We start from the raw sequence: 127818 nt of genomic DNA on the forward strand, positions 1-127818 counted from the left end.
GTGACAAAACTGCAAGGATTTTTCGCTAGGCGAAAAATCATGTGATAGCACTGTCAGCAGTGTTCTTTCCGGGAGTGGACGACTGGGAAGCAGACTTCCTCAGCAGGCATGACCTCCACCCGGGAGAGTGGAAACTTCATAGGGAAGTTTTTCAGCATGATTGTGGACCGTTGGCAAAGACCAAAGGTGGACATGATAGCGTCCCGCCCGAAAAACGGGACAGGTATTCCGCCAGGTCATGAGACCTTCAGGCGATAGCTGTGGATGTTCTGGTAACACCGTGGGTGTACCAGTCAGTGTATGGGTTCCCTCCTCTGTTTCTCATAACCAAGGTATTGAGAATTATAAGACATAGAGGAGTATGAACTATACTAGTGGCTCCGGATGGGCCAAGAGGGACTTGGTACCCGGAGCTTCAAGAGATGCTCACAGAGGACTAAGGGCCTGGGGAGCTAAGAAGGGACTTGCTTCAGCAAGTACCATGTCTTTTCCAAGAATTACCGCGGCTGCGTTTGACGACATGGCGGTTGAATACCGGATTCTGAAGGGAAAAAGGCATTCCATAAGAGGTCATACCTACCTTGGTCAAAGCCAGGAAGGAGGTGACCGCACAACGTCATCACCACATGTGGTGAAAATATGTTGTGTGGGTAAGGCCAGGAAGGCTCCACGAAGGAAATTCAACTAGGTCGATTCTGCACTTCCTGAAAACAGGAGTGTTTTGAGCCTCAAATTGGGGTTCATTAAGATTTAAATTTCGGCCCTGTAGATTTTCTTCCAGAAAAAATTGACTTCAGTTCCTGAAGTCCAGATTGTAAAGGGTGTATTCCATATACAGTTCTTTTGTGCCTCTAGGGGCACCGTGAGATCTCAACATAGTGTTGGGATTCCTTAAAATCATATTGGTTTGAACCGCTCAAATCTGTGGATTTGAAATATCTCACATGGAAAGTGACCATGCTGTTGACCAATATCTCACATGGAAAGTGACCATGTTGTTAGTCCTGGCCTCGGCCAGGCGATTGTCAAAAAGAATGGGCGGTTTTGTTTTACAAAAGCCCATATTAGAATTTTCCATTTGAACAGGGCAGAACTGGGACTCGTCTCCAGTTTCTTCCTAAAGGGGTGTCAGCGTTGTCACCTGAAACAACCTATTGTGGTGCCTGCGGCTACTGGGGACTTGGAGGACTCCAAGTTACTAGACGTTGTCAGGGCCCTAAAAATATATATATATATATATATATATATAGTTAGGACGGCTGGAGTCAGAAAGTCTGACTTGCTGTTTATATTGTATGCACCCAACAAGCTGGGTGCTCCTGCTTCTAAGCAGTCTATTGCACGCTAGATTTGTAGTACAATTCAGCTTGCACATTCTGTGGCAGGCCTGCCACAGCCGAAATATGTAGATGCCCATTCCACAAGGAAGGTGGCCTCATCCTGGGCGGCTGCCCGAGGAGTCTCGGCATTATAACTTTGCCGAGCAGCTACGTGGTCAGGGGAGAACACGTTTGTAAAATTTTACAAATTTGATACTCTGGCTAAAGAGGACCTGGAGTTCTCTCATTCGGTGCTGCAGAGTCATCCGCACTCTCCCGCCCGTTTGGGAGCTTTGGTATAATCCCCATGGTCCTGACGGAGTCCCCAGCATCCACTAGGACGTTAGAGAAAATAAGAATTTACTTACCGATAATTCTATTTCTCGTAGTCCGTAGTGGATGCTGGGCGCCCATCCCAAGTGCGGATTGTCTGCAATGCTTGTACATAGTTATTGTTACAAAAATCGGGTTATTACTATTGTTGTGAGCCATTTTTTCAGAGGCTACTTCGTTTTGTTATCATACTGTTAACTGGGTTCAGATCACAAGTTGTACGGTGTGATTGGTGTGGCTGGTATGAGTCTTACCCGGGATTCAAGATCCTTCCTTATTGTGTACGCTCGTCCGGGCACAGTACCTAACTGAGGCTTGGAGGAGGGTCATAGGGGGAGGAGCCAGTACACACCATGTGACCTAAAAAGCTTTTTAGATGTGCCCTGTCTCCTGCGGAGCCCGCTATCCCCATGGTCCTGACGGAGTCCCCAGCATCCACTACGGACTACGAGAAATAGAATTATCGGTAAGTAAATTCTTATTTTATAGCTTTTTGTTAAGGCGGGACGCCATCATGTCCACCTGTGGCCTTTCCCAATGGTGTACAATCCTATTGGAAGACTTCTGGAGGAAGTCCCCATTCTCCCGGGTGGAGGTCGTGTCTGTTGAGAAGATCTGCTTCCCAGTTGTCCACTCCGGGAATGAACACTGCTGACAGTGCTAACACATGATTTTCCGCCTATCGGAGAATCCTTGTGGCTTCTGCCATCGCCATCCTGCTTTTTGTGCCGCCCTGTTGATTACATGGGCGACTGCCGTGATGTTGTCTGATTGGATCAGTACCGGCTGGTTTTGAAGCAGAGGCCTTGCTGGCCTCAGGGCATTGTAAATGGCCCTCAGATCCAGAATATTTATGTGTAGGGAAATAACCTGACTTGACCAAAGTCCCTGGAAGTTTCTTCCTTATGTGACTGCCCCCCAGCCTCAAAGGCTGGAATCCATGGTCACTAGGACCTAGTCCTGTATGCCGAACCTGCGGCCCTCTTGAAGATGGGCACTCTGCAGCCACCACAGTAGAGATACCCTGGTCCTTGGAGACAGGGTTATCAGCCTATGCATCGGAAGATGCGATCCGGACTACTTGTCCAACAGGTCCCTCTGAAAAGTTCTTGTATGGAACCTGCCTAATGGGATTGCTTCGTAAGAAGCTACCATTTTTCCCAGGACTCGCGTGCAATGATGCACCGTTACCTATTTTGGTTTCAGGAGGTCTCTGACTAGAGATGACAACTCCTTGGCTTTCTCCTCCGGGAGAAACACTATTTCTGGTTTATGTCCAGAACCATCCCCAGGAACAGTAGACGTGTCATAGGAACCAGCTGTGACTTTGGACTGTTTAGAATCCACCTATGCTGTTGTAGCACTTTCCAAAATAGTGCTACCCCGACTACCAACTGCTCCTTGGACCTCGCCCTTATAACGAGATTGTCCAATTACGGGATAATTACAACTCCCTTTTTTTTGAAGGAGTATCATCATTTCGGCCATTACCTTGATAAAACACCCTCGGTGCCATGTACAGTCCAAACGGCAGTGTCTGGACTTGGTAATGGTAATCCTGTACCACAAATCTGAGGTACTCCTGGCGAGGATGGTAAATGGGGACATGCAGGTAAGCATCCTTGATGTCCCGGGATACCATGTAATCCCCCTCGTCCAGGCTTGCAATAACCGCCCTGAGCGATTCCATCTTGAACTTGAATTTTTTTATGTTCAAGGATTTTAAATATAAAATGGGTCACACCGAACCATGCGGTTTCGGTACCCCAACCCGTGTGGAATAGTAACCCCGTCCTTGTTGAAGTAGGGGCACCTTGAGTATTACCTGCTGGGAATACCGCTTATTAATTGCCTCTAGCACAGCCTCCCTGCTTGAGGGAGTTGTCAGCAAGGCATATTTTAGGAAACGGCTGGGGGGAGACATCTCTAATTCCAGCTTGTACCCCTGAAATACTACTTGGAAGAAACAGGGATCCACCTGTGAGCGAGCCCACTAATTGCTGAAATTTTTGAGGCGGCCCCCCCACCGTACCTGGCTACACCTGTGGAGCACCCGCGTCATGGTGTGTACTCACAGGAGGCGGGGGAAGAATCTTGATTCTGGGAACAGGCTGACTGGTGCAGCTTTTTCCCTTTACCCTTATCTCTGTACAGAAAGGAAGCGCCATTTGACCCGCTTGCTTTTCTGAAGCCGAAAGGACTGTACCTTTTTCTGTGAGGAAACCTGAGGTAAAATTATTTCTTCCCAGCAGTTGCTGTGGATACGAGGTCCCAGAGACCATCCCCAAATAATTCCTCACTCTTATAAGGCTCTCTATGCGCTTTTTAAGTCAGCATCACCTGTCCAGTGACAGGTCTCTAATACCCTCCTGACAGAATGGACATTACATTTATTTTGGATGCCAGCCGGCAAAATATCCCTCTGTGCATCCCCCATATATAAGACAACGTCTTTAATATGTTTTTATGTTTGCCAACTATTATCCCTGTTTGACAGGGTCACCAACCACGCTGCAGCAGCACTATCTGCAGGTCTCAGTCTAGTACCTGAGTGTGTAAATACAGACTTCAGGATAGCCTCCTGTTTTTTTTATCAACAGGTACCTATTAAAGTGGCCGTATCCTAAGACGGCAGTGCCACCTTTTTTGACAAACGTGTGAGCGCCTTATCCACCCTAGGGGATATCTCCCAGCGTAACTTATCCTCCTGGCGGGAAAGGGTACGCCATCAGTAACTTTTTATAAATTACCAGTTTCTTAACGGGGGAACCCACGCTTTTCACACACTTCATTTATTCATCTGATGGGGGAACAAAACACTGCCTGTTTTTTCTCCCCAAACCTAAAACCCATTTATAGAGGTTAAAGTCAGAAATGTATAACACATTTTTTATTGCCGGGATCAAGTCACGGATTGGATTGTGTATATGTCTCCACCTTGTCGACACTGGAGTCAGACTCCGTGTCGACATCTGTGTCTGCCATCTGAGAGAGCGGGCGTTTTTGAGCCCCTGATGGCCTTTGAGACGCCTGGGCAGGCGCGGGCTGCGAAGCCGGCTGTCCCACAGCTGTTACGTCATCCACCCTTTTATGTAAGGAGTTGACACTGTCGGTTAATACCTTTTACCTCTCTATCCACTCTGGTGTCGGCCCCACAGGGGGCGACATCACATATATCGGCCTCTGTTCCGTCACCATATAAGCCTCCTCATTCAACATGTCGACACAGCCGTACCGACACACCGCAGACACACAGGGAATGCTCTAAACGAGGACAGGACCCACAAAAGCCCTTTGGGGGGACAGAGTGAGAGTATGCCAGCACACACCAGAGCGCTATATACTGCAGGGACTAACTGAGTTATGTCCCCTATAGCTTTATATCTATATATATATAATGTATACTGCGCCTAAATTTAGTGCCCCCTCTCTCTTTTTTTAACCCTTGTAGACTGCAGGGGAGAGCCAGGGAGCTTCCCTCCAACGGAGCTGTGAGGGAAAATGGCGCCAGTGTGCTGAGGAGATAGGCTCCGCCCCTTTTTCGCGGCCTATTCTCCCGTTTTTTTATGGACTTCTGGCAGGGGTATTTACCTCATATATAGCCCCTGGGGCTATATATTGAGGTATTTTTGCCAGCCAAGGTGTTTTTATTGCTGCCTCAGGGCGCCCCCCCCCAGCGCCCTGCACCCTCAGTGACCGGAGTATGAAGTGTGTGAGAGGAGCAATGGCGCACAGCTGCAGTGCTGTGCGCTACCTTGGTGAAGACTGAGTCTTCATGCCGCCGATTTTCCGGACCATCTTCTTGCTTCTGGCTCTGTAAGGGGGACGGCGGCGCGGCTCCGGGACCGAACATCAAGGCTGGGCCTGCGGTCGATCCCTCTGGAGCTAATGGTGTCCAGTAGCCTAAGAAGCCCAATCCGGCTGCAAGCAGGCGAGTTCGCTTCTTCTCCCCTTAGTCCCTCGCTGCAGTGAGCCTGTTGCCAGCAGGTCTCACTGAAAAGAACAAATTCTAAGACTATAACTTTCTAAGAGCTCAGGAGAGCCCCTAGTGTGCATCCAACCTCGGCCGGGCACGAAATCTAACTTAGGCTTGGAGGAGGGTCATAGTGGGAGGAGCCAGTGCACACCAGGTAGTCTAAGATCTTTCTAGAGTGCCCAGCCTCCTTCGGAGCCCGCTATCCCCATGGTCCTTACGGAGTTCCCAGCATCCACTAGGACGTTAGAGAAATTATGTTTCCAGGACGGCTAGAGTCAGGAAAATTGACTCGCTATTTATCCTGTATGCACCCAACAGGCTGGGTGCTCCTGCTTCTAAGCAGACTATCGCTCGCTGGATCTGTGACACGATTCAGCAGGAGCATTCTGCGGCTGGACTGCCGCATCCTAAATCAGTGAAAGCCCATTCCACAGGGAAGGGGGGCTCATCTTGGGCGGCTGCCCGAGGGGTCTCGGCTTTACAACTTTGCCGAGCTGTTACTTGGTCAGGGGCAAACACGTTTGCAAAATTCTACAAAATTGATACCCTGGCTGAGGAGGACCTTGAGTTCTCTCATTCGGTGCTGCAGAGTCATCCGCACTCTCCCGCCCGTTTGGGAGCTTTGGTATAATCCCCATGGTCCTTACGGAGTTCCCAGCATCCACTAGGACGTCAGAGAAAATAAGATTTTACTCACCGGTAAATCTATTTCTCGTAGTCCGTAGTGGATGCTGGGCGCCCATCCCAAGTGCGGATTGTCTGCAATACTTGTAAATAGTTATTGCTATCTAAAGGGTTATTGTTGAGCCATCTGTTGAGAGGCTCAGTTGTTTTCATACTGTCAAACTGGATATAGTATCACGAGTTGTACGGTGTGATTGGTGTGGCTGGTATGAGTCTTACCCGGGATTCAAAATCCTTCCTTATTATGTCAGCTCGTCCGGGCACAGTGTCCTAACTGAGGCTTGGAGGAGGGTCATAGTGGGAGGAGCCAGTGCACACCAGGTAGTCATAAATCTTTCTAAAGTGCCCAGCCTCCTTCGGAGCCCGCTATTCCCCATGGTCCTTGCGGAGTTCCCAGCATCCACTACAGACTACGAGAAATAGATTTACCGGTGAGTAAAATCTTATTTTCTCATTGAAAGTGTAAAACAGGAGCCCGCAACCCCCGTTTACCACGTTGCAAGTCTTGGTTCCCAGTGAGCACTGGGGCCCGTAGCCGAGTGGAGGGGCATAGAGGGGAGGAGCCAGCACACACTATTCATTTCTTAAAGTGCCAGGCTCCAGTGGACCCGATCTATACCCCATGCTAATCTACTATTCCCCAGTATCCACTAAGACTCCACTAGTATCCACTAGAGAAAGTGGACAAACTGTCCATAGCAACCAACCAGCTGCTAGCTATCATTACAGTCTGTACTGCAGTGTACGTAATAAGTGCTAGTTGCAAGTTGAATGGTTGCTACGGGCAACGCCTCTCCGGGAGGCCCCCCTATCTCCATAGCACATGACCAGCGGTGGGTGGGGGCGGTGCTTAACGGTATCACCACAACACAATAAGCATGCGCCAGCAAGTCAGTCACACGCCCCGCCCCGAGGAGACGCGCTGACGTCAGCACGCCCGGGCAACAGCAGCAGCAGCCGCGGGCACCGGGAGCAGCAGCGGGAGGATCCGGGTCACTCGCAGACCGACGCGGCGGCTGCAGCTCGGGACATGGGGCTGTCGGGGAACGATGACGTCACCGTCCCGGAGGATGATGTCACCTCTGCAGCCAAATCCAAGGTGCGACCCGCGTGTGGTCATGTGCCGGCTAGGAGGGGACTTCCGGTGCCGGTGGTGACGTCGCCCAGCGCGCCGGAAGTAGCCTTTGCCGCTGTCTGTATAATAACTGTATCACCCCTAATCATTTTTCCCACATAAATACAGCTGGGAGATCAGACATGTGTAACCCCCAGCCTCTGCGTACTGTCGACGTGCGCAGGGAGAGGGGGTACTGTCGACGTGCGCAGGGAGAGGGTACTGTCGACGTGCGCAGGGAGAGGGGGTACTATCGACGTGCGCAGGGAGAGGGGTACTGTCGGCGCGAGCAGGGAGAGGGGGTACTGTCGGCGTGTGCAGAGGGAGAGGGGGTACTGTCTGTGTGAGCTGGGAGAGAGGGGGTACTGTCTGTGTGAGCAGGGAGAGAGGGGGTACTGTCGGTGCGAGCAGGAAGAGGGGGTACTGTCGGTGTGAGCAGGGAGAGAGAGGGCACTGTCGGCGCGAGCAGGGAGAGGGTACTGTCGACGTGAGCAGAAAGAGAGGGGGTACTGTCGGCGTGTGGAGAGGGGGTACTGTCAACGTGTGCAGAGGGAGAGGGGGGATACTGTCGACGCGCGCAGGGAGAGGGGGTACTGTCGACGCGCGCAGGGAGAGGGTACTGTCGGCGCGAGCAGGCAGAGAGGGGGTACTGTCGGCGCGAGCAGGAAGAGGGTGTACGGTCGACGTGCGCAGGGAGAGAGGGAACTGTCTGCGCAAGCAGGAAGAGGGGGTACTGTCGACGTGTGCAGAGAGGGGGTACTGTCGACGTGTGCAGGGAGAGAGGGTACTGTCGACGTGTGCAGGGAGAGAGGGCACTGTCGGCGCGAGCAGGAAGAGAGGGGGTAGTGTCGGCGTGAGCAGGAAGGGGGGATACTGTTGACGTGTGCAGGGAGAAAGGGGGTACTGCTGACGTGCGCAGGGAGAGGGGGTACTGTCAGCACGAGCAGGGAGAGGGTACTGTCGACGTGCGCAGGGAGAGAGGGGGTACTGTCGGCGCGAGCAGGGAGAGAGGGGGAGGGGTACTGTCGGTGTGAGCAGGTGGGGGGGTAACTGACAGTGGGTGCAGTGAGGGGGCTACTCAGTATCATCTGGGAGAGAGGGTGCTCTCTGAGCAAGGAAGGGGGTACTCACAGCGTGAGTTGGGGATTTATGTCGGTGGGTACTCGGTGTGAATGGGTGGAGGCATTACTCTCAGTGACTAGAGGGGGTTACACTCGGTGAGTACTCTCAGTGACTGGAGGGGGTTACACTCGGTGAGCAGTGAGTACTCTCAGTGACTAGAGGGGGTTACACTCGGTGAGTACTCTCAGTGACTAGAGGGGGTTAAACTCGGTGAGCAGTGAGTAATCTCAGTGACTGGAGGGGGTTACACTCGGTGAGCAGTGAGTACTCTCAGTGATTAGAAGGGGTTAAACTCGGTGAGCAGTGAGTATTCTCAGTGACTGGAGGGGGTTACACTCGGTGCGCAGTGAGTACTCTCAGTGACTAGAGGGGGTTACACTCGGTGAGTACTCTCAGTGACTGGAGGGGGTTACACTCTGTGAGCAGTGAGTACTCTCAGTGACTGGAGGGGGTTACACTCGGTGAGCAGTGAGTACTCTCAGTGATTAGAGGGGGTTACACTCGGTGAGCAGTGAGTACTCTCAGTGACTAGAGGGGGTTACACTCGGTGAGCAGTGAGTACTCTCAGTGACTAGAGGGGGTTACACTCGGTGAGCAGTGAGTACTCTCAGTGACTAGAAGGGGTTACACTCGGTGCGCAGTGAGTACTCTCAGTGACTAGAGGGGGTTAAACTCGGTGAGCAGTGAGTATTCTCAGTGACTGGAGGGGGTTACACTCGGTGCGCAGTGAGTACTCTCAGTGACTAGAGGGGGTTACACTCGGTGAGCAGTGAGTACTCTCAGTGATTAGAGGGGGTTACACTCGGTGAGCAGTGAGTACTTTCAGTGACTGGAGGGGGTTACACTCGGTGCGCAGTGAGTACTCTCAGTGATTAGAGGGGGTTACACTCGGTGAGCAGTGAGTACTCTCAGTGACTGGAGGGGGTTACACTCGGTGCGCAGTGAGTACTCTCAGTGACTAGAGGGGGTTACACTCGGTGAGCAGTGAGTACTCTCAGTGACTGGAGGGGGTTACACTCGGTGAGCAGTGAGTACTCTCAGTGACTAGAAGGGGTTACACTCGGTGAGCAGTGAGTACTCTCAGTGACTGGAGGGGGTTACACTCTGTGAGCAGTGAGTACTCTCAGTGACTAGAGGGGGTTACACTCGGTGAGTACTCTCAGTGACTAGAGGGGGTTACACTCGGTGAGCAGTGAGTACTCTCAGTGACTGGAGGGGGTTACACTCGGTGCGCAGTGAGTACTCTCAGTGATTAGAGGGGGTTACACTTGGTGCGCAGTGAGTACTCTCAGTGACTGGAGGGGGTTACACTCGGTGAGCAGTGAGTACTCTCAGTGACTGGAGGGGGTTACACTCGGTGCGCAGTGAGTACTCTCAGTGACTGGAGGGGGTTACACTCGGTGCGCAGTGAGTACTCTCAGTGACTAGAGGGGGTTACACTCGGTGAGCAGTGAGTACTCTCAGTGACTAGAGGGGGTTACACTCGGTGAGTACTCTCAGTGACTGGAGGGGGTTACACTCTGTGAGCAGTGAGTACTCTCAGTGACTGGGGCGGGTTACACTAGGTGCGCAGTGAGTACTCTCAGTGACTAGAGGGGGTTAAACTCGGTGAGCAGTGAGTACTCTCAGTGACTAGAGGGGGTTACACTCGGTGCGCAGTGAGTACTCTCAGTGACTAGAGGGGGTTACACTCGGTGAGCAGTGAGTACTCTCAGTGATTAGAGGGGGTTACACTCGGTGCGCAGTGAGTACTCTCAGTGACTGGAGGGGGTTACACTCGGTGAGCAGTGAGTACTCTCAGTGACTGGAGGGGGTTACACTCGGTGAGCAGTGAGTACTCTCAGTGACTAGAGGGGGTTACACTCGGTGAGCAGTGAGTACTCTCAGTGACTAGAAGGGGTTACACTAGGTGCGCAGTGAGTACTCTCAGTGACTAGAGGGGGTTACACTCGGTGAGCAGTGAGTACTCTCAGTGACTAGAGGGGGTTACACTCGGTGAGCAGTGAGTAATCTCAGTGACTAGAGGGGGTTACACTCGGTGAGCAGTGAGTACTCTCAGTGACTAGAGGGGGTTACACTCGGTGAGCAGTGAGTACTCTCAGTGACTGGAGGGGGTTACACTCGGTGAGCAGTGAGTACTCTCAGTGACTAGAAGGGGTTACACTCGGTGCGCAGTGAGTACTCTCAGTGACTAGAAGGGGTTACACTCGGTGCGCAGTGAGTACTCTCAGTGACTGGAGGGGGTTACACTCGGTGAGCAGTGAGTACTCTCAGTGACTGGAGGGGGTTACACTCGGTGAGCAGTGAGTACTCTCAGTGACTAGAAGGGGTTACACTCGGTGAGCAGTGAGTACTCTCAGTGACTAGAGGGGGTTACACTCGGTGCGCAGTGAGTACTCTCAGTGACTAGAGGAGGTTACACTCGGTGAGTACTCTCAGTGACTGGAGGGGGTTACACTCTGTGAGCAGTGAGTACTCTCAGTGACTAGAGGGGGTTACACTAGGTGCGCAGTGAGTACTCTCAGTGACTAGAGGGGGTTACACTCGGTGAGTACTCTCAGTGACTAGAGGGGGTTACACTCGGTGAGCAGTGAGTACTCTCAGTGATTAGAGGGGGTTACACTCGGTGAGTACTCTCAGTGACTAGAGGGGGTTACACTCGGTGAGCAGTGAGTACTCTCAGTGACTAGAGGGGGTTACACTCGGTGAGTACTCTCAGTGACTAGAGGGGGTTACACTCGGTGAGTACTCTCAGTGACTAGAGGGGGTTACACTCGGTGAGTACTCTCAGTGACTGGAGGGGGTTACACTCGGTGAGCAGTGAGTACTCTCAGTGACTAGAGGGGGTTACACTCGGTGAGCAGTGAGTACTCTCAGTGACTGGAGGGGGTTACACTCGGTGCGCAGTGAGTACTCTCAGTGACTAGAGGGGGTTACACTCGGTGAGTACTCTCAGTGACTAGAGGGGGTTACACTCGGTGAGCAGTGAGTACTCTCAGTGATTAGAGGGGGTTACACTTGGTGCGCAGTGAGTACTCTCAGTGACTGGAGGGGGTTACACTCGGTGAGCAGTGAGTACTCTCCGTGACTAGAAGGGGTTACACTCGGTGAGCAGTGAGTACTCTCAGTGACTAGAGGGGGTTACACTCGGTGAGCAGTGAGTACTCTCAGTGACTAGAGGGGGTTACACTCGGTGAGCAGTGAGTACTCTCAGTGACTAGAGGGGGTTACACTCGGTGAGCAGTGAGTACTCTCAGTGACTGGAGGGGGTTACACTCGGTGAGCAGTGAGTACTCTCAGTGACTAGAGGGGGTTACACTCGGTGAGCAGTGAGTACTCTCAGTGACTAGAGGGGGTTACACTCGGTGAGCAGTGAGTACTCTCAGTGACTAGAGGGGGTTACACTCGGTGAGCAGTGAGTACTCTCAGTGACTAGAGGGGGTTACACTCGGTGAGCAGTGAGTACTCTCAGTGACTAGAGGGGGTTACACTCGGTGAGCAGTGAGTATTCTCAGTGACTGGGGCGGGTTACACTCGGTGAGCAGTGAGTACTCTCAGTGACTAGAGGGGGTTACACTCGGTGAGCAGTGAGTACTCTCAGTGACTAGAAGGGGTTACACTTGGTGAGCAGTGAGTACTCTCAGTGACTAGAGGGGGTTACACTCGGTGAGCAGTGAGTACTCTCAGTGACTAGAGGGGGTTACACTCGGTGAGCAGTGAGTACTCTCAGTGACTAGAAGGGGTTACACTCGATGCGCAGTGAGTACTCTCAGTGACTGGAGGGGGTTACACTCGATGCGCAGTGAGTACTCTCAGTGACTGGAGGGGGTTACACTCGGTGAGCAGTGAGTACTCTCAGTGATTAGAGGGGGTTACACTCGGTGAGCAGTGAGTACTCTCAGTGGCTAGAGGGGGTTACACTCGGTGAGCAGTGAGTACTCTCAGTGGCTAGAGGGGGTTACACTCGGTGAGCAGTGAGTACTCTCAGTGACTAGAAGGGGTTACACTTGGTGAGCAGACGGTACTCTCAGTGACTAGAGGGGGTTACACTCGGTGAGCAGTGAGTACTCTCAGTGGCTAGAGGGGGTTACACTCGGTGAGCAGTGAGTACTCTCAGTGACTAGAAGGGGTTACACTTGGTGAGCAGACGGTACTCTCAGTGGCTAGAGGGGGTTACACTCGGTGAGCAGTGAGTAACTCTCATACGCTGGTGGACACTTATTGGCAATTACTTATACGGCACCAGCGTTTCCCGTTGTGCTTTACAATTAGAAATGTAATATGTAAAGATTACACATAATGTCATCAGCGTCACACAGCAACGGTAATAACGCCAGACCCTCATGATGTCTCCCCAAGTGACACACAGCATTGTAAATGTTCATTATATTGCCCCAATCTGTTAAATGCAAGATATGGAGACACTTTACCGAGTGATGATGAAGCCTTAACCCTTCTATATGTATATCATAATAAGGGACATATGCTTATTGCCGGAGTTTGGGGTCTTTGTACCCTGATCCCCGGAGATTAGAGGCTGGTCACAGGGGGCAGTGAGAACGGAGCATTACTGCTGTAGGGAGCTGGGTGAGTGATGGTGCCTGTGGAACGTTTGCGCTGTTCCGCGTACTGTCCCACGCTATGTAATCCATACTGTCCCTCACACACATCGCTCGCAGCAGAATAATTGTACAGCATTACTTCTGGAGAGGTGATCTGCTAGTCGCCGCCACTGCTCTCCGGTTATATCTACTTCTTGGTATTTTTAAGAACTTGGAGGAACAAAAAATATTTCCATAGTGTTGGGGGGAAAAGAATAATAATTTGGGTAATAAATGAAATATATACAGTATTGGTTTTCTTTGCACCCTTTCCAGATCTAGATCGTATGACTATTGTAAGGCCATTAAATATGTTCTTTAACTGGGTTTGCTCGTAAGATTGTCCGTGTGGATAAACACGCAGTCCATGATGGAAATATTCTCATTTGTGGATAATGAGCTATTGGATAACACTATTGGCACCTAGGCTATAGAGTTTGGCAGAAGATAACGGGGAGGTAATGTGCGGGATGCTCCCTACAGTATATCACAGAGCTGTATGAGAGAAGATACCGGGGAGGTAATGTACGGGATGATCCTTACAGTATATCACAGAGCTGTATGACAGAAGATAACGGGGAGGTAATGTATGGGATGCTCCCTACAGTATATCACAGAGCTGTATGACAGAAGATAACGGGGAGGTAATGTACGGGATGCTCCCTACAGTATATCACAGAGCTGTATGACAGAAGATAACGGGGTGGTAATGTATGGGATGCTCCCTACAGTATATCACAGAGCTGTATGACAGAAGATAACGGGGAGGTAATGTACAGGATGCTCCCTACAGTATATCACAGAGCTGTATGACAGAAGATAACGGGGAGGTAATGTGCGGGATGCTCCCTACAGTATATCACAGAGCTGTATGACAGAAGATAACGGGGAGGTAATGTACGGGATGCTCCCTACAGTATATCACAGAGCTGTATGACAGAAGATAACGGGGAAGTAATGTACAGGATGCTCCCTACAGTATATCACAGAGCTGTATGACAGAAGATAACGGGAGGTAATGTACGGGATGCTCCCTACAGAATATCACAGAGCTGTATGACAGAAGATTACAGGGAGGTAATGTATAGGATGCTCCCTACAGTATATCACAGAGCTGTATGACAGAAGATAACGGGGAGGTAATGTACGGGATGCTCCCTACAGTATATCACAGAGCTGTATGACAGAAGATAACGGGGAGGTAATGTACGGGATGCTCCCTACAGTATATCACAGAGCTGTATGACAGAAGATAACGGGGAGGTAATGTATGGGATGCTCCCTGCAGTATATCACAGAGCTGTATGAGAGAAGATACCGGAGAGGTAATGTATGGGATGCTCCCTACAGTATATCACAGAGCTGTATGACAGAAGATAACGGGGAGGTAATGTATAGGATGCTCCCTACAGTATATCACAGAGCTGTATGAGAGAAGATACCGGGGAGGTAATGTATGGGATGCTCCCTGCAGTATATCACAGAGCTGTATGAGAGAAGATACCGGGGAGGTAATGTATGGGATGCTCCCTACAGTATATCACAGAGCTGTATGACAGAAGATAACGGGGAGGTAATGTATAGGATGCTCCCTACAGTATATCACAGAGCTGTATGAGAGAAGATACCGGGGAGGTAATGTATGGGATGCTCCCTACAGTATATCACAGAGCTGTATGACAGAAGATAATGGGGAGGTAATGTATGGGATGCTCCCTGCAGTATATCACAGAGCTGTATGAGAGAAGATACCGGGGAGGTAATGTATGGGATGCTCCCTACAGTATATCACAGAGCTGTATGACAGAAGATAACGGGGAGGTAATGTACAGGATACTCCCTACAGTATATCATAGAGCTGTATGACAGAAGATAACTGGGAGGTAATGTACAGGATGCTCGCTACAGTATATCACAGAGCTGTATGACAGAAAATAACAGGGAGGTAATGTACGGGATGCTCCCTACTGTGTGCAGAGCTGTATGACAGAAGATAACGGGGAGGTAATGTATGGGATGCTCCCTACAGTATATCACAGAGCTGTATGACAGAAGATAACGGGGAGGTAATGTGCGGGATGCTCCCTACAGTATATCACAGAGCTGTATGATAAAAGATAACGGGGAGGTAATGTATGGGATGCTCCCTGCAGTATATCACAGAGCTGTTTGACAGAAGATAACGGGGAGGTAATGTGCGGGATGCTCCCTGCAGTATATCACAGAGCTGTATGACAGAAGATAACGGGGAGGTAATGTATGGGATGCTCCCTACAGTATATCACAGAGCTGTATGACAGAAGATAACGGGGAGGTAATGTATGGGATGCTCCCTACAGTATATCACAGAGCTGTATGACAGAAGATAACGGGGAGGTAATGTATGGGATGCTCCCTACAGTATATCACAGAGCTGTATGACAGAAGATAACGGGGAGGTAATGTATGGGATGCTCCCTACAGTATATCACAGAGCTGTATGACAGAAGATAACGGGGAGGTAATGTATGGGATGCTCCCTACAGTATATCACAGAGCTGTATGACAGAAGATAACGGGGAGGTAATGTATGGGATGCTCCCTACAGTAGATCACAGAGCTGTATGACAGAAGATAACGGGGAGGTAATGTATGGGATGCTCCCTACAGTATATCACAGAGCTGTATGACAGAAGATAACGGGGAGGTAATGTACGGGATGCTCCCTACAGTATATCACAGAGTTGTATGACAGAAGATAACGGGGAGGTAATGTGCGGGATGCTCCCTACAGTATATCACAGAGCTGTATGACAGAAGATAACGGGAAGGTAATGTACGGGATGCTCCCTACAGTATATCACAGAGCTGTATGACAGAAGATAACGGGGAGGTAATGTATGGGATGCTCCCTACAGTATATCACAGAGCTGTATGACAGAAGATAACGGGGAGGTAATGTGCGGGATGCTCCCTGCAGTATATCACAGAGCTGTATGACAGAAAATAACGGGGAGGTAATGTACGGGATGCTCCCTACAGTATATCACAGAGCTGTATGACAGAAGATAACGGGGAGGTAATGTATGGGAATCTCCCTACAGTATATCACAGAGCTGTATGACAGAAGATAACGGGGAGGTAATGTACAGGATGCTCCCTACTGTATATCACAGAACTGTATGACAGAAGATAACGGGGAGGTAATGTAAGGGATGCTCCCTACTGTATATCACAGAGCTGTATGACAGAAGATAACGGGGAGATAATGTGCGGGATGCTCCCTACAGTATATCACAGAGCTGTATGACAGAAGATAACGGGGAGGTAATGTACGGGATGCTCCCTACTGTATATCACAGAGCTGTATGACAGAAGATAACGGGGAGGTAATGTACGGGATGCTCCCTGCAGTATATCACAGAGCTGTATGACAGAAGATAACGGGGAGGTAATGTACGGGATGCTCCCTACAGAATATCACAGAGCTGTATGACAGAAAATAACGGGGAGGTAATGCACGGGATGCTCCCTACAGAATATCACAGAGCTGTATGACAGAAGATAACGGGGAGGTAATGTATGGGATGCTCCCTACAGTATATCACAGAGCTGTATGACAGAAGATAACGGGGAGGTAATGTATGGGATGCTCCCTACAGTATATCACAGAGCTGTATGACAGAAGATAACGGGGAGGTAATGTATGGGATGCTCCCTACAGTATATCACAGAGCTGTATGACAGAAGATAACGGGGAGGTAATGTATGGGATGCTCCCTACAGTATATCACAGAGCTGTATGACAGAAGATAACGGGGAGGTAATGTATGGGATGCTCCCTACAGTATATCACAGAGCTGTATGACAGAAGATAACGGGGAGGTAATGTATGGGATGCTCCCTACAGTATATCACAGAGCTGTATGACAGAAGATAACGGGGAGGTAATGTATGGGATGCTCCCTACAGTATATCACAGAGCTGTATGACAGAAGATAACGGGGAGGTAATGTATGGGATGCTCCCTACAGTATATCACAGAGCTGTATGAGAGAAGATAACGGGGAGGTAATGTATGGGATGCTCCCTACAGTATATCACAGAGCTGTATGACAGAAGATAACGGGGAGGTAATGTATGGGATGCTCCCTACAGAATATCACAGAGCTGTATGACAGAAGATAACGGGGAGGTAATGTACGGGATGCTCCCTACTGTATATCACAGAGCTGTATGACAGAAGATAACGGGGAGGTAATGTACGGGATGCTCCCTACAGTATATCACAGAGCTGTATGACAGAAGATAACGGGGAGGTAATGTACGGGATGCTCCCTACAGTATATCACAGAGCTGTATGACAGAAGATAACGGGGAGGTAATGTATGGGATGCTCCCTACAGTATATCACAGAGCTGTATGACAGAAGATAACGGGGAGGTAATGTATGGGATGCTCCCTACAGTATATCACAGAGCTGTATGACAGAAGATAACGGGGAGGTAATGTACGGGATGCTCCCTACAGTATATCACAGAGCTGTATGACAGAAGATAACGGGGAGGTAATGTGCGGGATGCTCCCTACAGTATATCACAGAGCTGTATGACAGAAGATAACGGGGAGGTAATGTATGGGATGCTCCCTGCAGTATATCACAGAGCTGTATGACAGAAGATAACGGGGAGGTAATGTACGGGATGCTCCCTACAGTATATCACAGAGCTGTATGACAGAAGATAACGGGGAGGTAATGTTCGGGATGCTCCCTACTGTATATCACAGAGCTGTATGACAGAAGATAACGGGGAGGTAATGTACGGGATGCTCCCTACAGTATATCACAGAGCTGTATGACAGAAGATAACGGGGAGTTAATGTACGGGATGCTCCCTACAGTATATCACAGAGCTGTATGACAGAAGATAACGGGGAGGTAATGTATGGGATGCTCCCTACAGTATATCACAGAGCTGTATGACAGAAGATAACGGGGAGGTAATGTATGGGATGCTCCCTACAGTATATCACAGAGCTGTATGACAGAAGATAACGGGGAGGTAATGTATGGGATGCTCCCTACAGTATATCACAGAGCTGTATGAGAGAAGATAACGGGGAGGTAATGTATGGGATGCTCCCTGCAGTATATCACAGAGCTGTATGACAGAAGATAACGGGGAGGTAATGTACAGGATGCTCCCTACAGTATATCACAGAGCTGTATGACAGAAGATAACGGGGAGGTAATGTACGGGATGCTCCCTACAGTATATCACAGAGCTGTATGACAGAAGATAACGGGGAGGTAATGTATGGGATGCTCCCTACAGTATATCACAGAGCTGTATGAGAGAAGATAACGGGGAGATAATGTGCGGGATGCTCCCTACAGTATATCACAGAGCTGTATGACAGAAGATAACGGGGAGGTAATGTATGGGATGCTCCCTACAGTATATCACAGAGCTGTATGACAGAAGATAACGGGGAGGTAATGTACAGGATGCTCCCTACAGTATATCACAGAGCTGTATGACAGAAGATAACGGGGAGGTAATGTACGGGATGCTCCCTACAGTATATCACAGAGCTGTATGACAGAAGATAACGGGGAGGTAATGTATGGGATGCTCCCTACAGTATATCACAGAGCTGTATGAGAGAAGATAACGGGGAGGTAATGTGCGGGATGCTCCCTACAGTATATCACAGAGCTGTATGACAGAAGATAACGGGGAGGTAATGTACGGGATGCTCCCTGCAGTATATCACAGAGCTGTATGACAGAAGATAACGGGGAGGTAATGTACGGGATGCTCCCTGCAGTATATCACAGAGCTGTATGACAGAAGATAACGGGGAGGTAATGTACGGGATGCTCCCTAGTAAATCAGTGTGCCGTGGACTAGATACTGTGACTATATGTGTCTGGGCAGCTAAGCTTGTGCCTCAGGGCTGTACACAGCACGCTGCTTGGTACTGACAGCTGGTACTTCTGTGTGCAGGAGATGATCGCTGCCCCCGGTGAGCACCCGCTGCAGTTCCGCTACACCTTCTGGTATTCCCGAAGAACGCCCTCCCGGCCCGCAAGCACCCACAACTATGAGCAGAACATCCGGCAGTTTGGTACAGTGGCCTCTGTAAGTGCCGTTGCTCTGTGTGTCTGCAGTATACAGCAGCGGGGTGTGCCTCCTCCTCACACTCTGTTACATGACATAATGTGTGTATAGAACACACAGCTGGAGTGCCTCCTCACACACTGTTACACTATGTCATGTATGTACAGCACCACCCCGTGGTGCCTCCTCTCACACTGTTACACTGTCATGTATGTACAGCACACCTCAGTACCTCCTCACACACTGTTACACTGTCATGTATGTACAGCACAACCTCAGTGCCTCCTCACACACTGTTACACTGTCATGTATGCACAGCACAACCCCAGAGTGCTTCCTCACGCACTGTTACACTGTCATGTATGTACAGCACACCTCAGTGCCTCCTCACACACTTACACTGTCATGTATGTACAGCACACCTCAGTGCCTCCCCACACACTGTTTCCCTATGTCATGTATGTACAGCACAACCCCACCGTGCCTCCTCACATACTTACACTATGTCATGTATGTACAGCACACCTCAGTGCCTCCTCACACACTGTTACACTATGTCATGTATGTACAGCACAACCCCGTGGTGCCTCCTCTCACACTGTTACACTATCATGTATGTACAGCACACCTCAGTGCCTCCTCACACACTGTTACACTGTCATGTATGTACAGCACAACCTCAATGCCTCCTCACACACTGTTACACTGTCATGTATGTACAGCACACTTCAGTGCCTCCTCACACACTGTTACACTGTCATGTATGTACAGCACACCTCAGTGCCTCCTCACACACTGTTACACATGCAGCGGGGTGTGCCTCCTCCTCACACTCTGTTACATGACCTAATGTGTGTATAGAACACACAGCTGGAGTGCCTCCTCACACACTGTTGCACTATGTCATGTATGTACAGCACCACCCCGTGGTGCCTCCTCTCACACTGTTACACTGTCATGTATGTACAGCTCACCTCAGTACCTCCTCACACACTGTTACACTGTCATGTATGTACAGCACAACCTCAGTGCCTCCTCACACACTGTTACACTGTCATGTATGCACAGCACAACCCCAGAGTGCTTCCTCACGCACTGTTACACTGTCATGTATGTACAGCACACCTCAGTGCCTCCTCACACACTTACACTGTCATGTATGTACAGCACACCTCAGTGCCTCCCCACACACTGTTTCCCTATGTCATGTATGTACAGCACAACCCCACCGTGCCTCCTCACATACTTACACTATGTCATGTATGTACAGCACACCTCAGTGCCTCCTCACACACTGTTACACTATGTCATGTATGTACAGCACAACCCCGTGGTGCCTCCTCTCACACTGTTACACTATCATGTATGTACAGCACACCTCAGTGCCTCCTCACACACTGTTACACTGTCATGTATGTACAGCACAACCTCAATGCCTCCTCACACACTGTTACACTGTCATGTATGTACAGCACACTTCAGTGCCTCCTCACACACTGTTACACTGTCATGTATGTACAGCACACCTCAGTGCCTCCTCACACACTGTTACACTGTCATGTATGCACAGCACAACCCCAGAGTGCTTCCTCACGCACTGTTAAACTGTCATGTATGTACAGCACACCTCCGTGCCTCCTCACACACTGTTACACTATGTCATGTATGTACTGCACACCTCAGTGCCTACCCACACACTGTTACACTGTCATGTATGTACAGCACAACCTCAGTGCCTCCTCACACACTGTTACACTGTCATGTATGTACAGCACACCTCAGTGCCCCCTCACACACTGTTACTGTCATGTATGTACAGCACACCTCAGTGCCTCCTCACACACTGTTACACTGTCATGTATGTACAGCACACCTCAGTGCCTCCTCACACACTGTTACACTGTCATGTATGCACAGCACAACCCCAGAGTGCTTCCTCACGCACTGTTAAACTGTCATGTATGTACTGCACACCTCAGTGCCTACCCACACACTGTTACACTGTCATGTATGTACAGCACAACCTCAGTGCCTCCTCACACACTGTTACACTGTCATGTATGTACAGCACACCTCAGTGCCCCCTCACACACTGTTACTGTCATGTATGTACAGCACACCTCAGTGCCTCCTCACACACTGTTACACTGTCATGTATGCACAGCACAACCCCAGAGTGCTTCCTCACGCACTGTTACACTGTCATGTATGTACAGCACGCCTCAGTGCCTCCTCACACACTGTTACACTATGTCATGTATGTGCAGCACCACCCCATGGTGCCTCCTCTCACACTGTTACACTATGTGATGTATGTACAGCACACCTCAGTGCCTCCTCACACACTTACACTATGTCATGTATGTACTGTACATCTCAGTGCCTCCTCACACACTGTTACCCTATGTCATGTATGTACAGCACACCTCAGTGCCTCCTCACACACTGTTACCCTATGTCATGTATGTACAGCACAACCCCACCGTGCCTCCTCACACACTTACACTGTCATGTATGTACAGCACAACCCCACCGTGCCTCCTCACACACTTACACTATGTCATGTATGTACAGCACAACCCCACCGTGCCTCCTCACACACTTACACTATGTCATGTATGTACAGCACAACCCCGCAGTGCCTCCTCACACACTTACACTATGTCATGTATGTACAGCACAACCCCGCAGTGCCTCCTCACACAGTGTTACACTATGTCATGTATGTACAGCACACCTCAGTGCCTCCTCACACACTGTTTCCCTATGTCATGTATGTACAGCACCCCGCAGTGCCTCCTCACCATGTAATGCTGGTGTGTTTAGGTGGAGCAGTTCTGGAGAGTGTACAGCCATTTGGTGCGCCCAGGAGACCTCACAGGATACAGTGACTTTCATCTCTTCAAAGATGGCATTAAGCCCATGTGGGAGGTGAGTCAAATGTGCCAGGCAGTCACCTGGCGCCCTCTAATGGCCTGACCCTGGTATTAGTCTCCTTCCAGTCCGGCTATCCCTTTAGTGTCATCTGCGTGTTTCTTTCCAACAGGATGAAGCCAATAAGAATGGTGGGAAATGGATTATCCGCTTGCGGAAGGGTCTGGCATCACGATTCTGGGAAAACATTATCCTGGCTATGGTCGGGGAACAGTTCATGGTGGGAGAAGAGATATGTGGGGTGGTCGTTTCCATCCGCTTCCAGGTGGGTTCCCATAAATCAGTCTGTAAATATCTGTACTCTTACATTTATTGCCCAGTGTCTGCGTGTTCCTTCCTCACCCTAATTTCATATGCTTCCTTTCTCCCTTTCCACATATCCACTAGGTCTCCCTGTGTCTTCTGCTCTCCATGTATCTACTAGATCTCCCTGTGTCTCCTGCTCCGTGTATCCACTAGGTCTCCCTGTGTCTCTCCTGCTCCGTGTATCCACTAGGTCTCCCTGTGTCTCCTGCTTTCCATGTAGCCACTAGGTCTCCCTGTGTATTTCCTGCTCTCCGTGTCTCCACTAGGTCTCCCTTTGTGTCTCCAGTAGGTCTCCCTGTGTGTCTCCTGCTCTCCATGTTTCCACTAGGTCTCCCTGTGTCTCTCCTGCTCTCCATGTATCCACTAGGTCTCCCTGTGTCTCTCCTGCTCTCCATGTATCCACTAGGTCTCCCTGTGTATCTCCTGCTCTCCATGTATCCATTAGGTCTCTCTGTGTCTCTCCTGCTCTCCATGTCTCCACTAGGTCTCCCTGTGTGTCTCCTGCTCTCCATGTCTCCACTAGGTCTCCCTGTGTGTCTCCACTAGGTCTCCCTGTGTGTCTCCACTAGGTCTCCCTGTGTGTCTCCACCAGGTCTCCCTGTGTGTCTCTTGCTCTCCATGTCTCCACTAGGTCTCCCTGTGTGTCTCCTGCTCTCCATTTCTCCACTATGTCTCTCTTGCTCTACGTGTATCCACTAGGTCTCCCTGTGTGTCTCCTGCTCTCCATTTCTCCACTATGTCTCTCTTGCTCTACGTGTATCCACTAGGTCTCCCTGTGTCTCCTGCTCTCCCTGTCTCCACTAGGTCTCCCTGTGTGTCTCCTGCTCTCCCTGTCTCCACTAGGTCTCCCTGTGTGTCTCCTGCTCTCCCTGTCTCCACTAGGTCTCCCTGTGTGTCTCCTGCTCTCCCTGTCTCCACTAGGTCTCCCTGTGTGTCTCCTGCTCTCCCTGTCTCCACTAGGTCTCCCTGTGTGTCTCCTGCTCTCCCTGTCTCCACTATGTCTCCCTGTGTGTCTCCTGCTCTCCATGTGTTCACCAGGTCTCCCTGTGTGTCTCCTGCTCTCCATGTCTCCACTAGGTCTCCATGTGTGTCTCCTGCTCTCCATGTCTCCACTAGGTCTCCCTGTGTGTCTCCTGCTCTCCCTGTCTCCACTAGGTCTCCCTGTGTGTCTCCTGCTCTCCCTGTCTCCACTAGGTCTCCCTGTGTGTCTCCTGCTCTCCCTGTCTCCACTAGGTCTCCCTGTGTGTCTCCTGCTCTCCCTGTCTCCACTAGGTCTCCCTGTGTGTCTCCTGCTCTCCCTGTCTCCACTAGGTCTCCCTGTGTGTCTCCTGCTCTCCCTGTCTCCACTAGGTCTCCCTGTGTGTCTCCTGCTCTCCCTGTCTCCACTAGGTCTCCCTGTGTGTCTCCTGCTCTCCCTGTCTCCACTAGGTCTCCCTGTGTGTCTCCTGCTCTCCCTGTCTCCACTAGGTCTCCCTGTGTGTCTCCTGCTCTCCCTGTCTCCCTGTGTGTCTCCTGCTCTTCATGTCTCCACTAGGTCTCCCTGTGTCTCGCCTACTCTCCATGTGTGTCTGCTCTCCTTGTATCCACTGGGTCTGTGTATTACTCACTGACTATTTGGTAGTTTCGCTGTACTTCATTTCACTATTGCCGGTTTATGTTCCCCCTGAAGCCTGGATTCCCTCTTTCCCCCACCCTAAACACTTGCTGTCCTGTCACCTGTCTCCACTGTCCGTGCCGGGTAATACAGTGTTGGGTTGCCCTGAATGCGATCTCTGTTTCTTACCCCACAGGAAGACATCCTTTCCATCTGGAACAAGACCGCAAATGATCAGATCAGTACTATCCGCATTCGGGACACCCTGAGGCGGGTGCTCAATCTCCCTCCAAACACAATCATGGAGTACAAAACGCACAATGACAGTCTAAAGTAAGAACCTTCTCTCTAGTCCTGGTGTAGATGCACAATGCTGTTTGTTGTATCATTCCTGTTGTTTTGTATTTTTAATACTTATTTCTTTGATTACAGAGACAACTCGAGTTTCAGGAACACCAAACTGACCCTCTAGCTCTCCCTTTGTCTTCTCTGTGAACACTTGTATCTGCGGACTCCGGGAAGTCCGGTACTTGCAGCTAGCTCGCCGCTGTAGGGTTAGAGAGAACTTTAAACACGACGTTCCTGTGTTACACTGCAGCTGGGACATACTGGAATCCTCCTTCCAGCTCCTAAACCTCTAAGACTGAACGTTCCTGGTCACTGCAAAGGACTCTGGGAATTCCCGCACAGCAGAGCATAGCTATCAGCCGGGACCTTTGGAAATAGTCACAGAGGCCGAATATGGATAGCATCGTTTCTGGGGGATGTGAAAGAATTATAGCAATAAAATATTTTTGTGCAGTTTTTCTATTTATTAAATCTCACTGCAGGGCGTAAATGTACAATGGTTGTTGCGTAGCACACACATGTTCCAGAGCGGTGTTCTATATTGCATCACTTGGCCAAAAGTATGGACGCCCCTTCTAATCAGTGTTTGGGCGGTTCAACCACTTGCTAGCAGGTGCACACAGCCGCGCAGTCTCCGCGGTCACACAGTAGCAGTAGAATGGGTTGTACGGATGAACGCAGTGATTTTCAATGTGGCGCTGCCATGGGATGCCACCTTTCCAACAAGTCCTATCATGCAGCTTCTGCCCTGGACACTTGCAAGTTCTGTCACTGTGAAGTGGAATTGTCTTGGACCATGGACGTAGTCAGCCCTCAGTTGCAGCATTCACTGCCCTAGCTGCTAATGACCTCTATAAACAACGTCCGAGTAAGAACTGTCCTGCGGGAGCTTCATGACTTGGGTTTCCATGTCCGAGCAGTCTCGCACAAGCCTTGGCGTCACGCCAGCGTCTGCAGGAGCGATGTAAAGCACGCCACCACGGGAAATCCTGGAGCACATATTCCAGGGAGATGAATTAAACAGGAATCTGGGCTTGCCGGACGCTTGGAGAAAACTTCTGCTCGATTGCACGCTGCCGGCGGTGAAATTTTGGTGCAAGAGGAATAATGGGCTGGGACTGTCATAGTTTGGCCCGGGCCACTGAAAGGGAAAACTGAATGCTGCCGCACGCAGTGACATTCTAGATAATCGTGCGCTGCCGCCTTTGTGTTAAAGTTTTGGGGGAAGCCATGTCCTGTTGCAGTATGAACAAAATGAGGTCCAAAAAAAAATAATATTCGGTGTGGAAGAACCTGACTGGCCTCCACGTAGATCCCTGGCTTCAACCTCATTGTACACCTTTGGGATGAATTGGAACGTCAAATAGGAGCCAGAGTTTATGGTCCAACATGTTTTTTTCTTTTATTGAATCAACAATTGGCGTGATTTTTTCAAAAAGTGGAAGTGCCCGTTATCTGCAGCACACAATTTAAACAATATTTTCTATTTTTTTTTTTATAAGTCACTGATTTTCTGCCACACCACACTGTGTACAAATTTGGGCGCCATATTACAAAAAGGATATCCTGGAGCTAGAAAAGGATCAGTGGCGGGTGACCAAACTAATCAAGGGCATGGAGACACTGGAATACGAGGAAAGGCTTGCAAGGCTAGGCATGTTTACATTGGAAAAGAGGAGACTAAGAGGGGGACATGATCAACATCTACAAATATATACACAGAGCTTGGGAGGGACCTGTTTTCTATAAGATCAGCACAGGGGACGCGTGGTCACTCGCTTAGGTTAGAGGAGAGGAGTTTCCGCACATTGAGGTGAAAAGGGTTTTTTTCACAGTAAGGACAATACGTGTTTGGAATTCCCTGCCTGAGAGAGTAGTAACTGCGGACTCAGTCAACACCTTTAAGAATGGGTTAGATAAATTGCTATTGGATAAAGATATTTAGGGTTATGGTGCGTAGGCATGCATTATAGTTAATATAACTAGTCCTATAATAAGACGCATTGGAGACCACAAATAGGTTGAACTTGATGGACAATTGTCTTTTTTCAACCTTAGTTACTATGTTACTCTGAATTTGCATATGATGCCCACAAGGGGGATAAGATAATCAAACGCTCACGCCTACACACTATACAGTAAACCAGGCCGACCACCCGATTAGGGTAAGGCCTTCCCAGAAGAGTGGGGACTGATGTAGCCGCAGAGAGGGAACATCTCCATATTAATGCCTATGGTTTTGGAATTAGATGTTTAACAAGCGTGTGTGTGCGTTTGTGATGTTCGGGTGTCCACGTAAGTTTGGCCATGCAGTGTATACCCCAGAGGTTGCGAAGTCATTACAGTGAAACTGGGAGATAATGATCCGCTTAACACTGCCCGTTAGCGTAAGGTGGTGGAACAAGGCGGGAACTCGTGGTCTCCTCCCTCGAAGGGTCTCTCCGGGACGTTGTTGAAGTGACCCATGAAAAAGATTGCCAGAGTGCCCACTACAAACAGAGGCAGCGCTATCCAAAAGCAGAGAACGTCAAGCACCTTCCCAATCATGATCCAGTTCTCCATTTCCTGGTGGATCAGAGAGAGAGACATTACTAGTTACTATTTGTGTCGCATGTAGCGCCCCCCTACATCGCGCACATTGAGGTCGGTCTATCGTACAATAACTGAGAGTTGCGCCTTATTACAGTAATATGGACGCACACCGGCTATCTGCTGCCCCTTGAAGCCAATTCTGCCACCAGGATGAGGGAGATCTTACAAGGGGTGCTTCTTCTAAGGGGAGAGTGGTTCACCTCTTGCCATGGTTGTAGCTATTGTTATGGCACTTCTGCTTACTCACAACCAGTAGGTTATTCGCGAGCCTTTTGGTAAGTGGCGTATGGGATTCGCATCATTTTAGAAAGGCCGCAGAAGGGGACAGCGGATATCGGGAAGGTGAGTCACGCCCTAGGGCAGACTGGCTTACAACTGTCACACTCACCGCTCCGCTCTTGTTCTGGTCCTTCGTGCTGGCCGTGATGAAATTGCACGCCTCCACGCACTCTTTTATTTCTGGAGCGCAGAGAGACAAATTCTTAAATAGTGGGGTGGTTACGCCTACATCGAACCCGTCCACTGCAATGCAAGGAGATGATCCGTTATAGAAGGCCTCACTATCACAACACCCCCTTCCCCGTTACCTCGGCCAGATAAGTATGGCAGAGTTCCCGGTCTACCCTGACACTGTGCAGTCTACAGGCCTGAATCTATCCTGTTCATTGGCACCCTCCCTGCTGGGCACTGACTCGCTGCTTGCTCTTGGGTCAGTCATCATTCCTCTCTTATCCCAGTCACCACAAGCTCTTCCGCTAGTCTCCCTGCACTGTTACCGGTTCTCAGGTATTCCTGTGACTTGCTTCCTCTCCTTACCTATCCGCCACCTCCACTGCCCCTTCCTGCCTTTGGATCCCTCCTCTTCTTCACCTCTGTGGCCTCGGGCGTCTCTGCTCATCCCATGGCGCTCCCGCTGCCTCTCAAACATCAGCTCGCTACGCGGCTTCCTCAGCACGTACTCCTCAGCCTTCAGCATGATGCCTAGGGAGCTCTTCCTCCTCTCCCGGGGGGTCTCGTCCTCTTCGCAGGGCTCCACCTTCATCCGCAGGTAGCGTGGGAGCACCTCCAGCAGTCTCTGCAATTCAGACAGGGCATTAATATGGGGTTCAGCGCCCTGACTGTACAGCAAGATACTTGCTTGGTCATGCAGCAATATTAGTCCCCAGCTTTGTGTACCATGCCTAATAAAACTATGTACATTGTTATACATGTAGGAGATGAATAAAGGATGCAATTAAGGTTAGTGTCGGAAAAAAATTTCAAGGTGGCAAAGTATGGCAATCGTAAAATGAAGAGTCTTCTCAGAATCAGGAGGAAAGGGTTAGGCCAGGTTGTCTGCACACAGTGGAAGCAGCACATTGTATGGCCACAGTGCACATCTTGTGGCCTAAACCAATATTACATGAACATGGGGCCCAGCAGTAACCAGTGACATCCCCGAAATATGAGCGCCACTGTTTGTGGGCTGAATCTAAAGGGCAGTGGGTGCAGCCCGCAAAATAGATGCCCATGTGCTTTTACTGATACTGAGCAATACTCCGTGCAGCTAGTCCAGACCAAGGCATGCTGCTAGTTATGACTGAGCAGGGGAACCATTTCCTCACATGCTTGATGGTGGCCGTCAGGTTGTGTGTGCTCGGCGTCCTCAGAGACACATTGAGAACGATGACGCAGCTGAGAACGATGAGCGTTGACACTATCATAACAAAGATCAAGTACCTGGAAGAGAAACCCGGGTTGTCAGTGATCTTATCACACTATTCACAGCTGCGCTGGTTTAAACCACAACAGCTAATTGGAATATGTTATTGCTACAGAGTTCAAGGACCCTTTTTTGTAGGTTAAGGTTAATTGCAGGAATACTGTCTGTCAAGTCACACTGAGCTATAACTGAGCCCCTGGTATAAGTTACTTCATAGCTGATTACATCACTGATGCCCATTTTCATGTAACTTATCAGCTCCCTTGGAACTAATGACATCACTGAGCACTTGTAATGTAGCCTGTCAGTTCCCTAGGAGCTGGTGACATCACTGAGGCAATGGTATAATAGCCTATCGTTTCCCGATGAGCTGATGCCCCTTTTCATGTCGCTTGCCCTGTGATTGATGACCTCAATGAGGCAATGGTAATGTAGCCTATCGATTCCAAATGAGATGGTGACATCACTTGTTTAAGACCTGGGACATCACTAAGGTTTACTGATGTCCCTGGTTAATGATGTCCTGTACATTATTGGATGAGCTCACAAAATGGCTGCTTCCACTTTGCCTAGGCCAGGAGTGGCCAAAGCGACGATCGACTGGTCATCCGCGGACAGTAAACCTGTATTTCACAGTGATATCCAGCAGCAGCCAATAAGAATCAGGCTGATTCTTGCGATGTCCATGACGTGATAAATGTCACTTCTGGCCTAGGCACATTCAGCCGGCAGTATCTGCCTAATGTGACCATGAAAGACAATTTTGAACAAAAATAAGGTCTTTACCAAAATGTCTCCACTAAATTTATTATAATAAGGCAGCGGGATAATAAAACGTATAGCGTCACTTACTTCCCAATGAGAGGGACACTTAGTGAGGTCTCTGGGACCTTCTGAGCGATGAGGAACAGGAATACAGTCTGAGCCAGGAGGACGGAGATGGAGAGGGTACACTTCTGGCCACCGGCTGGAGACGGAGAAACGGTGACATTGAGTGAGATTCGCGGGAGGACGAGAATAACGTTGAGAGGTCTATTATGCGTTGCTGTATGTTTCTGCTTTTTTTATTATACCGGGTGTAAATTCTAAATTATTGGACGATTGGGGTCCAAACGTATCGGCCTAAGAGTCGCAAGCTGCAACGACATTACATTTGCACCTTAGTGATTGGATGAGAGAGGAAGGGGGGATGCTTCGCTACCTTGGGGTCATTTAAACATAGTTAAATACAGAATTAGCCAGGATGGTTTATAATGCTTGTATTATTGCCTTGAATGACCATTGTTCAGTACGTTGGGGTATCAGTGAATTCCTTTATTGAGAGTAGTCTTGGGTAAGCTTTGGTGTGATCTAACGGTGGCTCTTTGGAAGGGATCTAAGCTTGGCATTACAGTGAATGAGCGTCAGCTCTGATGTCGGCCTGTGATCACGTGTTTGCCAGAGCCCGCAGCTCTCTTACCTTTGGCCGGCAGAAAGTATACGAGTACCACCAGTGAGGAAATGAGGACACAGGGCACGATGATGTTGACAATGTAAAACAGAGGTTTCCTCTGAATAATAAGACCAAAAATAATCTCTTGATATTCTAGGTCATCCTTGGAATACCTGTAGTTAAAAGATTTCCAGGCCGGGCAATGTTTTATTGCCCACTCCCCATTCTCTGGAAGGGATAAGATACAGTTGTGTAAGACAAGATCAGACTGAGAGGGCAATGAAAAACATAAAAAAAAAAAATTGGTTTTAATTTTTAAGAAATGAAGGCATGTGGGGTGGAGGAGCACAGGCGGAGTAATACAATGTAAATGAAGGAAGATAGAGTAGGACAATCTGGGTGGGGGAGGACAGCGCAGTGCAGCCTGGGTGGAGGACAGACAGAGCAGGGCAGCCAGGGTGGAGGAGGACAAACAGGGCAGCCTGGGTGGAGGAGGACAGACAGAGCAGGGCAGCCAGGGTGGAGGAGGACAAACAGGGCAGCCTGGGTGGAGGAGGACAGACAGAGCAGGGCAGCCTGGGTGGAGGGGGACAGACAGAGCAGGGCAGCCTGGGTGGAGGGGGACAGACAGAGCAGGGCAGCCTGGGTGGAGGACAGCTAGAGCAGGGCAGTCTGAGTGGAGGAGGTCAGACAGAGCAGGGCAGTCTTGGTGGAGGAAGACAGGCAGCAGGGCAGCCTGGGTGGAGGAGGACAGACAGCAGGGCAGCCTGCGTGGAGGAGGACAGTAAGAGCAGGGCAGCCTGGGTGAAGGAGGACAGTAAGAGCAGGGCAGTCTGGGTGGAGGAGGACAAACAGGGCAGCCTGGGTGGAGGAGGACAGACAGAGCAGGGCAGTCTGGCTGGAGGAGGACAAACAGGGCAGACTGGGTGGAGGAGGACAGACAGAGCATGGCAGCCTGGGTGGAGGAGAACAGACAGTGTAGGGCAGCCTGGGTGGAGGGGGACAGACAGAGCAGGGCAGCCTGAGCGGAGGACAGCTAAGAGCAGGGCAGCCTGGGTGGAGGAGGACAGTCTGAGTGGAGGAGGTCAGACAGAGCAGGGCAGTCTTAGTGGAGGAAGACAGGCAGCAGGGCAGCCTGCGTGGAGGAGGACATTAAGAGCAGGGCAGTCTGGGTGGAGGCGGACAGACAGAGCAGGGCAGCCTGGGTGGAGGAGGACAGTAAGAGCAGGGCAGTCTGAGTGGATGAGGACAAACAGGGCAGCCTGGGTGGAGGAGGACAGGCACCAGGGCAGCCTGGGTGGAGGAGGACATTAAGAGCAGGGCAGTCTGGGTGGAGGCGGACAGACAGAGCAGGGCAGCCTGGGTGGAGGAGGACAGTAAGAGCAGGGCAGTCTGCGTGGATGAGGACAAACAGGGCAGCCTGGGTGGAGGAGGACAGACAGAGCATGGCAGCCTGGGTGGATGAGAACAGACAGTGTAGGGCAGCCTTGGTGGAGGAAGACAGACAGCAGTGCAGGCCAGTCTGGCTGGAGGAGGCCAGATAGAATAGGGCAGCCTGGGCGGAGGACAGACAGAACAGGGCAACCTGGGAGGAGGACAGAGTAGGACAGTGTGGAAGAAAGCAGATAGAGCAGGGCAGCCTGGGTGGAGGAGGATAGACAGAGTAGCACAACCTAGATGGATGAGGATAGATCAAGTAAGGCAATTTGGGTGGAGGAGGGCTGAGCAGTACATCTACAAATTGTGTGACCAGTCGGAATTACCTGTGAACTCCTCAGGGTCGATATCAACCCACTCCATAGGTTCACCGCTATCTGCGTACGCCAGCTGCAGGTCAATCTCATTTGCATTGTATGTTTGAGATCTGCAGGGAGAGAAAGACTCCTTAGCTATGCTGAAGACAGTCCAGGCTTGATGGGAGATAATAGCGTTATAGTATAAATGTAGGAGATGATTCAGCTGCTAATCTACATGACCGAACAGCCATAAACACTTCTAGAATTGAAAATGATTACGTACAAGAAGATAGGGCATATTCTGGGTACAATATAAAATAATGCAGTCTGTAATGCTAAGGCTGATCATGAATTATTTATAGCTATGTACACATGGACCTATTTAGGGAATTTAGAGGCATATTACCATAATGCAACACAAAACATATTAACTCATGCAAAACGGAGCTTTGCATATCCTGTCTGTGAATGATGCAGCAATCTCACATAGGTTGTATAGTACCATGCATATTATTACTACCAGTTATTTATATAGCACACACATATTCCGCAGCGCTTTACAGATAATACTTGGCCATTCACATCAGTCCCTGCCCCAGTGGAGCTTACAATCTATATTCCCTACCACATGTACACACACACACACACACATTCATGCTAGGGTTAATTTTGTTGGGATCCAATTAACCTACCAGTATATTTGTGGATTGTGGGAGGAAACCAGAGTACCCGTAGGAAACCCACGCAAGTACGGGGAGAATATACAAACTCCACACAGGGGCATGGTGGGAATCGAACCCATGGCCTCAGTGCTATGAGGCAGTAATACTAACCATTACACCATCTGTACTGCATATGTAGTCATTTTTATGTTGTTCTCCTACAAATCATTATCTCCTTCCATGATCTCTCTGGAGGGGGAAGAAGTATGGCTGCCAGTCACACACACATGCAAACAGACTCTCAGCATGTCGTGTAGGGGTGTGAGAAAGGGGTTAACTGAGTACGGGGGGAGGGGGGGGTTGGGGTGTTCCAAATCTCTGCTTACTACATGATGTGCCGTGTGACTGTGGTTGCTATGGTAGTCACATGACACTATGCAAAAAATAGACCATTAGTAGCAGCCTGAAGAAACAAACTAATGAAAATTGGTAATTGCCAAGTTTCTTTGGATAGCCGGTTACAGTACTTTATGTTATGTTTCTTATTTTCTTGGCTCAATAGGTTAGAAATAGCATTTAACGTGAAAAAGTATGTTATGATTAAACTGTGTAAATATGACATAATTGGGATTGTAGTACTTCACGGTCCACCAAGACAGTATCTCACATGATGGAATTCAATTAACCAAAACCCTGCAAACTATTTATAAAAATAAAAAACAGTAACAAGCTCATTTTATAGCACTGGTGATGGCTACTCATTAATGAGGTGTTACTGGACCCTCAACCCTCCTTATGAAAATAGGGAGATGTAACTTACTATTTTAATTGAATTAATTTGCCATTATAGTGTGCTTGGGGTAGATTATTGTAAATACATACTTGTGCAACATTTTGAGACTGGAAATAAGCCTTTGCCCTCACTTACACTAGTTAAGACCAGTGGTGGTTTTAAGTGCCGTCTAGCAGGATGGCCACCCAAGGCGCTGTGGTTTGAGGGGGCTCTAATTGGCACAACGTATATAAGAAGCTGTACCTGGTGCAATGTGTATAAAGGGCTGTACCTGGCGCAATGTATATAAGGTGCTCTACCTGGCGCAATGTGTATATGAGTCTCTACCTGGCGCAACGTGTATAAGGGGCTCTACCTGGTATAATGGGTATAAGGGGCTCTGCTGTGGTGTAAGGGGCTCTAACATGGCATAATGTGCGGTGTAATGTGAATTGGTACTATTCTCTAGCCACACCCCTTCTCCGTGAAGCCACACCCCTATATGTTTGCTTTGTCCCTGTTTTGGATGGGGGGGGGGAGCCAAAGGAAAAATTTGCCCTGGGCGCCACAAGGTCTAGAACCGTTTTGGTTAAAAGAATGGTGTTTCCTTAACCACTAAATTCCTTTTCTGTGAGTAGGTCTCCGTTTGGTATGTATATGTGTGTGTATTAAAGATAATAGGGAAACCGTCCCAATGATGAACTATGCAAATACACGGTGGAGTCACAGTATTATGAGCACCAGCTAATAGCTTCTGCTTAAATCCCAACTTTCGGAAAAAAAATTGCTAACTATGGCTGATGCATTATTGTGTAATAATCACTGTTATGTAAGCAAGAGTGAGGTCAGCATTCATAACTGACCATGAGCAAGCTATCCCAGACTTAGTACAAAGTCTCTGTGCATTGTTCCACTTCTAGTCAAGTCTATTTCTGATTGGATGGCTCATTGCATTCTACTCCTTCTCCCGGATTGGCCATGCTCCTGCCAGCTGTAAATCGGGTCTCCGGTTTGGGTTTGGTCTTGCAGACACTTGTAGGACTTCTACTGTAGGTTTGGATTTTTGTTCCTTACCTGAACACCAGAGTGCAGTTCTGCCAGTCAAAAGGAAAGTAGGTGACCTTGATGGTGCAGGTGCTCCGGAAGATGGCTGGCGGCAGCCAGTACATGTACCCAGTGCTGTACACAAGGACATTGGCATAGTATGCCACATCAAACTGACCATCGATGCTGAAAAGGATATATGTATAACAAACAGGGTTACTTACAGATCTAATGAGCATCACTAGAGCATCTTTAGTGCAAAAAGCTACAAGCGTTTCGGGGTAGGGATAGGGAAGATAAATGGGAACGAACATTGTTGCTTGAAAGTTTGTGAACCCTTCAAAATTTTCTATATTTCTGCTGATTTTTGGCCTAAAACTACCTCAGATTTTAACACAAATGAGACAAAAAAAGTGCTCATTTTTTTTATTGAGGAAATTATCCAATATCACATATCTTTGAGGGGCAAATTGTATGTGGCCCCTTTGCTTTTAGTATCTGGTATGACCCCCTTGTGCAGCAATAACTGCATGTAAATGTTTCCGGTAATTGTTGAATAGTCCTGAACATCGGCTTGGAGGAATTTTACCCCATTCCTCCGTATAAAACAGCTTCAACTCTGTTATGTTTGTGGGTTTCCTCTCATGAACTTCTCGCTTCAGATCCTTCCACAACATTTAGATTGGATTAAGGTCAGGACTTTGGCTTGGCCATTCCAAAACTTTACATTTATTTTTCTTTATCCATTCTTTGGTCAAATAACTTGTGTTTTCTGGGTCGTTGTCTTGCTGCATGACCCACGTTCTCTTGAGATGCAGCTCATGGACAGATGTCCTGACATTTTCCTTTAGAATCTTCTGGTATAATTCCGAATTCATTGTCCCATTAATGATGGCAAGTTGTCCTGGGCCAGATGCAGCAAAACAGGCCCAAACCATGATACCACCACCAGCAGCACCACCACTGTGTTTCACAGATGGTATGAGGTTTTTTATACTGGAATGCTGTGTTCTCCTTTCTCCAAACATAACGCTTCTCATTTAAACCAAAAAGCTCTATTTTGGACTCATCTGTCCATTAAACATTGTTCCAATAGACTTCTTGCTAGTCCAGGTGATCTTTAGCAATCTGCGGACGGGCAGCAATGTTCTTTTTGGAGAGCAGCGGCTTTCTCCCTGCAATCCTGCCATGCACACCATTCTTGTTCAGTATCCTCCTGATGGTGGACTCATGAACATTAACATTAGCTAATGTGAGAAAGGCCTTCAATCGCTTCGAGGTTACCTTGGGTTCCTTTGTGACCTTGCAAACTATGCTTGCTCTTGGCATGATCTTTGTTGATCAACCACTCATGGGGAGGGTAATAATAGTCTGGAATTTCCTCCATTTATACACAATCTGTCTGACTGTTCATTGGTGGAGTCCAAACTCTTAGATGGTTTTGTAACCTTTTCCAGCCTGATGAGCATCAACAACTCTTCTTCAGAGGTCCTCAGAAATCTCCTTTGTTCATGGCATGCTACATTTCCACAAATGTGTTGTGAACATCAGACTTTGATAGATCCCTGTTCTTTTAAAAAGATAGGTTGTCCACTCACACCTGATTGCCATCCAATAGAATGAAAATACCTGACTCTTATTTCACCTTCAAAATATCTGTCATGCCTAAGGTTCACATACTTTTGCCACTCACAGATATGTGATATTGGATCATTTTCCTCCATATACTACTGATCTCATCTGGTGTAACCCAGACACATATACTACTGCTCTCTCCTGGTGTAACCCAGGCACATATACAGGTTGAGTATCCCATATCCAAATATTCCGAAATACGGAATTTTTTGAGTGAGACTGAGATAGTGAAACCTTTGTTTTTTGATGGCTCAATGTACACAAACTTTGTTTAATACACAAAGTAATTAAAAATATTGTATTAAATGACCTTCAGGCTGTGTGCATAAGCTGTATATGAAACATAAATGAATTGTGTGAATGTAGATACACTTTGTTTAATGCACAATGTTAGTAAAAATATTGGCTAAAATGACCTTCAGGCTGTGTGTATAAGGTGTATATGTAACATAAATGCATTCTGTGCTAAGACTTAGGTCCCATCACCATGATATCTCACTATGGTATGCAATTATTCCAAAATACGTAAAAATCCGATATCCAAAATACCTCTGGTCCCAAGCATTTTGGATATGGGATACTCAACCTGTACTACTGTTCTCTCCTAGTATAACCCAGGCACATATACTACTGTTCTCTCCTTTGTGACCCAGGTACATATACTACTGTTCTCTCCTGGTGTAACCCAGGCACATATACTACTGTTCTCTCCTTTGTGACCCAGGCACATATACTACTGTTCTCTCCTGGTGTAATCTAGGCACATATACTACTGTTCTCTCCTGGGGGTAAATTTACTAAGGTGGGAGATTTTTAGATCTGGTGATGTTGCCCATGGCAACCAATCAGATTCTACTTACCATTTATCTAGCTGCTTCTAGCAGATAATAGATATAATTTGATTGGTTGCTATGGGCAACATCACCAGTTCTAAAAATCTCCCACCTTAGTAAATTTACCCCCTTGTGTAACCCAGGCACATATACTACTGTTCTCTCCTGATGTGACCCAGGCACATATACTACTGCTCTCTCCTGGCATAACCCAGGCACATATACTACTGATCTCTCCTGGTGTAACCCAGGCACGTATACTACTCTCTTCTGGTGTAACCCAGGCGCATATACTACTGTTTTCTCTTGGGGTAACCCAGGCACATATACTACTGCTCTCTCCTGGTGTAACCCAGGCACATATACTACTGCTCTCTCCTGGTGTGCAGACGTATGTGCAGGAGCTCCTGAGCTCCAGAGCCTAGCAGTGCAGCAGAGTGAGAGTGCCCGCCCCCCTGCAGGATTCCTGGGCAGGAGTTGCTGCTCTTAGCAGGGGGAGAGTGGAAGTTTCAGCAGGTGGAAGGCCCGGGCCCGGGGCTGCTGCCTTCGGGTCCCAGAGGTATGAAGAAGGGGCAGGCATCCCTCACGCCACCCCCTTCCCCAGCTGTAGGGGTTGGGGGACAGGAAGGGACGGTGGAATCAGCCAGCCAGCCACGGATTACAAGGAGTACCAGCAGTGTTGCCGGAGCCCCTGTGAAGCAGCAGGGATCGGCAGGAAGATTGTGTACCCCTAAGCCTGTGGAAGGCACCTCTGCCAGTAAGATTACTGGTGGGGACGGTACAGTCGCCACAGCGGCTGAGCCTCCAGGCAAGGAAGGGGTTAATGTCAATGTAACAGAAGATATCTCAGATACAGAGGACTCAGACTGTGATGATGATGTTTCAGAGGAAAATTACTGGGTCCATTTAGGCCTAAAGGAATTAATGGCAGAAGCTGCTAAACTTAAATCCCGGTATTATGCTCGCAAGAGAAAGTGTAATACAATTGGCAATTTGGAGCGGGTCAGGATCCAGGGTGAAATGGATGAAATACAAGCAACCATGTGTAATATAAAGGGCAGAATAACATCTCTGAAGGAATCTGAAGGAAAGAAAAAAAAGGCAAAAGTTTCCATACCAGCAGGGAAGGAGTTACCTGCAGTGCATAGAAATCAGGTTACACCCTCATCAAAGGAGTTGATTCACCTGGAAAAGGAAGAGGGTGTGGAGATGGAGGAATCCCCAGCTATTGATGAGCTCCAGAGTGTGACTGTCCAGGAAGAGGCTGTGGTTTTTCTGGATACAGCATCATCGGCTGCTATGGAGACGGAAGCAGAGGCGAGGGGAGCAGACGGCGGCTCGGGAATCCCTGGTGGTGCACCAAGCAAGGTAAGATCTGTGCAGGTGTTGTCAGGAGGGGATTCCCGGGGGTTACCCGTGGCTTCCAAGGTGCCGGGCAATGGTAGCAGTAATGAAAATGCTGTTATAGGTGACAGGCCGGTGAGGACCGGAGGGCAGGATCCGGCGTCGGGTCTATGCAGGGCGCAGGGTGGCATGGAGGATGAACCTGTTAACATTTTGCTTGAATCTGATGCAGGTCCTAGTGTAATTGTGCAGGCTGTGTCCAAAGATGTGCAGGGAGGTGTGGGAATGGCAGTGAGGAAAACTGTAATAACTGATGGTTTGGCTCAAGGTCTGCCAGCTCTAGATCCAGAGACTTTGGATGCTGGTGAGAAAATAGTTGCAGAGTCAATGTATGGGAACATTCCAGCTCCTGCCAGGGTGAAGGAAGCATTGTCGTTAATCAGTGCAGAAGTAAAGAAAAAGAATTCTAAAGACATTCCAGAAGGAAAGGATAAAAATGTGGGGGGGAAACTGCAAAGTGAAAATGTCAATTTAGTTCCTCTTGTTTCTTTTTCAGTGATAGAGGGTGGAGGGAGTGCCGGTAAGCCTAACCCTGATGAAATGTCTTATGCACAGAAGGCGGCAATATGGGGAAAAATTCTGGAAATAAGGATACAAGATTTGGTGGTGGTAGTGGTGGCCAGAGAGTGAGACGGAACCTAGTACAGTTTAGGTGGGTGGGTGATGGTGACCCCCCCACCTAAGACTGATTTTCTAAGGTTAATTTTTTTCTTGAGGTTACTTACAGAGATTTATATGCCTGTATTCACCCTATAAAATCTGTTTAGTATGATGTCAGCTTTTATAATAAGCAAACATTGTTTATTTTTTGGAGAAAGTGGTCTGTAAACAAGGACAAGAATGGTTACTGTAAGTATGAGGCGGATTTGATGGAGAAACAAAATGACATAAAAGTGACCATCCTGGTCCGCAATGAATCTATACCTATGGAAGATATCAGGTTTTGGTTAAGCAGGCAATGTGAATTGCAATCTGACATTAGGAAAACGGACCACACAATGGGAGTGTGGGGAGGTGCTTGGTTGGCCAGTGTACGTCTGTATCCTGGGGAGACCGGTGTGCGTCATATTCCATCTGCTGCGTACATAGGTCGAGACCGGGTGCAGATATTTTATACTGGTCAACCAAGGACATGTTTTAAGTGTGGTGAGGCTGGCCACCTCAGTGGTGACTGTGGGGGTGTGAAATGTTCGATGTGTGGGGAGAGTGGACATACTTCTAGAACATGTAATAAGGTGAAATGTAACCTTTGTGGGGAGATGGGACATCCCTACAGTCGTTGCCCCATGGCAAATCATAACAACAGGGATTGCATGAATTTTGAGGAAGGTAGTAGTTCAGAAATGGGAATTACTAGGGGTGGAGTAGTTAAAGTGAACAAAGAGAAAGAAATGTCATGGGAAATTGGCAAAATAGTGTCAGAAGGAAGCAAAGTTCAGCCTCAGGGCCAATCACAGCCTCAATCCCAGTCCCAATCCTGGTTTCAGGTGGGAAAAAAAGGTGTAAAAACAACAAAGAGGAAAGTGCAGGAAGAGGTGATTCTTTCAAATAGGTTTGGCGTATTGACAGATGAGGAAGATGAGGGAGAAGTGGTTATAGAAAAAGGGGAACCAAGACTTAAACCTAGAAGACAGAGAAGAAAGAACAAAGAAAGGAAAGAAGTAATTAAGATGGTAGGGAAGAGAAGGAGGGAGGGGGGAGAAGGGAATACAGACAGTGAAATAGAGGATGTTGCAGCAGAAAGTTTAGAGTCGGATCCAATAGGGATTGAATTGGAGCAAAGAAAAGAGGAGGAGGAGTTTGGGAAGCCACTGTTTGAGGATGAGGAGGTAGGTTTGGAGGTGGTTGCTGCTGAGGAGGAAGTGATGGTGATAGGGAAAGAGGCAGAGAGTGAATCTGAGAGTCAGAGCAATCAAAATAATGTGTCTGGCCCTGGGTCACTGGATGCAAGGGAACCCCCTGACCCTGGTCCTAAAGAGGCTGGTGCGGGTGTGGATGTGGTTGTGATTGAGGAAGTGAATGGGGTGGCATGTATGGATTGTGGTGGGGGTGGTGGTGATAACTAGAGTAATGTATGTGCATAGTCCATTTCAACAATCTGGAACCATGGATCCCCATCCTATTCGATGTGCCACAATGAATGTGGCTTCCGTGTTATCCGTACGTGCTCGGTATCTGGCTTTTGAGTTTTTTGACAACCAGAACGTGGACATCTTGTTCTTACAAGAGACCCGGATCAACAGATTAGCAGCCCTTCACAAAGCTAAAAGTGAGTGGAGGCGCGTGCCCTCTTTTTGGTCTCTTGCTGCTGAGCCGTACGGTGGGGTGGCGGTACTTTTTACCGACATGGTAACCGTGCGCAAGGTTGTTGAGTTACAAGTGGGAAGGTGTATGATTTTGGATGTCACTTTAAGAGGACATAACCTTAGGCTTATCAATATCTATGGCCCCCAGTCTCGCTGGGATAGGAAATGTCTTTTTGAAATGGTTAAACCCTTTCTTTTCACGGCCCAGCAAGTCATCTTTGGGGGCGATTTCAACGCCATCATTAGGCCAAAAGACAGGGGAGGCTCCAGAGGACTGAGGCTGGGCTATGATGAGAATTTTTTAGTTAGTATGGCTAGTCAGGCAGGTATGGTTGATGTACACGTTAAACATCAACCAGACCTCACGGGGTACACTTACTTTTGTGGTCAGCGCAGATCTAGAATAGACAGGTTTTTTGTTAAGGAGTCCTCAAGCACTTTACCTTCAGAGGTAAAGTTTGTAGAGTTCTCCGATCACGGGTACTTAAGTTTTGTTTTGAATGTCTCGCAATCCTTCCAGAAAGGAAGGGGTTTGTGGCGTCTGAATGCTGAGCTTCTCAAGGAAGAGGAAGTGAGACAGTCTTTCAGGGAGTTTTTTCAGGCGCAGGAGTCACTGTTGGAGGCTGGTTGGAGTAGATCGGAGTGGTGGGAGGAAGTAAAAAAGAGAGCCCGAAGTCTTTTCAGGAGGCTAGTAGTCAAAAGAAACTTGGTTAAAAAAAATACCTACTATACTCTAAGAAGGAGATTAGATTCCCTGATCTCTGAACAGGGGGATAGTGGGGAAATCTCCCGGGTGAAATCACAGATGAGAGAACATCAGTATAGCCGTCTATCTTCTTTGATTTTGGAGAGGGATTACGGAAAGTACCACTACCCGGATCCCTACCAGAGTTGTAGAAGGGGGATTGATGTTAAAGAGATAAGAGGGCTTGTTGATGGAGAGGGTGTGCTTCAGAAGGGCGAAGAAGGCATCCTAAAAGTCATCAGGTCCTATTACGCTGAACTCTTGTCTGCGAAGGCACTTGACAGAGAAACGATGGAGGCATTTCTGAGGGAGACACCTGGTCTTGTGGAGCCAGATGCTTCTTTTGACTGTTTGAACAGCGAAATAGGTGTGGAGGAGGTCAGAGAGGCAATTGGCGGGTTAACTCCCAAAAAATCTCCAGGACCAGATGGTTTAACAGCTGAATTCTATAAAGAATTCTCAGATATCCTGGCTCCTCGTCTTACGGAAGTATATAATACTAGCCTGGGTGAGGGTGAACTCCCTCCTTCCATGAGACAGTCAGCTCTTATTTTGCTGTCCAAAGGTAAGGACCCGGTCCATATTGAGAACTGGCGCCCCATCGCTCTTCTCAATACGGACAGAAAGATTCTGGCAAAAATCTTTTTCAACAGGCTAAGGGAATTTTCAGAGCTTGTACTTTCGCCTTCCCAGCACTGTACTGTAAAGGGCCGCAGTACCTTTACTGCTGTGCTTGGTGTCCGGGAGGCTCTTGAAAGGTGCAGGGCTGGAAAGTTGAATAAGTTTCTGCTGGCATTGGATCAGTCTAAGGCTTTTGATCGGGTCAATCATGAGTACCTGTGGGCCTTACTTGAAAGGTATGGTTTCCCTATAAGGGCGGTAAATTGGTTGAAAGTTTTGTATAAAAAGGCAGAGAGCTTCCCACTTGTGAATGGTTGGGTAGGGCCTGCATTTCCAGTAGACTCTGGTGTTCGTCAGGGGTGTCCCCTGAGCCCTCTTTTGTACGTGTTTGCAATCGATCCTTTTATAAGAAGGGTTGAGGGCGGCATGTTGGAAGGGGTGCAGCTGAACCCAGAGTTTCCTTTGAGTGTAGTAGCCTATGCTGATGATGTCACAGTAGTCCTGTCTTCGGTGGCAGAGGCACGTGATGTAGACCAACTGATCATGGAATATTCAAGTGCTTCGGGTTCCATAATCAATCAGGACAAGTGTGAAGCTTTCTGGATGGGGGAGGAAGGCAACGAGTTTGATCTTCCGGACAGCCTCCCCAGGGCCAGTCAATGTATAAAAATCTTGGGCATCAAATTTGATCATGGTGACTATGCAAGTACAAATTGGGTCGGGAAACTGGATGGTGCAACCCGTAAAGTAAAGAGCTGGATAGGATGGAAGTTCTCTCTGAGGGAAAGGGTGGACCTGTGTAAAACTTACCTGATCCCAATGTTTTTGTATGTCAGCTATGTATGTTTTTTGCCGCAATCTTTGTGGACTAGAATGAATTCCTTGTTTTTTCTACTTTTGTGGGGGAACAAGATGAACATTGTGAAAAGAGGTATCACTTATAGACCGAGGGCAGAAGGGGGCTTGGATATGGTTAACCCCGTAGTCTTCTTTGTAACAGCTTTCTTAAAGCTAAATGTCGGTGGTCTCTGCTTAGAGACGCCCCCTCGGTGGGTAAATGGCTTTAGGGAATGGGTGTCTCCCTTTATTAGAGTATGGTTACAGGATGGCAGACTGAGAATTTTTCGGGCTCAGAGAGGCTACCTCCCGATCTATGTGATTCAGTGTCTGAAAGTGATTAGGCGATGGGGCCTGCAGGTGGGTGATATAAGAGATCTCTCGAGAAAGGAGTTGGGGAAGAGGGTCTTGTGTTCCCACTTTTATGTCCCATTGGCCCTGAAAGAATGCCCAGGTAATGTTCTCACAGAAGGATTGAATCTGGTAAATTCCCAGAGGGTGCCTCTGAAGTTTAGGGATATTGCCTGGTTCTCTTTTCAAGGGAAGCTTTATGTTAGGGGAAACATCAAATTTAGAAGTGCCGATGAACGTGTTTGCCCACGGGAGGAATGTCAAGGGGAGGAGGAGACCATGGACCACTTCTTCTGTAGATGTCCCTTTAACATAAAGGTTTACAAAACAGTGTCGGGTGCCATAGGCATCCCTTGCCTTTCGGGGCTCAGTTACCCGGAATGGGTCTACGGGGCATTCAAAGGGTATGGGGGCTTTGATTTAGGCACAATTTTTTTAGTCAGCTTAGCGGTTAGGTTCCACACGTGGCAGGCACGGTGTCTGGTTAGTTTGAGAGGAAAAGTCCTTCCCTGTGAAGAGGTGGTGGGTCGTATTCTTCATGAGGTGAGTCGGATGATGGATCTGGAGAAGAAGAGATTGGACACTGTCAGCTGGTCCAGATTGTGGCGCCAGTTGAAACCCCCTTAGTGGGTGGTGGAAGATTTCCTCTTTTCAGTCTCAGGTTCTTTTCTGTCCTGGTCACTTTTTCTCAGCTGATTAGGTTTTGTTGTTTCTTTTTTTTAAAGAAGGGGTTTGCATACACCTTAAAATATGCAGATATGTTACTCTAGTTATAATTATTTGTTGGTAGTCCGGTATGTATGGAGGGTGAAACGTATGAATGAAGGTAGGATTGTGGATAAATGTGGGAGTGTATGGAGATGGAGGGTTTATGATAGATGGATAAATGTGTGTTAAATATTGAGTCAGCTAAGTGGGAAATGTTGGGGGAGTTCCCTGAAATGGATTCACAGAAATTATGTGGATCAAGGAAAATGTTTAAAATGAAAGTATGATAAAGTGATGGAAAACATATTTGAGTTATGTAAACGGTAAATATCATGATGTAATGATCTCTATTTATTTATTATGTATATAATTGTAAATATGATTATAATGTTTATATTTTGTTATAAAATGGAAGCTGTGCATAAATAAAAACATGCCCAGGCACATATACTACTGTTCTCTCCTGGTGTAACCCAGGCACATATGCTACTGTTTTCTCCTGGTGTATCCCAGGTGCATATACTACTGTTCTCTCCTGGTGTATCCCAGGCGCATATACTACTGCTCTTTCCAGCTGTAACCCAGGCACATATACTACTGTTCTCTCCAGTTGTAACCCAGGCACATATACTACTGCTTTCTCCAGCTGTAACCCAGGCACATATACTACTGTTCTCTCCCGGTGTAACCCAGGCACATATACTACTGCTCTCTCCTGGTGTAACCCAGGCACATATACTACTGCTCTCTCCTGATTGATTCTTTTATTAGAAAACTTGCAACATACAATAAATAAATAAATAAATAAAGCATAAAACCAAGCCAAAACACAATTATGGCTGAAAATAACATATCATAAATATAAATCAACAGACTCTTACATATATAATTTCTATGGCTTAACAATTTGTTAAGCTTAACAGCCTATACTAAACAACACACAACTATACACAACATACAAATGTAACCACAGCACTACAAACCACTTACATTAAATACAAGTAGAGAGAAAGTAAAGGGCTTTTAGCCGCATGTAAACCATTTTAAACAAAAAAACCAAGTCCAAAATCTACAGGGAGTGAGAAAAATAGATAGCCAAAAGATGGAGGAGAAGATGTCTGCCACCCACTCAAGGAGGCTTCAGGTGCCACCAAAGCCTGGACCACCCAACAGCATCCATCCTCTCCCTATCCATATCCATCAACCTCTTTACCTCATGTAGAATGCTTTCCATCACCATTTTGCAGGGGAGAACTTTCTGTCTAAGGGATACCTGACACCGTGCTCTCCACGTGTGATGTCTAACAGCTAAGCTAACTATAAAAATAGTGGTCAAATCAAATCTGCTATACCCTTTAAATGCCCCATAAGCCCACTCAGGGTAACTAAGCCCCGAGAGGCACGGGATGCGTAAGGCTCTTGAAACTCCATTGTAAACTTTTAGATTGAAAGGACACTCAAGAAAAAAATGGTCTAACTTCTCCTCCTCCCCTAGACATTCTTCACGCGGGCAGCCACGATCACCGGCACTTTTAAACTTGAGATTACCCTTCACGTAAAGCTTCCCATGAAAGGAGAACCAAGCAATGTCCCTGAACTTCCGTGAGATCCTCTGAGAATTGATCAGAGACAACCCATCTGAGCAAACATTACCCGTGCAGTCCTTTAGTGACAGCGGAACAAAGAAGTGAGTTCGCAAAATTCTACTCTCCAACTCCCTTCTGGAGACGTTTTTAACTTCACCCTCTTCCAGCCCCCAACGCCTTGTCATCTTCAAGCACAAGATGACGTAGATCGGGAGGTAGCCATGCCGGTCCCGAAAATGTTTCACTTGACCACCATCAAACCAGAGCTCAAGGAAGGGAAACACCCAGGCCCAAAAGCTTTTTACCCATCGAGGGGGGAATCTAAAAATAAACTCCCAAGGTTATGTTTTATAAAGGTAGAAGCAAAAAAACACCACAGGGTTGACCATACTTAGGCCACCCTGTTTCCTCGACATGTAAGTAATCCTCCTCTTGACTGGATTCATTCTATTCCCCCATAATAATAGGAAGAATAAAGAATTCATCCTGGTCCACAAGGATTCTGGCAAAAAGCACACGTAGCTGACATAGAGAAACAAAGGGATCAGGTAAGTTTTGCACAAGTCAATCCTCTGCCTGTAAGAAAGCTGCCACTTTCTCCAAGACTGTACCTTCTTGGTAGCATCTTCAAGCCTTTTCTCCCAATTTTGAGTGGCATAATCACCACGGCCAAATCGTATACTTAAAATTTTGATCTCTGGGCTGGCCCTGGGGAGGCTGTCCGGAAGGGCAAACTCATCACCTTCCTCTCCCATCCAGAAAGCTTCACACTTTTCCTGGTTGACTCTGGAACACGAAGCTTCAGAGTACTCACAGATAAGATGTTCCACGTCATGTGCCTCTGCCACAGATGACAGGACAAGAGTGACATCAACTGCATAAGCCACCACCATCAATGGAGACTCAGGGCCCAGCTGCACCCCCTCTACAGTGCCTCTCTCAATCCTCCTCACAAAAGGATCAATTGCAAACACATATAAAAGGGGGCTCAGAGGACATCCCTGACGGACGCCTGAATCAACATTGAAAGCAGGCCCTACCCAGCCATTAACCAGTGGGAAGCTCTCGGCCTGATTATAAATAACACGCAGCCAATCTACCACCTGCACAGGAAGACCATACCTTTCCAATACAGTTCACAAGTACTGATGATTCACACGGTCAAAAGCTTTGGACTGATCCAATGCCAGCAAATACTTCCCCCACTTTTCAGCACGACATCGTTCCACGGCCTCCCGGACGCCAAGGACAGCACTAAAGGTGCTACGGCCCTTCACAGTGCAATGCTGAGATGGGGAAAGCAACAGCCCGGAAACTTCCATCAACCGATTGAAGAGTACCTTTGCCAGAATCTTTCTGTCCGTATTGAGAAGAGCGATGGGGCGCCAATTTTCAATACGGGCTGGGTCCTTACCTTTGGACAACAATATAAGAGCAGAAGATCTCATAGAGGGAGGGAGCAACCCCTCACCCAGGCTTTCATTAAATACCTCTACAAGATGAGGAGCCAAGATGTCAGAAAACACTTTATAAAATTCAGATGGTAATCCATCTGGGCCTGGAGACTTCTTCATAGACTGTCTATGGCATTCTTGACTTCCTCCACTGTTACATCACTACCCAAAGAGTCAAAAGAGGGATCAAGCCCCTCAAGCCCAGGTGTTTCCCTCAGAAAACGCTCCATCCTCTCTCTGATAAGTGGGTGCTCAGATAAGAGGTTGGAGTAGTAGGCCCTAATGACTCCCAAGATACCTTCCTTATCCTTACGAAGAGTACTCTGTTCATCATACAGGCCCCGGACCTCCCTCAGATCGACTGATCTTCTGCAACTCTGGTAGGGATCCGGCGAGTGGTATTTACCGTAATCCCTCTCCAGAATCAATGAAGACAGATGATTGTACTGGTATTCCTTCATCTGAGCCTTCACTCAAGAGATTTCCCCACTATCTCCACGCTCAGAAATCAAGAGATCAAGTTTCCTTCTCAAGCTCTGGTAGATGCACCTTTTTGACAAGCTTTTCCTGGCTACCAGCCTTTGGAAAGATTTCCGGGTCCTCTTTTTACACTCCTCCCACCACTCAGACCTACTCCAGCTAGCCTCCACAAGTGTCTCTTGTAATTGAAGAAAGTCTCTAAAGGACTGTCTGACCGTCTCCTCCTTTAGGAGCTCGGAGTTCAAACGCCAAAGGCCCCACCCTTTCTGAGGGGTTTCTGAGGCATTTAAAGTAACACTCAGAAAAACGTGATCGGAGAACTCTACTGGCTTTGTCTCTGGAGGCAAAGTTTTCGAGGACTCCTTAACTAAAATCCTGTCTATCCTAGATCTACGACTACCGCTATGAAAGGGGTAACCTGTGAGGTCTGGGAAATGATGAACATGCACATCCACCAGACCTGCCTCTCTAATCATACTAACTAAAAAGTTGAAATCATAGGCCAGAGTTGCTCTGGTGTCTCCTCTGTATTTAGGCCTAATGATGGTGTTAAAATCACCTCCAAAAACAATCTGCTGGGCTGTAAAAAGAAACGGCTTTATCTCCCTGTCCCACTTTGGGGCCCATAGATATTAATCAGCCTCAGGTCATGTCCTCTCAAGTTGACATCCAGAACCATGCACCTACCTACCTGCAACTCTATAATCCTGTGCACAGTTACCATACCAGTAAAAAGAACTGCCAACCCACCGTACAGCTCGGCCGCAAGAGACCAGAAAGAAGGCCCCCTCCTCCACTGAGATTTGGCACGATGGAGTGTGGCCAAATCGCCCACTCTGGTCTCTTGCAAAAATAAAAAATCGACATCAACCGCATCGAAAAAATCAAAGGCCATAAATCGAGCTTGTTCGGAAAGCACGGAAGCCACATTAATTGTGGCACATCGTATAGGTTGGGGATCCATAGTTCTTGGATTATAGAAGTAGGACCCATCTACTTTCTCTTTACTTCTTTCTCACAGTCCTCATCGGAGGACCCTACCCTCTTACAAGACAAACCAAAGGGAATTACATCATCATCCTCCACAACAACCTCTTCCCTGGCACCTTCTTCCACCCCACACCCACCACCAGAATCAGGAGCCACAACCCCATCATGTGGGCTCTTAGGTCCCACTGTTTCAGAAACCTCCCTGGTATCAGTTTCAACCCCACACCCAACCTTTTCTGGGGGAGGATCCGGATCAGGAGGCTTTGGGACAGGCTTGCCTACCCTCCCGCATTCAGCGGGAGGCTCCCGATTTTTAAATGAGCCTCCCGCTGCCCCGCATACCTAGACAGCCCTCCCGGATTTTGAGGGTCCATCGTTGAAAATCTGGACTGCGCATGCGCAAGTCCGGAGATCGGGGGGCGGGGCCTGCACGGGAGGCTTCAGAGCCGGCCACCGCAGGGTTGTGTGCAGTGGTTTCTTCCCTGCCGTGTAAACAGAGAGGCAGAGCTTTGCTTCCTGGTTGCTGGCCCCTCCCACCACACTGAGTCAGATGGCAGCGTGTACCAGTAACTTTCCTCCTCCTGCTCCTCGATAGGTTGTGCCTGCGATGTGCTGCTTTCCCACAGCCCCACACTGTCCTGGGGCCGGCTCCCAGTCCTTACAGGAAGGAGCAACATAGCCAGGTGGGTGCTGTGTGGAATAGGTGTTGTGTGTCCTGTAATGTGGCACTGGGTGTAATATTGGGGGGCTGTGTTGCAGTGTGTAATCTAGTACAGGGTGTAATATGGGGAGGGGGTATGTATAATGTAATGTGCTGGGTGTAATAGGTAGGAGGGTGTGTGTGTGTGTGTGTGTGTGTGTGTGTGTGTGTGTGTGTGTGTGTGTGTGTGTGTGTGTGTGTGTGTGTGTGTATAATGTAATGTGCTGGGTGTAATATGGTGGGAGGGGGTTGTGTATAATGTAATATGGGGGAGGGGGCTGTGTATAATGTAATGTGCTGGGTGTAATATGGGGGAGGGGGCTGTGTATAATGTAATGTGCTGGGTGTAATATGGGGGAGGGGGATGTGTATAATGCAGGGTTGCCTAACGCGGGAGGCTCACGGTTTTTAAAGTTGCCCCGCTAAACCACCGGGTCCTCCCGCTTTTCCTGCGCTGCCTGCAGAAAATGCGGACCATGCGTGAGCCACGGATGGCAGGGGGCGGAGCCTGCACGGCGACGCCATTATCTGAATGTCCTTTTTATTTACATGCCGGTATCTGCTCCCTACAACCCCGCCCACTGTGGCTTATTTAAATAACATGCCGCCCACATCATGAGTCATCTGTGCAGGCCACGCCCCCGGCATTCCTGATCACGCATGTGCAGATTGCATTTTCGGGCGAGTCTAGCCGGGGGCGGGCCTGCATGGATGATGTCATGATGTGGGCGGCATGTTATTTAAAGACCGGTCACTGCAGTGGTGATTTAATGTATGATGAGATCCAGGAGAGATGTGAGAGTGAGATCTGGGAGCGGGGTTAGGGTGTGAGAGATGGGTGAGGGTGGGATCTGGGAGCTTGGTGAGGATGAGATGGAGGAACAGGGTGAGGGTGTATGGTCATTCATTTAATCATGGAGCTGTGTGGTGACTGGGCTGGTGGTGGCTCAGTAAGGTTCTGGGTAGTGGTGGCTGCATAGGAAAGAAGATGACTGGTGTCCCCAGCGCAGACTTGCCTATCCTCCCGCATTCAGCAGGAAGCTCACGTTTTTTTACATGAGCCTCCCGCTGCCCCGGAAATCTTCCGGGTTCTCCCGGTTTTTCAGTAGCTAGTGAAAGTACGGACTGTGCATGCGCCAGTCCGGAAGTGCCGGGGGAGGAGCCTGCTCAGGAGACGTCATGACGGGCGATGTCCTGTTACTCAAATGCCGGCCACCGCGGGGTTGTGTGTAGCGGTGGCCGCATAGCAATTCGCAGCGGCAGGGGAGGCTGCCTTTGCACCACAGAAGCAACGGCAGCAGTGGCAGTGTTGGCGGCCACATCAGCAGCAGCACAGCAGTGGTGGCCTGTTTGAAATATAAGGTAAATAAACCTTTGGTGTGCGTGTGGCTGGGCTGCGGAGGGCAGGGCTTGGCTGGAGACAAAGAACATAGTGGGTGCTGAGTTTAAACTCCGCAGGTTACCAGCATTAGTCCCTTTGTTATTGCCCAATGACCTGCAAGTCCAAGTTGTCTAACATTTATCTTCAGGGGAGCACTGCTTGTGTCATAGTGTCAGTATTATAGGGATAGGGTCAGTGTCATAGTATAGGGTCAGTATTATAGAGATAGGGTCAGTGTCATAGTAAAGAGTCAGTATTATAGGGATAGGGTCAGTGTCATAGTAAAGAGTCAGTATTATAAGGATAGGGTCAGTGTCATAGTAAAGAGTCAGTATTATAGGGATAGGGTCAGTGTCATAGTAAAGAGTCAGTATTATAGGGATAGGGTCAGTGTCATAGTGTCAGTATTATAGGGATAGGGTCAGTGTCATAGTATAGAGTCAGTATTATAGGGATAGGGTCAGTGTCATAGTGTCAGTATTATAGGGATAGGGTCAGTGTCATAGTATAGAGTCAGTATTATAGGGATAGGGTCAGTGTCATAGTATAGAGTCAGTATTATAGGGATAGGGTCAGTGTCATAGTATAGAGTCAGTATTATAGGGATAGGGTCAGTGTCATAGTATAGAGTCAGTATTATAGAGATAGGGTCAGTGTCATAGTATAGAGTCAGTATTATAGGGATAGGGTCAGTGTCATAGTATAGAGTCAGTATTATAGGGATAGGGTCAGTGTCATAGTGTCAGTATTATAGGGATAGGGTCAGTGTCATAGTATAGAGTCAGTATTATAGGGATAGGGTCAGTGTCATAGTATAGAGTCAGTATTATAGGGATAGGGTCAGTGTCATAGGGATAGGGTCAGTGTCATAGTATAGAGTCAGTATTATAGGGATAGGGTCAGTGTCATAGTATAGAGTCAGTATTATAGAGATAGGGTCAGTGTCATAGTATAGAGTCAGTATTATAGAGATAGGGTCAGTGTCATAGTATAGAGTCAGTATTATAGAGATAGGGTCAGTGTCATAGTATAGAGTCAGTATTATAAGGATAGGGTCAGTGTCATAGTATAGAGTCAGTATTATAGGGATAGGGTCAGTGTCATAGTATAGAGTCAGTATTATAGGGATAGGGTCAGTGTCATAGTATAGAGTCAGTATTATAGGGATAGGGTCAGTGTCATAGTATAGAGTCAGTATTATAGGGATAGGGTCAGTGTCATAGTATAGAGTCAGTATTATAGGGATAGGGTCAGTGTCATAGTATAGAGTCAGTATTATAGGGATAGTGTCAGTGTCATAGTATAGAGTCAGTATTATAGGGATAGGGTCAGTGTCATAGTATAGAGTCAGTATTATAGGGATAGTGTCAGTGTCATAGTATAGAGTCAGTATTATAGAGATAGGGTCAGTGTCATAGTATAGAGTCAGTATTATAGGGATAGGGTCAGTGTCATAGTATAGAGTCAGTAAATAGGGTCAGTGTCATAGTATAGAGTCAGTATTATAGGGATAGGGTCAGTGTCATAGTATAGAGTCAGTATTATAGAGATAGGGTCAGTGTCATAGTATAGAGTCAGTATTATAGGGATAGGGTCAGTGTCATAGTATAGAGTCAGTATTATAGAGATAGGGTCAGTGTCATAGTATAGAGTCAGTATTATAGGGATAGGGTCAGTGTCATAGTATAGAGTCAGTATTATAGGGATAGGGTCAGTGTCATAGTATAGAGTCAGTATTATAGGGATAGGGTCAGTGTCATAGTATAGAGTCAGTATTATAGGGATAGTGTCAGAGTTATAGTATAGGGTTGTAGAGATAGGGTCAGCGTTATAGGGATAGGGCCAGAGTTACAGGGATAGGGTCAGAGTTATAGTATGAGGTCAGAATTATAGGGATAGGGTCAGCGTTCTATGGATTAGGGTCAGGCTTGTCATGTTTTAGCTGGTGTGTTGTAAAAGCTAGGTTTAAATGCTGCCCCCTAAAAATCCATGTTTTAAGGATAGTCCTGCTTGAGCACAGGTGACCTTATAGGGGTTTTGTTTTTAGAGCAAATGTGATGTCATGCTCTGTTTTCATGAATATCCCTAAATATGGCTTGTTATGTCACCCCCTGCATCCATTTTATGTTAAATTGCTTTCCAATGGTTGTGTAGACCGATATGATGTTTACATTTTAAATGCTGGTGTGTTTTTGTTTTTTGTCTTTTTTTATTATTATTTATTTCCAGTTATTGATACAGCGCTGGCCGTGCCCCCACTATGCCGAAAATTGGAGACGTGTCTCACGATCGCGTCATCCACTTGAGGCCACACCCCTTTCCAATAGACCACGCCCACTTTTCGGCGACACAAATGTTGGGAGGTATGGTACCATGACAAAACACACACAAGCACCTGAAAATCCATGTTTTATGGCTATTGTGCCTCATATGGAGGCGGCCATTTTGGGTGAGACAAAACAATTAAAATATATTATTTCCCCTATAGTCACTGGAGTGAGTGCCTGCCACTGAAGGACACACCCCTTAGTGGAAATAGATACGCCCATAGGTGGAGCTAGACACACCCTCTCGGTGGAGCATGACACACTGCATTCTGCTTACACCTACTGTACAATCTCCCTGAAACTAGTTTTGAAAAGTAGGCAAGTATGCTTTGGGACTACACCTGGGTCACTCCCACCATCAATCCCCTTAAGGGGGTCCAGTGAAGAAAATCCCTGGCATCCAAGTTCTTGACTAGGAGTTTCCTCCACCACCATCTGGCTCTCCTTCCCTTCTTCACCCTTTCTACCTTTAGCCTGCTCATCCAACAAGGATTCCAATGCCTGGCTAAGCTCCGTCCCAGCTGGATCCCACTCTAGATCATTTTGAGTGGACTCTCGCTTAGCCTTCTTAGTATTTCTACCATTCCTCCCCCTCTTATCCTTAAACTCCACCCGCACAGCCACATCACTCACTAGTAAGCTGGAGCTCTTTTTCGCTTTTTTAGGTCTGGGTTTATTGGGGACAAAGATAAGCTCCTTGCCACCTACCATCACAATCTCACCTTCACCCTCCCCCTCATCCTCAGAAGAAGCCAAGACATTGAACTTATTTGCACAAATAACATCTATGTTCTTTGTCTTTGCCTTCTTCTTTCCTCCATTCTTCACAGTCTGAAAGGGCACTTCACTAGAATCTGGCTGCATCTTGCTTCCACCTCCCACCTGTTTCTGTGACTTACTAGCCCTCTCCTCCAATTGCTGTAACATTTCCTGGTGCAAAATTGCCTCCAACATGCTATTATCACCAATATAATTTACAGTCTTATCTACCGTCACATTTACATTGTGTGATGCATTTGGGCATCTGCTGTAGGGGTGCCCTTCAGTGCAACAAAGGTTGCACTTGACCTTTACACATTCCTTTGAAACATGGCCTGTCTGATTGCATAAAGCACACTTAACAACTGTGCAATCTCCACTAAGATGCCTAAAGTCCCCGCACTCTACCGATATAGGCAGCCGAGGGTAAATGCTGGGTCTCCGCACCACTAGAATGAAGACGCACAAATGTAGAGTAGGCACCCCCCCAAACACCCTTGGTATGGTCACACTTGATCAGTGGAGACAACACAGAACAATATCTAGACAGCCAGAAGACAATATCAGCAGTAGGTAATGATTCATTCCTCACTAATATGGTGATTTTAACCTTATCCGGCCTAGTGACTGTGTTTGTTTTGAAAAATATGTAAGGCTCTTCCAGCCTGATCTGCTCCCATTTTGTACAGACCATTTAATGACACAAAACTTAACTTCACCGGGTGTATGCAGGCATAAAGATCAGCTTTAAAAATTATTTATAGACAACTCTAATAGAGGGCTCAAAAATATATAATAATAAAAACAATTTATTGTTCTACACAACATATATTTGTATTCAATTGAACATATATATCAGAGCTAGAGAGCCACAACCCAATCAAAAGAGATCCTAGATCATATAATATATACCATATAATTGATATGTAGTATAACTATATTGGGGTAGAAATGTTAATACAGTCCCTTTTCAATTCTGTAGTAATGACTCCGGTATTATCCAAATGAAAAAGGAGTTCCTTAGCTCTGATATATATGTTCAATTGAATACAAATATATGTTGTGTAGAACAATAAATTGTTTTTATTATTATATATTTTTGCGCTCTCTATTAGAGTTGTCTATAAATAATTTTGGTACTTTAGGTATAACAGATTACCTTTTGAGAGCAGCATTTTAATAATTATTAATAGTGTGGTTTTATATACTAAAGCGCCTGTATTGATTTTCCAATATAGGATTATCTTTTAACTAAATTTATAAAGATCAGCTGCTTCAAACCCTAAAGAAATAATTAAGTCCAGAAAATCAGATTTAGAAGGGGGAACCCCATCACCAACCCATCTAAACTGTATTACATTCCTCCTTTTAATTGACTGATCCCCACTTGCTCTCACCTGAGGCGCAACACCTATAGCCTCAGACACCGCTCGAGCATAAGACGCAGGGTCGGGTTTTACTGGACCAGAAGAAAATTGAGGAAGGGATAAAGAAGTCTGTACATTGACCCCCTCCCTTTCTTTATTTACTGCACTAGCAGTGGCTTCTGATAACCTAGCCTGATTGGCACAGATAAGGTTGACAGCTGCCATTACCCTGGCTGGGGCAATCATATCACCATAAATAGTTTCTGTAACAGCAGACTTCTCAGGGGTTAATACACGTTTGTCCAGTGCAGGCAGTCCTTGTGCCTTAGCTTCCATACACCCCGGCTGCTTAACAGTCTCTCTGCTACCCAATGACATCACCACTTGTGCGTCTTTGGCCATGCCCCTTACCGCCTCCGCAACGACCAAGCCGGAGCTGGCCGCTACAGGCATATGGAGGAGACCAGCCTCAGCACTGCCTACCTTTCCAGGCAGACTACCAGCCCGCGCTGGACCCTCACTCACAGCCTTCGGGTTAGGCACCGGCGGAGACAGACCCTGGGAAGCTGCTACAACTGAAATGGATCCGGTGCTAGCCGTTACCATATCAATTGCTGCGCCCCCCCACCCCGCTACCGCCCGGCACTGCCCCCAGGAGAGATGCCTCCCCTCCACCGTGGAACGCACCGCAAACCGCATCTGCCGCCATTTTGGGTTCCTCAGCATTCCGGTTTTCACCGCTTTTTGCTGCCTTTTCCAGGTTGCCTGTCTCCATTGGTATACTGACTTCCATCATTGGCTCCCCAGGAACATGGTCACCGTCCTGCACAGGCAATTCAGCTTTCCTAAGTTCTTTCTGTTTCTGCAGAAATGCTTCTGCTTGCAGAGTAGTGCACCTGCTTTTAGCTTGAAACAACATTTCATTTAAGTGCTCCAGCTCCTCTCTCAAAATGGGCCGCTCCCAGGTGCGGCAGGAGTTTCTTTTTCTCCTTTTAGTACTGATTTTAGTTTGTATTTTCCTTATTTCTTTCTTTAGCTCATCCAAATTTAAATGAGAAAACATTTCTTCAGAGGTCTCAGATTCATCTGGGCTGCTACAAACATCCTGCAGATTTTCAACACAATTCCCCGCTTCACTACAGGCAAATGTAGATGTCATTTCTCTTACCTGAGTTACTTCACTCAGAGAGTCAGCAACCTGCAGTTTGGGGGGATCCAATTGGGGATCCTGTTCCTTCACAGGACCCGAAGTCATCAGACCACCTTGCACAGATGCACTGTCCCCATCAACATCAGACTGGGCTGTTGCCATCACAGCCTTTGCCAGGCCCAGATCACTAGGGCCTCCACCAGACCCTGAAGCCAGGGGATCGCCTTCATCATCCTCCCCAGGGGGATCCATCCTCCCCTGGGAGGCCTTCCAGGAAACACTGCAGGCTCCAAAAACTTCCAGAGGCCTAGGAGCTCAGTAGCACAGGTCTGCCCTTGGTGGAACCCAGGCACATATACTACTGTTCTCTCCTTTGTGACCCAGGTACATATACTACTGTTCTCTCCTGGTGTAACCCAGGCACATATACTACTGTTCTCTCCTGGTGTAACCCAGGCACATATACTACTGTTCTCTCCTTTGTGACCCAGGTACATATACTACTGTTCTCTCCTGGTGTAACCCAGGTACATATACTACTGTTCTCTCCTGGTGTAACCCAGGCACATATACTACTGTTCTCTCCTTTGTGACCCAGGTACATATACTACTGTTCTCTCCTGGTGTAACCCAGGCACATATACTACTGTTCTCTCCTTTGTGACCCAGGTACATATACTACTGTTCTCTCCTGGTGTAACCCAGGCACATATACTACTGCTCTCTCCTTTGTGACCCAGGCACATATACTACTGTTCTCTCCTAGTGTAACCCAGGCACATATAATACTGCACTCTCCTGGTGTAATCCAGGCACATATACTACTGTTCTCTCCTGGTGTAACCCAGGCACATATACTACTGCACTCTCCTGGTGTAACCCAGGCACATATACTACTGTTCTCTCCTGGTGTAACCCAGGCACATATACTACTGTTCTCTCCTGATGTGACCCAGGCACGTTTACTACTGCTCTCTCCTGGCATAACCCAGGCACATATACTACTGATCTCTCCTGGTGTAACCCAGGCACGTATACTACTGCTCTCTTCTGGTGTAACCCAGGCGCATATACTACTGTTCTCTCCCGGTGTAACCCAGGCGCATATACTACTGTTCTCTCCTGCTGTAACCCAGGTACATATACTACTGCTCTCTCCTGGTGTAACCCAGGCACATATACTACTGTTCTCTCCTGGTGTAACCCAGGCACATATACTACTGTTCTCTCCTGGTGTATCCCAGGCACATATACTACTGTTCTCTCCTGGTGTTTCCCAGGCACATATACTATTGTTCTCTCCTGGTGTATCCCAGGCACATATACTACTGCTCTCTCCAGGTGTAACCCAGGCACATATACTACTGTTCTCTCCAGGTGTAACCCAGGTACATATACTACTGTTCTCTCCTGGTGTAATCCAGGCACATATACTACTGTTCTCTCCTGGTGTAACCCAGGCACATATACTACTGCTCTCTCCTGGTGTAACCCAGGCACATATACTACTGTTCTCTCCTGGTGTAACCCAGGCACATATACTACTGTTCTCTCCTGATGTGACCCAGGCACGTTTACTACTGCTCTCTCCTGGCATAACCCAGGCACATATACTACTGCTCTCTTCTGGTGTAACCCAGGCGCATATACTACTGTTCTCTCCCGGTGTAACCCAGGCGCATATACTACTGTTCTCTCCTGCTGTAACCCAGGTACATATACTACTGCTCTCTCCTGGTGTAACCCAGGCACATATACTACTGTTCTCTCCTGGTGTATCCCAGGCACATATACTACTGCTCTCTCCAGGTGTAACCCAGGCACATATACTACTGTTCTCTCCAGGTGTAACCCAGGCACATATACTACTGTTCTCTCCAGGTGTAACCCAGGCACATATACTACTGCTCTCTCCTGGTGTAACCCAGGCACATATACTACTGTTCTCTCCAGGTGTAACCCAGGCACATATACTACTGTTCTCTCCAGGTGTAACCCAGGCACATATACTACTGCTCTCTCCTGGTGTAACCCAGGCACATATACTACTGCTCTCTCCTGGGGGTAAATTTACTAAGATGGGAGTTCTATTTAAGATGGGATGTTGCCCATAGCAACCAATCACATTCTACTTCTCATTTATCTAGCACCTTCTAGAAGATAATACCTGGAATCTGATTGGTTGCTATGGGCAACATCCCATCTTAAATAGAACTCCCTTCTTAGTAAATTTACCCCCTGGTGTAACCCAGGCACATGTACTACTGCTCTCTCCCGGTGTAACCCAGGCACATATACTACTGTTCTCTCCCGATGTAACCCAGGTACATACACTACTGCTCTCTCCCGGTGTAACCCAGGTACATATACTACTGCTCTCTCCCGGTGTAACCCAGGTACATATACTACTGCTCTCTCCTGGTGTAACCCAGGTACATATACTACTGCTCTCTCCCGGTGTAACCCAGGTACATATACTACTGCTCTCTCCTGGTGTAACCCAGGTACATATACTACTGTTCTCTCCTGGTGTAACCCAGGCACATATACTACTGTTTTCTCCAGGTGTAACCCAGGCACATATACTACTGCTCTCTCCCGGTGTAACCCAGGTACATATACTACTGCTCTCTCCTGGTGTAACCCAGGCACATATACTACTGTTCTCTCCTGGTGTAACCCAGGCACATATACTACTGCTCTCTCCAGGTGTAACCCAGGCACATATACTACTGCTCTCTCCCGGTGTAACCCAGGTACATATACTACTGCTCTCTCCTGGTGTAACCCAGGCACATATACTACTGCTCTCTCCCGGTGTAACCCAGGTACATATACTACTGCTCTCTCCTGGTGTAACCCAGGTACATATACTACTGTTCTCTCCCGGTGTAACCCAGGCACATATACTACTGCTCTCTCCAGGTGTAACCCAGGCACATATACTACTGCTCTCTCCTGGTGTAACCCAGGTACATATACTACTGTTCTCTCCCTGTGTAACCCAGGCACATATACTATTGCTCTCTCCCGGTGTAACCCAGGTACATATACTACTGCTCTCTCCTGGTGTAACCCAGGCACATATACTACTGTTCTCTCCTGGTGTAACCCAGGCACATATACTACTGCTCTCTCCAGGTGTAACCCAGGCACATATACTACTGCTCTCTCCCGGTGCAACCCAGGTACATATACTACTGCTCTCTCCTGGTGTAACCCAGGCACATATACTACTGTTCTCTCCCGGTGTAACCCAGGTACATATACTACTGTTCTCTCCCTGTGTAACCCAGGTACATATACTACTGTTCTCTCCCTGTGTAACCCAGGTACATATACTACTGTTCTCTCCCTGTGTAACCCAGGCACATATACTTCTGTTCTCTCCTGGTGTTGCCCAGGCACATGTACTACCCATGCATATTGTAAATATATGGCCAGCTCTGCTTATTATGCACCATAAGCAAAATTATCTTAGGATGAGCCCCTTATTGTTAAGCATACATTGCATATATACAGAAGCCACACTGGTGGTACGATCCTACAAATACTGGGTGTATGCACCCTTTGACCTTTCTGAGCTGAGCATCATGGGAATCCACTTTTCGGGTCAACTTACTTGTTCTCCAGACCAATGTCCGGTAACCATACCATGTCATGTCGTATTCGTAGAATTTTGATATCACCATACTCAGAATGATTCCAGGTCAGCCGGTAGTCATCCCATTCCTAAGGAGAATCGGTGAACAGAAAGCAAAATGTAACTGTTTGTTTTAGCTGTCTGTAGTAAAGACACAAAAACCTACTATTATGTGCAGACGTACCAACGTGCAGTACTCGAGGTGTGTCCAGTGAGAAGCTGGGCAGAACGGGATATGGTCAAATTTTAGATAAGATTTGGGGGATCTTGGAAGGTATACATCCTGGTTACACCAGAACCCATTGTATTGTCCCCAATGTCATGGGCGTACAGTATTTACACTGGTTCTGCTTTATGTAGTGACTACACTAGTGATAGACCAAGACGGACGCTTGTGCTCCTCATTGGCGTGTGAGGCTATAAATACTCCATTGCTCATCTAGACTCCCGGCTCTCACAAGGAAGGCCCTCTTCTATGTCCTAGTTACGTGTGACTTGTATTTTGTATGATTTGTATATCTGACTTTCCAGAGGTTTGTGGCACCTTACAAATAAGCATTGATAGCAATTTTTGGAAGTAGTAAGTAGGTCTTATTTATGAAATACTGTAATAGGGGTGGACCGCTTTTGGGGCCTGAGGACCACTTCTACATGTAGCTATGTCTGGGTTCTCCTTGCATGTCCCCACCCACCCCAAATTAATGTATTTCCATAACCACATATTTAGAGAAGATCAGTCTGTCTGTGCCATCCCATTGCGATGTGCTGTGGTGTCACAAAGTGTCCTGCTCTGTGAGCAGTCGTCTCACCAGCTTTAGCCACACGCTCGTCGTCATGGTCTCCTCCTTCTCTTTCTGGAAACAGAAACAAGGATTTCATGGCATTAATGGTAAATACAATCGGTCTCCCACCTATCGCCATGGAGGCTCAGTCATGAAATGATGGTGTGTACGGGTTCTATAAATACGCAGAGCCAATGGCCAGCGTATGCCAGTTCCCACGCAGAGTAATGAGCGCCTAAGCTATCGGTGTGATGAGTGATTACCAGGGAGATGAGGTTGGTCAGGGTGAGTTTGAGCCGCACTTCGATGACGTCATTGATGGCCTTCGCCGGACGGGAGTGTTTATCATAATTTGAGAACAATTCCTTTATCAGCCGGGATTCTTCGCTGGCCATGGAATCTGGAAGGGAAGGAGACACCTGATTCAGAGGTATGTACATGCAGTAATAACCATTTGTGTGCTTACAGTTAGAGCTGAGGTTCATATTTGGCAGGATTCAGGTCCTGACGATAGTGAGGTGCATGCCGTAAAGTACCGATGTTCAGTATTTTGCACATGTGCCGGACGCGTACAGGTCTGCAACGTCGGACTCAGATTGGCATCAGATGGTCAGTGATTGATAGTCTGTTGCCATTTGGGGGTGGGGAGGGGGCATCAATGGCCTCCGTTTCCCTAAACGGAGGCGTGTCGCCACCGTTGTGGTAGAGGGATGAGAAGACGATCTCCGTCGTAAGATGGAGATTTCCTGGCCTCTTTGTTGGATTTGCAGCAGCCGGCTTGGATGACACCAAAAGGATTTAGGGGGTCATTCCGAGTTGTTCGCTCTTTATTTTTTTTTTCGCAACGGAGCGATTAGTCGCTAATGCGCATGCGCAATGTCCGCAGTGCGACTGCGCCAAGTAAATTTGCTATGCAGTTAGGTATTTTACTCACGGCATTACGAGGTTTTTTCTTCGTTCTGGTGATCGTAATGTGATTGACAGGAAGTGGGTGTTTCTGGGCGGAAACTGGCCGTTTTATGGGGGTGTGCGAAAAAACGCTGCCGTTTCTGGGAAAAACGCGGGAGTGGCTGGAGAAACGGAGGAGTGTCTGGGCGAACGCTGGGTGTGTTTGTGACGTCAAACCAGGAACGAAACTGACTGAACTGATCGCAGTTGCCGAGTAAGTGTGGAGCTACTCAGAAACTGCTAAGAAATGTCTATTCGCAATTCTGCTAATATTTCGTTCGCAATTTTGATAAGCTAAGATTCACTCCCAGTAGGCGGCGGCTTAGCGTGTGCAAAGCTGCTAAAAGCAGCTAGCGAGCGAACAACTCGGAATGACCCCCCTAGCACAGATATCTGGGATATAATACGGACATTTAAAAAAAAGTTTTGGAGATTCATGGAAGACGGACATTGCCTCGCACTCTCTGTTTGAAAAAGAGGCCTTCTTTGCCTAGAGCAACCAGTGTAGGGACAGCTATCAATGAGTTATCCATTGATGGTCATTGGTTTCCAATCACTGGAAGGATACCATTGACGGTTAAATCACTGATGGCCCCCAATACTAAATACGCAAACCAAGGCCACGCATGAGCAGACCACAGCAGACATCTGACTTTTTGGAATGGTCACCATCAGTGAACATCCATCAAATATAAAAGTATTTATTATCGGTGTCAGGCCATTGATGGTTACAAAATATTGGTGTTTGATGGCCTTTCCTAGAGCATTCCTGGACTCTTACAGACATCTGGGAACCCATCGGAGTTGAAGGAATGCCGCCCCCTTGGGCGGGGAATTGCCAAGCATCATTAGGGTTTGCTCCTGGGAGTAGACATTAATTAATCTTCACGAAACGCGTTTTAACTTCTCAGTCTTACTCTTCTCAAATCTTAAGCTGATAATCACTAAAGAGTGGATCTTCTTTATTACGGTGTTACAACAGGAAACATGTATTGGAGATTATCCAAATAGAATAAAAATCAGCGATTTAACATCTCATCTTTGTAATCTACCCTACACTCTGATTTCTGTAAGAACAAATTATAATGAAGTCATTCCTGGCTGCCTCTGTCAGATGTCTGTTCTTGGAGTCTATATATAGGACATGTTCTACTATTAGCTTTAACCAAATTTACCAGTGCTAGGACAGAGTATGAAGGGTTTGCAGGAATATAGGATCTGATTCAGAAATGAAAGGTTTGCACAGCAGCTGCGCCTTTGTGAAAATATGATAATGGCTGCAGGAGGCATCTGAAGGAAAAAGATGCCTCCTGCCAGCATATCAGATCCAAGTGCTGAGTCCAAAAACGTGTGGTGACCCCAAAACCCTCTATGCCTCCAGTGACTTGACAGGTTCTTTAAACTGAGTTGTGGTGGGTACGCAAAAGGTTTTCTCCAATGACCTTCCTTAATTACCCACCCCATCAGAGAGGCAAGTCCCCCTACTAGAATGTATATAATGGGAGTCACTGACTAGCCAGGTGTCGGGATTCCCAGCGTAGGGATGCCGCAGTCGGTATTTTGTAACCCAGATAGATTCATGCTACATAAGGAGAACCTAATGTTTTTCCTGGATCCTACCACCAAGAGCTCCATAGCAATATACGCAAGATACGTGGATGACCCGTTCATCCTATGGACAGGCGGGGAGGAACGCCTAATCAAACTCTGCAAATTCATCAACGATAGACCGTCGCCCATTAAAATCATGTTTCAACATTCCACCCGAACTGTCTGAACTATCTGGATGTTAGGGTGGTCATCGTCGAAGGCCAATTAACAACCGGGGTTTATTCAAAACCAACTGATAAAAACACACTCTTAAGAGCAAACAGTCATCACCCACGGGCCCTAAAACTGGGGCTCCCTAAATCACAGATGATTAGAGATGCCAGGATCAACAGTGAACCTTCCAATTTAGAGGAGGAATTGGATATAGTGGTACAGAAATTTATTTCCAGAGGGTACAATCCATCAGTACTAAGTGCCCAGAAGGTGATGATTCTGAATATTCCCCGCATTGAACTTTTACAGCCCACAAAGATGGAACGTGAAGAAGTGATTCCCTGGCCCATAGTTTCTACTGACAAGAATCTACAGTGCTTCAAGAACAAAAGGACCATGACCTGTTTCAGAAGAGCCGCAACATCAAAGACATCTTAGTGTGTACTGACATCACCGACCTGTCCAATCAGAGTGCCAAACCAGTGACCTTTCTAAATAGGAAAGCGGGGTGTTATAGGCGTTTGGGCTGTACCACCTGCAACCACATGCTCACGGGCTCAGTCTTCAAACGTCCCATCAAGATAGGAACTTGGCCATTAAGCATGTTTTAACGTGCACGTCTAGCCAAGTAATCTATTTGATTAAATGCCCGTGCAACCTATATTATAGTTGCAAGACCACCAGAAGTGTAAGGGAAATAATGGCCTTTCCCAGGTCCACAATTAAGGCGGCCCTGTCTGTCCGTCATCGGAGCAGCCGGTTGCATGCCACTTCACTCTTCGGGATTTAAAGCATATGATAATTCACCACATCCCGATGGCAATACGGGGAGGAAGTAGACAGGACTCGCCGTACCGTCTCGCCAACATAGCTTTCGCTTTCTGCATAGCCTTAGACCCACTAACTATGTGTTAGAATTTTTTGTTCCGGTACTATATTATCATTAGAGCGTCCGGCGCTACTATGGCAACGGATCTCCCCGACTGCTCTGACGTCATCTCTCTGCGCACAACTTTGGAGATGTCAGCAGTGGGTGTGCACTCTGGGTCTCTTCGGTTGGCGGGCTTTTTCTCTACGTAGGTAAGTGTTTTACAATTTGTCTTTTGCAACTCACCTTGACAAAGGGGCTGGATTGGCCCCGAAAACATTTGTGCAATGTTTGTGTGTTCAATACACGTATTATAATAGTTAATAGTTAACAGCCTCTGATTGTTACCTGTCGTTATCAAGGGCAGTGCCCCAAACCTGTTTCCCTGACATGACGTTATCACCGTACAGTTTCTGCTGTTCAATCCACATTAGTTGGTCGTGCTGATGTTGAATTACTGGAAGAACTGAGTCTTTTTATATGCTCGATTTGATAGGGAAAATAAATGGGTAGTGTATAAATTGCTGCCTGTGTGTGCTGATCAGGTGTTACTCTTCTCAGAAGCTGAGGTTAGAAATTGCCTGGAGGGTGTTAGTGTTCAAAAAGTGCCTGGTCCCGACGGTATTCCGGGGAAAGCATTGAAAGGGTGTGCTGAAGGGATGATAGATTTTCACCCCACAGGGGTGTGTAAGATTAGTACTGGTGCCCCACAGGGGTGTGTAAGATTAGTACTGGTGCCCCACAGGGGTGTGTAAGGTTAGTACTGGTGCCTCACAGGGGTGTGTAAGATTAGTACTGGTGCCCCACAGGGGTGTGTACAGTGGCGGATCCAGGGGGGGGGCACTCGGGCCCGTGCCCCCCCTGTCATTTGTGGCCCATTAAGTCTCAGGGCAGAGGATTTTTTTTTTTTTCATTTGTGCCGGCCCGGCCCCAGCAGGCTGTCAGCGCACGCTGATTTGACAGCTGCCGCTGGGACCAGAGCCGGCTCACGCCCACAGTGAGTGCAGCCCTCCCTCCCTCCCTCCTCCTCTCCTGCTGCAGTGCATGTGACCAGCAGGCAGCAGCGCACGGAGGCCGGGAGACGGAGCGGGCTGCGGGACAGGCTAAGGAGTCAGGCAGCGCGTAGTGGTGGACCCTGGACCGCGTGGACTGGATTTCACTTCCAGCCAGCCCAGGCTCCCCAGCGGCCACACAGAGAGGAGACAGAGGCGCCGATCGAAGCAGGCAGAGCCGCAGAGGCAGCAGCAGCAGGACGGAGACAGTGACTCACTGTGTATATCAGCATGTCACAGTGAGTATGCTGTTTGCTGTATCGCGGCTGCCAGCCTGTGCCAGCTACCTTTAACGTGTGTGCGGCTGCTGCTGCGGCGGCAGGCACTAAGGGGGGGCGATACGGTCTATATGTAGTATATGGTGGTATGTGCCTCTCACACCCTGCCCCCACACCCTGCCCCTCACACGCTGCCTCCTGGCCCCTGCCCCTCACACACTGCCTCCTGCACCCTGCCCCTCACACGCTGCCCCCTGCCCCTCACACGCTGCCCCCTGCACCTCACACGCTGCCCCCTGCCCCTCACACGCTGCCCCCTGCCCCTCACAAGCTTCCCCCTGCACCCTGCCTCTCACACACTGCCTCCTATACACTGTCCCTCACACGCTGTCCCCTGCACCTAACATGCTGCCCCCTGCCCCTCACACCCTGCCCCTCACACGCTGCCCCCTGCACCCTGATCCTCTCACACTGCCCGCTGCCCCTCACACACTGCCCCCTTCACCCTGCCCCTCACACGCTGCCCCCTGCCCCTCACACGCTGCCCCTTGTAGTGAGGCCATACCCCATTTCTGGAAGCGCATGCACCGAAGCCGCACGCAAATACACTTGCCCCTTCCATGGTGCCCCCCCTATCATTTTCTTCTGGATCCGCCCCTGGGTGTGTAAGATTAGTAGTGTTACCCCACAGGGGTGTGTAAGATTAGTGTCAAGCTCGGCGTAAGTTGGGGTTCCGACAACCGAGTTTTGGCTGAAGGGACTGCTACCTGTGAGGAGAGTAAACGAGGTGGCTGAATGTAATTCCTCCTCATGGGGTGGAAGCCAAACTAAGTGTTAACGTTGGCCAGATGGCGTAAAGAAAAGGAGGACTTCGTAGGAAGATAACTGTAGTTTTAATGAATAATCAGGCTGTACACGAATATTGGAGCAATTGAAGAAACTGGAAAAATTAGAGTCTATGGTTAAATGACTTGAAGAGTGAAGCTGAAGAACTCCGGTAAAGAAGATCTGAAGACTGTGTTTTATGATTAAAAGACGAGGCTGAATAACTGTTAGGGTCTCCTGCCCTGTGCTGCCACGTCGTCATGGCAACCGGGAGACAAGTGCTAGTGGAGTAACCTGAGCGCAGCTGATACTCCGGTTCGGGTCTTTTGCTGTGCAGTGGTTATAGGCTCTGTGCACGGCAGGGGATCCGGTGCTGGTTTTTGTGCTCACAGTCTGTGAGGTCTGAGTGGGGCGTGGACAGCACCTGCTTTATAAGGCCTCTTTTCAGGGTAAGCAGATGCTGCTGAATCTTTGTTGGTTAGTCAGTTCATGAAAGTTAGCCAGTACTGTGTAGCTTTGTATTTGTTTGTTGCTTACTGCAAATAGGCCTGGGGATTTGGTATTACACTCTGCCAATCCAGACCTAGCAGTAAGACTGGAGTCAGTCGTTTAGCTTGCTGGGGTTCTGTTACCACTCTGTGAACTTAGCAAGTTTGCGGCTGTATTCTAAGACTTGCCTGTCTAATCCTGTCTCACTGTGCTAGGTGTCAGGGGTCAGTTTAGTGGCAGTAAGCTAAAACCTGTGCACTGCAAGTGAGAAATAGGATTGTGGAGACTCTCCTTGTGTCTATCATTCCATCTCTGACCAAGGAGTTTACTGCCACACCCGTTGGTAACCCTTTAGGGTTTTGCTGTTGCCCTTAGCAACAGCATTTCGGGTTCTCTATGTATTAAAACACAACATCTTGCTTTTTCCATCTGTGCAGTTCTAATACAAAGGAGATACCCAGTTCCTTAGCCTCTGGGCTTCTCTGTTCACTTTGTGTGTATTTTGTTACCCTATTTCCTTCTGTGTACGTTATGTCATATTCCCCAGTTTGTCTGTGAGTCCATTTGTTTTGCATAACAGTTCAAACACCAGTACATTCCTGCAGACACTGGAGTGCATAACAGTTCTGACACCAGTACTTTCCTGCAGGCACTGGTGTGCATAACATATTCAGCAGCCTAATACTCCTGTTGAAATTTTGTGGGAATATGGAGCATACCCCTCAAAATACGTTGCAACAGGTGGTCGATCAGGTGCAGGTCCTGACTCGACAATTTAATGATTTGTCCATTAAAATGCACACCTCCCAGGCTGCTGGTGGAGCTCCCGCAGCAGCAGCACCTGCAGGGGTTAAGGAGCCGAAAGTAAATCTCCCGGATCGTTTTTCTGGAGATCGCTCGCAGTTCTTTTGTTTCAAGGAGAGCTGCAAGCTATACTTCCGGCTTAGGCCTCAGTCTTCTGGGTCGGAGATTCAGCGGGTGGGCATAGTGATTTCCTTGCTACAAGGAGACCCACAGGTCTGGGCATATGGGTTGCAGCCTGACTGTCCGTCGCTTAAAAGTGTTGATGCTTTTTTTACGGCACTGGGCATGTTGTATGATGACCCTGACAAGACGGCCTCAGCCGAGGCTCAGATTTCGATCCTTAAGCAAGGGCGAAGGCCAGTTGAGGTTTACTGTACGGAGTTTCGGAGGTTGGCCCATGATACCCAGTGGAATGACCCAGCCCTGAGACACCAGTACCGAAGAGGTCTTTCTAACCAGATAAAGGACCAACTGGTACAATATCCCTTGCCTGATAGCTTGGATCAGCTCATGCAGTTATCCATCCGGGTGGATAGATGGCTGAGAGAGCGTAGGCTTGAAAGGGAGACTGAGATTTCCTTCCTTCCCAAGGGAACCTCAGACTCTGAGGAATTTTCTGAGGAGCCTATGCAGATTGGGGCTACCCGCCTCTCCTCGCGTGAGAAGACGCGGAGGAGACAGCAGGGGTTGTGTTTGAACTGTGGGAATAAAGGTCATGTGGTAGTATCATGCCCAGAAAAGCCGGAAAACTTCAGGGCCTGAGGGTGATGGGAAATATCCTGTCAGGCCAGAAGTCAGAATTTCCCAAGAAGACTTTTATCATTCCGGTGACCTTGAAGATCCTCGGTCAAACTGTCAAGACTGAGGCCTTTGTGGACAGTGGGGCCGACGGGGTTTTTATGGACCGCCAATTCGCCCTGAAACACTCTGTTCCCTTAGTACCCTTGGCATCGGAAATTGAGATTTGTGGGTTAAACGGGGAACCATTATCCCAAGGTAAAATTACCTCTTGCACTAGCCAGATTTCTTTGTTTATTGGAGCCACACACTCTGAAAAATTGTCCTTTTATGTGACTGTCTGTACTTTTGCCCCATTGGTGTTGGGGTTACCCTGGTTAAGGGCCCACAATCCTCAATTTGACTGGGTCTCTAGGGAGATTCTTAGTTGGGGTACTGATTGTTTCAGGAGTTGCTTGAGCCTTCCAGTCAGGCTCTCGCAGCTAAGTTTGCCAGGATTGCCAGGGTGTTATGCAGATTTTGCGGACGTGTTCTCCAAAAAAGTTGCAGAGGTACTACCTCCCCATCGCCCCTATGACTGTGCCATTGATTTGTTGCCAAATGCTAAGCTTCCCAAGAGCAGGTTGTACTCCCTGTCACGTCCTGAGACTCAGGCTATGGCAGAGTACATTCAGGAGAACTTGGCTAAGGGATTTATCAGACCTTCACAGTCTCCAGTTGGGTCGGGGTTCTTCTTCGTGGGTAAAAAGGACGGTTCGTTGCGACCCTGCATCGACTTCAGGGAATTGAACCGTATCACGATTAAAAACTCATACCCACTGCCTCTCATTTCGGTCTTGTTTGACCAGCTTCGTACTGCCACCATTTTTTCTAAGATTGACCTACGCGGTGCGTACAATCTAATCCGAATAAGAGAGGGGGATGAATGGAAGACTGCCTTTAATACCCACTCAGGGCATTATGAATATTTGGTGATGCCTTTTGGACTCTGTAATGCCCCGGCAGTCTTCCAGGATTTCATGAATGATGTGCTCAGGGAATATTTGGATAGATTCTTAGTTGTATACTTAGATGACATCCTAATCTTCTCCCATTCCCTGGAGGAACATCGGAAGCATGTACGCTTAGTCCTCCAGAAACTCAGAGACCACCGGCTTGGGGCGAAGCTGGAGAAGTGCGAATTTGAAGTTCAGCAAATCGCATTTCTAGGATATATTATCTCCCCAGAAGGTTTCCAAATGGAGGGTTCCAAGGTACAGGCAGTCCTGGATTGGGTGCAGCCCACTAGTTTGAAGGCGCTTCAGCGTTTCCTGGGCTTTGCGAATTTTTATAGACGATTTATCGCTGGATTTTCGGCTATAGTGGCGCCCTTGGTGGCACTCACTAAGAAAGGGGCGGATGTTGCTCACTGGTCTTGTGAGGCTAAAGCGGCTTTTGCCCGTCTCAAAAGGGCATTTGTTTCGGCCAAGGTGCTGCGACACCCAGATCCAGAGCGTCCTTTTGTGGTGGAGGTGGATGCCTCTGAGATGGGTATTGGGGCAGTGCTTTCTCAGATGGGAGTGTCTGATAATCGCCTTCATCCCTGTGCTTACTTTTCCCGTAAATTTTCGCCTGCCGAGATGAATTATGACGTGGGTAACCGGGAATTGTTGGCTATTAAGGATGCACTCGAGGAGTGGAGACACTGGCTTGAGGGGGCTAAGTTTGTGGTCTCAATTCTCACTGACCATAAGAATCTGGCATATTTAGAGTCAGCGAAGCGTCTCAATGCCAGGCAGGCACGATGGGCTTTGTTTTTTGCTCGCTTTAATTTTTTGATAACATATCGCCCTGGGTCAAAAAACATCAAGGCTGATGCGCTCTCGCGGAGTTTTGCTCCAATCCAGGAGACCACCGAGGAGCCGTTGCCCATTGTTTCCCCATCATGTATTAAAGTGGGCATTACCCAGGACCTCTTATCATTAGTCCTTAGAGCACAGGAGCAGGCTCCTCCAGACCTTCCGGTAGGTCTTTTGTTTGTGCCTCCTAGGTTAAGACAGCGAGTGTTCCTGGAATTCCATGCCAAGAAGTCGGCAGGTCACCCGGGTATTGCCAGAACTCGGGAGTTGCTATCTAGGGCGGTGTGGTGGCCCTCGGTGGCTAAGGATGTGGATCAGTGGGTTCGGGCATGTGACATCTGTGCCCGAAATAAGACTCCTAGAGGGGTTCCTGTTGGCCCATTACATCCACTCTCTATCCCATCTAAGCCATGGACCCACATTTCAATGGATTTTGTGGTGGACTTGCCCAAATCCTCGGGGATGACAGCCATCTGGGTTGTCGTTGACAGGTTTTCGAAGATGGCGCACTTCGTTCCACTGGTTGGGCTGCCATCAGCCAGACGCCTGTCTGAATTATTTATGCTGCATGTTGTGCGTCTCCACGGGTTGCCACTTGATGTGGTCTCTGACCGCGGATCCCAGTTTGTGGCCAAATTCTGGAGGGCATTTTGTTCCGATCTCCAGATTTCTGTCAGCTTGTCGTCAGGCTACCATCCGCAGTCTAATGGGCAGACTGAAAGGGTGAACCAGTCCTTGGAGCAGTTCCTCAGGTGTTATGTCTCCAAGTGTCAGACTGACTGGGTTGCTCATCTGTCCATGGCGGAGTTTGCCTATAACAACGCGGCTCACTCTGCTACAGGGATCTCTCCCTTCCTTTGTGTGTATGGGCATCATCCTAAGGCCAATTCTTTTGACCCCCTGGACTCCACGCCTGGTGGTTCCTCTGTGGTTTCGGTCCTTAGAGGTATTTGGCGGAAAGTGAAGAAAGCCCTTGTGTCTGTGTCATTAGTGACCAAAAGGGTTTTTGATAAGCGGAAAAGACCCTGCAGCTTCAAATTAGGAGACTTCGTCTGGTTGTCTACCAAGAATTTGAAGTTGAGACAGCCATCTCATAAGTTAGGGCCCCGGTTCATCGGCCCTTATAAGATCACCAGGGTTATCAATCCGGTGGCATTTCAGTTGGATCTGCCCCGTTCTTTGGGTATCAATAAAACATTTCATTGTTCCCTTTTAAAACGGGCGATTAGTAATCCTTCTTCCAGTGGAAGACCTTCCCCTCTTCTGATACGTGGCCAGAGGGAGTTTGTTGTTGAAAGGATTCTTGACTCCAAGGTGGTTCGGGGTCGGCTGTCATTTTTGGTGCACTGGAAGGGGTATGGCCCGGAGGAGCGGTCGTGGGTGCGCAGTTGTGATCTTCATGCCCCCAGACTGATACGCTCTTTCTTCTCGCAGTTCCCCGATAAACCCGGTGGTAGGGGTTCTTTGACCCCTCGTCAGAGGGGGGGTACTGTTAGGGTCTCCTGCCCTGTGCTGCCACGTCGTCATGGCAACCGGGAGACAAGTGCTAGTGGAGTAACCTGAGCGCAGCTGATACTCCGGTTCGGGTCTTTTGCTGTGCAGTGGTTATAGGCTCTGTGCACGGCAGGGGATCCGGTGCTGGTTTTTGTGCTCACAGTCTGTGAGGTCTGAGTGGGGCGTGGACAGCACCTGCTTTATAAGGCCTCTTTTCAGGGTAAGCAGATGCTGCTGAATCTTTGTTGGTTAGTCAGTTCATGAAAGTTAGCCAGTACTGTGTAGCTTTGTATTTGTTTGTTGCTTACTGCAAATAGGCCTGGGGATTTGGTATTACACTCTGCCAATCCAGACCTAGCAGTAAGACTGGAGTCAGTCGTTTAGCTTGCTGGGGTTCTGTTACCACTCTGTGAACTTAGCAAGTTTGCGGCTGTATTCTAAGACTTGCCTGTCTAATCCTGTCTCACTGTGCTAGGTGTCAGGGGTCAGTTTAGTGGCAGTAAGCTAAAACCTGTGCACTGCAAGTGAGAAATAGGATTGTGGAGACTCTCCTTGTGTCTATCATTCCATCTCTGACCAAGGAGTTTACTGCCACACCCGTTGGTAACCCTTTAGGGTTTTGCTGTTGCCCTTAGCAACAGCATTTCGGGTTCTCTATGTATTAAAACACAACATCTTGCTTTTTCCATCTGTGCAGTTCTAATACAAAGGAGATACCCAGTTCCTTAGCCTCTGGGCTTCTCTGTTCACTTTGTGTGTATTTTGTTACCCTATTACCTTCTGTGTACGTTATGTCATATTCCCCAGTTTGTCTGTGAGTCCATTTGTTTTGCATAACAGTTCAAACACCAGTACATTCCTGCAGACACTGGAGTGCATAACAGTTCTGACACCAGTACTTTCCTGCAGGCACTGGTGTGCATAACAATAACTTGGACTTTGAAGAAATGAGGAATGTGGTTTGTGATTGAAAGACGAGGCTGAAGAACTTGGACTTTGAAGAAATGAAGACTGTGGTTTGTGATTGAAAGACGAGGCTGAAGAACTTGGACTTTGAAGAAATGAAAACGTCTGTGGGAACCGCCGTTATCACCTGGAGCTCCTCTACGACCTGGGACCCTGTGAGCGCTTCCACGAGTGGCAACGGACTTAGACAGCAGGACTGCAGCAGCGTTTAGGTAACCGATGGATGAGAGCAACCAGGACCAGGGAACCAGAAGTAACCTGGGAGCACAGAGCTGGAGAACCTTTCACAAGGAGGTAACATGAAGCACTGGCACTCTCCCTCTGAGCCAGCCCCCTTTTGTAAGGGGAGAACACGGAGGATTGGTTGGACACAGATTTGGAACTTCATTGGTAATACTCTGGTCTCCAACATGGCTGCCCCCAGCACAGGAGACATGCTTAGCTGTTAGCACACAGCTTTAGCCAGCTTCTGTCTCTGACACACTATACTGTGTCACCACTAGAGTTACCCCACAGGGGTGTGTAAGATTAGTACTGGTACCCCACAGGGGTGTGTAAGATTAGTACTGGTACCCCACAGGGGTGTGTAAGATTAGTACTGGTACCCCACAGGGGTGTGTAAGACATACTTACCTACTTTTTGGCAGCTCTCTCCGGGAGAGAGCTGCCAGGACGGCTCAGTGGAGGGGCTGGGCTGAACAATGATGAGAGGAGGAGGCGTAACGGGGTGTGGCAGAGGAGGGGCAGAGGCAGAATGAGGGTGGGGTTACAGCGGGACACTGCTTAAGCCACGCCCCCCGCTCTGTAATGCCGCTATAACCGGCATTTTACAGCAGGGAGCGTGACTATGATGACGCGATTCAACAAGAATCGCGTCATCTACTGTCCGGACCGCCCACTTTACTCTCAAAGTGGGCGGCCGGGCAGGGGGGTACTGAAAAACCGGGAGACTTGCCTGCTCTTCTGTGGGGCCGGGAGGGTCACCCGATTTTCGGGAGCCTCCCGGCCATTCCGGGAGAGTAGGCAAGTATGGTGTAAGATTGGTACTGGTACCCCACAGGGGTGTGTAAGATTAGTACTGGTACCCCACAGGGGTTTGTAAGATTAGTACTGGTACCCCACAGGGGTGTGTAAGATTGGTACTGGTACCCCACAGGGGTGTGTAAGATTGGTACTGGTACCCCACAGGGGTGTGCAAGATTGGTACTGGTACCCCACAGGGGTGTGTAAGATTAGTACTGGTACCCCACAGGGGTGTGTAAGATTAGTACTGGTACCCCACAGGGGTGTGTAAGATTAGTACTGGTACCCCACAGGGGTGTGTAAGACATACTTGCCTACCTGACCTTCTCCATGAGGGAGAAAATGCTCTGTTCCTGCGCTTTCCTGGTAATGTATGATTGCCATCACCTGTGGTGAGCTAGTTAATTGATAAGAAAGGTGTTTCACCACAGGTGATGGCAATCATACATTACCAGGAAAGTCCAGAAACAGAGCATTTTCTCCCTCATGGAGAGGGTCAGGTAGGCAAGTATGGTGTAAGATTAGTACTGGTACCACACAGGGGTATGTAAGATTAGTACTGGTACCCCACAGGGGTGTGTAAGATTAGTACTGGTACCCCACAGGGGTGTGTAAGATTAGTACTGGTACCCCACAGGGGTGTGTAAGATTAGTACTGGTACCCCACAGGGGTGTGTAAGATTAGTTCTGGTACCACACAGGGGTGTGTAAGATTAGTACTGGTACCACACAGGGGTGTGTAAGATTAGTACTGGTACCCCACAGGGGTGTGTAAGATTAGTACTGGTACCCCACAGGGGTGTGTAAGATTAGTTCTGGTACCACACAGGGGTGTGTAAGATTAGTAATGATACCACACAGGGGTGTGTAAGATTAGTAGTGGTACCACACAGGGGTGTGTAAGATTAGTACTGGTACCCCACAGGGGTGTGTGAGATTAGTACTGGTACCCCACAGGGGTGTGTAAGATTAGTTCTGGTACCACACAGGGGTGTGTAAGATTAGTACTGGTACCCCACAGGGATGTGTAAGATTAGTTCTGGTACCACACAGGGGTGTGTAAGATTAGTACTGGTACCCCACAGGGGTGTGTAAGATTAGTACTGGTACCCCACAGGGGTGTGTAAGATTAGTACTGTTACCCCACAGGGGTGTGTAAGATTAGTTCTGGTACCACACAGGGGTGTGTAAGATTAGTACTGATACCACACAGGGGTGTGTAAGATTAGTAGTGGTACCACACAGGGGTGTGTAAGATTAGTAGTGGTACCCCACAGGGGTGTGTAAGATTAGTAGTGGTACCCCACAGGGGTGTGTAAGATTAGTTCTGGTACCAGACAGGGGTGTGTAAGATTAGTACTGGTACCACACAGGGGTGTGTAAGATTAGTACTGGTACCCCACAGGGGTGTGTAAGATTAGTTCTGGTACCACACAGGGGTGTGTAAGATTAGTTCTGGTACCCCACAGGGGTGTGTAAGATTAGTTCTGGTACCCCACAGGGGTGTGTAAGATTAGTACTGGTACCACACACGGGTGTGTAAGATTAGTACTGGTACCACACAGGGGTGTGTAAGGATAGTTCTGGTACCCCACAGGGGTGTGTAAGATTAGTACTGGTACCCCACAGGGGTGTGTAAGATTAGTACTGGTACCACACAGGGGTGTGTAAGATTAGTTCTGGTACCCCACAGGGGTGTGTAAGATTAGTAGTGGTACCCCACAGGGGTGTGTAAGATTAGTTCTCGTACCACACAGGGGTGTGTAAGATTAGTAGTGGTACCACACAGGGGTGTGTAAGATTAGTACTGGTACCCCCAGGGATGTGTAAGATTAGTACTGGTACCCCACAGGGGTGTGTAAGATTAGTTCTGGTACCCCACAGGGGTGTGTAAGATTAGTACTGGTACCCCACAGGGGTGTGTAAGATTAGTACTGGTACCCCACAGGGGTGTGTAAGATTAGTACTGGTACCCCACAGGCGTGTGTAAGATTAGTACTGGTACCACACACGGGTGTGTAAGATTAGTTCTGGTATCCCACAGGGGTGTGTAAGATTAGTACTGGTACCCCACAGGGGTGTGTAAGATTAGTACTGGTACCCCACAGGGGTGTGTAAGATTAGTACTGGTACCCCACAGAGGTGTGTAAGATTAGTACTGGTACCCCACAGGGGTGTGTAAGATTAGTTCTGAAACCACACAGGGGTGTGTAAGATTAGTTCTGGTACCCCACAGGGGTGTGTAAGATTAGTACTGGTACCCCACAGGGGTGTGTAAGATTAGTACTGGTACCCCACAGGGGTGTGTAAGATTAGTACTGGTACCACACACGGGTGTGTAAGATTAGTTCTGGTACCCCACAGGGGTGTGTAAGATTAGTACTGGTACCCCACAGGGGTGTGTAAGATTAGTACTGGTACCCCACAGGGGTGTGTAAGATTAGTACTGGTACCCCACAGAGGTGTGTAAGATTAGTACTGGTACCCCACAGGGGTGTGTAAGATTAGTTCTGGTACCACACAGGGGTGTGTAAGATTAGTACTGGTACCACACAGGAGTGTGTAAGATTAGTACTGGTACCCCACAGGGGTGTGTAAGATTAGTACTGGTACCCCACAGGGGTGTGTAAGATTAGTTCTGGTACCCCACAGGGGTGTGTAAGATTAGTACTGGTACCCCACAGAGGTGTGTAAGATTAGTACTGGTACCCCACAGGGTGTGTAAGATTAGTACTGGTACCCCACAGGGGTGTGTAAGATTAGTACTGGTACCACACACGGGTGTGTAAGATTAGTTCTGGTATCCCACAGGGGTGTGTAAGATTAGTACTGGTACCCCACAGGGGTGTGTAAGTTTAGTACTGGTACCCCACAGGGGTGTGTAAGATTAGTTCTGGTACCACACACGGGTGTGTAAGATTAGTACTGGTACCCCACAGGGGTGTGTAAGATTAGTACTGGTACCCCACAGAGGTGTGTAAGATTAGTACTGGTACCCCACAGGGGTGTGTAAGATTAGTACTGGTACCCCACAGGGGTGTGTAAGATTAGTACTGGTACCCCACAGAGGCGTGTAAGATTAGTACTGGTACCCCACAGGGGTGTGTAAGATTAGTACTGGTACCCCACAGGGGTGTGTAAGATTAGTTCTGGTACCCCACAGGGGTGTGTAAGATTAGTACTGGTACCACACACGGGTGTGTAAGATTAGTTCTGGTATCCCACAGGGGTGTGTAAGATTAGTACTGGTACCCCACAGGGGTGTGTAAGTTTAGTACTGGTACCCCACAGGGGTGTGTAAGATTAGTACTGGTACCACACAGGGGTGTGTAAGATTAGTTATGGTACCACACAGGGGTGTGTAAGATTAGTACTGGTACCCCACAGAGGTGTGTAAGATTAGTACTGGTACCCCACAGGGGTGTGTAAGATTAGCTCTGGTACCACACACGGGAGTGTGTAAGATTAGTACTGGTACCACACGGGAGTGTGTAAGATTAGTTCTGGTACCACACGGGTGTGTAAGATTAGTAGTGATACCCTACAGGGGTGTGTAAGATTAGTAGTGGTACCCCACAGGGGTGTGTAAGATTAGTAGTGGTAGCCCACAGGGGTGTGTAAGATTAGTAGTGGTACCCCACAGGGGTGTGTAAGTTTAGTACTGGTACCCCACAGGGGTACCTTTCGATCTAGAGACCTGTTGACCTAGTTACTGTCGACCAATAGTGGTCGACCTAGACACTGTCGTCCTAGTTACTGTTGACCTTCCATACCACACCCCTATTACTACATCCCATTGCCTGGTCCTCATCCTGGAGGCACTTGTAAGTGATATTATTCCAAGAATACTTATATCTGCCATAATGTGTAAAAGGGGGACTCTACCTGCCGTAATGTGTAAAAGGGGACTGTACATGTCGTACTGTGTAAAGGGGACTCTACCTGCCGTAATGTGTAAAAGGGGACTCTACCTGCCTAATGTGTAAAAGGAGGACTCCACCTGCCATAATGTGTAAAAGGGGACTCTACCTGCTGTAATGTATAAAAGGGGACTCTACCTGCCTAATGTGTAAAAGGGGGACTCCACCTGCCATAATGTGTAAAAGGGGACTCTACCTGCTGTAATGTGTAAAAGGGGACTCTGCCTGCCGTACAGTGTAAAAGGGAGCTCTGCCTGCCATAATGTGTAAAAGGGAGCTCTGCCTGCCGTAATGTGTAAAAGGGAGCTCTGCCTGTCGTAATGTGTAAAAGGGAGCTCTACCTGCTGTAATGTATAAAAGGGGACTCTGCCTGTCATACTCTGTAAAAGGGAGCTCTGCCTGCCGCAATGTGTAAAAGGGAGCTCTGCCTGTCGTAATGTGTAAAAGGGAGCTCTACCTGCTGTAATGTGTAAAAGGGGACTCTGCCTGCCGTAATGTGTAAAATGGAGCTCTGCCTGCCGTAATGTGTAAAAGGGAGCTCTGCCTGCCGTAATGTGTAAAAGGGAGCTCTGCCTGCCATAATGTGTAAAAGGGGACTGTACATGTCGTACTGTGTAAAGGGGACTCTACCTGCCGTAATGTGTAAAAGGGGACTCTACCTGCCTAATGTGTAAAAGGAGGACTCCACCTGCCATAATGTGTAAAAGGGGACTCTACCTGCTGTAATGTATAAAAGGGGACTCTACCTGCCTAATGTGTAAAAGGGGGACTCCACCTGCCATAATGTGTAAAAGGGGACTCTACCTGCTGTAATGTGTAAAAGGGGACTCTGCCTGCCGTACAGTGTAAAAGGGAGCTCTGCCTGCCATAATGTGTAAAAGGGAGCTCTGCCTGCCGTAATGTGTAAAAGGGAGCTCTACCTGCTGTAATGTATAAAAGGGGACTCTGCCTGTCATACTCTGTAAAAGGGAGCTCTGCCTGCCGCAATGTGTAAAAGGGAGCTCTGCCTGTCGTAATGTGTAAAAGGGAGCTCTACCTGCTGTAATGTGTAAAAGGGGACTCTGCCTGCCGTAATGTGTAAAATGGAGCTCTGCCTGCCGTAATGTGTAAAATGGAGCTCTGCCTGCCGTAATGTGTAAAAGGGAGCTCTGCCTGCCATAATGTGTAAAAGGGAGCTCTAACTGGCATAATGTGTGACAGAGGCTCTACCTGCCATAATGTGTAAAGGGGGCTCTATCTGCTGTAATGTGTATAAGTGGCACTACTGTGTGGCGTAATTTGAATTATGGAGACTACTGTGCAGCACAATATGAATTGGTATTGTTTTGTGGCCACGCCCCTTCCCCATGAAGTCACGCCCCTATATTTTTGAACACTGACCCTATTTTAAACATGGGGGCGGGCCAATGCTGTTTCTAGCACACAGCTCTAAAATGTCCAGTTTCGGCACTGGTAAAATTAGTACTTAACGGTGTATAATAGGAACTGTTTAGAAACAGTTTTTTCCATCCATTATAGTAAGAATGAACCAAGTTTGGGAGTTCTAATATATACAGTCAGGTCCATAAATATTGGGACATCGACACAATTATAATTTCTCTGACGTCCTAAGTGGATGCTGGGACTCCGTAAGGACCATGGGGAATAGCGGCTCCGCAGGAGACTGGGCACAACTAAAAGAAAGCTTTAGACTAACTGGTGTGCACTGGCTCCTCCCACTATGACCCTCCTCCAGACTTCAGTTAGAATCTTGTGCCCGACTGAGCTGGATGCACACTAGGGGCTCTCCTGAGCTCCTAGAAAGTATATTTTAGGTTTTTTATTTTACAGTGAGATCTGCTGGCAACAGACTCACTGCAGCGAGGGACTAAGGGGAGAAGAAGCGAACCTACCTGACTGGAGATAGCTTGGGCTTCTTAGGCTACTGGACACCATTAGCTCAAGAGGGATCGAACACAGGACCCGACCTCGATCGTTCGGTCCCGGAGCCGCGCAGCCGGCCCCCTTACAGAGCCAGAAGCAAGAAGTGTTCCGGAAAATCGGCGGCAGAAGACTTCTGTCTTCAACAAGGTAGCGCACAGCACTGCAGCTGTGCGCCATTGCTCCTCATGCACACCTCATACTCCGGTCACTGATGGGTGCAGGGAGCTGGGGGGGGCCGCCTTGAGGGCAATATAATACACCTTGGCTGGCAAATCTACACCATATATAGTCAGGAAGGCTATATAGGTGTAAAAATACCCCTGCCAGAATTCCAGAAAAAGCGGGAGAAATCCGCCGGAAAAGGGGCGGGGCTATCTCCCTCAGCACACTGGCGCCATTTTTCCCTCACAGCTCCGCTGGAAGGACGCTCCCTGGCTCTCCCCTGCAGTGTCAAGCTACATAAGGGTAAAAAAGAGAGGGGGGGCACTAAATTTAGGCGCAGTATATGTAATATAAGCAGCTATAAGGGAAAAAACACTCATTTATAGTGGGATCCCTGTGTTATATAGCGCTCTGGTGTGTGCTGGCATACTCTCTCTCTGTCTCCCCAAGGGGCTTTGTGGGGTCCTGTCCTCTGTCAGAGCATTCCCTGTGTGTATGCGGTGTGTCGGTATGGCTGTGTCGACATGTTTGATGAGGAGGCTTATGTGGAGGCGGAGCAGATGCCTATAAATGTGATGTCACCCCCTGCGGGGCCGACACCTGAGTGGATGGTTATGTGGAAGGAATTACGTGACAGTGTCGACTCCTTACATAAAAGGTTTGACGACATACCAAATATGGGACAGCCGGCTTCTCAGCCTGTGCCTGCCCAGGCGTCTCAAAAGCCATCAGGGGCTCTAAAACGCCCGCTACCTCAGATGGCAGACACAGATGTCGACACGGATACTGACTCCAGTGTCGACGACGATGAGACTAATGTAACTTCCAATAGGGCCACACGTTACATGATTGAGGCAATGAAAAATGTGTTGCATATTTCTGATGTTACCCCAGGTACCACAAAAAAGGGTATTATGTTTGGAGAGAAAAAACTACCAGTAGTTTTTCCTCCATCTGAGGAATTAAATGAAGTGTGTGAAGAAGCGTGGGCTTCCCCCGATAAGAAACTGGTAATTTCTAAAAGGTTACTAATGACGTACCCTTTCCCGCCAGAGGATAGGTCACGTTGGGAAGCATCCCCTAGGGTGGATAAAGCGCTCACACGCTTGTCAAAGAAGGTGGCACTACCGTCGCCGGATACGGCCGCCCTAAAGGAACCTGCTGATAGAAAGCAGGAGGCTATCCTGAAGTCTGTATATATACACACACAGGTATTATACTGAGACCAGCTATTGCTTCAGCATGGATGTGCAGTGCTGCAGCTGCGTGGTCAATTCCCTGTCGGAAAATATTGATACCCTAGACAGGGACACTATATTGCTAACCGTAGAGCATATTAAAGACACTGTCTTATACATGAGAGATGCACAGAGGGATATTTGCCGGCTGGCATCTAAAATAAGTGCAATGTCCATTTCTGCCAGGAGAGGGTTATGGACTCGGCAGTGGACAGGTGATGCAGATTCTAAAAAGGCACATGGAAGTTTTGCCTTATAAGGGTGAGGAGTTGTTCGGGGATGGTCTCTCGGACCTCGTTTCCACAGCAACAGCTCGGAAGTCTGCATTTTTACCCCATGTTCCCTCACAGCCAAAGAAAGCACCGTATTATCAGGTACAGTCCTTTCGGCCCCATAAGGGCAAGCGGGTTAGAGGCGCGTCCTTTCTGCCCAGAGGCAGAGGTAGAGGGAAAAAGCTGCAGCATACAGCCAGTTCCCAGGAGCAAAAGTCCTCCCCCGCTTCCTCTAAGTCCACCGCATGACGCTGGGGCTCCACAGGCGGAGCCAGGTACGGTGGGGGCCCGTCTCAAAAATTTCAGCGATCAGTGGGCTCGCTCACGGGTGGATCCCTGGATCTTTCAAGTAGTATCTCAGGGGTACAAGCTGGAATTCGAGACGTCTCCCCCCCGCCGTTTCCTCAAATCTGCCTTGCCAACAACTCCCTCAGGCAGGGAGGCAGTGATAGAGGCAATTCACAAGCTGTATTCCCAGCAGGTGATAGTAAAGGTGCCCCTACTTCAACAAGGACGGGGTTACTATTCCACAATGTTTGTGGTACCGAAACCGGACGGTTCGGTGAGACCCATTTTAAATTTGAAATCCTTGAACACATATATAAAAAAATTCAAGTTCAAGATGGAATCGCTCAGGGCGGTTATTGCAAGCCTGGACAAGGGGGATTACATGGTATCACTGGACATCAAGGATGCTTACCTGCATGTCCCCAATTACCATCCTCACCAGGAGTACCTCAGATTTGTGGTACAGGATTGTCATTACCAATTCCAGACGTTGCCGTTCGGTCTATCCACGGCTCCGAGGGTCTTTACCAAGGTAATGGCCGAAATGATGATACTCCTTTGGAAGAAGGGAGTTTTAATTATCCCGTACTTGGACGATCTCCTGATAAAGGCGAGGTCCAGGGAGCAGTTGTTAGTCGGGGTAGCACTATCTCGGGAGGTGCTACAACTGCAAGGCTGGATTCTAAATATTCCAAAGTCACAGCTGGTCCCTACGACACGTCTACTTTTCCTGGGGATGGTTCTGGACACAGAACAGAAAAGAGTGTTTCTCCCGGAGGAGAAGGCCAAGGAGTTGTCATCTCTAGTCAGAGGCCTCCTAAAACCAAAACAGGTGTCGGTGCATCACTGCACGCGGATCCTGGGAAAGATGGTAGCTTCCTACGAAGCAATTCCATTCGGCAGGTTCCATGCAAGAACCTTTCAGTGGGACCTGTTGGACAAGTGGTCCGGATCGCATCTTCAGATGCATCAGCTGATAACCCTGTCTCCAAGGACCAGGGTGTCTCTGCTGTGGTGGCTGCAAAGTGCTCATCTTCAGGAGGGCCGCAGATTCGGCATACAGGACTGGGTCCTGGTGACCACGGATGCCAGCCTTCGAGGCTGGGGGGCAGTCACACAGGGAAGAAACTTCCAAGGACTATGGTCAAGTCAGGAGACTTCCCTACACATAAATATTCTGGAACTGAGGGCCATTTACAATGCCCTAAGTCAGGCAAAAACCCTGCTTCAAAACCAGCCGGTACTGATCCAGTCAGACAACATCACGGCAGTCGCCCATGTAAACCGACAGGGCGGCACGAGAAACAGGACGGCGATGGCAGAAGCCACAAGGATTCTCTGATGGGCGGAAAATCATGTGTTAGCACTGTCAGCAGTGTTCATTCCGGGAGTGGACAACTGGGAAGCAGACTTCCTCAGCAGGCACGATCTCCACCCGGGAGAGTGGGGACTTCATCCAGAAGTCTTCCAACTGATTGTAAACCGTTGGGAAAGGCCACAGGTGGACATGATGGCGTCCCGCCTAAACAAAAAGCTAGAAAGATATTGCGCCAGGTCAAGAGACCCTCAGGCGATAGCTGTGGACGCTCTAGTGACACCGTGGGTGTACCGGTCGGTTTATGTGTTCCCTCCTCTTCCTCTCATACCCAAGGTACTGAGGATAATAAGGAGAAGAGGTGTAAGAACTATACTCATTGTTCCGGATTGGCCAAGAAGAGCTTGGTACCCGGAACTTCAAGAAATGATCTCAGAGGACCCATGGCCTCTGCCGCTCAGACAGTACCTGCTGCAGCAGGGGCCCTGTCTGTTCCAAGACTTACCGCGGCTGCGTTTGACGGCATGGCGGTTGAACACCGGATCCTGAAGGAAAAGGGTATTCCAGAGGAAGTCATTCCTACGCTGATTAAAGCTAGGAAGGAAGTAACCGTGAACCATTATCACCGCATATGGCGAAAATATGTTGCGTGGTGTGAGGCCAGGAAGGCCCCAACGGAGGAATTTCAGCTGGGCCGTTTCCTGCACTTCTTACAGTCAGGGGTGACTATGGGCCTAAAATTGGGTTCCATTAAGGTCCAGATTTCGGCTCTATCGATTTTCTTCCAGAGAGAACTGGCTTCACTACCTGAAGTTCAGACTTTTGTTAAGGGAGTGCTGCATATTCAGCCCCCTTTTGTGCCTCCAGTGGCACCTTGGGATCTCAACGTGGTGTTGGATTTCCTAAAGTCACATTGGTTTGAGCCACTTAAAACCGTGGAATTGAAGTATCTCACGTGGAAAGTGGTCATGTTGTAGGCCTTGGCTTCGGCCAGGCGTGTATCAGAATTGGCGGCTTTGTCATGTAAAAGCCCTTATCTGATTTTCCATATGGATAGGGCAGAATTGAGGACTCGTCCCCAATTTCTCCCTAAGGTGGTATCAGCCTTTCATCTGAACCAGCCTATCGTGGTGCCTGCGGCTACTAAAGACTTGGAGGCTTCCAAGTTGTTGGACGTAGTCAGGGCCCTGAAAATGTATGTTTCCAGGACAGCTGGAGTCAGAAAGACTGACTCGCTATTTATCCTGTATGCGCCCCACAAGTTGGGTGCACCTGCTTCAAAGCAGACTATTGCTCGCTGGATCTGTAGTACGATTCAGCTTGCACATTCTGCGGCTGGACTGCCGCATCCTAAATCGGTAAAAGCCCATTCCACGAGGAAGGTGGGCTCTTCTTGGGTGGCTGCCCGAGGGGTCTCGGCTCTTCAACTTTGCCGAGCAGCTACTTGGTCGGGGTCAAACACGTTTGCTAAATTTTACAAGTTTGACACCCTGGCTGAGGAGGACCTAGAGTTTGCCCATTCGGTGCTGCAGAGTCATCCGCACTCTCCCGCCCGTTTGGGAGCTTTGGTATAATCCCCATGGTCCTTACGGAGTCCCAGCATCCACTTAGGACGTCAGAGAAAATAAGAATTTACTCACCGGTAATTCTATTTCTCGTAGTCCGTAGTGGATGCTGGGCGCCCATCCCAAGTGCGGATTGTCTGCAATACTTGTATATAGTTATTGTTTAACTAAAGGGTTATTGTTGAGCCATCTGTTGAGAGGCTCAGTTATTATCATACTGTTAACTGGGTATTGTATCACGAGTTATACGGTGTGATTGGTGTGGCTGGTATGAGTCTTACCCGGGATTCAAAATCCTTCCTTATTGTGTCAGCTCTTCCGGGCACAGTATCCTGACTGAAGTCTGGAGGAGGGTCATAGTGGGAGGAGCCAGTGCACACCAGTTAGTCTAAAGCTTTCTTTTAGTTGTGCCCAGTCTCCTGCGGAGCCGCTATTCCCCATGGTCCTTACGGAGTCCCAGCATCCACTACGGACTACGAGAAATAGAATTACCGGTGAGTAAATTCTTATTATTTTGGGCTCTTTACACCACCACAATGGATTTGAAATGAAACAAACAAGATGTGCTTTAACTGCAGACTTTCCGCTTTAATTTGAGGGTATTTACATCCAAATCAGGTGAACGGTATAGGAATTACAACGGTTTCTATATGTGCCTCCCACTTTTTAAGGGACCAAAAGTAATGGGACAATCGACTCAAAAGCTATTTCATGGACAGGAGTGGGCTATTCCCTCGTTATTTCATCATCAATTAAACAGGTAAAAGGTCTGGAGTAGATTCCAGGTGTGACATTTGCATTTGGAATCTGTTGCTGTCGACTCTCAATATGAGATCCAAAGAGCTGACACTATCAGTGAAGCAAGCCATCATTAGGCTGAAAGATCAAAACAAACCCATGAGAGATATAGCAAAAACATTAGGTATGGCCAAATCAACTGTTTGGAACATTCTTAAAAGAAAGAATGCACCGGAGAGCTCAGCAACACCAAAAGACCCGGAAGACCATGGAAAACAACTGTGGTGGATGACAGAAGAATTATTTCCCTGGTGAAGAAAAACCCCTTCATAACAGTTGCCCAGATCAAGAACACTCTCCAGGAGGTAGGTGTATATGTGTCAAAGTCAACAATCAAGAGAAGACTTCACAAGAGTGAATATAGAGGGCAAGATGTAAACCATTGGTGAGCCACAAAAACAGGAAGTCCAGATTAGAGTGTGCCAAACAACATCTAAAAAAGCCTTTACAGTTATGGAACAACATCCTATGGACAGGTGAGACAAAGATCAACTTGTACCAGAGTGATGGAAAGAGAAGAGTATGGAGAAGGAAAGGAACTGCTCATGATCCAAAACATACCACCTCATCAGTGAAGCATGGTGGTGGCAGTGTCATAGTGTGGGCATGTATGGCTGCCAATGGAACTGGTTCCCTTGTATTTATTGATAATGTGACTGCTGAGGATGAATTCTGAAGTGTTTCGGCCAATATTATATGAACATATTCAGTCAAATGCTTCAGAACCCATTGGACGGCGATTCACAGTGCAGATGGACAATGACCCAAAGCATTCTGCGAAAGCAACCAAAGAGTTTTTTAAGGCAAATAAGTGGAATGTTATGCAATGGCCAAGTCAATCACCTGACCTGAATCCGATTGAGCATGCATTTCACTTGATGAAGACAAAACTGAAGGGAAACTGCCCCAAGAACAAGCAGGAACTGAAGACATTTGCAGTAGAGGCCTGGCAGAGCATCACCAGGGATGAAACCCAGCGTCTGGTGATGTCTATGCGTTCCAGACTTCAGGCTGTAATTGACTGCAAAGGATTTGCAACAAAGTATTAAAAAGTGAAAGTCTGATTTAGGATTGTTTAGTTTGTCCCATTACTTTTGGTCCCTTAAAAAGTGAGAGTCACATATAGAAACTGTTGTAATTCCTACACCGTTCACCTGATTTGGATGTAAATACCCTCATATTAAAGCGGAAAGTCTGCCGTTAAAGCACATCTTGTTTGTTTCATTTCAAATCCATTGTGGTGGTGTATAGAGCCCAGAATATGAGAATTGTGTCGATGTCCCAATATTTATGGACCTGACTGTATTCTGTTTTTAGACTGCTATGCGTATGTGGTTGATCTGGAGGAAATTTTGATGTTCTGTACAATATTTTATTGTTTTGCACAATGACAAATAAAGTATCTATCTATATATGATGTATCCTTAAACCTGCTATCGGCTGAGGTGTGTCATGTATGGATATCCATAACCAATAAATATAATTATAATAATAATAATCATCATCATCACAACAATCTATAAATAAAGACACAGAAACATAAATTTGCCAGAAAAATTGTTAGCATATAAATAAAGGAAAATAATAGCAATTTATTTACATTTATATTTAAGAGAAAGTATGGTGGCAAAGATGACTCAACAATAACACCACCAAGGGTATCCACTCACCTTCTAACATGACTACCCACCCGTTTGGATGATGATACTGTCCTCCATTATGGGTGGTTACAGCCAACTACCAGTCAACGAAGGGAGCGCACCCAAAATAAATTATTGCACCCTGACCTGTGAGCTGCCGTTCTTGCCCGCCACAATATAGCCAACGATGAATTACAAACCAACAAAAAGTAGCAGGGAGGAAGGGCGGGAAGACTAGAAACAGGGAGGCTTTGGCCCACAGCACCAAGCCCTTAAATAAAGTCCAACACAGAAACACCCCCTGCTGCACCATAGGCAGGCTAAGTCATGTGATGTCCCTGCCACACCATAGGCAGGCTAAGTCATCCTAGAGGTTTAAACTACCTCATTAAACTCCCCATCACCTGATGAATGCCCCTCCAGTCATAGAAAGGGTAAAGCAATACCACCTTAAACCTTATAAATAAAGACACAGAGACTTGCGTAAGGGGAAAGTAAGGTCAGCTTTATTTATTTAAAACTAAACTATTTAAAATATAACTAACCTAGCATATATCTAATACTGAATGAAAGAGGTGAGTAGAAAGTATGGTGGCACAGAAAAAATCACCCCCACAATGCAAAATCGCCAACTGCATACACACCAATTTACCACATGGGCGATGCGCAGCCAGCCCCCATAACCATGCCCAAGGTATCCACCTCCCCAATGACACAACAACATGAGGCCCACCTGGACCGGTGGTGCCGCTGACCCCGGTACGGTAGAATCAGCCTAAGACATGTATTGGAGAGCACCTCAAGCCAAAAAACAACTGGCAACTGCAACCGTTCTTTCCCGCCACAAGCAGCTGACACCTGAGAGTCCTGAGGGTCCTGAGAGTTGGACACGATGTGAAAGATTCCTCCTGACAATCGGATACTTTGTGAAAGACTCCTCCTGACAATCGGACACTTTGTGAAAGACTCCTCCTGACAATCGGACACTTTGTAAAAGACTCCTCCTGACAATCGGACACTTTGTAAAAGACTCCTCCTGACAATCGGACACTTTGTGAAAGACTCCTCCTGAGAATCAGACACTTTGTGAAAGACTCCTACTGAGAGTTGGACACTTTGTGAAAGACTCCACCTGAGCTTTGGACACTTTGTGAAAGACTCCTCCTGTGAGCGTTGGGCACTTTGTGAAAGACTCCTCCTGAGGATTGGACACTTTGTGAAAGACTCCTCCTGAGAATCCGACACTTTGAAAATGACTCGTCCTGAGAGTTGGACACTTTGTGAAAGACTCCTCCATAGAATCTGACACTTTGTTAAAGACCCTTCCTGAGAATCGGTCACTTTGTGAAAGACTCCTACTGAGAGTTGGACACTTTGTGAAAGACTCCTCCTGAGAGTTGGACACTTTGTGAAAGACTCCTCCTGAGAGTTGGACACTTTGTGAAAGACTCCTCCTGAGGATTGGACACTTTGTGAAAGACTCCTCCTGAGAATCCGACACTTTGTAAATGACTCGTCCTGAGAGTTGGACACTTTGTGAAAGACTCCTCCATAGAATCTGACACTTTGTTAAAGACCCTTCCTGAGAATCGGTCACTTTGTGAAAGACTCCTACTGAGAGTTGGACACTTTGTGAAAGACTCCTACTGAGAGTTGGACACTTTGTGAAAGACTCCTCCTGAGAGTTGGACACTTTGTGAAAGACTCCTCCTGAGAGTTGGACACTTTGTGAAAGACTCCTCCTGAGAGTTGGACACTTTGTGAAAGACTCCTCCTGAGAATCTGACACTTTGTGAAAGACTCCTTCTGAGAGTTGGACTTTGTGAAAGACTCCTCCTGAGAATCTGACACTTTGTGAAAGACTCCTCCTGAGAATCTGACACTTTGTTAAGGACTCCTCCTGAGCGTTGGACATTTTGTGAAAGACTCCTCCTGAGAGTTGGACACTTTGTGAAAAACTCCTCCTGAGAGTTGGACACTTTGTGAAAGACTCCTCCTGAGAGTTGGACACTTTGTGAAAGACTCCTCCTGAGAGTTGGACACTTTGTGAAAGACTCCTCCTGAGAGTTGGACACTTTGTGAAAGACTCCTCCTGAGAGTTGGACACTTTGTGAAAGACTCCTTCTGAGAGTTGGACACTTTGTGAAAGACTCCTCCTGAGAATCTGACACTTTGTGAAAGACTCCTCCTGAGAATCTGACACTTTGTGAAAGACTCCTCCTGAGAATCTGACACTTTGTTAAAGACTCCTCCTGAGCATTGGACACTTTGTGAAAGACTCCTCCTGAGAGTTGGACACTTTGTGAAAAACTCCTCCTGAGAGTTGGACACTTCGTGAAAGACTCTTCCTCAGAATCTGACACTTTGTGAAAGACTTCTCCTGATAATTGGACATGTTGTGAAAGACTCCTCCTGAGAATCCAACACTTTGTAAATGACTCATCTTGAGAGTTGGACACTAAGTGAAAGAACCATCCATAAAATCTGACACTTTGTTAAAGACCCTTCCTGAGAATCTGACACTTTGTGAAAGACTCCTCCTGAGCGTTGGACACTTTGTGAAAGACTCCTCCAGAGCATTGGATACTTTGTGAAAGACTTCTCCTGGGAGTTGGACACTTTGTGAAAGCCTCCTCCTGAGAATCTGACACTTTGTGAAAGACTCCTCCTGAGAATCTGACACTTTGTGAAAGCCTCCTCCTGAGCGTTGGACACTTTGTGAAAGCCTCCTCCTGAGAATCTGACACTTTGTGAAAGCCTCCTCCTGAGTATCTGACACTTTGTGAAAGCACCTGATTTTCTCCTAAACCATTGCTATACCATGCACAGGAAAGTCCTGTCAGCACTTTGAGCCAGCAACTTCCAGAAATTCGCACCACCACCCAGGGCCGGCAACAGAATTCTTGGGGCCTGGTACACTGATATCTCTGGGGCCCCCTCAACTCCCCAAGGACCCCCCCCCCCCCCACACACACACACACACACACACACACACACTTTTAAATTGTGGCCTATATATATATATATATATATATATATATATATATACACACACATACACTCACTGTACAAACTGTATAAATGCACACATATATACATACAGTACATATCTCCATATAAATACACATACATATACACACATCTACTGTACATATATACTGTGTATATATATATATATATATATATATATATATATGGGTGTGGTATGTAGGGTCGACAGTGTCTAGGTCAACCACTATTGGTCAACAGTAACTAGGTCGACAGGGTCTCTAGGTCGACATGGTGTAGGTCAAAAGGCCAACATGAGTTTTTTTATGTTATTTTGGTGTCGTTTTCTCCATACAGTGACCGGGAACCCCAATTAGTGCACCGTGTTTCCTCGCAAGGCTCGTTTCGCTCACCATGCTTCGGGCGAAGTGCCTCACTCTGCTACTGCTGCGCCCCGGCACAGGTTACTATTCCCAATCGTAGTCCACGTGAATTGTTAAGTATGAAAAAGTAAAAAAGAAAAGAAAAAAAATTGGAAAAACTCGTGTTGACCTTTTGACCTGTCGACCTAGAGACATTGTCGACCTAGAGACCCTGTCGACCTAGTTACTGCCGACCAATAGTGGTCAACCTAGTCACTGTCGACCTAGTTACTGTCGACCTAGACACCGGATCCCATAGATAGATAGATAGATAGATAGATAGATAGATAGATAGATAGATAGATAGATAGATAGATAGATAGATAGATATGTGCATATACTGTATATATACATGTCAATGATAATAGTAACTGTGTGGTGAGGGTGCCAGGCACATGATAGTCCAGCCAAATGGACTCACCTCACCAGGGTGCTACTGTAGGGAGCGGCGGTAGACCGCGGCGGGGCCACGGGAGGCTGCTGTCTGGAAGTAGCCTTTGACTGTCTGTGTATGGCGGCACCTCTAAGGCGGCATGGACAGACAGGGAAGGCAGGGCTGGCGCAGCGTCGTGATGGCAATGGTGCACGGACTTGGTGAAGCATCTAATTGTTTTTTTTACTTAATTCCCAGGCAGTCGGAGCGTGCATTATAAGAGCATTGTTAGTCCTGGAGGCCCTGTTTTGGGCCCCTGATCCTCAGGGCCCTCCTGAACGTCGGGGCCTGGCACGGGTGTCCCCTTTGACCCCCCCCCCCCCCTGTTGCCAGGACTGCTACCACCCACTCCAAGGGGGGGACAGAGATGAGAGTGATTGGGGAGAGGAGAGGGACAGAGACGAAAGAGAGATGGGGGGGGGGGGGGGGTGCAATGGTGGTGGACATAGATGGGAAGGAGAAGGCACCTGTTAATTACTGGAACTGGTGTCTCCCCTCCACAGGCCCCACACAGCCCCTGAACAAGCCATCCAAAGAGGGTGGGAGGACAAAGATCACAGAGAAGGGGATGGTGGAAGGGGGGACAGAGATGATACAGGGGGGGTGACAGATAATACTACCTATTCGATGGTTTCTAGTGTCACGTATAAGATTTCATGCACTTTATATGCACTGGAAACACATGTAAAAAACATTTACGCCACCCCAGCGCACCTGAGCCCTCATATAATTGGGGTGCAGAGTTTCTGTTCCCACCGGAAGGCCGTGGATTGTTTGTCGCAGATCAGATTGCAGCGATGCAGAGCCTCCCAGCTAGATTCAGTAGGTCACAGCATAGTTTATACATAAGACTATTTTCCCAGCAGCAGCGTACCCCAGTGCACATGCCGCAGGGCAGACAGTGACTGCAGCACCCGGCGGGCACACACACACACAGTGCGTACACTATGCACAGACACTCGTACTGTATAAGTGACAGACTCACAGCTCAGGAGGGGCAGCAGCAGCAGCTCCCAGACCATGGTAAGACCCAGCGCACGGCACAGTCCGTTCTGAAGGGTGGAATGTGAGAGCGGGCATGTAAGGATGGGGTTATTTAAAGACAGGATATGATATTTCCGAATGGAGATGAATATCGTCTTCTGAATCTCCTCCCGTTCCCCCCCTGGCATGGTCACCCACCCACCCCCACCCCCTCCCCCTCGCCACACTCCACTCACACACACACACACACCCCCCTCAAAGAAAAGGATCACACGCAGCTGTCCCCAATTAGTGCCAATGAAAAGTCACTTCCAGGCCGGGTAATGGGTTCAGGTTCTCCCGAGTTGGACTTTTCCCCAGTAAGAGGAAAAGACTACAGGGGGACATCATGTACTAACAAGTGATAAAAGTGGAGAAGTGAGCCAGTGGAGAAGTTGCCCATGGCAACCAATCAGCTGCTCTGTATATGTTTATAGTATGCAAATTGTAAATGTTACGTCAATGCTGATTGGTTGCCGTGGGCAACTTCTCCACTTTTATCACTGCTTAGTACATGTACTCCTAAAAGTCCTGAGTTGTGAGTGGAACCCGCAGTGTTTTCCTGGAGCTCCACTAACCCACGGGGCCGGGGTGGAGGGGGCCGCAGCCACACGTGACATATTACACGCCTGGGAGCGATGCAGAAATATAATAACATAGTAATGGGAGTCAGTAATACAGGAGAGAGTGTGTGTTACAGGGAACCTGACCCCATCCCCTCTCTGGCACAGTGGCCGCATTCCCCGAGCCCTATCCAGAGTCAGCGTGTCACTTTTTCCATATGGGCTGGCACCTATATATATATAGTTACAGTACAGCTGCCATAATGGGTTTATATAGTACTATCTTACCTCCCAAAAATACACATAAGCCCACATTGTCCCAGCTGGGCTCTGGACACCAGAGCAAAGGGAAGGAGGATCTGACTTCGGCACGTCTTAGGATGCCTACACATACCGTAGAGGAGTATTCAAAGCAAGGCATAAAACGGAGACAGTGACACAGGATACGAGTGCTGGTAAGTTGCATTGTGGCCTCTTACTCATTGCTAAGGGTCTGTTATAGATGGAGAATATCCATATATTCCAGAATAAAATATTGCTCGTAGCAGTTTTAATGCATTTTAGATTTTATATGAATTTTTTTTTAAATTTCTATTTTAGCGTAAAACCTATCTTATGTTCTAAAGTACATTATGTATGTCATTGTGTAACGGCCGCACAGTAATATACGCAGTCATATTGTTAATACTAAGGGGGAGATGTATCAAACGCTGGAGAGTGAAAAAGAGGAGAGAGATAAAGACGCAACCAATCAGCTCCTGACTGCCGTGTTACAGGCTGTGTTTGAAAAATGTCAGGAGCTGCGTGGCCGGTACTTTATCTCTCTCCACTTTATTTCTCTCTCCAAGGCTTGCTCCATCTCCCCCAAGGAGTCGCAAAAAAGAAGAATTCTATAGAGTTCTACAGTATAATACTAAACCATAGCTAGTGACGGCTTGTAGCGAGTGCTGATATCCTGTCATTAGCTGATCACCCAAAGCCGCTCAGTGTAAGTTCCTGTTTGTCCGGCCAGAAGGATAATTACATGAGGACAGATCTATACATAGAAAGTGATATAAAGAGTTGGGGGTGACACGGCATAGAGCTTGGTAACTGAACATGTAAAGTTTCCACATGTGTCCACATGTGCTGGTGTTTGTGGAACTACAAGCACCAGCATGCCCTGGGACCAAGTAGAGCCACATACAAAAATTCAGAAAAGAAAAACACAGACACTGTATTTAAAAAAACTTTTTTTAGAACTCGTTACAGTCAATTCCCCGCACACCCTCTCATGCAGCGATATAGTGCTGGCGCATACCACGGGGGCAGGGGAGGAGGGAGAGCCGTGTTTGGTCCCTGTAGGTTGACTTGGGATAAAAATAAAAACAGTTAACAGACATATGGACTTTGGGCCTCATTCTGATTTGGAAGTAAAGCAAAGAAATTGCAACTCTGCACCTGAGCAATACCATGCTGCAGTGCAGGTGGGGCAGATGTAACATGTGCAGAGAGAGTTAGATTTGGGTGGGGGGTGTCCAACTTGAAATCCAAATTGCAGTGTAGAAATAAAGGGCCTAATTCAGAGCTGAACACAAAAGCACATTTTTTCTCTCATGGGCAAAACCATGTGCAGTGCACTGCCACACCGGCAGACGTAACATGTGCAGAGAGAGTTAGATTTGGGTGGGTTATATTGTTTCTGTTCAGGGTAAATACTGGCTGCTTTATTTTTACACTGCAATTTAAATTTCAGCTTTGAACACCCCCCACCCAAATCTAACTCTCTCTGCACATGTTACATCTGTCCCACCTGCAGTGCACATGGTTTTGCCCATTAGAGAAAAATGTTGCTGTTACGATCAGGTCTAACCTGTGTGGGCTACATGCAACAGCAGCCAGTATTTACCCTGCACGGAAACAATATACATGTATTTGCTCCCCTTGCATTGCAAAATGGTTTGTTCCAGGCACGAAGTTACTTTCTTTTTCTGCTTTACTTCCGATTCAGAATCAGGCCCTATAGTCTTACGCATATGAGTAACTAGCGGTGGATCAGTTCTGTTTATACACTGGCATTTTGCCATGGTCTGAGGTCACGCCATGGGGAATCCCCACTGTACTACACACAGCTGATACGTCGCGCCTGATACGCGGAGAGAAAGTCTCGTGAAAAATGCGTTTGTTATAATTAATTGTTAATAATTGTTACATGTTTATAAATGCATCATTTTTATTTGTATTATTCTTTTAACATGTACTTTGTTTCCTCAGTAGTGGAACTGAAGCCGCGCTTGATGCTTCCTATCAGGTGACGCGGTCACACTCCGCTCCCAGCTGTCAGGCAGACGCCCAGGTAAGGCAGCCCACTTGTGGGCACCCTTAACGTCTTGGTAAGTGCACAACCTCCTCTGCACCACAAGGATTGGCTCATAGGCTGTACCAGGCTTTCCCCAAACGCAACATTGCAGCCATCGCCGGGGGAGTCATTTCCCATCGCTGGTCTGGAGGCTAAGTAGCGCCCTAATTCCCTATTCATACAAGGATTGTGTTAGCTGTGTGTGATTTGTGGTCCAGACCGAATAGACGCCAGGTGGCCCGTCAATGTCACTTTGCTCTCTAAAAGTAAAGGAGACAGTGGTGACCAGGATGGAGATGATGATACTGGAAACACCTGTGTATGGACCTATTTGTTTTGTAGCCTCTACAATGACCTTCAGAAGTTACGATAATGGAGAACTTATAGTTGGACCAACGCATTTGTCATTAGATGCAGTTTCAGTCCCACAATTACCAACCTGTACGTTATCATCACCAACCCCTCCACACCATCACCACCCCCTCCTCACCATCACCAACCCCTCCACACCATCACCACCCCTTCCTCACCATCACCACCCCCTCCTCACCATCACCACCCCCTCCTCACCAATGCTAGATGTACATTTAATGTATTTTCTTTATTTCAGTAACGGCGTCTGGAATTTCAGGGCTGACGCGTTTCTCCCAAAGAAAACTTATGATGCCGATCTTATGCGCATTGAGGGATGATGTTGTGAGTTTTGCTTCCTGGTGACCTGTACTGACCCTTCTGTACACACTGACCATTGCCATACTATACATGTTTGCTTGCAGTTAATATACAGTAAGTTTCCTACTTCTTAAATTTGGCAACTGTCTTGTCACTTGCCGGTAAGGTTGCAGGTGATGGAGAGCTAGCAGTCGTAAATGGCCCTTAGCAATGACTACATCGTGTTTATTTGGCCGCAAGCAGTAGTGCTGAGGTGGAGTCTCTGGACTAATATTTAATTTTGCCTTTACAAAGAAATTGGCGTAGCAGACCCCATTCACGGGAACATATTAAACCCAAGCTTCATGTGACGTTTTCTGAGCCTATAGACCTATTCCCATGTGGTTTAATGAGTATTAGTAGAAAAAGACAATTGGAAATAGCACATACATTAACAGGATATATTACTCTCCCGAAAACACACACAGGAGCCCAAAAAATAGTCCTCAATATCCCAAAGCAGCCGGGGATGGATGGGTTGTTGGGTAGGTGGTTGACTGGCTAGGTGGGTGGGTGTATGGGTGGGTGGATGGATAGGTGGGTGGGTGGATGGATGAATAGATGGATGGATGGGTGGGTGGGTGCGTGGATGAATGGATGGGTAGGTGGGCGGTTGTTTGAATGGATAGATGGGTGGTTGGTGGGTGGTTGGATGGATGGATGGGTGGGTGGATGGATGGATGAGTGGATAGGTGGGTGGATAGGTGGATGGTTGGTGGTTGGTTAGATGGATAGGTGGGTGGATGGATGGATGGTTGGTTGGATGGATGAATGGATGGAAGGATGGATGGAAGGATAGGTGGGTGGGTGGGTGGATGGATGGATAGGTAGATGGATGGGTTGGTGGGTGGGTGGTTGGATGGATAGGTGGGTGGATGGATGGTTGGATGGATGGATGGATGGATGGGTGGGTGGATGGGTTGGTGGGTGGGAGGTTGGATGGATAGGTGGATGGATGGGTGGTTGGTTGGTTGGATGGATAGGTGGGTGGGATGGATGGATGGATAGGTGAATGGAAGGATGAATGGATGGATAGGTGGATAGGTAGATGGATGGATGGATAGGTGGATGGATGGATGGATGGATGGATGGATGGGTTGGTGGTTGGGTGGTTAGATGGATAGGTGGGTGGATGGATGGTTGGTTGGATGGGTGGAAGGATAGGTGGGTGGTTGGGTGGATGGATGGATGGATGGATGGATAGGTAGGTAGATGGATGGATAGGTGGGTGGGTGGGTGGGTGGATGGATGGGTTGGTGGTGGGTGGTTGGATGGATAGGTGGGTGGGTGGATGGATGGATGAATGGATGGATAGGTGGATGGATAGATGGATGGATAGGTGGGTGGAAAGATGGGTTGGTGGGTGGGAGGTTGGATGGATAGGTGGGTGGGTGGATGGATGGATGGATGGATGGATGGGGGGTGGGTTGGTTGGATGGATAGTTGGGTGGGATGGATGGATGGATGGATGGATGGATGGATGGATAGGTGGGTGGATGGATAGGTGGGTGGATGATTGGATTGGTGGGTTGGTGGGCGGTTGGATGGATAGTTAGGTGGGATGGATGGGTGGGTGGGTGGGTGTATGGATGATGGATAGGTGGATGGATGGATGGATGGATGGATAGGTGGATGGATGGATTGATAGGTGGGTGGTGGATGGATGGATGGTTGGATCAGTGGGTGGATGGATAGGTGGGTGGATGGATGGATGGATGGATGGATGGATGGATGGATGGATGGATGGAAGGATGGGTTGGTGGGTGGTTGAATGAATAGATGGGTGGATTGGTGGGTTGTTGGATGGATAGGTGGGATGGGTGGTGGATGGTTAGATGAATGGATGGATGGATGGATGGATGGATGGATGGATGGATGGATGGATGGATGGATGGATGGATGGATGGATAGGTGGGTGAATGAATGAATAATGGATGGATAGGTGGGTGGGTGGATGGATGGATAGATGGATAGGTGGATGGATGGATAGGTGGATGGATGATGGATCGATAGGTGGATGGATAGATGGGTGGATGGATAGGTGGGTGGATAGATGGGTGGGTGGGTGGATGGATAGGTGGGTGGATGGATATGGGTGGGTGGATGGATATGGGTGGGTGGATGGATGGATGGATGGATGGATGGGTGGGTTGGTGGGTGGGTGGATGGGTGGGTGGGTGGGTGGATGAATAGATGGATGGATGGGTGGGTGGGTGGGTGGGTGGGTGGATGAATGGATGGGTTGGTGGGCGGTTGTTTGAATGGATAGATGGGTGGTTGGTGGGTGGTTGGATGGATGGATAGGTGGGTGGGATGGATAAGTGGATGGATGGGTGGATGAATGGATAGGTGGGTAGATGGATGGATGAAATGATATCTAAAGCAGCTCATGTAGGAGATACACAAAATAAGATACAAATAAACAGAATAAAACAATAATAAATATGAGGTTTATCTTAAGATCAAGGTTGTATAGAAGATCCGTTGTGTCGACCAGGAAAGTCGGTGAAATTGTGGTCATACGTGATGTGACCTCATTACACGGTAACAGACGCGGGGGCTGATGCTCAGTGGATATACGCTCTTCCGCACTCTTCCGCACTGTATAACCAAGACCCAACTTTCTAACTCACTCGCACAGTCCCATGGCAGCTCCTCTCAAGGTTCATAGAGACGGTCGTCACCAGCAAATGGGCGATCTGGGGCACTGTTAAAGTGTCCCATAAGGAAGATTGCCAGAGTCCTCACCACGAATAAAGGAAGAACCACCCAAAAACAAAGGACGTCCAGCACCTTCCCGATCATCACCCAGTTTTCCATTTCCTGCATAAAGAAAATAAATAGTTTTATGAGTCCTCGCGGTCTTCTGTTTGGTGTGTCCTCAAGGTGGAAGACATCCCACATAACACCCTTACGGTGCTTCAAGCGCTCTACAACAATGGATCAAGAAAAGGTAAATATGTGGGAAAATATGGGAAAATGTGCACTTGATGATGCCAAGCAAGCAGCCCTAAACCGATCTATTACAGATTCCGACCCTGCCTCTGGCTGTGTCACTGTGTCACACTGCAGGGGAAGGGACAGGCTCATAGTCCCCTTCTGTCTGTGTCATTGTGTCACCCTGCAGGGGGAGGGACACCTCCATACCGCTCATCCAGACCTTCCCAGACCTTAGGTAAGTATACCCTTCCCCCAGTTACTGGATCACGCCTCGCGGCAATGAATAATAGTCACACTCACTGCGCCGGTTGTGTTGTGCTACTTTGTACTGGCTGTGATGAAGTTACAGGCGTCCACACACTTTTTTATTTCTGGGGAACACTGGGCCAAATTCCGATATAAAGTTGTTGTCACATCCACATCAAGCCAGTCTTCTGAGATTAGATGGGGACACGTTATTACAGCAGCAGGGCTAGCTGCTTCTCTCCACATAATACACAACACAGGGGCCTATTTCATACTTAGGGAAGGCTTGTCTCTTGGCGCATGATGGCGCGGTTAATCTCATATCAGAATTGTACAGTGGGGCCGCAATGACACAATCATGATGCCATGCTCCATACCGCACACCTAAACGCCTACTCCTGTGCCACAAAGTCAGCAAGTACTGTACAGTCTAGTTATCAAACTGTCCTCAAAAACAACTGTAAGGAGTGAGACTTGCTGGCAGTGGTAAGAGCTCTCTAGGCCAGTGAGAAGCTAAGGGGGGAATGCATGAGCTTGTGAGTAGGAATCATGCGAGGGAGAAGTAGGTGGTCAGAGGGGCATGTGAGGGAGAAGCTGGTGGTCAGAGGAGCATGTGAGGGAGAAGCTGGTGGTCAGAGGGGCATGTGAGGGAGAAGCTGGTGGTCAGAGGGGCATGTGAGGGAGAAGCTGGTGGTCAGAGGGGCATGTGAGGGAGAAGCTGGTGGTCAGAGGAGCATGTGAGGGAGAAGCTGGTGGTCAGAGGGGCATGTGAGGGAGAAGCTGGTGGTCAGAGGGGCATGTGGAGGAGAAGCTGGTGTTCAGAGGGGCATGTGAGGGAGAAGCTGGTGGTCAGAGGGGCATGTGAGGGAGAAGCTGGTGGTCAGAGGGGCATGTGAGGGAGAAGCTGGTGGTCAGAGGAGCATGTGAGGGAGAAGCTGGTGGTCAGAGGGGCATGCGTGGGAGAAGCAGGTGGTCAGAGGGGTAGTGAGGGAGAAGCAGGTGGTCAGAGGGGCATGTGAGGTAGAAGCTGGTGGCCAGAGGGGCATGTGAGGGAGAAGCTGGTGGTCAGAGGGGCATGTGAGGGAGAAGCTGGTGGTCAGAGGTGCATGTGAGGGAGAAGCTGGTGGTCAGAGGGGCATGTGAGGGAGAAGCAGGTGGTCAGAGGAGCATGTGAGGGAGAAGCAGGTGGTCAGTGGGGCATGTGAGGGAGAAGCTGGTGGTCAGAGGGGCATGTGAGGGAGAAGCTGGTGGTCAGAGGGGCATGTGGAAGAGAAGCAGGTGGAAAGAGGGGCATATGAGGGAGAAGCTGGTGGTCAGAGGGGCATGTGAGGGAGAAGCTGGTGGTCAGAGGGGCATGTGAGGGAGAAGCTGGTGTTCAGAGGGGCATGTGAGGGAGAAGCTGGTGGTCAGAGGGGCATGTGGAGGAGAAGCAGGTGGAAAGAGGGGCATATGAGGGAGAAGCTGGTGGTCAGAGGGATATGTGAGGGAAAAGCTACATAATAATATATAAAAGGCGCTATGAAAATGTTAAGAAAAACGTTCTTATTGACTGTTGGTGGACCCTATATTCACAACTTGGCCACACCCCTTACTCACTTGGCAACATCCTCTTGCACTTAACTCTTCTCCCTCCAAGTATTCTCTACCCTGTACATTCCACCCTGTAATTTATTTCTGGAACTACCACTGAAACAACCAATCAGAGTCTAGCTATCATCTGTCTAGTTCATTGTTTAGGAAATGATCGCTAGAATCTTGTTGCTATTAGTAACTTTCCTCTTGTCCCCTTGAGAAGGTTGGCCAACTCTCATTCCACACATGGGAAGCCCTTTTCTCTGTCTGTGTTTCTCAGTTGTTCCATTATATGTCTGAACAGTGTCACACAGCTCCTGCCTTACAGCGCGCTTCTCACCTCTGTGGCTCCAGGGGCCCCTGCCAGTCCCATGACTGTCTCTCTGCCTCTCAAACATCAGCTCACTCCTAGGCTTCTTTAGTACATACTCCTCTGCCTTCAGCATGATGCCCAGTGAGCTCCTCCTCCTCTCTTGTGGGGTCTCCTCGGCATCATCGCAGGGCTCTACCTCCAAGTGCAGGTACCTTGGTAACACCACCAGAAGCATCTGAGATACATAAATAAAATGGATTATCTGTAGTTAGAATGGTTAACGTCAGGGCCACATTTAGCATTAGGTCTTTCCCCGCAGCATAGGAAGGAGCGGGGTCCCTATATTCTACTCTGTGGCTGGACGGTAGGGATGTCAATCAGAAACCGTTGGTTGGGAATCATCAGTGTTACCAATTCGATGGAAATGGTTTTTCCATTCATTGGCAGGATTGCAATGGTTGCAACTATTGCACGTTGGTTTTTGATGGCCCACTCGATGGCTGATTACATCCATGCAGCTGTGGACATCTGGTGTTCACATGCAGGGCTGGTGGATGGGATGGGATTAGGACACCAAGGTTTGCGTGACTACAGGCCCTGGTGCTAGAAAGCAAGCTCTGGTTAATGTATAAGGATGGTGGAACTCTATTTGAGTGGTCACCAGTAATCTGAAGAGCCTGAGAACATGGTGAGGCATTGTCACAGCCTTTGAAGGCATCTCTGGTCCAGAAGCAGTGGCCTCCTGGGGATCCTTAAGCATGAAGGGATGGGGATGACCACCACAGACCAATGGTAGGTCCACCCCTGGGTGTTATATTCCCTCCCCCCCAAAACACACATACACACACACATCCGCCATTGATTTCCACCTTTCACTTCCACTATTGGCACTTCTAAAGACTAACTATGCCAACACATTACACAGAGTGGAGAGAGGGGTTGCCCTCTTTATATTGAGACCTGAAGAATGATTTGGGGAGATCCTCCCTAAGGGAGACATTTAAAATAAAATAAAAATAGTGATGTGTTTTTGTTTCAACCCAGGCACTTCAGTGACCACTTCCAGCTCAGTAGAAGGCTCCTGTTCGTCCATGGACTGTAAGCACAGGGGGCCTGATTCATGTGTGTAAGTAAAGCAAAAAAGCAAGTAACTGGGCAAAACCATGCTGCACTGCAGGTGGGGCAGATGTAACATGTGCAGAGAGAGTTAGATTTGGGTGGGGTGTGTTGAAACGGAAATCTAAATTACTGTTTAAAAATATGTTGTTGGCTACATGCAAAAGCAGCCAGTATTTACCCTGCACAGAAACAATATACAGTAAATGCATTTTCTCCTCTTGTATGGTAACATGGTTTGTTCCAGACACAAAGTTACTTGACTTTTTTTTTTTTTTGCTTTACTTCCAAACATGGATCAGGCCCACAGAGTGCAGCCTGGAGACCTGTACGTAACTGACGAGCACCCATACAAGGTAAGTCACACAGCAATGCCACAGCTGTCTGTGGATGAGAGGGGCCTCACTCGTTTGACGCTGGCAGTCAGTTTGTGGGTGCTCGGAGTGCGCAGGGAAACGTTGAGGACGATGACGCAGCTGAGGACGATGAGCGTTGACACCAGCATAACAAAGATCAGGTACCTGGGGGACAGAGACGGACAATGACAATTGTATTCTCAGTCGACGCATCTATGCGACTGCACCGCCCCCCCCCCCCCCCCAGCAGGGAATCCGACGCATTCCTACACACAGAACAGGATGGAACTCTGCATACACGCCCGCAAGTGGCTGCAACGACCGAGATGGCTTGTGAATAACATAAGATGCGCTTGTATCCCGCGACGCCTGCGCTGTTTACAAAAATCGCTCGATCCACCCGTATTTGGAATAGCGGGCAACCTGGATTCAGGAAAGGAAGGAAGAGGCTGGAGCCATTAGAGCACGGAAACCACATATGGAATGGTGCGGTAGGAGAGAGACCCCAGGCCTAGTGGCGATATGTGCACATCAATACAGCCACTTACTTGCCGATGAGAGGGACACTTAGCGAGGTCTCGGGGACGCTCTGAGCGATGAGAAACAGGAAGACAGTCTGAGCCAGCAGGACGGAGATGGAGAGGGTACACTTCTGCCCGCCGGCTATAGAGAAGACATATAGAGAGGGGGGAGGGACAATGGGGGTCATTCCGAGTTGATCGCAAGCTGAAAATGTTCGCTGCGCAGCAATAATGCAAAAAATCGGCACTTCTGCGCATGTGTATGCGGCGCAGTGCGCACGCGCGACGTACTTTCACAACGAACTATGTATTTTTACACAGGGTCTAGCGAAGCTTTTCAGTCGCAATGGCAGCCGCAGAGTGATTGACATGAAGAGGGCGTTTCTGGGTGTCAACTGACCGTTTTCAGGGAGTGATCGAAAAAACGCAGGTGTGCCAGGAAAAACGCAGGCGTGGCTGGGCGAACGCAGGGCGTGTTTGTGACGTCAAAACAGGAACTGAACAGTCTGAAGTGATCGCAAGTGCTGAGTAGGTTTTGAGCTACTCTGAAACCGCACAATTTTTTTTTGTAGCCGCTCTGCGATCCTTTCGTTCGCACTTCTGCTAAGCTAAGATACACTCCCAGTGGGCGGCGGCTTAGCGTTTGCACGCCTGCTAAAACTAGCTAGCGAGCGATCAACTCGGAATGACCCCCAATGTGCGCATATAGAATCAATAGCATACTGGTAAAACTATATACATTTTAGGATATTACTGTCTTGCGGTTCATGCATGGACATAACCAGAACTTTGTGGGCCCCGTAGCAACATACTAAAGGGGCCCCAGTCCCAATGATTCCTGAGAGACACACGTCCGCAGCACTTATGCATTTTATGCCCCATAGTAGTGCCCTGGTTCATTTTCTGAACCCCAGTAGTTCACATTGTAGGGCTGCCAGTACATATTATGTCACACTGTACTCCCAGTTCTTATTATGCCACACTGTACCCCCAGATCTTATTGTGCCACATTACAGTGCTGTCCCCTGTTCATACTGTGCCACATTAGAGTGCCCTTCAGATCAAATTAAGCCATGTTACTGTGCCCTAGGTAATATTACGCCACATTGTAGTGCCACCGTTTCATATTGACACATTATAATGCCCAGTAACATTATAGTGCCCTCCATATTACAATGATCAGATTATGCCACATTACAGCGCCCCCTACCAGTATAACACCCACCACACACCCCTCCCACTGACAATGTGATGTCACACAGCTCAGGCTGGGCAATGGATCAGCCCCAATTGCTGGGAAATTGGTATGCAACTTTATAACCTGGGTCCAGGCCCCCTAAGCCTGTGGGCCCCATAGCAATGGCACCCCTAGCACCCACTATAGTTACACCCATGAATCCGTGTACAGTTTCTTCAGAGAAAGATATCACTTTAAGTTTCCGCAACCAAGAATATAGTTACATTGTTAATATACAATGCCCACAACATTGGCCTATTTCAGTGTGCAATCCAACCGAAATTTTTGAGAAAAAGATGCGTACGCATGCGCCTGCATTTTCAGCAAGGGGGGGGACCACAGAAAATGCGACCGCCTCTGCCTGTCATTCAGGCAGAGGTGGTCGCGGGGCGATCAACGCTCTGTTTTCCAGGGAGGAGACGGAGAGTTGCGGGGGAAGAGCCGGATGAACGAAGGTGGTGAACGGAGGGGGTGTTGGGGGCGTGATCGCGGCAGCTGTGTGACGTCACAAGCAGCCGTCGCGATCGGGAAGATGGCGGCGGTTCTCCTGCCGGCCGCAGAAAATGCGATCGGAGGCAGAGCCGGACGAACAGGGGCGGGGCGGCGTGAACGGCGGGGGTGTCGGGGGCATGATCGCAGCGGCTGTGTAACGTCACATGCAGCCACCGCGATCCGGAAGATGGGTCCGGCCTTGCCCAGTGATGGGAGGCCCCCAGCATGCGCTCCAAAGGATAGTAAATTATGCTAATTAGCAGAATTTGCAATCCTTACTGAATTAGGCCCATAATACAGATATACTGCAGCACTGGTAACTCCACAAGAGAACCTGGATGACTGATTTTGCTCTCTACCCCCACCTGCTGGCCACACAGGGTATTGTTTGTTTTACACTGGTGGTATTTTAGACAACTGAATTCACATTCCTGTGTCACTATTAGTGTCTAAATTTATGGTTGCCTATCCATAGACTATAAAGAGACAAACGCCACAATAATAATATCTGTATGGAACATGCTCAAAGAATGTAAAGCGGATCTGTCATGCCGCTATGAGTGATCTAATGCTGACACCGCAGCCTGGGACGGTATTCCCTAATTGCGATGTACAGTTATATACTGTACACATAATCGCCCCTCTCACCTTTGGCTGGAAGGAAGTACACCAGAATGGCCAGCGATGAGATCAGAACACAAGGCACGATGACGTTGATGACATAGAACAGAGGTTTGCGCTGAATAATCAGATAGAAGAGGATTTCCTGGTACTCCAGATCCTCCAGAGAATATGCCCGGTTCACGACCTTCCTGGCCGGACGGTGCCTTATTGCCCACTCGCCGTTCTCTAAGGGACACGGTGCAAAGGTGAAGGGGTTGCGGGAGGAGAGACAAAGCTTGCAGTTATCACAGGAGAACATGTAGTCAGGATAGGTTCCATTGCTAGCACCCCCTTCTCTACAGCCTTATATGTTTAAAACAGCGGGGCACAGTAGTGAGTATTGCATACTCACAGTGAGGATCATTATGGTATGTGCAAAATATAGGAAACACTATATGAAAGGGAGAGACCATGGGGTATATTTATGAGGCGTCGGTTTGGGGTCTTTGGGGCGGATTCACGTTTATAAATGAGAGGACACTCAGGGACACACTCTATAGGAATTAATGGGGCCACGCTGATTGGTCAGAGCATGGGAACTGCCATGAACTGACCAATCAGCATTCATTCTAAAGGAAAGTGACCTCTCATTGGCGGCAGGGCTCTCGGAGAAGCAAGAGCGGCATTTTATGGTTTTGTCAAGACTGCTGTCTTGTCTTTAATATTTTTTTAACAGGTGGAATATAGATGCCAGCAGGCCCTTGACGGCCAGGTATGCTCCCACTTGTGGCTCAACTAATGCCTCCAAACCCAAAGACCCAGTGGTGAGGGCTTTCAGTCCAGAGCTGGTTGTTCTTGGGGAGTAGAGACCCAATTTGGAGGTCGGTTCCCACATCCCTAGGGATTCCAGCCCTGAGCTGACCAGTTGCATATTAAATACTGTTTTTATAGACAGTAAACCACCATCAGTACACATTGGTTTTTAATTGACAGCAAAACCGACGATTAGTATATTTACCCCCATGACTGGGGTCACTTCTGGGAGATAACAGTGTCTGCTCAGGCTTGTAGGAGAATGTAAGAAGTCACCTGTAAATGCCTCCGGATCAATGTCCACCCACTCTATCTCCTTCTCGGTGTCCTCGTCGGTAGCTAATTGCAGCTCGATCTCCCTCGCGTTGTACGTCTTGGACCTGCAAGGAGAGACAACAGATGGGAAAGCTAGGGCTAAGCTTTTGGAAGCCACCTCACCAAAAATGCTTCTGCACTTTTAGTATATTGACTAGTTCTTCAATATTGTTATTTGTTTTTTTTCCGCCGTGAACATTTGTGCTACTAGAAGTACTCTCCTTGGTGGGCCATTTCATGAGATACATAGATCTTCTCCTCTGAATCCAGCTGTAACTGAATCCCTGGGCTGTGAGGGCAATCTGCTTCCTACAGAAAAGATCATCTACTGATGGTTAGGTTGGGACCATTCACAAGTACACTGGGACGCCCCAGCACTGCCAGTCTTCTGGCAGATCTGAATGGAGAACCCAGTTGTTTCCTAGCAGTCATGTTTAGAGACCAGGCTGGACTAGATGTTGGAACATGGTAGTATTCCCCACTGAATGGACAGCACCATGCTGGTTGGACCTGGCTATGATTAAATACGGCCAGCGATTCTTCACCTGAACACCAGAGAGCAGTTCTGCCAGTCAAATGGAAAGTAGGTGACATCGACGCTGCAGGTGCTCCGGAAGATGGCTGGCGGGAGCCAGTACATGTACCCAGTGCTGTACACAAGGACATTGGCGTAGTATGCCACCTCAAACTGGCCGTCAATGCTGAAACAGGGCAAGAGACTTCTTACAGGATCATGGTTCCTTTCTGTCTGTGTCACCCTGTAGGGGGAAGGGTGGTAGAATCCACTCATGGTCACTTACTTGTTCTCCAGGACTATATCTGGCAGCCAGACCATGTGATGGGGAACTCGTACAATATCTATCCCACCGTAGTCGGACTGATTCCAGGTGAGGCGGTAATCGTCCCATTGCTTGGAGAGAATGAGGATATTCCATGTAAGCATTTACCTTCCCATAACACCCCCCCCCCCCCCCTCTATCTTTACATCACATCACATGATCTATGCCGCATAAAGTCACATGATCACTGTAGGCTGTTGGTGGGTTCCTGGATTAAAGAGCAGACTGACTGGCCCTCTGTGCAGGTTATTTCTGTCACCATTGCAGATATTTCCAATTGTAAAGCGCAACGGAATTTGCTGCGCTATATAAGAAACTGTTAATAAATAAATAAATAAATAATAATATCCTTTATTTATCCTGACAACTGCGCAGGGTTTCCAAAACAAATACTTAGTTCGAAGCACAGACTCCTATCACCTTTGCACCTTACCATCATTATTTAGCTGTCATGTTATGCCTGCGTTTTACCCGACACACCTGCGTTTTTCTAAGCGCTCCCTGAAAACGGTCAGTTGACACCCAGAAACGCCCTCTTTCTGTCAGTCATCTTGCGGCCATCTGTGCGATTGGAATCGTCGCTAGAACCAGTGCAAAACCACAATGGACTTTGTACCCGTACGATGCGCGTGCACATTGCGGTGCCTACGCATGCACAGATTAGCCATTTTTTACACTGATTGCTGCGCAGCGAACAACAGCAGCTAGCGATCAACTCGGAATGACCCCCTATATCGTAAGTCCTGATCATAATGTATGGGATGTTTCTGAATATTGCACAGCAAAAAGTATATGGGTCCTGCTGGGCATAACTTACATGGACATAGCTCTGGGCAAAGTGGGCCTCATTCACAAATGTGTGTTGATCTGAAGGAAGGTGTGCAGTCTTTGGGGAACAACTACGAGTTGAGGCTGCTCCATAACTCTTATCTTTGTGGAAACCCCCACAACAGAAAATCTTAAGGTCTTTGTCATAAGTCTGGATTTCTAAGTTATTTCTTTTTCTTTTATGTGAAATTATTTTGCAAATCATAACCTGTATGTCATTCTTATTAAGTGTCTTATTATTTAAGATTTGGAAAATCTTTTGTATTAAAATACATTTAATCTAGCGTATTCTCCATGATTCTTATTAAACGTATTAAAATACATTTAATCTAGCGTATTCTCCATGATTCTTATTAAACGTATTAAAATACATTTAATCTATCGTATTCTCCATGATTCTTATTAAACTTGCAATCCTGTGAGGCCCAATGCTACATAGTCATGTGCAATCAAGTGTGAAATATTAATATTTGTGCGGAGAACATAAAGACTCCCTTAAGAGCTTTCACGGTGGCAGTGACCTTGTATTTGTATCAGTGAGTGACCCAGTTGTCTTAGACTGCGATATCTAAGAGCAGGCTGGAATCGTGATAGCAGCATTAGCATATTTTTGCACAGCCACTGTGTACAGATTCGCAATTGCGAATGCATTACATGCATATGTGTATCAGGCCCAGTGTATATAGCATTTATGGGTAGAATATGAGCATGGGAAGACTGAGTGTAGAGACAGAGAGGTGGGTGGCTAAGGTAAAATATAAGAATCAGCCATGTTATTTCTGGCACAATACTAGGCCCTGAGAAGCCTGAGCCTGTGCATGCTGGGAACACTGACAGTCATCTACCTACTGTCACAGTCTACCTGCATTACCTAGACTTTCTCCAATCTGTCACAGGTGGAAAACAAATCAGAACAGACCCCCGGGACAGACGACCAGACATAGTGATCACTCACGATTAGTATCCACACGTTTGTTGTTAACGTCTCCGCTCTTTCGTTCTGACAAAATGAATCAATGAATGAAGGATTAAAGGACAAACAAAGACATCTACAGATCATATAGTATGTTATGTGTGCCTAACAGCCTGGTAGAATAAAAGCATTCTGATATAGTCATAGAGACCATCTGCAACAATTATTATTTTAGAGCAATAGTCCATTTGTGGGGGTGGGGCATGGTATCACAGTGGTCACCATTGCTGCTTCAGTGCAAGACCAGGGCATAGTCCCCCATGTGTTTATGTCAGTTTCCTCTGGTGTTTAGTTTCCTTAAACAATTTATAAACATACAAGTAGGTTCATTGGCTTCTGATGATATTACCCCTTGTGTTTGTGTGATAGAAAATGTGGACTATATACTGTAATGGGACTTCCACTGATGTGAATGGTTAATACATTTAAAGTGCTGCATAATATGGCGGAACTATATAAAAAAGGGATAATAATAATACTGAATCAGGTGAAACATTAGTAGTACTTAGCAGAGAGTAATAAGTACCAGGGAGATGAGGTTGGTCAATGTGAGTTTAAGCTTCACTTCAATGATATCATTGGTGGACTTCGCTGGACGGGACTGTTTATCATAGTCGGCGAACAGGTCCTGTAAAAGCCGGGCCTCCTCGCTGGCGTCCGCATCTGAGACAGGATAGAGAGGACAGTTGTGTGATGCAATCAGCACATTGCAGTCTGGTTAGACTTGTTTCACTACTGAAGTAGATGCTGTAGAGGAGAGCAGGGCTATGTGATATGATAATGTATCAATTTTTCTTGGGATAAGTACTGTTCAGCCGTACAGCACTGTGACTCTCCAATAACACATTGCCGGGCTTGGGCACATGCAGACATTTTTATAGAGCCAAGTAAACAGCATGCACCTGCAGTCTAATCAGCCTGACCTTAAGGTCTGGTGACTCAGATGTGATGTTATTGTGGTTGATGAGTCATGCAAAATAACACTTAGTTAAGACACAGCTTTTAGCATATAACCATTTAATTACATGTAAACAGTAATGTCAAACAGGTAAATGCAGTGACATGTAAGGAATGCACATTATGGTACTGATAATCCAGTCCATTGATGGACCTGTTACTGCTAAAGGATATCTCCCCCCTTTCATTCACAATCAGTATATAGCAACGTCTGCATGCTTTTACCTTCACTCTTCCAAAAATGATTGTGTCTGCTCAAGTCACACAGTAGGAGCCTTTCCGAGGAGGACCCAGAAGCAGCGAACGTACCATGTTAGACAGATCAGAGGGCCGAAGGCCTGATCCAGGGATGTACACACAGCTGTGATTCAGTACGCAGCGGCTGTGCGAAAATATGCAAATGTCGCAGCTGACGGGATTTGTATTGAGACACCAACTGGAGGCATCTGAGATCTAACGTGTGTGTAGGTAGATGCAAACATCGTACGCACATCACTGGATAATGGGGGTCATTCCGACCCGATCGATCGCTGCAGTTTATCGCAGCGCAGCGATCGGGTCGGAACTGCGCATGGCAGCCGTCGTTGCCTAGCAATCGCCTCTGAGGCAGAGGTGGTCGCTGGGCGGGTGGGGGCTGGACAGCGGCGTTAAGCCGCAGTTTAGGGGACGCGGTCCGGCCAACGCAGGCGTGGCCGGACCGTTGGGGGGGGGGCGGCCCGCGGCGGCTGCGTGATGTCACACGCAGCCGCTGCAACCCGGGACAGCGAGGAGGTTCTCCCGACCAGCCGCAGGAGTTGCGCTGGACGGCAGTAACTCCTGAGATGCAAAAGCATCGCCGCGTGCGATGCTTTTGCATTTCTGCGGGGGGGGGGGGGGTCGGGCCTGACATGCGGGGCAGACTAGCCCTGTGCTGGGCGTCCCCCCCCCCCCGCATGTCTGAGTGCCTGATCGTAGCTGTGCAAAATTTAGCACAGCTACGATCAACTCGGAATGACCCCCAATATACCTTCTCAATAACCGCACGGCTGCGCAGCACAGACATCGGACGTAAGACACCGGAGCCAAGCGGTTGCGACACACCTGCATCTGATTCTCCACTCCCCCATTACCGCCCACAAGCACACAGTGACTTTCAATCACTTTGCGAAGAAATTCTCGCTACGGCCGCCATGGCAGGATCATGGCGGCAGTGCCACTTGCACACATGCGCAGCGTCAAAATCTCGCTCCACTGCGCACATCAACGCTGGGTTTATGTCCGAAGCTGGCTCAGAGTGACAGAGACTTACACAGATCACTCCCAGACCTATAGATAGACAGACAGTATAGATGGAAAGACTCACGGCTCAGCAGGGGAAGCAAGAACAGCATTCCGAGAGCCCAGGCCATGATCAGAGTGTCAGCTTCAGGGACAACTCAGGTTATACTGGATGTGGCACCTGGGCTGGAGTTATTGTGAGGGAGGGTGCAGCATTTCCTGGACTAGGGGGAAAAAACAGAGATATGTCTTCTCCCCCATGAATGAATTTTTGCTTTTACATTCTGCTGACCCTTTGTGCAATGCCCAGCTGTCACCTATATCATGTCCAGTGACAGGGCCCACGCCTCCTGCCGTCACTGCACATAATGCACTTGTCACATACATAGACAGACAGACGTTATGGGCTTAATTCCGACCTGATTGCAAAAGTAAAATCTTTCTCTAATGGGCAAAACCATGTGCACTGCAGGTGGGGCAGATATAACATGTGCAGAGAGAGTTAGATTTGGGTGGGGTGTGTTCAACCTGGAATCTAACTTGCAGTGTAAAAATAAAGCAGCCAGTATTTATCCTGCACAGAAACAATATAACCCACCCAAATCTCTCTGCACGTTACATCTGCCCCACCTGCAGTGCACATGGTTTTGCCCATTAGAGAAAGATTTTGCTTTTGCGATCAGGACTGAATTAGGCCCAATATACAGTACTGTGCACACTGACGTATTTAGAATGGGTTATACCAATACAAGAAAGACGACCCCTTAAGCGCTATATGTCAGTGGCAGCCCTTGGAAGTGCAAAAGAACCTTTCACCGTGATTCTAATAGACAATGTAAATACAGTATAGTGATCCCAATAGGCGCTACTTTACACATCCAGCCATAACAAATTGCTTACACGGTAATGATGTAGACGATCTCAGATGTACTTCAATAGGTTGTCAGTTTTTAAATGAGCAACACTATAAACAAAAGAAACATAAAGAACATAGGGGGTCATTTGATCGTAGCTGTGCTAAATTTAGCACAGCTACAATCATCTTCCCTGACATGCGGGGGGACGCCCAGCACAGGGCTTGTCAGCCCCTCATGTCAGTGCCGTCCCCCACCCCCCCACCACCCCGCAGAAGTGCAGAGGCATCGCACAGCGGCAATGCCTTTGCACTTCAAGAGTTGCTCCCGACCAGCGAAGCTTTAGCGTGCTGGTCGGGAGCTACTCGTCACTCCCCAGCGGCTGCGTGTGACGTCACGCAGTCGCCACGGGCCGCCCCCCCCCCAACGGTCTGGCCACGCCTGCGTTGGCCGGACCGCGCCCCCTCCCGCCCAGCAACTGCCTCTGCCTCAGATGCGATCGCTAGGCAACGACGGATGGCATGCGCTGGCGCATGCGCAGTTCTGACCCGATCGCTGTGTTGCAAGAAACTGCAGCGAGCGAATGACCCCCAAAGTGCAATCCCGTTGATAAAAAAAGGTGTTTTTTTTATTTTTGGTCCCACTCACATAGAAATCCTTGTTCTGAAGCATCAGAGGAAGGATTTTTATCCGAAAGCGCTCAAGCAGGGAGTATCTAGTGCTGTATCAAGGACCAAGGAACCGGGAGCTGTGATAACGAACTTGGGAGACACCGGAGTAACCGGGACTTTGGTGACTATGGGGGTCATTCCGAGTTGATCGCTAGCTGCATTCGTTCGCTGTGCAGCGATGAGGCAAAAAACGGCACTTCTGCGCATGCGTATGCAGCGCAATGCACACGCGCGACGTACTATTACAACAAACGATGTAGTTTCACACAAGGTCTAGCGAAGCTTTTCAATCTCACTGCTGGCCGCAGAGTGATTGACAGGAAGTGGGCGTTTCTGGGTGTCAACTGATCGTTTTCAGGGAGTGTTCGGAAAAACGCAGACGTGCCAGAAGAAACGCAGGCATGGCTGGGAGAACGCAGGGCGTTTTTGTGACGTCAAAACAGGAACTGAACAGTCTGAAGTGATCACAAGCGCTGAGCAGGTATTGAGCTACTCTGAAACTACACCGAAAAACTTTGCAGCCGCTCTGCGATCATTTCGTTCGCACTTCTGCTAAGCTAAGATACACTCCCAGTGGGAGGCGGCATAGCGTTTGCACAGCTGCTAAAAACTGCTAGCGAGCGATCAACTCGGAATTACCCCCAATATCCCTAAAAAGTTGTGAATTGCAGTGTCTTGCCGTATGGAAGGTTCTTCAGCACATGATTACATGTTGTCTTTTATTCTGTGTTTGTGAGTGCATTTTATTAAATACTTTTTAATCATAATCACAGTGTTGCACTATCACTATTATTCTTTTTTTCTAAGCGCCTGATGAAAAAGGATACATCTATGAAGTGGATTCATGTATATTTAAGGATTAAAGAAAATATCTGATATCTACATGCAATTATTTCCTATTTTCTATGCGAGTGGGACCAAAAATAAAATAACACCTTTTTTATCAACGGGATTGCACTATGTTCTTTGTGTTTCTTTTGTTTATAGTGTTGCTCATTTAAAAACTGACAACCTATGTGAAGTACATCTGAGATCGTGTACATTATTACAGCGTAAGCAATTTGTTATGGCTGGATGTGTAAAGTAGCGCCACTTGGGATCACTATACTGTATTTGTATTTATTACGTGTGCAGAGAGTGCTGTGCACACCGCACCCCCTGCACCCATTATTTTTAACACTTACCCTCCGGAGTCCATCGTCACAGCAGCTTCAGCGCTGCAGAAATCACTTGGAAAATGGCGGTGTGGCTATTTTCCCGGTGATCTGTGTATGTGCTGTAGACTCTGGGACAGCGCTAGAGTCCCCTAGTGCCCAGAAATACAGCGCTGCCAGCTAGAGAGGACGGGGCCCAGACGTAGAAACGCCCGACTGTGCAAACGTTTTAGGCAGGTGTGGGAAAAATGCTGTTTTGGAGGCAGAGGGCGGTCACACCACATATTGATTGGATTTAGATTTCTGTTGCTTTGTATTTTGTTAATTGATAAAAAAATAAACTACTAACGCTTCTGTGTTTGGAAAGCATTCTTACTGTGCAGTATTTTTTTCCACGCCTGCCTAAAACTTTTGCACAGTGCTATGGGCCTAATTCAATAAGAGTAGCAGATATGCTGGGGGCCGCCCAACGCAGGTCAAGGCCGCCCAGCACGCTACACACCACCCGTCACCTGCGATCACGCTCTAAGTGCGATCGTGCCGCAGAAACTAATGAAGTCTCCTGCCACGGAACGGTTGCGCGTGACGACAACGCAGCCGACACACCCCAGTTTTCCCGGTGCCGCCCCCAAAAACCGTTCCGTCGCCGCAACCCACCCACCTCGCGAACGCCTCTGCCACGGTTAATGCGGGCTGACCGCATTATCTGCTCACACACGCGCAGGATGGGATCAGCGTGTGCGCACAGCAGGGTCTTCTCAGAAATTGCAGTCGTAGCTTGTTTACAATGCAACTTGAATTAGGCCATAAATATATATATATATATATATATATATATATAGAGGTGTGGTGTAGACCTAATTCTGTGCTATGTAGAACCTCAACCCTGTAACGTACTCTCTGTTAGATAGAGTACATAAATGAAGTACAAGGAGTGGAATGTCCAAGGGAGATATACAATGTACTCTTTATATATAAATTCTCTTCCAAATTTTGATCACAATTTACTTAAAAACTTCAATTTATTTACATATCAACATTGAACAATACATTGCAGTCAATACATTTGCTGTGTCAATGTCAAATGGCTATCACATCCACATTAAAATACAGACATCACATACATAAATGATAAAATATAAACAAATTGTTAATCCAGTAGTGTTTCTCAATTAATGAAGGTCTGATGTTCTCACATCCGAACCAAACCCTACCTACAGCACCTTGCATTCCCAGGTGGTCTCCCATCCAAGTACTAACCAGGCCCAACACTGCTTAGCTTCCAAGATCAGATGAGATTGGGCATATCCAGTGTGGTGGGGCTGTATATTCACTACGGCTGGCCGGCGGTCGGGCTCCCGGCGACCAGCATCCCGGCGGGAGCCCGACCGCCGGCTTACCGACAGCTTGGCGAGCGCAAATGAGCCCCTTGCGGGCTCGCTGCGCTCGCCACGCTACGGGCACGGTGGCGCGCTACGCGCGCCACACTATTTTATTCTCCCTCTATGGGGGTCGTGGACCCCCACGAGGGAAAATAATTGTCGGTATTCCGGCTGTCGGGCTCCCGGCGCCGGTATACTGAGCGCCGGGAGCCCGACCGCCGGCAAACAGAAGACCACCCTATATATATATATATTAGGTATAGACTGTAAATTGGATAATTCTTATAATGTTTCCCAGTGACCTGTAACATATATCCCCTCACCAGAGAATCATCTAAGCAAGAGGCCCAAGGCCGATTAGTACCAGTTGTTGGTTTATTAGCACAGGTTTTAAACATACACAATAAAAAGTTGTACAGAAATAAAATTTGTGTATCAGTGAGAAATGTCCAGAACATGATGAGGATGATGATGATAGTAAGTTAGATCCTCCCTCGCCTTAACAGGGTGTGAGCTTAATAGGGAGAATTTTCACAAACTGGACTAATAACTCGCGGCTGACAGATGCTACGCGTTTCGCCTAATCGACTTCATCAGGGGTAGTTCAATAATAAATGCAGGACCAAGTACGAGGTTGGAATAATGTATACAAATGGTCATGCAGCAACCTGGATGTGTTATTTAAAACCAATTAAGGTTTTTGAATCCCAATAGCTTTGATAGAACTCATCAACTAATAGGTACAGTAGTGTGTATATATAGGTGTCCTTGAAAGCACCTGAATAAACTAGAAAGCTTTTACATCCAGATGGCTTTAGTAAAACTTGCAAAAACTTTTCAGAATGGTATAGCAGGAGTTAAAAAATGTTTTTTAGGCAATGAAACCTCCACGGTAGGATTCACAAGTGGATCAGAAGTGATTGTGCAGCAGACAAATGTGTGAAGGTTTCAGAATTCTACTGCCCCTGCCGTATCTCACCCTGACGCAATGCAGTGGGGTTGTAGTGGCCCCCTACCTTTCCGGTCACGTCACCATGCGCATGCTCGCATCATGTCTAGCACTTCTGAGGCACGAGGCTACCCCCAACACCTCTCACCTCTCTTCATTGTTCCCGACACCTGTCCGCCGCTGCTTCTCCTGTGCAGACATCCTTCCCAAATTTCCCAGCGAGTCAGGACAAAGCGCTATGGCTGCCAGGACAGCTGCACAGCCCCCAGAACCCCCAAACCAGGGCTGACCTGCCTCAATCAGGACATTTGCCCTTCCCAGCCAATGCCATTCATCACTTTAAAATGGCAGCGGGGTGAATAAACCAATCACAAGCCTAGGACTGAGACTGCATGTGGCAGGCCCTGGGGCTCAGCGAGGTGTCAGTAAATGGCTTACAGTTGGTAGTGGTGCAGGGGTAGGGTATTGATTTCCACTAGTCATCAGCCTAGTGGCCACCGAGGCAAAATACACCTGAATTCCCCCCATAGAGGTGAGGAGCAGCGTTTGCCTTTTCATTATATAGGATGCTTTGACCTGATAAGTCTCCCTTCTCTGCTTGCTGGTGGAACACTGAACCACAGACTTTATTTCCACACGATGATTGACGTGGCTGTGTGTGCAGCTGCCAAGGGAAGGGGGTGGGGTGGGGCAAACTGAGACAGGCATGTGGTCTGAGGAATGGCGTCTAGGCCAAGGGGAAGAATGGAAAGGGGGGGGGGGGGTTGTCAGCGTCTTATCGTGTCCCCATCCTGACATCTTCAAGGTTAAGGAAGTCTTTTAATAGCCATAGAAATAGGATCTGCTGCACAATACAGCTGACATCACACCACGTCCCCAGTGACATCACACACCCCTTCCCCAGTCGTGGTATGAGCAGGACTGACAGGTAGACTCTGAGAGATATGGATCAGAGTCGCAGAGAGAACTGCTTCACGGGCAAGTGGTACCCCGTCGACCAGTGCTGTGACCTATTTATAGGACTAGAGTGTGAGCTGTGCGGACGGTTATACATCTGGATGCTCTTCCTATGGGATAGGAAGGCTATGGGGACTGCAAAAGAAACAGGCATTGCAGGAGAAGTACCAGCTAACACTGGAACGGGCCGTTACGTATGCAATATGGCTGGCGGAGAGGCGGGCTTAGATTGCAGTGCCATTTGTAAAGCAAAGACCAAGAAGCTTACATGCGTCTAAGTGAAATAGAGGCCCTGGACTATGGACACTTAGGGGCAGATTTAATTAGCCGCGGTGCTTACTGCGAGGAGATAGACTCGGACTTTAACACCTGGAGCTATTCAATTATAAGCCCATATCATCGTATTATTAATAGATTCAGGAGGGTGCGAGCAGAAATCCGTGGGGCACTGCTACAAGCCATCAGTAAGCACTACGGCTAATCTGCTCCTTAAAGTGAGAGAATTGGTCTCAGACTACAGTACCAACCATCAGTAGAGCACAACAGTTTCACAGAGAGAAGCCAGTTAGGCCACAGCTGTGTGATTAACTTCACTCCTGTCACATCTGACCTATCCTCAATAACACATCACTCCTGACATACTCTGTGCTACTGTGGGACCTTGCTCCTCCCACTATATAACTCTCAGTCTGTGGCTTCCTGCTGCCTCCATTCCCCTCCTCACATCATGTCACTGCCCCTGTCACATGCAGCCCTGTCCTCACTGACACATCACTCATCTCCTGATATACTCTGTGCTGCTGGGGACCCTGCTCCTCCCACTATATAACTCTCAGTCTGTGGCTTCCTGCTGCCTCCATTCCCCTCCTCACATCATGTCACTGCCCCTGTCACATGCAGCCCTGTCCTCACTGACACATCACTCATCTCCTGATATACTCTGTGCTGCTGGGGACCCTGCTCCTCCCACTATATAACTCTCAGTCTGTGGCTTCCTGCTGCCTCCATTCCCCTCCTCACATCATGTCACTGCCCCTGTCACATGCAGCCCTGTCCTCACTGACACATCACTCATCTCCTGATATACTCTGTGCTGCTGAGGACCCTGCTCCTCCCACTATATAACTCTCAGTCTGTGGCTTCCTGCTGCCTCCATTCCCCTCCTCACATCATGTCACTGCCCCTGTCACATGCAGCCCTGTCCTCACTGACACATCACTCATCTCCTGATATACTCTGTGCTGCTGGGGACCCTGCTCCTCCCACTATATAACTCTCAGTCTGTGGCTTCCTGCTGCCCCCATTCCCCTCCTCACATCATGTCACTGTCCCTGTCACATGCAGCCCTGTCCTCACTGACACATCACCCATCTCCTCAGAGCCGGCCCTAACTAATATGATGCCCTAGGCAAGATTTTGGCTGGTGCCCCCTAGCACCACCGCTGGTTCTGCCTCTGACCTTGCACCTCTTTCCCAGCACCATCACCCCTCACCCATAGCAGTCCTTGTACCCCCTATATTTTAAATAGGAACAGTTCGCACATTTGACGCACAGCCCAAAAAGGGGCATCTTCTTGCTGGGAAGGGGCATGGCCACACAATAGTAACCCCAATTCCAATTACGCCACACAGTACTGCAACTTTATTCACATTTGATCATGCGATAGTGTCCATAATTCATATTACATCCCACAGTAGTATCACTTTACCTTATAAACGTTACTCCTCACAGTAGAGCCCCTTATTCACATTACATCACACTGAATTGCTCCTTATTCACATTACACCACACCTTATTGCTCTTTATTCACATTAGACCACACAGTAGTGCCCTTTATATATGCAACGCCACATAGTAGAGCACCTTATACACATAATGCCACACATTAGTAATGTATTTATACACAATTCCACACAGTAATGCCCCTTACACAAATGAGACACATTAATGTCCTTATAAACATAATGCACCTTACACATTATGACAACCTTTATTAATGCCCTTTTACACATAATGTCCCTTACACATATGCCGCACATTATTAGTGCCCCTATACACATAATGACACACATACAGTAGTACCCTGTTACACATATGCCGCACATTATTAATGCCCTTATATACATAATGACACACATAGTGCCCCCTACACATTTGCTGCACATTAGTGCATTTTTACATGACACACATAATGCTCCTTACACATATTCTGAACACTACTGCACAACCAACCCACTCACATGCACACAGCACTCACACTGCCTCTGCTTGGATACAGTTGTGTCCTCACAAATCTTGCATCAATGCTAATGTCGGGCACTTTTTTTTTATGAAAATGCATCTTATTTGCATTACTATGTGGCTAGGATGCACAAGCAGCTTCTGCTGATTAAACTGATATGCAGCATGCCAATATACTGTGTGAGACTGTGGCTGTATCTGCATATGAAATGCTACATACAGAATATAGGCATGCCGCATATCATTTTAATCAGCAGAAGCTGATGATGCCCCTAGGCTTATCAAATGCCCTAGGCAATTGCCTAGTTTGCCTATGCCTATGGCCGGCTCTGCATCTCCTGATATACTCTGTGCTGCTGGGGACCCTGCTCCTCCCACTATATGACTCTCAGTCTCTGGCTTCCTGCTCCCTCCATTCCCCTCCTCACATCATGTCACTGCCCCGGTCACATGCAGCCCTGTCCTCACTGACACATCACCCATCTCCTGATATACTCTGTGCTGCTGGGGACCCTGCTACTCCCACTATATAACTCTCAGTCTCTGGCTTCCTGCTCCCTCCATTCCCCTCCTCACATCATGTCACTGCCCCGGTCACATGCAGCCCTGTCCTCACTGACACATCACCCATCTACTGATATACTCTGTGCTGCTGGGGACCCTGCTACTCCCACTATATAACTCTCAGTCTCTGGCTTCCTGCTCCCTCCATTCCCCTCCTCACATCATGTCACTGCCCCGGTCACATGCAGCCCTGTCCTCACTGACATATCACCCATCTCCTGATATACTCTGTGCTGCTGGGGACCCTGCTCCTCCCACTCTATAACTCTCAGTCTGTGACTTCCTGCTGCCTCCATTCCACTCCTCGCATCGTGTCACTGCCCCTGTCACATGCAGCCCTGTCCTCACTGACACATCACTCATCTCCTGATATACTCTGTGCTGCTGGGGACCCTGCTCCTCCCACTATATAACTCTCAGTCTGTGGCTTCCTGCTGCCTTCATTCCCCTCCTCACATCATGTCACTGCGCCACTGCGCCTGTCACATGCAGCCCTGTCCTCACTGACACATCACTAATCTCCTGATATACTCTGTGCTGCTGTTGTCATGCTCCTCCTACTATATAACTCTCAGCCTGTGGCTTCCTGCTGCCTTCATTCCCCTCCTCACATCATGTCACTGCCCCTGTCACATGCAGCCCTGTCCTCACTGACGCATCACTCATCTCCTGATATACTCTGTGCTGCTGGGGACCCTGCTCTTCCCACTATATAACTCTGTCTGTGGCTTCCTGCTGCCTCCATTCCCCTCCTCACATCATGTCACTGCCCCGGTCACATGCAGCCCTGTCCTCACTGACACATCACTCATCTCCTGATATACTCTGTGCTGCTGGGGACCCTGCTACTCCCACTATATAACTCTCAGTCTGTGGCTTCCTGCTGCCTCCATTCCCCTCCTCACATCATGTCACTGCCCCTGTCACATGCAGCCCTGTCCTCACTGACACATCACTCATCTCCTGATATACTCTGTGCTGCTGGGGACCCTGCTCCTCCCACTATATAATTCTCAGTCTGTGGCTTCCTGCTGCCTCCATTCACCTCCTCACATCATGTCACTGCCCCTGTCACATGCAGCCCTGTCCTCACTGACTCATCACTCATCTCCTGATATACTCTGTGCTGCTGGGGACCCTGCTCCTCCCACTATATAACTCTCAGTCTGTGGCTTCCTGCTGCCTCCATTCCCCTCCTCACATCATGTCACTGCCCCTGTCACATGCAGCCCTGTCCTCACTGACACATCACTCATCTCCTGATATAATCTGTGCTGCTGGGGACCCTGCTCCTCCCACTATATAACTCTCAGTCTGTGGCTTCCTGCTGCCTCCATTCCCCTCCTCACATCATGTCACTGCCCCTGTCACATGCAGCCCTATCCTCACTGACACATCACTCATCTCCTGATATACTCTGTGCTGCTGGGGATCCTGCTCCATCCACTATATAACTCTCAGTCTGTGGCTTCCTGCTGCCCCCATTCCCCTCCTCACATCATGTCACATGCAGCCCTGTCCTCACTAACACATCACCCATCTCCTGATATACTCTGTGCTGCTGGGGACCCTGCTCATCCCACTATATAACTCTCAGTCTGTGGCTTCCTGCTGCCTCCATTCCCCTCCTCACATCATGTCACTGCCCCTGTCACATGCAGCCCTGTCCTCACTGACACATCACTAATCTCCTGATATACTCTGTGCTGCTGGGGACCCTGCTCCTCCCACTATATAACTCTCAGTCTGTGGCTTCCTGCTGCCTCCATTCCCCTCCTCACATCATGTCACTGCCCCTGTCACATGCAGTCCTGTCCTCACTCACACATCCCTCATCTCCTGATATACTCTGTGCTGCTGGGAACCCTGCTCCTCCCACTATATAACTCTCAGTCTGTGGCTTCCAGCTCCCTCCTCACATCATGTCACTGTCCCTGTCACATGCAGCCCTGTCCTCACTGACACATCACTAATCTCCTGATATACTCTGTGCTGCTGGGGACCCTGCTCCTCCCACTATATAACTCTCAATCTGTGACTTCCTGCTGCCTCCATTCCCCTCCTCACATCATGTCACTGCCCCTGTCACATGCAGCCCTGTCTTCACTGACATATCACTCATCTCCTGATATACTCTGTGCTGCTGGGGACCCTGCTCCTCCCACTATATAACTCTGTCTGTGGCATCCTGCTGCCTCCATTCCCCTCCTCACATCATGTCACTGCCCCTGTCACATGCAGCCCTGTCTTCACTGACATATCACTCATCTCCTGATATACTCTGTGCTGCTGGGGACCCTGCTCCTCCCACTATATAACTCTGTCTGTGGCATCCTGCTGCCTCCATTCCCCTCCTCACATCATGTCACTGCCCCTGTCACATGCAGCCCTGTCCTCACTGACAGATCACTCATCTCCTGATATACTCTGTGCTGCTGGGGTCCCTGCTCCTCCCACTATATAACTCTCAGTCTGTGGCTTCCTGCTGCCTCCATTCCCCTCCTCACATCATGTCACTGCCCCTGTCACATGCAGCCCTGTCCTCAATGACACACCACTCGTCTCCTGATATACTCTGTGCTGCTTTGGATCTCTCTCCCTCCTCACATCATGTCACTGCCCCTGTCACAGGCAGCCCTGTCCTGAGTAACACATCACTCATCTCCTGATGTACTCTGTGCTGCTGTGGATCTTTCTCCCTCCTCAGACCATGTCACTGCCTCTGTCACAGGCAGCCCTGTCCTCAGTAACACATCACTCATCTCCTGATATACTCTGTGCTGCTGTGGATCTTTCTCCCTCCTCACATCATGTCACTGCCCCTGTCACAGGCAGCCCTGTCCTCACTGACACATCACTCATCTCCTGATATACTCTGTGCTGCTGGGGTCCCTGCTCCTCCCACTATATAACTCTCAGTCTGTGGCTTCCTGCTGCCTCCATTCCCCTCCTCACATCATGTCACTGCCCCTGTCACATGCAGCCCTGTCCTCACTGACACATAACTCATCTCCTGATATACTCTGTGCTGCTGGGGGACCCTGCTCCTCCCACTATATAACTCTCAGTCTGTTGCCCCCTGCTGCCTCCATTCCCCTCACATCATGTCACTGCCCCTGTCACATGCAGCCCTGTCCTCACTGACTCATCACTCATCTCCTGATATACTCTGTGCTGCTGGGGACCCTGCTCCTCCCACTATATAACTCTCAGTCTGTGGCTTCCTGCTGCCTCCATTTCCCTCCTCACATCATGTCACTGCCCTGCAGCCCTGTCCTCACTGACACATCACTCATCTCCTGATATACTCTGTGCTGCTGGGGACCCTGCTCCTCCCACTATATAACTCTCAGTCTGTGGCTTCCTGCTGCCTCCATTCCCGTCCTCACATCATGTCACTGCCCCGGTCACATGCAGCCCTGTCCTCACTGACACATCACTCATCTCCTGATATACTCTGTGCTGCTGGGGACCCTGCTCCTCCCACTATATAACTCTCAGTCTGTGGCTTCCTGCTGCCTCCATTCCCCTCCTCACATCATGTCACTGTCCCTGTCACATGCAGCCCTGTCCTCACTGACACATCACTCATCTCCTGATATACTCTGTGCTGCTATGGACCCTGCTCCTCCCACTATATAACTCTCAGTCTGTGGCTTCCTGCTGCCTCCATTCCCCTCCTCACATCATGTCACTGTCCCTGTCACATGCAGCCCTGTCCTCACTGACACATCACTCATCTCCTGATATACTCTGTGCTGCTATGGACCCTGCTCCTCCCACTATATAACTCTCAGTCTGTGGCTTCCTGCTGCCTCCATTCCCCTCCTCACATCATGTCACTGCCCCTGTCACATGCAGCCCTGTCCTCACTGACACATCACTAATCTCCTGATATACTCTGTGCTGCTGGGGACCCTGCTCCTCCCACTATATAACTCTCAGTCTGTGACTTCCTGCTCCCTCCATTCCCCTCCTCACATCATGTCACTGCCCCTGTCACATGCAGCCCTGTCCTCACTGACACATCACTCATCTCCTGATATACTCTGTGCTGCTGGGGACCCTGCTCCTGCCACTATATGACTCTCAGTCTGTGGCTTCCTGCTGCCTCCATTCCCCTCCTCACATCATGTCACTGCCCCTGTCACATGCAGCCCTGTCCTCACTGACACATCACTCATCTCCTGGTATACTCTGTGCTGCTGGGGACCCTGCTCCTCCCACTATATAACTCTCAGTCTGTGGCTTCCTGCTGCCTCCATTCCCCTCCTCACATCATGTCACTGCCCCTGTCACATGCAGCCCTGTCCTCACTGACACATCCCTCATCTCCTGATATACTCTGTGCTGCTGGTGACCCTGCTCCTCCCACTATATAACCCTCAGTATGTGGCTTCCTGCTGCCTCCATTCCCCTTTCCCCCTCTCACATCATGTCACTGCCTCTGTCACATGCAGCCCTGTCCTCACTGACACATCACTCATCTCCTGATATACTCTGTGCTGCTGGGGAACCTGCTCCTTTCTCTATATAACTCTCAGTCTGTGGCTTCCTGCTGCCTCTATTCCCCTCCTCACATCATGTCACTGCACCTATCACATGCAGCCCTGTCCTCACTGACACATCACTCATCTCCTGATATACTCTGTGCTGCTGTGGATCTTTCTCCCTCCTCACACCATGTCACTGCCCCTGTCACGGGCAGCCCTGTCCTCAGTAACAGATCACTCATCTCCTGATGTACTCTGTACTGCTGTGGATCTTTCTCCCTCCTCACATCATGTCACTGCCCCTGTCACATGCAGCCCTGTCCTTACTGACACATCACTCATCTCCTGATGTACTCTGTACTGCTGTGGATCTTTCTCCCTCCTCACATCATGTCACTGCCCCTGTCACAGGCAGCCCTGTCCCCAGTAACACATCACCACAAAGTTAATGTAGCTGCAGGAAACCTTGTACACAAGATAAGGTCCCAGCAGAGTTACAGGAACACCACATACAGATCTCTCTCACACTGTGTATCACATTATCCGGGCGAGGTGAGCGTAGAGACAAATGTTATGTATTGTATGTGGAATATTTATAATAATAATTATTATTATTATTGTTACTTTGTTTTGTGAAATGTGTCAGCCAGCAGCAACCAGCAGAGCTGACACTTTGGGGCTTATTCACTAGGTGGTGGTGGCGTGTTTAAGCCCAATGCGTGAGATGTTTTACAAGTATTGGGCTTTTACAGTTCGGGCTTAGGATGCGGCGGGCGCTTAGCAAATAAGCCCCTTCATTTAATAGTGTACGAGCAGAAGGTTTCCAATGAGCAGTTACCAAACATTCTGTCCTAGGGTGGCAATGTAGTTGGGGAGAGATAAAGTATCAGGGATACTCAGACGCCTTACGTGCCAGGCGAAGGATCGTATTTCAGTATCTCTTCTTCTTCGTAGTATAAACGTGTATATTAGATGTCTCTGACCTATCTGCTTGGAATCTGGAGCTTTCAGCATATGAAGTGAGTGTGCTAGGACAGAAGAGGGGCAGATTTCCTAGGTCTGGGAGAGATAAAGTACCAGCCAAGCACTGTCATGTTACAGATGGTGTTTGAAAAATGAATTAGGAGCTGATTGGTTGGTACTTTATCTCTCTCCAAGGCTGAGTACAACTGCCTCTGTGTGTTATTACCCCCCTCCATTTATGGCAGGAGGGTATTTTCCCCGTCAGTGGGAGTGGCCGGCAACCCCAACCCACGTGGCTAAAATGAGCAGCATGGCAGTGTGGGGGTTAACCCTCAAATGGACCAATCAGCGCTGAGGCGCCAGTCATAAATGTAATAGGCGTTGGCAAGGAGCAGGACTGCTGCCCGGAGCCAGGCTGGCCTCTCCGTGATGCTGGGGCATGGCAGAAACAAGTTCCTGCGCTAGAACATATATATTGCTGTAAAGCACTGCAGATCCTTGGTATATAACGTAGAGTATATATAATAGTGTGTGACATGTTTAAATTATATTTATATCTAAGATGTGTCTTGAATGTGTTTGAAAGGGAAAAATGCACTTTGACATTTAGAAACCGTTCTTGGGACATTCTCACATTGCAAATAATATGGGAATTGTCCTGGCTCCAGGAAAGGGATAGGCATCTATTAGCCAAACCTTTCGTGCTCAAGCACTTTCTTTCACCATGATGTATTGTGTCTTCTGATTATTAATTTGTGTCTTCTGATTATAAAAAGGGCTGATGCGGCTCTGAGTGTGTAGCTCTCTTCTGACTCTGAGAGGAGGAAACTGCTGTAACATGTTGTATGCTGTGAACAGTCCCTAGTACCTTTAGCGATGGGACTTGGTCTTTTTTAAGACTATTTGAGCAATAAACATCTTGCTGCCTTTATCTTGCAACCAGTAGAAGTGCAATAAATGCAATCCCGTTCTCCAGTTGTTCTGGATTGAGTCCAGCGTCTGCCAGCTACCGTGCAGGGCCTGGTCCATGTGAGGGACCAGTGGGAATCAGCTGACGCCAATCAGGATGTGTGTCAGCAGCGCGTCTACGCATACACAGCAGCAAGCGTTTTAAGGGCCAGTGGTAGGACCGGTTGGTGGCAGCAAAATACCCACTCACTGTGCAGAGGGTGAAGTCCGTAACAGGCGGTTACTGATGGTAAGAGGGAATTCCTTATTGGACCAGGTCCAGTGGCATCAAACAAGTCTGTGATCGCGTGGCGCAGGCGGCGCATCCCGTCACAATGCGGTATCAGCATTTAGTCATAGGGGGCTCCTGTAGATATGGATATAAATGCATTGTCCAATAAAACTGTGTTATAAAAAAAAAAAAAGCCAAATGTCACATAGTGTATATGTTTGGCCAGACAAAAGTGAATGGACCCCCACCCGTGGAATGGTGTGCTCCTGCAGCAGACACGTGTTTGTTAAGGTACATAACGGGTAGAGGGGCACTGATTAGATCATTTGCTAATGAAATGACTAACACGTGTGATAAGGGGATCACCTGTATGGACTGGTCAGCTCAGAGTCCAGTTCTTAAGTCCAGTGAGAACCTTTGGGACAAATTGGAGTGATGGGTGCGTTCTAGATCGACTTGACCTTCTTCAGTGTCACAGTTGGTCACTGTACTAAAGGTGGAATGGCAACTGCTGGTGTTCAGGAACTTGTGGACAGAAAGGAATCTGCAGTAATCGCTGCATGTGGTGGACCTACAAAGTACTGACGTCTTGATTATCTATTTGTTGTCAGTGTCCAATCACTTTTGTGTACGTAGTGTATATAATACACAAGCACCATGCATCTGCTCCCTGGTGAAGGCGAGTGGCTGGCTTTCTCTGCCCGTGTAGCCAGACTTCCGAACCATTATGAGGTGTGCATATGACGAAGGGACGCCTGCTGCTGATGGATCTTTTGCACCCAGCACAAGGCAGGTGTAAATGCCAGAATTAAAGATGGCAGCTGACAAAACAGTGGGTGATGTGACTCTAATCATTAGTCCAAAGGCTGACTCTCCCAAGACCTAAGAGTTGACTTTACCAAAATGTTTACCCCAAACTAGCAGGTGTTGGGGTTTCCATACCGGACAAAGCCTCAGATTGGCACATTTCACCTCTGCCAGCATTGCAACGCGTTTCACCTCAGCAGCGACAGCCAGGAGTCGTGTCAGTCTGTGACATTTGTCTTCCAGTCAGCTAATTTAACTAATAGATTCCATATTTACCTTACACCCATATTTTGCACCAATTAACTTTCTCATAACAATCTTTTTCAGCCTACACGGACATCTTTGCCATGCGCTTGGTACTTTGTCATGGGCTCTTCAGTCTCCTGCTGATCACAGATGTCTACTCCGGGCCATTGTGTTCCACAGAGAGAAACCTGATTAAAGATAAGGAAGAAACATCCTGTGTCCAGCTTGCCTTGACCACCATCCCCTTGACTGAGATACCCAAAGACACAGCAATTCTTATCTTGAAATTTAATGCCCTCACTTCCATCTTGACCTCAGACTTCAAGGGTATGGCAGAGCTGGTAGAGTTGGACTTATCAGACAATGCATTGTCTAGCTTTACGGTGGACCTGCCATTAATTTTAGAAGAACTAAACTTGGCCAACAATTCATTCAAGGCGGTTCCTAAGTTGTCTCAACTTTCAAGCTTAACTCATCTTGTCCTCTCCAATAACCAAATCTCTACAATTCCAGACACCATTTTTGCAGGCCTGAAAAACCTGAAGTTGCTGGAACTCCAGAAGAATGAAATTGATACTCTGTCTACAGAGGTGAGACTACCGCTATTTAGTATTTGAGTACATTTTATACACTGTATTTGCTTTACAAATTTTCCGTGATGGTTTTTCTCGGGCTGTCAAGGATACAACTCCACATTACTCTTGCGTTTCCTAACGCAAGCCAACAAAGACGTATCACTTAAGACGACTCCAAAAGACTGAAGGTGTCCTGGTAGTCAATGCCAGGGCTCCAATGTAATCATGCTTAGGCAAATTAAGAAGTAGAACTATCAGCACCAAAGATATGTCTCTAGAGCAGCGTTTCCCCACATCAGTTCTCATGGCACACAAACAGTACAGGTTTTAAGGATAGCTATGT

At 48.2% G+C, this 127818-nt stretch overlaps 3 protein-coding genes, 1 long non-coding RNA gene and 1 pseudogene across 8 annotated transcripts; 2 read left to right on the forward strand and 3 right to left on the reverse strand.

The window, feature by feature from the left end:
• Positions 1-7199: 7199 nt before the first annotated feature.
• LOC134935947 (eukaryotic translation initiation factor 4E type 2-like) lies at positions 7200-24888 on the forward strand. Its single transcript, XM_063930808.1, has 6 exons — positions 7200-7411; positions 19140-19274; positions 22080-22184; positions 22300-22452; positions 24284-24420; positions 24520-24888. The coding sequence occupies exons 1-6, from the start codon at positions 7343-7345 to the stop codon at positions 24557-24559; spliced, it is 639 nt and encodes a 212-aa protein (XP_063786878.1). The 5' UTR covers positions 7200-7342; the 3' UTR covers positions 24560-24888.
• LOC134935946 (acetylcholine receptor subunit epsilon-like) lies at positions 24877-91598 on the reverse strand. 5 transcript variants are annotated; one of them, XM_063930805.1, is made up of 12 exons: positions 91411-91598; positions 60698-60834; positions 60462-60506; positions 59632-59741; positions 34406-34561; positions 31925-32025; positions 30189-30389; positions 29582-29696; positions 28632-28746; positions 27898-28102; positions 27416-27549; positions 24877-27000 (listed from the first exon to the last, which is right to left on the reverse strand). In XM_063930805.1, exons 1-12 carry the CDS (start codon positions 91595-91597, stop codon positions 26818-26820), a joined length of 1689 nt encoding a protein of 562 aa, XP_063786875.1. In that variant the 5' UTR covers position 91598; the 3' UTR covers positions 24877-26817. The 5 variants fall into 5 exon arrangements, with proteins under 5 accessions (XP_063786875.1, XP_063786873.1, XP_063786876.1 ...); XM_063930803.1 differs by having other exon boundaries at positions 27844-28102; XM_063930806.1 differs by lacking the exon at positions 91411-91598 and adding an exon at positions 91140-91306 and having other exon boundaries at positions 27844-28102.
• Positions 91599-92231: 633 nt separating this feature from the next.
• LOC134934776 (uncharacterized) lies at positions 92232-95555 on the forward strand. The gene is made up of 3 exons (XR_010179803.1): positions 92232-92466; positions 94265-94346; positions 94960-95555. It is a non-coding gene; the product is annotated as an uncharacterized LOC134934776 (long non-coding RNA).
• Positions 95556-97515: 1960 nt separating this feature from the next.
• LOC134934156 (acetylcholine receptor subunit epsilon-like) lies at positions 97516-110569 on the reverse strand. The gene is given in 12 exon segments (XM_063929654.1): positions 97516-97883; positions 98301-98434; positions 100159-100366; positions 101654-101768; positions 102152-102266; positions 104502-104702; positions 105546-105649; positions 106130-106285; positions 106385-106494; positions 108207-108251; positions 108751-108887; positions 110524-110569. Coding segments are annotated over 12 exon segments (1536 nt in total). The 3' UTR covers positions 97516-97718.
• Positions 110570-114328: 3759 nt separating this feature from the next.
• On the reverse strand, positions 114329-114447 carry LOC134936929 (5S ribosomal RNA; annotated as a pseudogene).
• Positions 114448-127818: the final 13371 nt, after the last annotated feature.

Source organism: Pseudophryne corroboree, chromosome 6 (assembly GCF_028390025.1).
Source record: "Pseudophryne corroboree isolate aPseCor3 chromosome 6, aPseCor3.hap2, whole genome shotgun sequence".
Lineage (NCBI taxonomy): Eukaryota > Metazoa > Chordata > Amphibia > Anura > Myobatrachidae > Pseudophryne > Pseudophryne corroboree.

Bases quoted from the DNA above. Each gene is read 5' to 3' on its own strand.
- LOC134935947 (XM_063930808.1), top strand. From the start codon at position 7,343: ATGGGGCTGTCGGGGAACGATGACGTCACCGTCCCGGAGGATGATGTC. The intron at 19,275-22,079 runs GTAAGTGCCGTT...TGGTGTGTTTAG, and splicing joins AGTTTGGTACAGTGGCCTCT to GTGGAGCAGTTCTGGAGAGT. The intron at 22,185-22,299 runs GTGAGTCAAATG...TCTTTCCAACAG, and splicing joins GCATTAAGCCCATGTGGGAG to GATGAAGCCAATAAGAATGG.
- LOC134935946 (XM_063930803.1), bottom strand. From the start codon at position 91,597: ATGCCAGGGGGGGAACGGGAGGAGATTCAGAAGACGATATTCATCTCC. The intron at 59,742-60,461 runs GTGAGACGACTG...GATTCTCCTTAG, and splicing joins CGAGCGTGTGGCTAAAGCTG to GAATGGGATGACTACCGGCT. The intron at 27,001-27,415 runs GTGAGTGTGACA...CTGATCCACCAG, and splicing joins ACCAGAACAAGAGCGGAGCG to GAAATGGAGAACTGGATCAT.